This window comes from Cibotium barometz, chromosome 45, assembly GCF_041138505.1.
Source record: "Cibotium barometz isolate CiBa-2024 chromosome 45, ASM4113850v1, whole genome shotgun sequence".
In the NCBI taxonomy this organism is placed as follows: domain Eukaryota; kingdom Viridiplantae; phylum Streptophyta; class Polypodiopsida; order Cyatheales; family Cibotiaceae; genus Cibotium; species Cibotium barometz.
In genome coordinates, this window is record NC_141090.1 from 778,539 (window position 1) to 908,901 (window position 130,363).

The 130,363-nt window shown below is 43.2% G+C and overlaps 1 protein-coding gene across 1 annotated transcript; it reads right to left on the bottom strand.

The window, feature by feature from the left end:
• Positions 1-67,298: 67,298 nt before the first annotated feature.
• LOC147612300 (uncharacterized) lies at positions 67,299-121,564 on the bottom strand. Its single transcript, XM_086782908.1, has 21 exons — positions 121,366-121,564; positions 120,909-121,276; positions 103,570-103,626; positions 85,612-85,639; positions 85,385-85,507; positions 85,187-85,298; positions 84,834-84,871; positions 84,670-84,723; positions 79,986-80,054; positions 79,712-79,828; positions 79,425-79,493; positions 70,201-70,280; positions 69,934-70,020; positions 69,545-69,836; positions 69,344-69,439; positions 69,076-69,246; positions 68,834-68,946; positions 68,569-68,713; positions 68,183-68,316; positions 67,903-68,088; positions 67,299-67,817 (listed from the first exon to the last, which is right to left on the bottom strand). The coding sequence occupies exons 2-21, from the start codon at positions 121,028-121,030 to the stop codon at positions 67,772-67,774; spliced, it is 2,139 nt and encodes a 712-aa protein (XP_086639034.1). The 5' UTR covers positions 121,031-121,276; positions 121,366-121,564; the 3' UTR covers positions 67,299-67,771.
• Positions 121,565-130,363: the final 8,799 nt, after the last annotated feature.

The following is a 130,363-nucleotide window of genomic DNA, read 5'->3' on the forward strand; positions in this document are numbered from 1 at the left end:
TGCTCCATGAACTAGAGGATCAATCTTCTTTAGTTATTGAGGTCGCCAAGTAGGTAGGTAGGTGCAGTTCAAAATTTTGTAGGTAGGTAGACAGCTAACTTGCAGGCTATATATATCATTCTAGATATCTGATCTAGAAGATCCCAACGGTGAGGTTGTTGTCCATAAAGAGAGGAATAATTCATCTCTTAAATTCTCCAAAAGTTAACGGGTGGATTAAGAGATATTAATACTTTAAGCCTGTATATAGCAAAGTTAGCATCCAGAATTTTTCTCCTTGATTGAAGGAGTCTCTTTCACCAACCATGCACACGTGATGTGTGCTATCAAAGGTACATCCAAAGTCAATTCTATGACCTTAGGCATGTACATTATAGCATATCACCATCAAGGTATCAACCTTGACTTTGCTCAATCAACCTTTGTGAGAAGAGATTGTATTGAGCTTGCATACTTTAACAAATAGTGAGGGAATACGCACACCTAGGAGTGGTATTCTTAAGTCTCAATCTATAATTGTTTTTTGGCCTATATTTCTCATCTAGAAGAGTCTTGCTAAGGGATCCATAGAAGAATATTAGTTTGTTTCTATCATTAATGTATCCTTCTTTATTTACTCCTTCCAATGTCTTAATTCTTATTATTCCTTTGGTTCTTACCATTAATGTATCCTTCCGTGTTTACTCCATCAAAGTTCTTAATTCTTATTATTCCTTGGGTTGTTATTTCAATGACTTTAAAGGGACCAAGGGCTCTATACATTAGTTTAAAATTTCCATTATTCACACTATACATGAAAACCTTGTCTTTGTTATGCAAATACTTGTCCCCTTGATTTCATTATCAAACCATTGCTTACACCATAAATATTCAATCAATTTTTAGACTGCTCTATTCTCTTCAAGTCTTTCTAGTTTTAAGAGTCATCTTGTCAAGGGATTTATTATAAGGATATCTCTAGCTACAACCTATAGGCTTGACACTAGAAACTTCATTGCCATTATAACCTCAAGTTCAAAGACAAGATTAAAAGGTGTGCTATTTGTAGCACACCTTGTAAGTAATGTAGTAAGTTGATAGTGACTTTTTCTCTTCTACTAGTCATTTATTGGCTTCTGCTATCTTGGAGAGAATCACACATAAGATCTTGTTTATATGACTGCCTTGGCCATTGGCTTGTGGGTAGTGATGTATAGATATCATATGGGGAATATTCTCATTGATCACAATTTTGAGTGAACATCATGTTGATAAATGTGGTGCCAAAGAGCACAAGGAATAGATAGGGAGTGAGTTGAATAAGCCAAGAAAGTGTAAAGCCTAGCATGATGCCATATGAGCAAAGGGATTGATCCCACACATTGATATCCTTAGTCTAAGTTTCAGCCCTTTTCATCAACCAGTTGTGGCATGAGGAGATAAAAACCAATCACTGCAAATCTGTGTAGATCCACCGTTTTTAATAAGCTAGTTTGGGTACTCAAATCCTCCATCCTCATCAAGGGGAACGATCTTGGTTAAAACCCCCTTCAATGTTTGCTTCCTTAAGATCAATTGAAGCCCCCAATAATTACCTATGTTAATTATTATGATTAAGCATTAATCTATTATGTTTAATTATAGTGATTAAGTATTAATCACTATCATTAGAAAAAATTAGACCAAATTAATGTTAAAGTTAGATAATTGGAGTGTCAATATACTGTGGGAAGTATTAATCACTATCATTAGAAAAAATTAGACCAAATTAATGTTAAAGTTAGATAATTGGAGTGTCAATATACTGTGGGAAGTTCTCTCTACATCAAAACTCATTGCGCCCATTTGCATTGCTCAATTTGAGTACTTTTTACCCCATTTAGTGCATTTCTAGCATATATAGTTTGCATTTTGGTAATCTTGAAATCATCATCATTACAAGAAAAGCCATAGCACATTGCCAACTGTGTACGAGATTAAGAATTGACAACAATGAAGCAAAACACATGCTCTTTGGTAAGACCTTCTCAAATGGCAAGAATTTTGCACTTTAAAGCATCATTTGGGGAAGGGTAAATCTTTGGAAAAATACATGTGCATAAGCATCAAAAGCAAAGGAAAGGTGCATTAAACACTATCATGAGCATGCTCAAAGCACAAGTGCATGAAATGACCATAGCACACAACATGGAATCCACACTAAAAGTATCAAAGAACCAAGCATTAAATTGGCAACAAGAAGAACAACGTCCACACTAAATAGGCTATCAAAGAGCCAAGAGTCAAGCCAAAGAGAAAAGATCAAGAGCTAGGAAGCACTCAACAAAGTGAAGAAGGAAACCTCATCGACAAGAAGAAAAAGATGTGGAGTCAAGGTCATAGCACCTAAGAAGCTACCACCACTATCCTAGCCATCTGTTGTAAAAGAGGGGTCACCATATGAGTAGACACCCATCTTATCATTTCATCTTGTTTGTTATGTATATCTATGTGTCACCTGAGAGTAGCCAATTGAGCACCCAAGGGAGATAATGATTGTTATAACCCTAGTCCTTAGAAGAGACCTCTAGACCTCTAGACCTCTAGACCTCAAAGATATATCAAGTCTCTATCAAGGGGGGACCTCACTCTTAGATAATGATTGTTGTAACCCTAGTCCTTAGAAGAGACCTCTAGACCTCTAGACCTCAAAGATATATCAAGTCTCTATCAAGGGGGGACCTCACTCTTAGAGATGACCTCTAGGCCTCAAAGATAGGTCAAGTCACTCTTAGAGATGACCTCTAGGTCTCAAAGATAGGTCACCATCAAGTGGGGGTGAAAATATGTTGTAAAACCTCGCACATCCGACCACCTTGAGTAGCCCAAAGATTTGGCACCAAGGGGGGGTGTTGAGAAATGTGGTGCCAAAGAGCACAACGAAGAGATAGGAAGTGAGTTGGGTAAGCCAAGAAAGTGCAAAGCCTAGCATGAAGCCACATGAGCAAAGGGATTGATCCCACATTGATGTACAAGCCCAAGGGTGCACCTCCTCATATAAAAGGGGGCCATTCCAAGCAACGAATCATATCACTTGCACACATCTCAAGCCTCTTCATGAGTATAAGTCTTAATTCTGTAACCTAATTGTGGTTGAATCTATAGCACATACTCATCATCATGAGTAAACTTAGATTACACCCACCTTAGATTAATTCACTCTAATCACATTAGATTAGTGTAAGATTAACACTAATCACCTTGCACATATCATCATGAGTAAACTTAGATTACACCCACCTTAGATTAATTCACTCTGATTGCATTCGATTAGTGTAAGATTAACACTAATCATCTTGCACATGATCATGATATCCATGAGTTTTAACACATCCAAATCTGATGCACACATTTTCATACAACAAATTGATAATTAACTAGGCATCCACTTCATGGCTTTTTTTAAAGTCCATTTTGTGTAATAATTTGAGCAAAGCGGCTATGGTGTAGCACACTTGAATTTCCTTAGCTCTTAAACTAATTGGACTAATAGATTATTTGCCTCTTTTTTCAAATGGTTGTTGTTGGGGATAAGGGGATTTTGCTACTAATCTTTATAAAGGAATCCCACCAATACAGTGATCGGGTGGTTGGCTAACCCATGGGCCGGATGGCTGGATCGAAGGATTCTTGTGAAACAACTGAATACGATTAGTTACGTTAATTAAATTAAATCCTGAGAAGACCTTGTTCTGTAGAAGGGGATCATCGCTTGTGCCTCATAAATGAGGAAAAAAGCGGTGATTCCATGGACCAAGTTCAAGTCTCTTCTTGATCTGACCATGTCACTTCAGGTTTGGTCAGATTAGTTTAACTAGTTAAGACTTTAACTTGTTAGAGTAATTCCCCCCTTAGAAGATTTTCCCTAGAAAGACTTAACATCCATGTATATTTTGCATACAAAGGAAAGCCAAAAATAAGTACAATCAGTAAGAGATCAAAAGAAGTGGGCCATATATATTGTGATGGCAGAGCTATCATCATTGAAAAACATAGAAGCAACAAATAAAGCATGATGACGAATAGGGGTATAGTATATTGAAATGGTAGAGTTATCATTGTTGATGAAAAAGAGAGAAGCAACAAATAAAGCATGAAAAGCAGGGGTGTAGTACCTAAGATCAAAAGCATCATATCCATGTCTATATGGATATGTAATGGCAATACTTTGAAGGATTTACTTTAACACATAGACTTATCAAATCCCATAAGGAGATTTACTTCATGGTCATGCAACGGGGTGGTGCCTATGTAAGAAAGCAAAAGAGTTCAATGAGGAGTTCTTGATTTTCACAAAAATCCTTACAAAGACCATGTTCCGGGGAGGGGATGGGCACTTAAAATTATGTAAAAAGCAAAATAGTTCAACGAGATGAGTTTTTGGTTTTCACAAAAAAAACTTGCAAATAATATACATAGAAAGAGGCTTTTCAATTCAAAAATGAGAGAAAGCTCATTCAAAATATGCTTGAAGGTTGCCTTTGAATTGGTGGAAATCAAGTTGTTCTATTCTCGCTTTGTAGCACTATTTTGTTCTGCTTTGGTAAGCCCCCTTCGAGAACAGACATTGGTAAATGGTTACAGGAAGAGATTTTTCATGACAAAGTAGTTTCGCAGGTCTTTTATTTAGGGAAAGGCTTTTATAATGTTCTATTTATCAAAGGCCAAGTAGCTTTTGAGCTGTTTTCCAAAGCTCCCTTATTTATGAACTAGAAATTAGTACATGCAATGCCTATTAACCCCTTTTTGATGTAAATAGGAGCTCCTACTCTATTTGGGTAGAGACTATGGGATTACCGCCTTGGCTAAGGCTTGCGCTAACGGAAATAGCTATAGCTATTGGTCCGGTGCTTTATGTATATAATGATGATTTGTCAGGTTGACAAGCTAATAGTGTATGCATATCTTGGAATACGTTAGATGAAATACCTAAAATTGTAGAAGTTGATTTGGGTGAGATGGTAAACTGGAACTTCCCCTTAAATTTGGCCCCTTTCCAGGAGCCTATTTTAAATGTGGAGGGTTTGGTCACATTGCTAGGAATTGTGTAGGAGGGGGTTAAATTATACCTCTTTATAAAGGGAAAGGCAAGGAAAGCATGCCTAGAGAGGAGGTGGATAAGGGGGTTAATGAGGGGAACAAAGGAAAAGGGGTCTTGATAAATAATGATGAATAGTTGGGCGAAGCAGGGTGGAAAAAATTTAAAGGCAGATCTAGCGTGAGTCAAGCTAAGAAAGAGGCAAGAAAAGGTAATATCAATGAGGTTGTTACGGGGATAATTCAGGTAGTAAGCCATCTAGGAGCGTGAGCCCTATTTTATACTCTCATCCGTATAGCCCATTGGGAGAGGAGGGAAGTGAAACATCCTCAGCAGACTGAGGAAGCATGGAATTTAAAGAGAGGAACCCAATGGGGGGGAGGGGGAAGTAGATATGGTCTGTGAAATTGCTTTGACTTGAATAACTATTTGGGAATGTCAGGGTGTACTTGGAATGTTAAGGGTATTAAAGATAAAAATAAGAATTTGGCTTTTTGGGATCTAGTCAAGGAGTGGGGTGTATTAGTTCTTGCTATACAAGAACATAACCTTTTTGGGTCTAAGCTGATAAGGAAGGATAAGTTTAAGGATTGGATTGTAGTATATGGGGGGGTGAATGGAGGATATAGTGGGGTTATGTTCATTATTAGAAGCATTCTAAAGCCTATTATAGTAGCTAATCATCCTAATGGAAGATTTTGGTTGTAGAAATTTTGATTGAGGAGAAAAGGATTTGGCTAATTAATCTGTATGGGGCCCATAATCATAAAATTAGAAGTGAAATATGGGACTAGATTAATTACTTGAATATTCAGAGATAGTGTACCATTATGGGGGATATGAACATGGTTGAGAAACATAGGGACAAATGTGGGGGGACCTTTGTGTTGATAGGTCAGGAGAAGAGATGGGGGGAAGACTTGAGAGGGAGGATGGGATTGAGGGATGCATGGGGAATGGGAGGGATGCGTGGGGAATGGGAGACTGGGGACTTGATCCAAGACATACATACTTTAGTCTTCAGTACTTTGGATCATCTTCTAGATTAGACAGAGTGTTTTTTAATCAGCAAGCTGCTTGGGTCCCTCGTACCATTAAGTTCTAAATTGATTCTAGCACCGTTCTATCTGACCATATGCCTCGTAGATGGAGTTGGAATGTCATAGGATGGGGTGAGGAAGAGCTGAACAGATTCCCAACCAAGAAGCTAAGAGTTAATAACTTGCTTCTTAAGGATGAGCTATTTAGGTCACAAACTAAAGAAGCCATAGAAAGGCTGTAGAGAAGAGCTCCACAAGGGTCTTGGAGACTTTTTGCTAATGAGATGAAAGGGATAATTAGGGGATTGGGTAAACTGAGGGTCTTTAAAAAAAAAAAGACCGACGGGGAAGTTGTCTGAGGAAGAGGTTATATGGTATTTCAAATGTCAAGAAGGCTTGAGAAGTGAAGATGAGAATTGTTCTAGGAGAGCTGAGAGTAGATGTAAAAGAAAAATATTTAATAGCAAAAAGAAGCCTAATAAATGTTTGTTTAAGCTAAGTGAGGTTAAAAGGTTGCAAAGAGGTGATAGGGAAGGTATTGGATGAGAATGGACATGAGGTTGAGGGTATTAGATTGATTGCTAAGAAGTGGGTGAAATTCATGGGATCTACTCTTAGCTTAGGAGAGGACTGGTCAGCCAAAAGGTATCAAGCTGAAAACAAACTGCTTGAACTAGTCAACACCAAAATAGATCCTGACAAAGCTACATGGTTGTATTGAAGTGGATGAATGTTGGGATACTCTACATAAACTGGGAAAGGAAAAATCACCTAGGTGCGATGGATTGTCTGTAGAATTCTTTATAGCCTTTTGGCCATCTTTGAAGGATTTAGTTGTTTGGGAGAATCTGTAGAGAGGCCTTCATGAGACAAGTAACTTGGACAAGGACTTAAAGGATGGGCTAATCAAGTTCCCAAGCAGTTTGCTTTATGAAAGGTTCAATCATTGGAGGCCCATCACTTTGATGATTGTTATCTACAAAGTCCTGGGTAAAGTCATTGCCATTAGGATAACTCCTGTTCTTCAGGATGTTGTTTCTAAGAGACAATATGGCTTCATCACGGGAGGTCTACATATGATAATATTTATGTTGCAATGTTGGGCAGAGACTTAGCTCTCTGAGGACAAGAGAGAAATGCATTATGCTACAACTGGATTTAGAGAAAGCTTATGATAGAATACATTAGTCTTTTGTAGCAAGGGTAATGGGAGAAACTGGGGTTTGGTATGAGTATAGCTACTTGTATATATACCCTTACCTTTGGAGGACACTCCAAGTTGTTACTGAATGGCAGGGTTGTTGGAGGGTTTGATGTGAACAGGTTTGTGAGATAGGAATGCCCTCTTGCTCCTTTATTGTTTACTAGTGCCTCCCATCCTTTAATTGTTGTGTTTTGAAATGTTCTTCCATGGAAGGGAGGGTAATTGGATTGAAGTTGAACAATGGGGAACAGTTGATAATACAATGTTTTGCTAATGACTCTCATCTCTTCTTGGAAGTAGACAATGAAAATTTAAGGAGAGCCCTGGGTATCATCTATGATTTTGTTGATGCCTCAGGATCTAAATGCAATATACATAAGTCTAAAATTATAAGTCTCTCTGAGGATAATGATTTTGATCTAGAGAGATGGGGCTGTGAGGTCATCAAAAGAGGGAAGATAGTCAGACACTTAGGGGCACCCTTTGGGGTGGATGTGACTAATAAACAACTCATTGACTGGGCCCTAGAAAGTTTTCAACTGAAGCTAAAAAAGTGATCCTTTGTAAATGATGCATGTTGCATTTTACAAGAATACAACCCTCATATACATGTCTAACAGGGGTCTCAAGAATGGGCAACTCAGACACCATATCATTCCTTTGAAGGTGTAACAAACTACCATAATTTAGATGGCCAAACCATGCGTGCTGTAATTTTGCATCATTCATAGCATGTGTCATAGAGACTGAGCAAGCATCATGTTGCAACTTCTCGAAGACATCCATCTTGTATAGGCCATGAAACAAGGTACCTATGGCAATGATAGAGTAACCATCATTTCTGTCCTAAACTATATATCTATCATCCACAAAATTCACTATCAAGCCTAACAAGCCTTAGGCAAAAAATTCACTATCAAGCCTAACAAGCCTTAGGCAAAAAATGACAGCAAGTTGTTCTGAATGCTTGGAACATAAAAAATTGTAGAAAGAGTGAATGTGCCACCATTTGCAGCAGTGATCATAACTCTACCAAATCCTTTAACATGATATGAGAAACCGTTTGCACATGTAACAGTGCTTGCATTTGGGATAGATTTCAAAGATAAGAACAGATTTCTTTATGAAGTAATGTGCTTACTAGCACCACTATCAAAGTACCAAGCATTCGATTTTGACACTCACATGCATACATCATGAACAAAAGGGTCATAATTGTAATGTACACTCCATGCCCAATCATCTTGAGAAAAACTTGTAGATTCATTCTTTCCTGCACTTGGTGCACATGTATCAGTCACATTGATTCATTCTTTCCTGTATGTGCACTTGGTGCACATGTATCAGTCACATTCATGCATTAGCCGCAACTATGCATGATTCTTTCTTTTTCTTCTTCTCCAACCTTTTCTTTATGTTGTGCACTGGTTTATGTTGTGCACTGGTTTCTTACAATAGTGACACTTTCCCTTCTTTTTAGGATTTTCACGTTCTTTCTCTAAATCTTGAGGAATTTGATTTTTTGATTAGAGCCACCATGAGAAGAAGATTTACCTTTGCCTTTTTAACTGGCAACAAAAGTTTGACTACCAACTCGCATAACAAACCTATTTTTCCTAGACTACTCTTCTTGCAAGAGTACTGAAACTAGCTCATCAAATGTAAAGGCATTTAGATTTCCTTTATCGTGAGTCAAAGTGTAGAGGTAAAACTCTAAGAAGAGTCTTGCAATGAATTGAGAACTGTGGGCACCAATGAACTATCATGATATATCTCATCCACATTGTTGAGATATTGAGCTCAACTAGTGTAGCGATGGACATTGATGACCCGCCTGGGGAATAGGCCCCGTACTTACACCACTAGTATGGCTGGTAAAATTATGGGTGGTATGCAACCAATGGGATGAAAAGCTATTTGACAGCCATTTTTGGATTACTAGAGACTGTCATAGTTATAGCACCATATCATTTAGTCAAGTTCACATTATGGACCGACCTTTGTAAATAGTAGTAGTTCAGTACTGACCCATATAGTATGTACTCTTATCTTTTATGTTATGTTGGTTGAGTAGAGAAGAAGAAGATAAAGGAAAATTCAGCCATCCATCTCTCTCACTTGTGCTTGTCTACTCTCTTGTGTGTGTGTGAAGTAGTTGCTTGTCTACTCTCTTGTGTGTGTGTGAAGTAGTTGTTTGTAAGGAGCTCAAGCTCACTCTCTCCCCTGCATTCTTTGCATGGTATCAGAGCTTGGTTTGCGGTGAAAATCTCAAGAGGCAATCAAGAGGAAAGAAATACAAGCAAAGAAGTAGTACATGGGTAAAGGTAATCCCATCTCTTTCCCTTTCATTTCGAAGCAGGTCTCCATAGGTAGCTATTGCTAGGAGGCAGTGGTAGATAGATGCGCTTGGGTTGACCTCCTAGGGAGAGGAAGTATACCCTATTACTATGTAATTGTGATTTTGCAGCTAGACTCGTGTTTTGGGCATGTTTTATGGCCCGTTTTTTCTCTATAAGTTTTCGCATACACTATGCTAAGAGTGTTGGTTTTGCACTATATTGAGTTCTAAACCTTGTTATTTGCATTTTAGAAGTTCAAAAGTGGTGGACAAGAATAACTTCCAAGCATGGAAGCTTAGAATGTTAAATTTTATCTAGGGAAAAGGCTATCGTGATCTCATTTCTAGTGTCGAGAAGAAACCAGAGCTTTCGAAGGAGGATCCCATTCCACAGCAAGTTCAGGCCTTCAAGACATGGCATGAGCGAGCTAGCAAGGTGATGTATTGGCTCTCAGTGAGTGTGTTAGATGCCATGATTCTTCACATACAAGATACAACCACACCTAAGGATGTGTGGGACACCTTGGTAAAGTTGTACAATACCAACACCAAAGCAAGGAATATGCAGCTAAAGTAAGACCTGCATACAATTCATAGAAATAATATGTGTATTAGTGATTATTCTCTAAAAGTGAAGGGGCTTGTAGATTCCCTTGAATCTATTGGAGCACTAGTCGATGATGATGACTTGGTGTTTGTGATCTAGTTTCATACATCTATCCAGACTCAAGAAAATTGGCCTAATTTCCAAGATTTGATAGCATTATTGATCACATAGGAGATGAATATAGGAGTTAAGACATCTAGCATTAATACATAAGAGCAAGCCTTCTACATAGATTCAAGTAGAGGAAAAGGAAAGTCATTGTCTAGAGGATGAGGTGGAGGTTGGTTTGGAAACCAAAACCAACAACAACAACCAGACTCTAAACAACAACACTCAGGTGGAAGAGGCCACTCTAGAGGCAAGGGAAGCCAGAGAGGCCATAGTGGATAGCAAATAAATCAGCAAATAGGAAATAGGATGGAGTGCTATTATTGTGGCAAACCAGGGCATGTGCAGGAAGATTTCCATAAGAAGAAAAATGACATAAGGAGTGGAAAGTTACAGCAAGGTAACTATGCATCATCAAATAAATATAATGATGATAGAAGTGAACAATTGTTTATGATGTAGCACATACTTATTAATATGACAAGAGATGTATCAAATGCAGATGATGTTTGGTATGTTGATTTGAGCCTCTAACCACATGACTACTCATGGTGGTAGGTATACTCCACAACAAAATGGTGTTGCGAAGAGGAAAAACATTCATATTGCAAAAGTTGCTCATGCATTGATGAGTAAGAAGGAGATGCCTCATTACTTTTGGATTGAATCAGTACTATTGTGTACATTATGAATAGAATTCCCACTATAGAAACTCATGGCATGTTGTCTGAACAAAAGTTTACTAGAGCTGAAAACTGGATTTGGAACACTTAAAAGTGTTTGGGTGCATTACATATGTGCACGATGTGCCATATGAAGTAAGGATAAAGTTGGACCTGAAAGGAGAGAAGTGTATTGTCATTAGGTATTCTCTTGAGCAGAAAGGGTATAGATGCTATAACCCTACTACACATGAGATGAGGGTAAGCAGAGATGTTTTATTTGATGAAATGAGCAATTGGTATGCACTTGTAAAACATGTTTCTACAGATGATGTAAGAGACATAGTGGCTACCCATAATGGAGAGCAGTAATCACATGTTCTTAGTGGATCAGGAGAGTCCTCCAGTGGTGGGTCTAGTGCTAAACCATGTTCAAGCATGTTTAGGTAAAATGTAAGAAATTTTGACATATTATTTGTTGGCACTACAAGTGTCAAAAATTCACATGTATCAAACAAAGGAAAAGAGAAGGTGGATCAGTAGTTTGTTATGCCTGACTTATCTATAGGTCATTCTTATGTTGATGTAGATAGTGGCTCCAAACATAGCCTTGATGAGGAGTTTGGGATACAAATAGATATAACACCAGGTTATGAGGATCATGCACACCGCGATTTAGTTTGCATGTTATGCAACGCCTTATATGGCTTGAAATAGGCACCTAGAGCATGGACAAATAAGATAGGAAATTATCATATCACTATTGGATTTCACATATCAAATGCAAAATTTTCACTTTATGTGAAAAATATAGACAAGGGGATTGTGCTTATTAATCATCTATGCATATGATTTGATTGTCCACAGGGGACAGTAATGTGGATACCTGTGATGTGAAGATGCTTTTGAAGAAAAAGTTTGAGATGAAGGATTTAGGTGAGTTGTGGTATTTCTTGGGCACTGAGGTGGTGATATAACCTCATGGCATTCTCTTGTGGCACAATATGCTTTGGACATGCTATCAAATTATGGTATGATAGGTTATAAGCCTTTTGTAGTGCCTTTGGAGCAGAACAGCAAGATTTTAGAGGAACCTACTATGTACAGGTGCATAGTAGGTAGTTTAATCTACATGACCTTCACGAGGATAGACTTGAGTTATGCTGTTGGTTTGGTGAGTTAGTTTATGTAGGCCCCTAGGAATCAACACTTGGATGTGGCTAGACAAAACTTGAGGTACATAATGTCCATTGTTGGTTATGGACTTTTCTATGAAGCTGGAGTGTAGATATAATTACATGGTTATACAAATGATGATTGGGCTGGTAGTATATCAGACAAGAGATCTACCAATGGCTTCATGTTTTCTTTTAGGAGTCTGTGACTTGGAGTAGCGAGATTCGAGTAGTACAAAGGCAAAGTATACGGATGTTACATCTATTGTGACAACATGAGTAGTATATAGCGAGTTAGTAACCCGATTTATCATGCTAGGATGACATAGCACATTGAGGTGCATTATAACTTTGTGAGGGAGAAGGTTCTAGCAGGTCATGTGTTGATTTGGTGTATGTCACCACATGAAGGATCAGATAGCTGACATTTTCATGAAGGCACTTGGTACGGAGAAGCTCCATAGGTTTAGGAGCTTACTTAGAGTACATGATGTGGAATTGAGCTCAAGGGGAAGTGTTGAGATATCGAGCTCAACTAGTGTAATGGTGGACATTGATGTGCTTCACCTGGGGGATAGGTATGCCACTAGCATGGTTTGTGAGATTATGGGTGATATGTGGCCCAGTGGGATGACATGATATGCGATGACCATCTTTGGATTAATAGAGACTGGCATAGTTATAGCGCCAGTACATTTAATCGGGTTCACATTATGGACCGAGCATTATATGTAGTAGTAGTTGAGTACTAACCCATATAGTATGTACTCTTATCTTTTATGTTATGTTGGTTGATTAGAGAAGAAGAAGATAGAAGAAAATTCAACCATCCATCTCTCTCACTTGTGCTTGTCTACTCTCTTGTGTGTGTGTGTGTGTGTGTGTGTGTGTGTGTGTGAAGTAGTTTCATGTAAGGAGCTCAAGCTCACCCTCTCCCCCCACATTCTTTACACACACTAGTAAGTTGCTCCTTCAAATCTTTGATCTTGGTCAAGAAACTCTCCATTGAGCCTCCATCATTCATGTGCTCATACTCTAATTATTTGCACATATTTGCAAGCACACTTGGTATAATGCAACAAGTGTTTCCATGCCTATTTTGAAGTCTTACATGACCAAATATGAGGAATAATGCTCCTCTTTATAGAAGAGCAAGCAATACATGTGCATGTGCATATCTTCCATCCTATCTCATTTGAGTAGCAGTAGGAGGTACTAGTGGTGTATGTGGTGGGCCATATTTGTACTAGAGTCTGCTTTAGATGTACCTACACCTGGTTGCTTTAGTAGTTATGAAACAAGACATGTTTCACTACCACTGACCATATTCCAAAGACCTTTAGTGACCAATACATGCCATGATCATATAGGGCCATAATGGATAGTTAGTCCGGTCAAGTTTTTTCACAGAAAACAACATGTTGAATATATCACTACTACCAGCCATGACTATCTAAAAGATGCAAAATCTTTCAACACACTACAAGTTCTCAATGTTCACCAAATACAACCCAGGTGCCTCCCAACTAACCACTAATGATTGAATCACCAACAAAGTGTATGAAAAGTAACACATAATAGAGTAAAAAGAGTGTTACTGGGGCAAGAGTATGATGGTCGATGTTGTTGAAGACACTATAGATGCTAGCGCACACCAAATTCTTCTTGCTACACATACCAAACACACAAAAATCGAGCAAAATCGATCCAAAATGACGCCTCTCCAAAATGTTTACGAAAACCTTCCGATGCCCAAAATCAACTTGAATCACACCACAGACTCTAAAATTCATGTATATGTAGTATACCTGTATATGTAGTATACAACACATTATAGTGTATGACTTCTTATCCTAAGAGGGTATCTCAATCACAGTTAGAAGAATAGAGTCCTAAGGAGGAAGGCAAACTACTAGGTCAAGTGTCTACTCTGATACCAATTGTTGGAATTAGGATTAGGATTGAAATAGTCCACATACACACACATGATAGAGAAGCTTGAGAGCACACAAACTCCCTAGATTAGAATGAACAAATGTGTGCCAAATACAAAAGATAAGTACACATCCCAAAATAAGTAGATAGGAGGGTGTACATACACACAAGGAAAAAATCTCCTAGTCGTAAGTGTGTTCACACACATCACTACCATATATAATGCTACAATTATGGAGCACACATTAGGGGAAGGTTAAGATGTTCTAGGGGCTCTTTAAAGGGATTCATTAGTAATTTTAATCTTTTTGTTTAAGCGGACAAAGCTTCTTTGACTTGTCATTCTCAATAGTTTTTTAATCATATCTACTAGGCTTGGACAATGACTTAAAAGATGCACACATCATTGAAGCATACACTTTTTCAAGAACCTATCATCACTTTTTGCATGCGCTTAAATTCAAATTATTTTTCCCTCCTCTTTTCTCTCCTCCTCCCTCAACCCTTCTCCCCTCTTGCCTCCTCCCTACAGCCCCTAACTACATTGTGTTTATCCCTCCTATTGTCCATGTGCTTTCCTTCTCCCCAGCCCATGCCCCTATCTGCATCTTCTGCATCCCTCCTAATGTTCATGTGCCCTTCTTCTCCCTAGCCCATGCCCCTCATCTTCTCCATCCCTCTTGCTTTCCATGTGCCCTCCTTCTCCCCATTCCATGCCTCCCATCCCCCAATCTACGTCTTCTTCTCCCTTGCTCTCAACCCCATGCCCCCCACTCCTGTATTGCCAAACCTTCTCCGTCCCTCCGTCCCTCCATTTCTCTCATCCTAGGATGTTTCCTCCTTGTTGTCTCTTAGCCCTTGCCCCCCACTCCATCTCCTCATCAATTGCCACACCTTCTCTGTCACTCCCTCTCTCCTTTTCTCTCAACCTAGGTTGTGTCCTCCTTGTTGTCTCTCATCCCTTGCCCCGCCCCCACACCCTTTCCTCATCTACTGCCACACCCTCTTTGTCCCTCCCTCCCTCCTTTTCTCTCGGTCCAGATTGTGTTCTCATTGTCTCCTCTCAACCCCTATCACCCACTCCCCATTTCCTCATCTCTATCACCACAACTTCTCTATCCCTCCCTCCCTAATAATAATACATAATTCCTCTCCAAGATGTAACTAACAAGCCTCCCAAATTTATATTGCATATAGATCTTGACCATGAGTATGCAAGCATGCGGATTATTAGAGGAGGTTAGAATATTACATATGCAAAAATTGAGAGCTTGCGTTCTATAAATTGGAAGAGCATTAATCTATGGATAGATGGTAGGATCTTTACAATAGATCCTCTCTTCGGTACACCACCTTCATTTCAAAATATAACTATGTTCATTCAATTTCTAGGTGATGGACACACAAAGGTCTTTTTGGATATTACAAATAGACTACATTCCCTAGCGCTTGTTGAGACTCAAAGAAGATTGTAAGCAGAAAATTTCATTCAGCTAAGTCAGCAAAGTATTGCAGAGATGTAGCGGAAACATGGTGAAGAATTAGGGGGTAGAGAGAACATGTGGATGAACTCAGAGCCAAGGTCAAATCATTAGAAGAGGAAAATATTACAATGGAGAAGAAGGTTACTAAACCATAAGATAAGAACACTCAATTGTGTAATACATCTTCTGATGCTAAGAAGTCTACTTAGAACCTTCAAAATCTCCTCAATCTCAAAAACATTTGTTACCAACACCCTACAATGTTACCCTCACGTATGGATTCTAGTGTCCAAGCCATGTTAGGCGATTACCGTTGTATCCAATATTCTATGTCTGTAGTATCAAAAGTGAGTTATTTTCAATACAATGAATTGAATAACCTGTACTTAGATGTTGCAATTTAGTAGGCAATGATTAAATACTATGGACTAACATGGGAAGAGTGTAATGGATTGGTTGTATTTGCACTAAAGTTGGATGGATGTCAAATTATGAAAGGTCACAAGCTAGAGAGAGTTAGCTTGATGCTAATGAGCAGAGAACTACGAGGTAAAGAGACATTTGTGGAGCAACAAGATGAAGCTACATTGGAGCTAGAGCAAAGGGAGTCAATGCAAAAGATGGCAAGGGAAGATGCAACATTACATACTAATGTATCACAGAGGGGAAAAACAGAAGAAAAAGAATATTTTGGTGTACAATCTACGAAGAATATATGGTTATTGGCTACGTTTAAATTCCACAAGAATCACATGAGACACTAAAATGGTATTTTAAAAGGACTTCAATCCCAAAAGCGATCAAACAACAATCTACTAGGATGAGTTTTGGAGGTGGATGGTGTGGGAACATTTAATGTCAAGTGGCACTTGGTAGGTGACTTGAAGACATTGAAGTGCATGTATGGATGATGCAAACATGGACCAAACTCAAAATTCACATGTCTCTATGGTTGTCATACTGAAATTGATGTGTAAGAGAAGGGAAAGAAACAATTGGATGTAATAAATAAGAGAAAGGAGGATGCAGGAAAAAAGGGGAAAGGCAAAAAAGGACAAATGCAATTAAGAGTTGCAACTAGAGTGTGTCTCCTAATCACCATGAAAGTGATGTGAATTGAAACCCACTTCTCCACATTCCACTTCGGCATGTCGATATATGTACCCTACACACAAGGCTCAAAATACTAGACAAGCTTCTTAAGTTACATGTAAATTATTCTAAGAACATGTAGCCAGAAGAGATACGTAAAGACTGTATTGCCAAATTGGAAGAGGTTTTATCATAGGTAGAGGCTTGCATGGAGGGTCTGTGAAGCTCTCAAAAGATGCCAAAATTTCTAGGCCAACCCAGTCTAGCAAAATATGCATGGGTGTGGTGTCCAAGGCAAGGCATCTTCTATCCAATCACACAAATGCTAAAATCCACACTGAGTTTGAAGTGTCAAAAAAACTTTACGATTTCACAATGCATAGAGGAAATGAGGCAAAGATGGGATTAAAGTATGCAAAAGTATGGGCTTCCCTTGACTCTCTTGTTTCTGTGGATGATAGTCTTTGGTGATTTAAAATATGTGATAATTTCTAGCATAGTCCATGGAAAAAACCAAATCCCCCTTACCTAAATTATTTTGTGTGTGAGAGAAATGGTTTTATATATTAATAGATAGACTGGAGGTCTTCCATCATCTTAAGGTTTCGGGGTGTGAACACAACTGGGGTGGGTGACCTCCCTGGACTTGGCTCCCCACCCAATTTTGAATAGGTTGTATGATTACAAGAGAAGAGGGAGAACCTTGAAATTGCCTCACATCAAAAAATATTATTTAGTAGTCATTTTAAAAGGAACCTATTCCTTAGATCGAATTGCACTCTCAATGTGCGTGATCGAGGATGTAAGTCTCGTACTTAGTTCACTGAAGCCGATGCCTTTTTTCCTTTCTTTACGAGGCAAGGCGGCCTGCTAGCTCAATCCCTTAAAATGAAACGTTTTCGGGGCCCTACTTTTATTGTGCATTGTAATAAATAAATCTATTGGAAATTTACCTGACTCATTGGGTCCACGTATCCATAGGATTACATTGTAATGACATTTATCCACCCACTCTCACTTAATTCATTTTTGTTATCTAATTAGGTTCTACCACACTATGAAACACATAAAATAGGTTTCCTAATTCATTTTTGTTATCTAATTAGGTCCTACCACACTATGAAACATGTAATAATAGATTCCTTAATTAAAGAAGTTTCATAATATTTCTTAAAATAGCCTTTAGTGCACAAAATTTAAAGCAATAATATTTACATTAAAACAATACTTACAACAAAATATTTACAAAAGAGACCCTGAAACTGGGTCAATAGCCAGATTGAGGCTTCCATATCCATGTTCATAGAATATCCAAACCAAAACCAAACCGCCGATGATCTAGAATTTGATATTCCACCCTTAACCAGCTAGATTGAGGCTTCCATATCCATGTTCATAGACATATCCAAACCGCCGATGATCTAGAATTTGATATTCCACCCTTAATCAGCTAGGCATGCCCCATAGACCATACTCCCTCATAATCAACGAGTCGACGAGGGCCAAGCCACCTTGTTGCCCCCTTAGGTAGGCACTGTCGCTTGTACTACTACCAAACCTTACCACTCCTCAAAGGGGATGTCTACTCATGAGGTGGCCTAATTTATCGCACTAGCCTAGGCCCATAGAACTAGCTAGCATTCATAATCACGTGTATACCCTCATCGGCGGGGTGGAAATCCAATTCCCACCAGTGGCATGGAGGGATTACCCTCGGCCAACTCCTCTGGCCTTGCTACTGCCTCCGCCTGGCTAAACAAGGAAGCGTGGAGTTAGCTAAGATGGAGAGAAGATGTATTTGCATACTAGCAACAAAACCAACAAAAATATCCATTGAAATGAGGAAAACATTTTGTTCTAAATATTCTTTTTCAACAATTCATTGAGTGATAATATAGAAAGCAACATCAAACAACAATGATCTTAGCTAACAACCCTATATGAAAAGAGAACCACAAAGAATTCTAGGAGAAAGATTAATCCCTAAAAATTTCACTTACTAGCCTTGCTCCAGGACACTTAAGGGCATTTATGAGGCGAAAAGTAGTAATCTTAATCTTTTAGACTACTTAACTTAAAAGTGAGATTCAATCATTCAACAATGCTAGTTGTAATTGTTGTATTTCTATCCAAAAAGAAAGGAATCTTTCTAAGCCTAATTAGATGCTAACAATCTTAACTTTATGATCGTTCACAAAGAGCAAAATTTCTTATTTAAAGGAATTAAAAATATGGCCAACATGGTTGTCATTACATATAATGGCGATTCGCTTTGGAAGGAGTGAAGTTGGCTGCATGGACATGTGCCTCCTCATTTCCACCTTGGATGTCACTTGGTTATTCATTTCGATGGTGTTTCGACACCATAGTAGTACCTTTATTTACGGTGAATAGAAAGAGAGTTAGGTGGGTGTGAAATGCTCGGAATTACTAGGGAAGAGAACGGACTCTAGTGGATCAAATGGATTTGGAAATGAAGTTTATTTGGGCCATTAAAAGCTTGGTCAAAATCTTAAATGTTCATTAGGGAGAATAAACCCTATGCCTTTAAGTCTCTTCATATGGGGAGACTTTGGCAGGGGTTGTGCATAGCCATAGCCAGAGGGATCTTGAGGTGAGGGGGGAGGGGAGGGAGGCCTTGGTATAGGTAGCCTTGGCTCGGGGAGGCTAAGAGGGTGGCTTAAAGTTTACTTGTATACGAGGGGAAGCAAATTTGTAGGACATGTCCTAGAGTCTAGCCTATGGTGGGCTTCTTCTTGAGGGTTACCTCCAAGAGGAGGGAGGGGGAGATAAAGAGAATGTGTGTATACGAGGGGAAGCAAATTTGTAGGACATGTCCTAGAGTCTAGCCTATGGTCGGCTTCTTCTTGAGGGTTATCTCCAAGAGGAGGGAGGGGGAGATAAAGAGAATGTGTGGAGAGGGAGAGCTTGAGTTCCTTGTAAAGCAAACACACACACACAAGAGAGAGAGACACGAGAGAGATGGATGGCTGAATTTTCTTCTATCTTCTTCTCTTCTCTACAACCATATAACTAAAAGATAAGAGTACATACATAAAGGAAAAGTACTCTCCTACAACAACATACAAAGGTCAATCTATAGTGTGAACCTGACTATATGTGCTGGCGATATAACTATGCCATAACTTTAGTACTCCCAAAGTGGCTGTCACACATAGGCTATCATCCACTGGCGGCATATCAACCATAATCTCACCAACTATGCAAGTGGCATAAGTGCGGAAGCTATCACCCAAGCCGATCATCAATGTCCACCATAACACTAGTTGAGCTCGAAATCGTAAAACTCCCCTCAAGCTCAACTCCACACACTGTACTCCAAGTAAGCTCCAACTTCTCTATGCCCAATGCCTTCCTGAAGATGTCAACCACCTGATTCTCTGTTCTAACATATACCATATCTACATCACATACTAGATCCTTGTCCCTCACAAAGTGCTAGTTCACCTCAACATGCTTTGTTCTAGCATGGTACATTGGGTTACTAGCCAACTATATGCTACTCATGTTATCATAACATATGACAACTATCCTAATCCTTGTCCCTCACAAAGTGCTAGTTCACCTCAACATGCTTTGTTCTAGCATGGTACATTGGGTTACTAGCCAACTGTATGCTACTCATGTTATCATAACATATGACAACTATCCTATCCACGTGCTCACCCATATCACCAAGTAGAAACCAAGGTATATCACAAGCTACCATAGCAGAACCCCTGTACTCTATCTCTATACTCTTCAAGGCAACTGTTGGCTACTTCTTACTGCTCCAACTCACAGTGGCACTCCCAAATGAGAACATAAAACCGTTGGTAGATCTCTTGTCTGCAGCAATGCCATCTCAATCAACATCTATGATCTGTGTATCCATGTAGCTATATCTATATACCAACTGTCAGGCTAAAATCTGAGAGGTATTTTGGGTCAGTGTACATATGGTGCATGTGGTGTGTGAATAAATTTTGCCCTGAATGCCCTGGCAAGTGTACAGGCTGGGTGGTTTTGTTGAAAGCTAGATTATGCACGTGTTACTTCCGGAGAAAATGCTGGTGATCTGGGAGTTTTATGGCAATAATGTAGTGTGCCGGTGGTTGCTAAATGCAGAGCATCGAGATTAGGAATTGATGGGCTTGATGATAATGATGCTGATGAAGACGGCGGATAGCTCTCGCTCTTGTTTTGGAAAATTATGGCCGCGGCGTGATGATCCGAAGTGCAAGGAAAAGGGGCTCTTGTAATAGTAGTGGGTGGCCATCATATGGCTATTTTGAGGTTTTAATTAAAAAATATAAATATATATCCATGTGGCCACTTTGTTTTTAACCACGTGGAGCTTGGGTTGGCGGCCAGCAAATCGTCGAGAAGGTGGTGAAGGACTGTGTGGAAAAATAGAAAAGGCGGTTGCCTAGAGGGAGCCCTGGTTCTGAAAGGAGGCGAAGCAGTACCGATATAAAAGGCGGCTGGTGTGTGAGACGCTGCAGAACAGAGGCGGAGGGGGCCCTTGCAAAAGAGCAGCAACTGCTGGAAAAGGAGACAGCCGGGTTGATGGTGTGGTGAAGAGCTACTGGGCGTTGGAGCAGCAGCTGCTGGTGTAAGCTGCTGGCAAGGAGTCCCACCGTGATCAATAGCTGCAGGTGGTGGCTGGCGAAGGTCTGGAGGGCGCTGAGGAGAGGAGAGCTGCTCGTCGCCTTCACTCAGGGCGTAGCTGCAGAGAGAGAGAGAGAGAGAGAGAGAGAGAGAGAGAGAGAGAGAGAGAGAGAGAGAGAGAGAGAGAGAGAGAGAGAGAGAGAGAGAGAGAGAGAGAGAGAGAGAGAGAGCCATGTGTTCTTTTGTGTGGTGCTGCAGCAGCTGCGTGAAGGCGAGGAAGTCTGGAGGGAGCGCAGCAAAGAAGTGAGGAGAGCCGGGGGGGCTCGTAGTATTGTATGTATAAGGTGGCTGGCGTGAAAGATGTGGAGAGTGGTGCTGCTGCAGAGAAGAGCAGAGGTCTGGGGCCTCGTGTGTCATGCTGTGGCTAGCTACAGGCCTTTTGGAGCGCAGAGGAGCACAGGTTCTTGGTGACGGCCTCTGTTGCAGGGACGTGTGGATACAGCTGGAAGCCGACGGGTGAGAGGCCCGTGTGGTTGATGTGTGGCGCTGCTGCAGAGAAAAGAAGCTTGGGAGCCATGAGGGCTACTGGGAACAGTGTACAGGGAAGTGGAGAGCTGCTGTGGCTCTGAAGTGGTGATTGGAGCAGCAGAGAGGGCTGCTGTGAGGAAGGGTACATGAGATGTGGCTTGGGCTAGATATCTGAGGATGCTGCGGTGAGCAGTGGTTTGTGGTGAAGAGGTTTTGCAAGGCTCTGGTGGTTGGTGAAGCTGCTGGTCACGACATACAGAGAGTGGGAGTTGCTGAGTGAAGGTTAGCTGGTGTGGGCGCCTTCTGGTGAGAGTAGCTGGTCTTGTGTGGGCGGTGATTGCAAGCAGTGCGTGGATGCTGACCAGAGAGGGAGCCTTGGGTTTTTGTGTGTGTTGGATGCAGAAGTGGTGCTGATGTGTGGGCTGGAGACAGTGGGGCTCGCCTACGACAATTGGCAGGTAGCAGCAGACAGAGAGTAGCCGGGCTACAGAGAAAGTGAAGAAGGGTTGCTGGTGTGGGCGCCCTCTGGAGATTACAGGGACCGGGAGACAGAGGCTTGGTCGTCAGACGCAAGGGTGTATTCCCTTGGCAGTAAATCCTGGCCGGAGTCCTGGTTTTTGGTGTATTTGTTGAGTTTGTACATGGTTGATGTTGTATATGTTTTTTGTTGAATGATCATCTGTCCTTCATGGTTCTGAGCTGTCTTATGGTGTGGGTGGGTGGCGAATGTTGAGAGAGTGTTCCAGCCGGTGGCTGGTGGTGCCCCGTTCGTGGTAGTTTTTCCAAGTTTGGGAGGTGGAAGAGCTATAGAGGCAGGTTCTTTCTTCTTTTTTTCACCTCACACCAACCTCATAGAAAAGTTCGTAATCAATAGTGGACTCTATGTACCTGAGATTTCGTTTAGCTGCATCCAAGTGTGGCTTCCTAGGGGCCTACATAAACTGACTCACAATTCCAATAGCATAGCTCAAGTTTGGCCTAAAAACGATTATGTAGATCAAGATACCCACTATGCGCCTATACGTAATGGGGTCTTCCAAAAGATTACCTGTATTTGTGGAAAGTTTTGTGTTTTGCTCCAATGGCACTGAAATAGGCTTACAGTCTATTATACCATACTTGGATAACATGTCTAAGCCATACTGTCTCTGCAATAACAAAATGCAATGAGGTGATCTCACCACCTCTATGCCCAAGAAATACCGCAGCTCACCCAAATCCTTCATCTCAAACTTCTACTTCTAAAGCTTCCTGACATCATGTATGTCATCATCACTATCACCAGTGATAATCAAGTCATCCACATAGATGACTAATAGCATGATCCCTCTATCTGTCTTTTTCACATAAAGTAAAAAATCTTCATTGGATATCTGAAATCCAATGGTAAGAAGATACTCCCCGATCTTATTTACCATACTCTAGGTGCCTGCTTCAAGCCATACAAGGCTTTGTGTAACTTGCACACAAAATCTAGGTGTGCATCACTCTCATAATTGGGTGGCTGCATCACGTATACTTCTTCTTAAAAATACCATCCAAGAAGGCATAGCAATGACATCTGTCACGGTTGCCATTCTTGCAACCGAACTGAATGTCTCCTCAGATAGTCAATGCCATAAGTCTGCATATAGCCCTTGGCAACCAATCTTGCCTTATACCTACTCACTGAACCATCAGCGTTATGCTTGACTTTATTACTCACATCCCAATTCACATGTTATCACATCTCATCCATTCACTCATATCGACGTCACATCATTTCACATACACATTCGCATTCATTATTCCACATCCACATCCACATCCATACATCCACTTCCACATCCGCATTCATACATACATGTCCACATCCATACATCCACATCCACATTCATACATCCACATCCACATCCACATCCACATCCATATATCCACTCCATACATCCATTTTCACATCCACATTCATACATGTATATCCACATCCACATCCCCATTCACATTCATACATCCACACATCCATTTTCACATCCACATTCATTCATCCACATCCACATCATCCATTCATCCATCTACATCAACCCACATCATTCACACATCAAACCACATCATCCATACATCAATCTACATTAATCTACATCATTCACACATCAAACCACATCATCCATTCACATCCGATTCACATGCCGTCATTCATTCACATCCCTTATCATTCATTCATATCATGATTCACATGCCATCACATTCCTTCACATCCTAATTCATAGGACATCACATCCATTCATCCATTTTCATTTATCTGATTCATATCACTTCCATCCATCCATTTACATCTATCTGATTCCTATCACATTTCATCACATCTATTTATAGAATGTAAGAGCATTCTAATTTTTTGATAGAAAGATTCTTTACGCATCTAATTAGGCATAAAGACAACTTTAGTAGGAATAACACTTTTTTAAAAATCCTTTTTTTGTATTTATTTAGGCATAAATTTAATTTTAAGGAAAATAACATTTTCGAATTAAAAATAAAACTTTTACGCATTTTACTATGCATAAATTTCATTTTTATGAGAATAACACTTTCAAAATAAAAATAATTCTTTTATGCATCTATCTATGCATAAATTCAATTTCACTGAAAATAATACTTTCAAAATAAAAATAAATCTTTTATGCATCTTTCTATGCATAAAATCAAACTTGATGAAAATAAGTCTTTCGAATTAAAAATAAAATTCTTTATGCATCTATTTATGCATAAAATCAAAATTAATGAAAATAACTCTTTTGAATTAAAAATAAAATTCTTTATGCATCTATTTATGCATAAAATCAAAATTGATGAAAATAACTCTTTTGAAATAAAAATAGATTTCTTTATGCATCTTTCTATGCATAAAATCAAAATTGATGAAAATAACTCTTTTGAAATAAAAATAGATTTCTTTATACATCGTTCTATACATAAAATCAAAATTGATGAAAATAACTCTTTTGAATTAAAAATAAAATTCTTTATGCATCTATTTATGCATAAAATCAAAATTGATGAGAATAACACTTTTGGATTAAAATAAATTCTTTATGTATCTTTCCATGCATAAATCCAATTTAGTAGGAATTACACTTTTAGAATAAAAGAATATCTCTTATGCATCTTCCCATGCATAAAAACTAAATCCAATGAAAAATAACACTTTTAAAATAAAAATTTTCTTTTATGCATCTATTTATGCATAAATTCAATTCTGATGAAAGTCATGCTTTTATAATAAAACAATTTTTTTTATACATCTATTTTATGCATAAAAATCATTTATGATGAAAATCACACTTTTAATATAAAAAAAAACTTTTATGCATATGTTTATGCATACAAATCATTTATGATGAAAATCACTCTTTTAATATAAAAGAATTTCTTTTATGCATCCATTTATGCATAAAAATCATTTATGATAAAAATCACACTTTTAATATAAAAAAATCTTTTATGCATATGTTTATGCATACAAATCATTCATGATGAAAATCACTCTTTTAATATAAAAGAATTTCTTTTATGCATCCATTTATGCATAAAAATCATTTATGATGAAAATAACACTTTTAATATTAAAAAAATCTTTTATGCATATGTTTATGTATACAAATCATTTATGATGAAAATCACTCTTTTAATATAAAAGAATTTCTTTTATGCATCCATTTATGCATAAAAATTATTTTATAATCAAAATAACAATTTCAATATGCTTCCTTCTATGCATAGAATTTAATTCTAAAGAAAGTAACACTTTTTTAATAAAATATGCTTCCTTCTATACATAGAATTTAATTCTAAAGAAAGTAACACTTTTTCAATAAAATATTTTTAGTACGTATTTTTCTATACTTAGGATGAAAAATAACACTTTAAGAATACATATACGATGGGAATTACTCTTTTTGAATAAAAAAAAGTAAAACTTATTTTACACAATTTTAGAAAATTTTGCCATAACCTCCTTTGTATGACTGACCATTTTTCAATTTTTAACTCTCTAAAATTAATTAGAATTTCACCAAGAGTATTTAAATCATTCTAATGTAAACATTTTCTACTTATTTAAGAGAAACATTATGAAAAACTTGATTTTATCCATTAATCATTCATCTAGGATAAAGAATGGTTGGATTTACTAAAGAAGAGAGGGGAATGCCTTTTTTCAATGAGGCATAACATCATATTCATTTTAGAGAAGACAAAAAATCATAAAAACCATAAAATGAAATAGAAAAGAGAAGAATCTCCAACTTATAAAGGAATTTGAGAGCTTTCCTTTGGATTAATGGTTTGAGGGATCTACTCTTGTTTGAAACAAGAGTGGCCACCAATCTTTAGAAGAGGGAAGGTCAAAAACTAATGAATTATGAGTAAATTCACAGTTTTTGGCTCTTGGGAGAAGCAGGGTAACAGTGCAAAAATACTATTAAGCTTCAACAAAGGGGGAGGCTTCTATTTATAGGTAAAAGTGAGCCTCTAACCAAGCAAACTGATTCTAGAATTTTCTAGATCAGTTTGGTCAATTTTTGACCATTTTTAGGTCAGTTTAGCTCACTTTTTGGATCTAGTTGAAACAAGAGAGAGGAGAGATAAAAATATCTCATTAATTGGGAGTTTAAACTCTCCCACACATGTGATACTGAGGTGTCAAAAATGCATCATTTCTTCTAAATATCTCTCTTTTTTAACTATTAACCTTGTCGTTAGTCAACTCTTCATCTTATGTGAGTATTTACTCATTTTTGGGAGGATTTTCTTTATTTCTTTCATTTATCTCCTCCACACATTTGGATTAATCTGATTGGCCCCTCAAAACCTTAATTTAATTTTTTTTAAAAATCTGGACCCCCAGGATAAGGCCTTTTAAACAGATTATAATTTATTTCGAATGTACCTTTTGAAAATCTTTTTGAACTTTTGTTTTGGGAAAACTTATTTAAATATGAAGGGATATTTTTCCATCCAAAAATATCCAAAATCTGAATAACCTCTCTCTAGAATATTTACTCTCTCTAGGCCAAAACAGGTAGAAACAAGATCTTTTATATTTGTGAAGAGGGATTTGACTACAGGGAAAGATATTGGCCATCCTGAGAGGCTGGGGAGGAATCTTATATTCTACCCCACTTAAAAAACGCGAGATGTCCTCATCTCGCAGGTGGAGTATGATCTCTTTCATCATCTTCTTCTTCTTTAATCACTTCCAACGTTACTGCCTTGGAAGTGGATGGCCGATTTGGGAACAACTCACTTTGACTTCCCCTATTCTGAGGTGGAGGTCTTGCATTACTTTGGATTGAAACTGCAGGTTGGATATAGGGTCTACCTCTGGGATTTCCCTGATTTTGGCGGATAGAACCCTAATTACTCTAGAAGGAAGGGGCTGGAGTCTGGAATCTTGATCCCTGATTTCCCTGCCCTGAAAACCTTGATCCAAAAGGAGTTGGGCAATCCATACTGCGATGTCCAAATCCTTGACACTTATAACATTTCATCTCTTGTTCTTCAAGGGTGGAACTTTTGAAGTTGAAATCCAGGGGATTGAGTTTCTGGAAAAGGACATTTCTTCCATTCTGGAACTTCCCATACCGTGGGTTTGACCCTGATGTCTCTTAGGCGGAGGAAGGTTGGAATCATCTTCTGGGAATAAAAACCTTTTGAAAGGTGATGGTGCTGGCTTTGGCGGGACTTTAACATCAAAGGCTTTGGCAAATCCTTCGCTATCCGAACTGCTTCGGCCATGGAAACTGGCTTGGCATTCTTCACCAAGATATTCAAAGGTTCGTTCAGTCCCCGAATGAACCTGGCCACCATCAGTTCTTCATCCAGCAGAGCTGAGTATCTGAGGAGGAGGGCAAATGCTTGGTGATATGCTTCAATAGTTCTACTCCCCTGGGTTAACTCTAAGAATTCGTTCATCTTTGTTTCTAAAAAGTTGGGAGGACAGAACCTCGTCCTTAGGTAAATTTTGAGATCAGTCCAGGTTTGGGTATTTTGGTCGAGACGGTTTGTCTCGCAGTGATTTCTCCACGCAACCCTGGCCGTTTCCACAATCTTTAACTTGGCGAGAGCCATCTTGCTTCTCTCATTGTAGCCAGTTACATCAAAGTATTCCTCCATGGCCTCAATCCACTTTTCTACAACTTCACCTAACTGTTCCCCTTCACCCTTGAAGGGACCAGGCTGCGAACTATGAAAAGTTTTACAAACATCCAGGTCAAGCTCTTCTTCATTGAGTTGGGGGTTAACATTTCTACCACGACGACCTCGATCCATGTTCCTATCAATACGAAAATTCTTGTTAAGTTTCTTTATTTATGATTCAATCCGATTTTTGATTCAACTGATTCTGGGGTTCTTTAAATAGGTCAGCTCCCCACATAATCATGGGGTGAAGATATATAGAACGCATTATCAAATAACAATTCATTCAGAATATCTCATTCATATCTTTAACACAATAATGGTCCATTAGATTGAATTTTTCCATCTGAACAGTCCTCCATGGGGATTTCAATTTTTTAGATTTTTAATTTATCAACCCTTAACTTGATCTACTAATCAAAAGTTAACAGTAGTAATCTGCAGCACCATCCACTAATCTCATAGTGATTTGCTGAAGTCATTAACGTCATTCCAATTATGAACATTATCACAGGGACTCGTCCCATTCATCCTCATTGTGGTTTTGCTTGGCTTATTACATTTCAACTAAATTTCAGGAATCTTCATTTTTCAATCAGAATCCAAATCAACTCATCACTTCACAACCAGAATTTAAAAATCATATCAACCACATTCGAATTCATCATCTGGATAGCATTAATGCTTATATTTTCAAGTCTTAGATTTACTCGTATATACTGCCAGTAAAGAACTTCAATTATACCCTCGATATATACGGGTAGTCACGGTCCTTGGAACTATAAGGTAAAGACCATCATGTCTAGGCCTCAAGCAAGTCAGGGATTCTATGCAATTGTGGTACTTCCATCTGAAGACCCAATTACTAATTTATGAATTTCAGTGCAAATAACAATTTGTATGAATTTCATCACACAATTCTGATCTTATACTGCTACTTCATAAATTTTTGACATTTCTGGCTTTTTGGTTGATCCTCATTAGTCAATTTGCTCTGATACCAACTGTAAGATCCCTGTCCCCACTGCGCAACAAATTCAGGGGTGCTAGCAGTAGAAGTAGCACTTCTTGCACAGGGCAAGGTCCCACACTCGGGGTCTCATCCATGGCGGATATCCGGACACGAGACTAATCCATCGGTTTTTCCAAAATCGAACCCAGAAAAAACTTCCTTTGCCCAGAAAGCACGGGCGATTCCACCAGGATAACTTTTCCCTAACCTAGTCAAAAGCCTTAACTAAGTGAGCTCATCTGATTGAACCCATAAGTCCCATAGTCAGATCAGGGAAAAAGACTGTACTTGGATCATAGAGACCAACGCTTTTTTCCTCATTGAGAGACACAGCCGTTGATTCTTTTCCATAGAATAATTTTTGTCCGGAATTTACTTCATCTATCGAACTAAATAGAAATTGAGTCTCGATTTATGGATCCATCAGTCCAGCCTAACCCCATCCAATCCCATGGGTTAGCCAACTACCCCAACCACTGTAATGATGGGATCCAATTAGGAATTTGGTTAGGTTTTGTCTCGGGTACCAGGGAAAAGAGTTCCCAGGCCCCCTAGCTGGATGTTTATGCAAACATAAAACTAGTCACACCACTTACACACCCAATATGAAATTGTCTTTTTTCTCAGCATCAGCTATCTTTAAAACAATCCTTTAATGAAACCATTGTGTCACTGATCACAATCTTCAAAATCTCTCATTGAATCCTTATTTCCAATCATTCCTTCATCGATGTACTTATGGCATCATTGGCAACTAGAACGCTCACCACTTGTTCACTGAGGGGCCTTTTCGATAGTTTCCTAGCTCATAGTAATCGAAAATATATTCACATAACAAAATGGAATCTCCATGGAAGATCAGCAAGATCAACAAATAGATCCATATAAAAGAGTCATGGACTCATTCGTTGAGGACCAGCAAGGTCAATTAACCAGATCCACACCCGAATTCAGAAAACAACTCTTACTCCTTGATCCAATATATTTCCCGACGCACGTGTGGGTATCTTCGACGACCCACGTGTGGGTATCTTCAATGACCCAGAGCCCGAGCACCGTATGGTCAGCACCCTCTAGGATCCTTCGCAGGTCACCTAGCGCTTCACTCATAGGCCGGTTCCTTGGTCCCTCATCCACCGTACCGGAAGCTCACCATTTAAATCGAACCGAGGCAGGTCAAGACCTTGGCCGAACATGCTACGCAAGACGTCCTCCGTTGACTCTCCGTCAGTTGTTGCAACTTTATCAGTTAGGTCTCCACGACCTTAATCACAAGACGGTCAAGATGCTTCCCCCAACATTCTTGACATAAAACAATCATTTACAAATAGGTCACAAATACAGTTTCTATAATGAACTCTCGTCTTTCCACATTATCCCTCATCAGTCCACATTACTTATTTCCAAATAGATCACAAATACAGTTTCTATAATGAACTCTCGTCTTTCCACATTATCCCTCATCAGTCCACATTACTTATTCCACATTCCATTCATATGTGTACTCATTCTCATCCAATCACATCATTTTCCATCTCATCACATCAGATTCATTCACATCACATATCATTTATTCACATGTCATCACATCTCATCCATTCACTCATATCGACATCACATCATTTCACATACACATTCACATTCATTATTCCATATACACATCCACATTCGTACATCCACTTCCACATCCGCATTCATACATACATGTCCATATCCACATCCATACATCCATATCCACATTCATACATCCACATCCACATCCACATCCACATCCATACATCCATTTCCACATCCACATCCTAGGATAAAGAATGGTTGGATTTACTAAAGAAGAGAGGAAAATGCCTTTTTTCAATGAGGCATAACATCATATTCATTTTAGAGAAGACAAAAAATCATAAAAACTATAAAATGAAATAGAAAAGAGAAGAATCTCCAACTTACAAAGGAATTTGAGAGCTTTCCTTTGGCTTGATGGTTTGAGGGATCTACTCTTGTTTGAAACAAGAGTGGCCACCAATCTTTAGAAGAGGGAGGGTCAAAAACTAATGAATTATGAGTAAATTCACAGTTTTTGGCTCTTGGGAGAAGCAGGGTAACAGTGCAAAAACACTATTAAGCTTCAAAAAAGGAGGAGGCTTCTATTTATAGGAAAAATGAGCCTCTAACCAAGCAAACTGATTCTAGAATTTTCTAGATCAGTTTGGTCAATTTTTGACCATTTTTAGGTCAGTTTAGCTCACTTTTTGGATCTAGTTGAAACAAGAGAGAGGAGAGATAAAAATATCTCATTAATTGGGAGTTTAAAACTCTCCCACACATGTGAAATAGGCGCCTCGTTCATGAGGGAAATTTCCCCATATTGAGGTGTCAAAAATACATCATTTCTTCTAAATATCTCTTTTTTAACTATTAACTTTGTTCTTAGTCAACTCTTTATCTTATGTGAGGATTTACTCATTTTTGGGGGGATTTTCTTTATTTCTTCCATTTATCTCCTCCACACATTTGGATGAATCTGATTGGCCCCTCAAAACCTTAATTTAAAATTTTCAGAAAATCTGGACCCCCAGGATAAGGCCTTTTGAACAGATTATAATTTATTTCGAATGCACCTTTTGAAAATCTTTTTGAACTTCTGTTTTTCAGGAAAACTTATTTAAATATAAAGTGACATTTTTCCATCCAAAAATATCCAAATCTGAATAATCTCTCTCTAGAATATTTTCTCTCTCTAGGCCAAAACAGGTAGAAACAAGATCTTTTATATTTTTGAAGAGGGATTTGACTACAGGGGCAGATACTGGACATCTTGAGAGGTTGGGGAGGAATCTTACAATTTTGAATTCAATTTTCTCATTTCCTAAGTAAAAGGTGCTCAATTTACAATTGCCTCAACATCCCAGAAATAAAATAACAACTAAATACAACCATAAAGAATTGCCTAAACTATATTTGCAATGGATATTTCATAATGTACTTAATGTGCTATATTTATAATGGGTATGTTATAATGTGCTATATTTACAATGGGTATGCTACATCCTTCCCTTCTTTAAAAAATCAAAATGTCCTCACCTTGACATAAACTCTAGGTAATCTTTTAAGAGGGTAGATTCATCTTCCCAAGTTGCATCCTCTTTGGGGTAATCTTTCCATTACCAAGTGTTCTCTGAAGATTTTATTTTGAAGGGTTCTTTCCTTGGTGTCTAAGATCCTATCTGGTTCCAATAACTCAAAGACTCCTTGAGTTGGCATTACAACTTGTTCATCACATCAAGAGTGTGATCAGGACTGGGCACATAGGGTTTCAATAGGCTTACATGAAATACATCATGGACCTTCAAAGATGATTTGGAAGTCGAAGTTTGTGAGTATGCTTAACTAGATACTTAATGATTTTGTAAGGTCCACAATATCTAGGGATGATATTGTTGGAATTAGGGTTGCAGGAAAGCACACAAAGCTTGGAGAAGAAGAAGAAGCAAGAATGCACACAACACACAACACACAATGTATTAGATTGTGTCAATGTACAAAAGATAAGTTAGCCCTAGAAGGATGGGCGTATATGAAAAGATGCAGGGGGGAAGAGAGGTTGAGCTCTTGCAAGCACACACACACACTCACAAAACCCTAATAGAGAACACACAAGGTGAGAGGCTGAAAATCTTATTTTTCTCTACTCAACACTCAACACACCATATACAAGAATAAGAGTACACACAATATGAAAGGTACTCAACCAAATACATACACGGGTTCTCTATAGTGTGAACCCGACTAAATGAGCTGGCGCTATAACTATGCCAGTCTCTAGAGTGGCTGTCACACAGCCTGTCATCCCACTGGCCGCATATCACCCAAGATCTCACCAACCATGCCAGTGGTGTAAGTGCGGGGCCTATCCCCCAGCAGGTGGGTCATCAGTGTCCACCGCCTCACTAGAGCTCGATATCTCAACACTCCCCCTCGAGCTCAACTCCATCTCATGTACACCAAGTGAAGCCCTGAATCTGCGGAGCTTCTCTGTGCCCAATGCTTTGGTGAAGATGTCAGCTACCTGATCCTCTGTGCTGACATAAACAAGGTCAAGGTCTCCTGCCAAGACCTTCTCTCTGACGAAGTGGTAGTGGACCTCTATGTGCTTCGTACGAGCATGAAAGACTGGGTTCCTGGCCAACTGTATACTACTAATGTTGTCACAGAAAATGACAACTTGTCTATCCACTGATAGACCCAAATCTGCAAGTAGCTTTCTCAACCAAGCTACCTCACATGCTGCCATAGTAGCTCCTCTGTACTCGGCCTCTGTACTCGATAAAGCAACCGTAGGCTGCTTCTTGCTGCTCCAAGTCACAGCAGCACTCCCCAAAGAAAACATGAATCCACTGGTAGATCTTCTATCTGAGATACTACCAGCCCAATCAGCATCTGTGTACCCATGTACACATATCTCTGTCCCAGTCTCATAGAATAGTCCACAATGCAAAGTAGACCTCACATACCTCAGTATGCGTCTCACTGCATCCAAATGCGGTTTCCGTGGAACCTGCATAAACTGACTCACCAACCCAACAGCATAGCTCAAATCTGGTCTGGTGATCGTCATGTAGATCAAACTTCCTACTATGCTCCTGTACATAGTAGGATCCTCCAAGATCTCTCCTGAATCTGCACTCAACTTGCCATTCTGATCCAATGGCACAGAAATAGGCTTACAGCCTGTCATACCATACTTGGACAACATGTCCAAGCCATACTGTCTCTGCAGTAATCCAATACCATGTGGTGACTTAATCACCTCAATGCCCAAGAAATATCTGAGCTCCCCCAGATCCTTCATCTCAAACTTCTGTCTTAGCAGAATCTTTACATCAAAGATCTCTGCATCATGGTCCCCCGTAATGATTAAGTCATCTACATAGATGACAACAAGCACAACTCCTCTATCACCATGTCTCACGTACAATGAGAAATCTGCATTGGCTACATGAAAGCCAATAGTGACAAGATATTCAGAAATCTTGTCAGACCATGCTCTTGGTGCTTGCTTTAAGCCATACAAGGCTTTCTTCAACCTGCAAACATGCTCGGGGTGACCCACATCCTCATAACCAGGTGGCTGCAACATATACACCTCTTCTTGCAAATCCCCATGCAAGAATGCATTCTTTACATCCATCTGATGTAAAGACCATTTCTTTGACGCAGCCACTGCTATCACAACTCTCACCGTTGCCATCTTGGCAACTGGGCTGAAAGTTTCCTCATAATCAATCCCATATGTCTGCGCATATCCTTTGGCTACCAATCTAGCCTTGTACCTGTTTATGCTTCCATCACTGTTATGTTTGACTTTGTACACCCACTTGCATCCAATGGCTTTCTTGCCTTCAGGCAATTGCACTAAATCCCAAGTTTCATTTCCATATAGTGCATCCATCTCCTCATCCATAGCTTTCTCCCAATGCACATTTCCAATAGCCTCATCAATGCATGTGGGCTCAACAACCTGCACAACCTTTGCCATATATGCATAGTGATGTGCCACATAACCATCATATGTAAATCTCTGCACAGGGTTCTTCACTCTCCCTGATCTTCGCAGCTTTTCATTCATGGCTTCCATAGCCTTCTTTACACCAGGTGTTCTCATAGCTGGGATCCCAAGCTCCTCATCAAGGCTCATATCTGAGCCACTGGACTCTCCATCAACATGAGAATGCCCTGCAGAAATGTCAGGCATACCAAGGGGCTCAACCACTTTCTCTTTTCCTTTACGTGATGTAGTAATCACATTTGCAGGGCTGGTATTATGACGCAGCCTGCCACTCCATGGTCTATCAACAGACACACTAGATGAGGACTCTCCTGGTCCACTCAAAGACTGTGATTGCTGACCTGCATTCTGTGCAACCACACTTCCACTCACATCAGCCCCAACAGCTTCTTTTTCAGCAGCATACCAACTGCTCATCTCATCAAAGACAACATCCCTGCTTACCCTCAACTCACGTGTAGCAGGGTTATAACACCTGTATCCCTTTTGCTCCAGGGAATATCCAATAAACACACATTTTTTAGCTTTCGGATCCAGCTTAGTTCTCAGCTCATCTGGCACATGCACATATGCAATGCATCCAAAGACTTTCAGATGAGACAAATCTGGTTTTCTGCCAGTAAACTTCTCCTCTGGAGTTACATCATGTATGGCTGCAGTTGGAGTCCTGTTCATGATGTATACTGCTGTAGAAACAGCCTCAGCCCAATAGCAATGCGGCATATTTTTCTCTTCCATCAATGCCCGCGCAATCTCTGCAATGTGCCTATTTTTCCGCTCAGCAACTCCATTTTGCTGCGGAGTGTATCTGCATGTATACTGTCTCCGAATTCCATTCTTCTTCAGAAATTCAGAGAACTCATTGGAGAAGTATTCTCCCCCTCCATCTGACCTTAGGCACTTGACATATTTTCCTGTTTGCTTTTCAACCAAAACTCTGAAATTCTGAAAGTGAGTGAAAACCTCACTCTTCTCCTTCATGAAATATACCCACACTTTCCTTGTGTGGTCATCAATGAAAGTGACATAGTACCTGCAGCCTCCCATAGACACGGTCTTCGTAGGACCCCATACATCTGAATGCACAACATCTAGTGCATTTCTGCTCACATATCTGTTACGTGGAAACACATGCTTTGTTTGCTTCCCAAATTGGCATGCTTCACATATTTTCTGCATACCTTCCACTTTAAATTTTGGCAGCCCTGTCACAATTCCTTTTGTCTGCATAGACTTCAATCTCTGCACATTTACATGTCCAATTCTTTTATGCCATATGTCTGTGTCTGCAACAACTCCTGAACCATTTGCAAACATCGCAGCACTCATTTCAGGCATGTCTACATCCAACGTAAACATTCTGCCCACTCTGTTGCCTTTTGCAACCAACCTGCACTTGTCTTTGAAATCTTCAACATAACACCCATCAGGGTTAAACCGAACCTGCAACCCCTGCTCAATCATCTGGCCAACTGAAACCAGATTCTTTGTTATGTTCGGTACATGAAGTACATCTGCAAGGTACTTCACTTTGCCATCCTGCATAGATAATGGCACATCTCCAACGTGGGCAATTGGATGAGCAGTGTCATCCCCTGTTTCCACAAAACCTGGTCTTTCCGGGTTCTTTATCTCCTTGAACCACTCCCCATGACTCGTCATGTGGTTCGAAGCGCCTGAATCCACATACCATACATTATCCTTTTGTGCTGCATCAACATTTTCAGACATGGCATTCACGACATGTTGCATGACAAACAACCTTTCATTATCCTCATTATTTCTGCTTGAGGATGCATAGTTGTTTTGCTGCACTTTCCCATTTTGCATGTCAGCCTGCTTCTTATAACATTCAGACTGCACATGTCCAGGCTTACCACAATAGTAGCATTCACGTGCATCATTATATTGCCTTTGCCAATTTCCACGGCCTCTTTGGCTCCCCCTGCCTCTGAATTTGCCTCTTCCACCTGCGTGTTGTTGTTGTTGATTTTGGGACTGTTGTTGCTGCTGCTGCTGCTGCTGACCATAATTCTGATTACTTGTTCGGCCACCTCCTTGACCGCGTCCACGGCCTCCTCTACCTCGTCCTCTTCCTGAACTCGTGTAGAAGGCCTGTTGCTCTGAACTGTTTTTGCTTTGTGAAGACTGTTGGTCTTCACCCAAGCTCTTCTCTTCGATAATCAGCATAGACACCAAATCTGTAAAGTTGGGAATGTTTTCCCGAGTCTGGATAGACGTCTTGAACGCCTTGTATTGTGGCCCGAGACCACGTAGACAGACTTCCACCTTGTCATCATCATCTACTGACACACCAATAGATGCAAGGGATTCCACAATGCCCTTTATCTTCAACGCATAGTCATTCACAGACATGCTCTTTTTCTCCACAGTATGAAGTTCATTCTTCAACTGTATCTTTCGCGCCTTGGTATTTGTTTCATACAGCTTTACCAAGGTGTCCCACGCCTCCTTGGGAGACTTGGCATCCTGAATATGCCCAATCATGGTGTCCTGTATACTAATGGATAGCCAATACATTACTTTCCTGGCTCCTTGGTTCCAGTCTTTGAACTCTTTCACATCTGCAGCAGTCGGATTTATATCCGGTATCTCCGGTGCCTCTTCATGCTCACCTTCTATGTAGTCCCAATAGCCTTTTCCCATCAGGAAATTCGTTAACCTGAACCTCCAAGCATGGAAGTTATTCTTATCCAGCTTCTCAGCCACAATCTGTGTTATGCCATCATTAGACATCTTGCCAAACACACAATTTCACCAGAAACTGCACTCTGGTTTTTCTGCACAACCTGCAGTATTTTCTGCACAGCGGTACTGGAGTACTCAAATGTCACAATCAGTGACTTCAATGTGCATACATACACCCAATGGCAACTGTAGACCTCTTTGCAGCACCCACAGTGTCTGCACAGTCAATCTGTCTTCCTGCAGTTCGTAAAACAGAGTTCTGCAGAGAATCGATGACTTACCCGCAGTGCTCGAAATCGCCTGCTTTCTGAAAAACGGAGGTCCAGACGCGCACGAAACGCGTTTTCGGCCCGGAAATTTCAGTCCGTAGGACTCAGTCCGTAGGACTGTATAGTTGCCCTGTAGCTTCACTCCCGCGAAGAAAGCTCCTCAATCGGAGATCGTTTGCCGGTGCCTCCCGTAGAGCTCCCGACAAGGGTGTAGTCACCAACACAATAGGGAAGAGTAGTTGTAGCTCTTACCCTCGTACCGCTTCCTGTGGTTCTCTTGCTTGCAGCTCAGCCCTTAGCACGAACCAGGCTCTGATACCATGAAAAGATGCAGGGGGGAAGAGAGGTTGAGCTCTTGCAAGCACACACACACACTCACAAAACCCTAATAGAGAACACACAAGGTGAGAGGCTGAAAATCTTATTTTTCTCTACTCAACACTCAACACACCATATACAAGAATAAGAGTACACACAATATGAAAGGTACTCAACCAAATACATACACGGGTTCTCTATAGTGTGAACCCGACTAAATGAGCTGGCGCTATAACTATGCCAGTCTCTAGAGTGGCTGTCACACAGCCTGTCATCCCACTGGCCGCATATCACCCAAGATCTCACCAACCATGCCAGTGGTGTAAGTGCGGGGCCTATCCCCCAGGTGGGTCATCAGTGTCCACCGCCTCACTAGAGCTCGATATCTCAACAGTATATACAAGCCAGGGGAAAAAACCTCCTAAAGAGGGAAAAAGTGCCCTGACGGTCCTAAGTGTGTTCACACACATCACGGCCTATGTATATGGCAACAAATCCCCCCTGGGAGAGATGGTGTGAACGAGAGCTGGCACTCATGTATAGGGGAGTGCCATGCCCGAAGTAGATCAATCCACAAAGGGGAGCAAGCCCAAAGCTTTGCGGAAAGCTTTGAACTTCTCACGAGGAAGCGCCTTTGTGAAAAGATCGGCGAGGTTGTCCTGTGTTGGCACATAGGCCAAGCTGATCTCTCCTGCTGAGAGTCTCTCCCTGACATAGTGATAATGCACCTCAATGTGCTTTGTGCGAGCATGAAAAACTGGGTTTCTCGCAACTGCCAATGCGCTCTGACTGTTAGTGTAAATAGAGGTGGCAGACTCCTGTCCAACACCCAAATCAGCCATAAGCCGTCTGAGCCACACACACTCAACCGTAGCTGTGAAAGCTGCCCTGTACTTAGCTTCACAACTAGAAGTGGCCACAGTAGGTTGCTTCTTGCTCAACCAAGATATGCACGAGCTATCAAGCATGAAACAAAAACCACTTGTGGACACTCTTGTGTCATAGTAACCAGCCCAATCTGAGTCCGAAAAAGCATGTAAATCTGGCGGGCAACGATCCCCCCTTGGGATAAAATAACCCAAGATGTATGGTGCCACTTAAGTAGCGAAAGATGCGTTTAACTGCCTTCCAATGCTGAGACCCTGGGCTATGCATAAACCTGCTCACCTGTGAGACTGCAAACTGAATGTCCGGCCTCGTAATGCATACATAAATGAGGCAACCAATAGCTGTCTGATAGAGTGTGACATCAAAGTGATCTCCAGCATCATGAAGACTCAACTTCAAACCTGTCTCCATTGGAGTAGCAATAGGCTTATAGTCTTCAAGGCCAAATCTTCGTAACAATGTCTCAATATACTTTGTCTGACACAAAGCAATACCTCCATCACACTGCTTAAATTGTATCCCCAAATAATGATGCAAATGCCCCAAATCTGACATCTCAAAAGAAGCATTCAAATCAGCCTTAAAATCAGCAATATGACTCTCATTTGGTCCTGTGAGCAGCATGTCATCGACATAGAGAGCAATGATTAGATGTACATCATCCACACGTTTAACATACAAAGTGCTTTCTGTTGGACTATTCTGAAAACCATGTGCAGTCAAATATGCATGTATCTTTTCATACCAAGCTCATGGAGCTTGCTTTAAACCATATAAAGCCTTTTTCAACCTGCACACTTTGTTTTCCTGCCCTCTTTGAACAAAACCACGAGGCTGCGATACATACACCTCCTCATGCAAATCTCCATTCAAGAACGCAATCTTTATGTCCAACTGATGTACATTCCAACCATTATGAGCTGCCAATGCACAAATGCTACGAATAGTAGTCATACGACAAGTGGGAGCAAAGGTCTCATCAAAATCAATGCCCTTTTCTTGAGCATAACCCTTTGCAACAAGCCTAGCCTTATAGCGATCAACACTGCCATCTGGCTTTCGTTTCAACTTAAAAACCCACTTACATCCAATGGCCTTTTTACCAATAGGCAAATCACACAAAGACCATGTACCATTCTTCATTATAGCATCATATTCACTTTGCATTGCAACCAACCAATTTTTTGAATTTTGTGCCTCATCAAATGAAAGAGGTTCTTTCTCTTCACACATACTAGACACAGCCAAAGCATAACAATCTGATGCATAAGAGGCATGCTGAAAACCTGAACGAGTACGACTAGATATAGGTGCATCAATTTTACTATCACGCAAGGTTTGCACCAGCCATTTAGGCATACCTCTAGCCTGCTCATTTTTAGCCCTATCCTCATGAATTATATCCTGTAAATCTGCATCAGAAATAGGCTGATCTATGATGTCATTTGAAATCTACATAGGTTGAATATTTGCATCATTAGGACTTACATTTGAATTCCCACCTGTAAATAGAGGCAACAGTGTATCAAATACATCCCGTGAGCTCACACCTGTCTCTTTGGTACATGATAACAAAGGCTGCACAGCATCTTCCACAAAAACAACATCTCGACTAATCAAGATACGCTTTGATTGTGGATGATAACCCTTGCTCTCAGCACTGTAGCCAACAAAAATGCATTTGATAGCCTTATCATCCAATTTTTTGCATTGTTGCACAGACACTAAAGCATAGGCCAAGCAACCAAAGACACGCAAGTGACCAATAGAAGGCTTCCTGCCATGCCAAGCTTCGTATGGAGTAATAGACTGCAAGGCCTTAGTGGGACACCTGTTGAGTACATATGCAGCACACATGACAGCCTCAAGCCAAAACGCATGTGGCAAAGCTTGGCTCTTGACCATACATCGTGCCATCTCCATAAGTGACCTGTTTTTCCTCTCAGCAACACCATTTTGCTGAGGGGTATACGGCACTGTACATTGGTGTTTTATCCCACGACTAGCCAGAAATGCATCAAACTCTTTAGACATGTACTTCCCCCCCTCGATCAGAAACGGAGGGTGCCCACATTACAATTGGATACATTTTCAACCATAAGCAAAAATTGTTTGAAGCACAAAAACACTTCAGACTTTGCCTTTAGTGGATATGCCCATGCATGCCTTGAGTAATCATCAATGAAAGTCATGAAGTACAAGTGTTTACCAAATGACGGAGTTTGCATAGGCCCACATACATCACTATGTACAAGTTACAATTTGCGAGTGGCCCGCACAGAACATCCTTTGGAAACATAGAACGCTGCATTTTGCCCAAAATACAGCCTTCACAAACATGTTTTAATGGTGCCTCAAGAGGGGGCAATGAAGCAACCATATCAAATTTCTGCAAACGCAGCAAACTAGCAAAGTTCAGATGACCAAAACGAGCATGCCATAGTTTTGCATCTGAAACTGCCTTTTCATCAGAAACTACATTTGCTGAATCTTCCACACACTTGTCATAAGAATTGAGCCTATACAGCCCACGAAACAAGGTGCCAGATGCAATAATCGTATCACCAGAAGTCAAATCATGAACAGTACATCTGTCATCCACAAATTTGACTACAAATTCAAGTCTAGCAAGTGCAGAGACAGACAATAGATTCTTCTTTATCCCTGGCACATACAAAGCATCTGAAAGTGTGAAAGCACTGCCATTTGCAGTAGTAATAAGCATAATTTTACCAACGCCCTTCACTGGGTAAGAAGCATTATTGGCACATGTGACAGTATTCCCATTAGAGACAGCCTCAAGACAAGTAAACATATCACGATGCGAGGTAATGTGCTTTGTAGCACCACTGTCAAAATACCATACATTAGAGTCAACAGAAACTGCCAAACATGCATCATGTACAGATGGGTCATATTGGCAATACACGCTAAACGCCCATTCTGTATCCTACACAACATTTGCAGAATCTGCATTTGTAGAAGCATCCGCTATTGTGGCTGCATTTGACTCTTTCTTCTTTGCCTCTTTAGCCTTTAGCTTAGGGCAATTCTTAATGACATGATCATTTGCCTTACAATAGTTGCACCTGGTCTTTTTCTTGCCTTTATCAAGAGCCTTCTCAGACTTATTGTTGCTACCTATGGAAGGAGAAGAAGTTGCAGACCTACTAATAGGAGAAGAAACAGTGGAAGGGGCTGCTTTACCACTTCTTCTCTGCTGTTGGGTGGCAATAAATGCTTGATCAACTGCACGCTGCCTGGCCCTGTTTTGCCTAGACTGCGCTTCTTGCAAGAGCTTGTTGACTAAAGTATCATACTTGACAGCATCAGTAAGAAGTCTCCACGTGGAAGCAAAAGTCTGATATGTCTCAGGTAAAGCATCAAGAACAGTCTGCACAAGAGAATGATCAGGAATAATCTCACCTGCAGAAATCAACTGTTCTTTCAGTTCTTTAATCTCAGCAAGAAAAACATTCATGTCATCATCTTCCTGCATAATCTTCAATTCTAGCTCTTTACGCAGGTAAGCGATTTTTGCCTCGTTACGACCTCAGATGCGATTTTTGAGAACGCTAGCCCTATGGGCCTATTTGCAGAGTATAGGGACCTGTAAGTGCTCGTGAAAGCTCACCTCAATCGGAGAACGTGAGTCGGAGGGTACTGGCGGCGTAGCCCTGGGAGCCGATGCCTGCTCTGATACCAATTGTTGGAATTAGGGTTGCAGGAAAGCACACAAAGCTTGGAGAAGAAGAAGCAAGAATGCACACAACACACAACACACAATGTATTAGATTGTGTCAATGTAGTACAAAAGATAAGTTAGCCCTAGAAGGATGGGCGTATATACAAGCCAGGGGAAAAAACCTCCTAAAGAGGAAAAAAGTTCCCCAATGGTCCTAAGTGTGTTCACACACATCACTGCCTATGTATATGGCAACAGAGCTTTTTATACTTCTCAAATGATTTCATAAGATATCTAGGGATAAGCTTTTTATACTTCTCAAATGATTTTATAAGATATCTAGGGCTGGGATTTTATACTTCCCAAGGGACAGAGAACTTCGCTTAGCTCACACCTTGTCTCCTTCTCTAAAAGGCCTTTTCCAATCCTAAGAATCCTTAATGTCCTTACAAATAGCTGTGGTTTGCTCTTCTATTTCCTCAGCCATCTTCCTAGAAGCCTCAACCTTTAAGGTGGCATTAGAGAAATTTAAGAGAGACAAATATTCCTTAACGATAAAGGGCTTTGAATGGTGACATACTTATGCTCTAGGGATAAGATATAGTATTAGAAAATTCCACCAAAGGCATTCAGGAATCAAGCGTAGCTAGAAGAAGGGGGCATAAGGCAGGTCATCATCAACACCCACTAGTGGCTCACCCCATTAGGGATGCACGACATATGGTCTCAGCCAAGACATGTTGTGAGCCTTTTTTTACCATGATAATAAAGTGAAATTCTAGTAGAATTAGAAGCCATCTAGTGATTTTGCCAATGGTACAGGGTTTATTTATTACGAGGTGAAGAAGAGCTTAATGGTCCACAAAGAAAATTAACTTGGTTGCCACCAAAATTAACTTGGTACAGGGTTTCTTTATGAGGTGAAGAAGAGCTTAATGGTCCAAAAAGAAAATTAACTTGGTTGCCACCAAAAGATAATGGCAAAACTTTTTAACTCTGTAGACAATGGCTAACCCTTCTCTTTCCATGGTGGTATAGTTTCGTTCTACCTCAAGCTAATAGGGAAATCCATATTGTGTTTGTTAGGTTGAGCTAGTACGCAACCAATTGCAAAGGTAGAGGCATCTAAGTGGACATGAAATATAATTTCTCAATCTGGGAATCTCAAGATGGGGGCATTGCCAAAGATTTCTTCAGGGTATCATATGCATATGTTGGCACTCCTCTATCCATTCGAAGATTAATCCTCTGTGAAAGGTCGACCACTCGTAGAATGGTTAACCTTTAGTGTTTGATCTTTCTTTTGGATGTAGATATGATTCGTGTCCCAGTCACATGGAGCATTTTGGTTTCCCAATCATGGAGCATTTTGGTTTCCCTCATGAAAAGACGTCCTAGGATGCAATCGTAAGAAACAAGCTACTGGCCAAAGTCCATCACCACGAAGGTGTGTCAGAAGTTGGTTCCGATAATCTTTACCTTCAAATCCCGTAAAGTAGAAGACCTATGGGCCTTGCAGTGGCTCCGTTTCAGCAAGTTTTGTTGAGATTCAAGCTCGATGTCAACTTGTGCGAGCTGTGCTATGTGTGAGACATAAATGACCGTGTCCAGCTGGTCATAATGTGTGGACATTAGCTAGGGTTAGCTGTGTGTGGACACAACACATAGTGTGTGTTGTGTATTATGGATTATGGCTTTATGCATTGTGAGAGAAGGGAGATGGCTTCCCTCTGTGGTTAGGGTTTGCAATATACATTAGGGTTTGCTCTTGTGTGTGTGTCTGCTCTCCCTCTACCTATTTTTCAACATGGTATCCGAGCCTGGTGCTCTCTATTAGGGTTTATGAGTGAGTGAGAGAAGAGGGAGAAGAAGCTGTGAAGCTTGCCATTGATGCTGTGAAGCTTGGAGCACACCGTCGATTTCCATCACATATCTGAGAGCTTGAACTATACCAGGGTAAGGACTACTAAACACCCTTAAGCGGATTGCAGGTGATTCAAGCACAAACAAGGCAAATTAGGGTTGCCCAAAGCAAAAGAAAATTTTGGTTTTTTGCAAGCTTTCCACTGGAGCTTGGAAGCGGTGATGTATTGTGAAAATAGATGCAATATGGAAAATAAACATGTATGTGACAAAGATTAATGTATTGGCAACTCATGTGCAAGCCCTACATAGAATTTGGAGCCAAGTTGATGCATTTATGTTAGAGAAAAATCACTAGTTTGAAGCCTTCACAAAAACAGAGAAGTGATGCTCATTGTGGATGAAATTAACACCATTTTTTTGAAAAAATCAGTCAATTGATGGATTGTGCACATGCCTTGGAGTGTTAGGCAACTATATATGCTCTCAATAGACACTATAATCATCCCAAATCACCTCAGGAGCAGGTGACGCAACCTATAGGGAGGAAATAGAGCAGATTTCACATATTTTTGATACGAGGAGGCCAAATACTACTTGTGTGATTGATTAAACCCAAAACTTGCTTAGCAATTGTGTAATACATATACTAGAGGAGGTTGCTATATGATTGGTTGAAGCAATTATGCATTATGGAGCTAGAAATGAGCTGATTAAACAGGCTATCTATTGTGATTAGTGAAACAGAGGGTGATTAATTGGCTAATTACTCTCTCATCTTAAACAATTGGTCTAATTCCTTTTACATGGAGTTAGTAGACATCAATGCTAAGCTAATTAATGCCTGGTCTCTCAATTTGGACAAGAATCAAAGGAATTAGAGCACTTTTACTACTGGTCTTTTTTGGTTTTACTGGTTTTTCTCAAAACAGAGAAGGGGATTTGACAAATTTGGTATGTACGCACCTTGGTTGGTGTTGATATGCAACATTGATCTTGTTTAAGTGTCAAGCAAGTTATCCACACTTGATTGAACCACTACATTGCAATTTGAAGCCTTGGAAAGTGCGCCAAAACAGGGTACCTTGGACTGCGTATGCCAGTTCATTTTTGGATGCAATCAGTTTGATTTTCTACATCAAAAGTGAAGTTTGTTGAGTACTTTGGAGTATCTGGAACACTTATTAGAGTGTGGTTGAGCTAAGGAAGACTCATTTACAGATTTGGACGTGTGCGAAAGGTGCATTTGCATTGAGCAAATATGTCAGACAACCCAGTACAAATTGTGGGTGAAAAATTGGATAGGAAGAACTTCCAGGCATGGAAGTACAGGATTAAAAGCTTTCTGAAGGGAAAAGGTTTTTGGAACCTTACAGGTGTAGAGCCAGAGCCGGAACTACCCCGACAACCTACACAGCAACAGGTTGTAGCTCATAAGCAATGGTCAGAAAGAGCATACAAAGTTTTGCATTACCTGTCTATATGTATCTCGGATGCTATACTCATACATATACATGATGCTGAGAATCACAAGGATGCATGGGATACATTGGTAAAGCTATTTGATACAGACACTAGTGCTCGCAAGTCTCAGTTGAGACAACAAATTCATAATGTGAAACGGAAAGGAAGGAGCATCCATGATTATGTACAAGAGATAAAGAAGTATGCAGATGCATTGGCAACAATCAATGCCCCCATGCCTGATGATGATTTGGTAGACTTTACCTTGCGTGGTCTTGGCAAGGAGTATAAGTCTTTTGATACATCCATCTCGGTTCGGAGTACAGGCTTACCAGATTTTGATGAGTTGGTTTCACTCTTGCTTGTTGAGGAAATCAAACTCAGTGACTCTTTTCATGATGCATCTACTAGCCATGATGATAATGGCAGAAACCAGGCTTTCTATTCACACAAAGGGGATTTAGAGGGCAGGGGAGATTTGCATCATGTGGCTGTGGTAATGGTCATGAATGGTAGGATAGGTCACCACAACAGAATTTTCAGCCTACATATGGTGCAAGAGGTGGTCGTGGATATACACCTCAGAGAGGCAGAGGTAATCCTCGTGGTAGAGGACGTTGGCAAGGCCAACAAACATCTATGCAAAATGTGGAATGCCATTACTGTGGGAAATTTGGTCATATGGCACGTGATTGTTTTCGCAAACAAAATGATTTGAGAGGGGGTAGAGCACAACATGGTGGACATTATGCACAACATGGTGGAAATTATGCAAGTGGTGGAAATTATGCATCACAAGCAGTAATGATGGCAGTGCAAATCACTTGTTTGCCATGAAACATGTTGTGGGATCTATGATGACGAATGGTGAAAGTGATGACACTTGGTATATGGACTCTGAAGCATCAAACCATATAACTTGTCATGGCGAATGGTTTGAGCATATGAAGATGTGAAAGGCTATGTGGAGACAGGAGATGATACCCAACATGCCATTAGCAAATTCTTCACTCTATGTGAAGAAAACAGATCATGGGATTGTCTTACTTGTCATCTATGTGGATGACTTGATTGTCATAGGAGATCATGCTATAGATGTTATGCATGTCAAGAAGGCATTGAGTGGGCAGTTTGACATGAAAGACTTGGGTGAATTGAGATATTTTCTTGGGATTGAAGTGATCAAAGATCATGCAGGTACATGGATAGTGCAACGCCAATATGCATTGGATATGTTGGCAAAATATGGGATGACAAGGTGTAAGCCAATGAGTACACCTTTGGAGCAGAATGTAAAGCTACGGGCTGATTTTGGTGAAGAGTTGGATGATCCATCTATGTATAGAAAGATGGTTGGTAGTCTTATTTACATGACTATCACATGCCCGGATCTTAGTTATGCTATGGGACTAGAAAGCCAATTTATGCAGAGCCCCAGAAAACCTCATTTGGATGCAGTGAGATGCATTATGCGATATGTAAAAACCACTGCACATTATGGTCTTCTTTATGAGCATGGTAAAGGCTTGGATATACATGGCTACACACATGCAGATTGGGTAGGTAGCTCGTATGACAGGAGGTCTACTAGTGGTTATGCCTTTACATTTGGAAGTGCAGTGGGGTGAGTTGGAGTAGCAAAAAGCAACCTACTGTTGCTTTATCTAGTATAGAGGCTGAATACAGGGGTGCAGCCATTGCTACATGTGAAGGAGTATGGTTAAAGAGTCTCTTGGTTGATTTGGGTGAGCCTATTGATGGCAAGGTTGTCATTCATTGTGAGAACATGAGCAGCATACAGTTGGCCAAGAATCCAGTTTTTCATGCGCAGACCAAACACATAGAGGTCCACTATCATTTTGTCAGAGAGAAAGTGCTGGATGGTACAGTGGATTTGCAGTATGTGAAGACTGAAGAGTAGGTGGCCGACATCTTATAAAGCCACTTAGCAGGGAGAAGTTTGAGTACTTCCGTACTATTTTGGGAGTACGTGGGATGAGCTTCAGGGGGAGTGTTGAGAGAGCTTTGATAGCCCAAGCTCATCTACATCTTCATCTATGGCAGTACATCATGAGCTTGAGAGGGGCTGTTGATTCAAGCTCGATGTCAGCTTGTGCATGCCAGCTGTGCTATGTGCTGGCATGTTAGGTAGGAACATGTGTGAGACATAAATGACCGCATCCAGTTGGTCATAGTGTGGACATTAGCTATGGTTAGCTGTGTGTGGACACAACACATAGTGTGTGTTGTGTATTATAGATTATGGCTTTATGCATTGTGAGAGAAGGGAGATGGCTTCCCTCTATGGTTAGGGTCTGCAATATACATTAGGGTTTGCTCCTATGTGTGTGTCTCCTCTCCCTCTACCTATTTTTCAACAAGTTTCATGAGTAAGACCATGACATCCATGGTAGATTCTCCCCATTTCTCCGAGCATTGTTTGGTAATAACAATGCTCACTCCTACTCCTCCATCTAGGATGATGGCGGTGGCTTGAAGGCCATTGAAAGTTAGGGGGACAGTGCTGCATTAAGTTCATCTCCTTCAAAGTATTGCCCTAATTTGTTCACTCAAGCTATGGGGATGCCGGTGATTCCATGTGGTTCTACTAATCCATCCTCATCAATCTCATTAGAACTTCCTAATTTTGTGGGCTCTTCCATTCGAAAGGAAGGAGGAAAGACCTGCAATGTCTCTTGGAATAGATACAGTTCCCTGAGCTAGATCACCCTTGTTTGTAATTAGGCTTTTCCGAGTGTAAGCTATCGGAACATCGACTTTTATGTCCGTTCTTCTTAGGTGATTATCTCTTACATTCTTGAGATACTCTGCAACAACAGGAGCTTCCTAGTGCGAGGTTGCCATGGCTATTGGTTCTATTTTTTGAGGACTTCTCATCATAGGGAGTGCTCGATCACCAAGACCCCTGTTACACTCTTGGGTTTCCTCAGTTGGTCGTATGTATGGCATAGGGGGACATTCCACAAGGTGTGCTACTTGAGGTTCCTCCTCTACGTGAGCTTGACAATCCTTGACCAATTCCTAAGCAGCCTTTCCTTCTCTTCGATGGGGTTTGGATATTCAGCTAACTTTTGGGGTAGCTGATTGGGATCTATTTGTCCTCTTGCTTGAGGGACTCAGGGTAACATCTTCTCCTCATCAATAGATGAAGAAGATGACACAATGGTGGTTATCCCATCATCGGACCCACTCTTTACGACCACACTGCTATCCCCTTTGCCTATCTTTGTGGCCTTTTTCTTTTGAGAGCGCCTTGTTGCACATCCTTGTTCAGGGACTTCCTTAAGGGATAGAATCCTTGCATGTCTTGGGTGTCCTTGATTTTGCGAGGTGGATGCCTCAGTGGGGGTGGCATTGTAAGTTGCAGCTCTCCTTCTACTTTGCATTCTAGTGAGTGCATTCAAAGGCACTGTGTGGATGAAGCCGTCTCGTACACTCAACAAGTTAATGCTAGTGCTAGGTTTAGCCTCATGTGCCTTCCCCATTGTGCTCATTCTCAACGGACAATCCCTATAAATGTGGTCTATTCCACACCCTATGCATAAAGGAGTTAAGGTGCAAGTACTCACGAGTACTAGCCATCCAGACTGAACACTCAGCTACTCAGGAGGTTATGCACAATGATAGCATTATATAGGTGGTTGTTTAGCCATGTTATTCAAGTTTCATCCCTGCCCGCAGGGTTGGGGTTTCTAGGTATATCAGGTACATGTGTTCTCTCTCCATTACATAATGACTAGGGATCTGAGAGGGTGGACTACTTGACTCAATGGGCTCAAAGTTGGTATTGTTAGTGGACTCTCCCTCCTCACCTTCTTTGAATATCTCTATCATGGGGACGAGAGATCCCATACCCCATCTGGAAATGTTCAACTAGATTTGTGAGGCATTCGGCCATGTAGACAATCAAGTTAAGGTGAGTGCCTTTGGCCTCACCCTAGATGGAAAAGTAGGAGAATGGTTTTGATCACTGAAGAAGACAAGGCTACCTTTGACGCCTTGAAAGAGGCTTTCAAAGTGGGATATTCACGACAAGGAACTCAATGGAACCCAATCAAGTAGTTGCATAAAGTAAGATAGAAGGACGAAGAGTCCATCCGGGATTATATTAACCGGGTGTGATATCTCCATTCTCGCTATATAATGATAGAGACAAGTTCTCATGAAAGGCTGATTGTTGGGAGGTTCATAGAGGGCCTTGAAGATGTACCCTTGCATAACTCCATGTATGCCCTAGCCCACACTTCCTTTGAGTAATGCTACAGGAGTGCCATGAATTTTGAGGACAATTTCAAGGGAGCTCGATCCCGAGAATTGCATGAGGGCACGTCTGAGAGGCATTCTTCAAAACTATGAGCACGAATTTTGAAGGGAAAGGAAGAGAGTCCTCTTCAGGACCACAAGTGGAGTAGGTGGCAGCTGCCTTAATGCAACAAATGACCCAGCACTAGAGAACAGGCTAAGGCCATGATCAAGTTGGGCAATCCCATCTTTACCCAAAGAGAGAATGAGTATGGTGCCCGATTTATTGAGACAACCATACTAGTACGAAGTGTCCACACTTGAGACCTCGACCAACTCTCTATTGTGCTTACTGTCAAAGGTGGGATATTCATGAAACCACCAATTGTTACCACCAAAGAGTCAACCAAACATAAGATCTACCCCAATCCTTGCCTCCAAACCCTAGATAGTTGGCCCTGCCAGTGTGCCACCAACACTACACAATGCACCTCAACCAGGCTATGAAGTGGCTCCAAGGGGAATTCTTTGAGTACTCGAAGTGCCCTGATCAATTTAGAAATATGGGCAAGTTTATTTATCTCTTGTTTGCACTAGCTAAACTGGTGCCGATGGTGTCATTCCTATAGCTACCCCCCCAATTTCCATGTCTATCCTCAACATTTCTAGAGTCAATCCTACCATGGCTAGGGTTGGTGCAGGTTGTGGCATGATAGGTGGGGGAGTTGGACCCGGTGGATAGTATCCCATATATGTGGTCCTTGCCTTAGCAGTGGACCAGATTATGCTTTCTAAGGACCCATATAGTATTCGGGATACATTTTGGGAGACAGGTATTGTGGGTACCTAGGTTTTGTGTGTTGGTAGAATTGTTCTGAGTGGGCTCTTGACCTAGGTTTGGTGTGGGCCTATGGTCTTGGTATGAGTCACCATCCCAGTAGTTGGCATGGCTCCCCAAACTGCTGGATTAGTCTGGATCGGGTTACTCTCGCTCTATTCTATCTCTAGTTTAGGGTCTAGCGGTGGTGTGGCCACTCTCTGTGGTTGGCGTTCCATGCCTCTATCCCTAGGATGAGGATCGTTTGATTGCACGTTTCCTAGGATAAAGTTCCTAAGTCTCACGGAATTCTTTGCAAATGTGTAGGGGATTCAGGGTCTTTCTCAAGGATCGGTGGTCTATCCCTGTAGTATTGGGCAGCCAACTCCTGCCTCTAGGTTAGGAATAGTGCATCCTATGCTAGGATGTTCTTTGCTTTCACTGATGCTATCAAGGACTAACACTAATTGACTCGATGTGGTGTTTATCTCGAGGGTTTGATCTCATTAGCTTGCGTGTAGGAAGGTTTAGCATCGTTAAATAGAGGGTTGTTTTGCACCAATTTCTCTCAACGTAGGTGCATGAATGTGGCGAATGATAGTGCCGGCTCACCCTCTAAACAAGGAACCCTCCTGTTATTGATGTGTTTTTAAAGGTACGAATGTATGTATACGAAGGTACGGGCGTGGCTTAGTGAAAGGTACATGCATATGCTAGAGTTGGTACATGCGTGGATTTATCAAGGAGCAGGTGTATGCTAGCAAAGGTATGGCCGTTCACTTATGGGAGGAACGGACGTACACTTGAGTTGGTGTAGATGTGGCTTAGCAAAGGAATGGACATAGTCTTGTAAGGGAACGGACGCTCAATTTCTCATGTATGGCCGTACATCTATATAAAGGTACGAGCATATGCTTTCAAGGACTTGCAAGTCTCCTGAATGCATCGAAATGACGTGTCTCATGACAACTACCCCTTTGATATTCCCATGACAGTACAGTTGTACCCTCTTTATACCCTTTAATGCACCTTATTCCTTTTTAATGCTCACTGCTCTCATTGATGAGGCATATTTGGGAGGATAGCCAAGAGAAGTGAACGGCCATACGCCTGAGAAGTGAATGACCACCGTTCACTTCTCACACAGAGAGACTGCTGGTTGAAACTAGATGCGCCCAATTCTGTGATTTTTGCCCTCTTCATTTTTTTAACGGTTTTCTTTTTGTGGATTGCTTAGGCTAACCCCAAGCTATCAAATTATTCCTAGAATGCTTAATTAAACCTAAAATCCTAAGATTAATTATAAGATTAAGCTACTTATGTAGTTTTTAGCTAATTTTGAAGGGAACAAGAAATTAATGGACTCAAGAGTAAGACTAGGGCACTTACTTGTAGCTCCCGCTTTTGATGTAGATTCCCAAGCTCCTCATCCTCCATTGAACTCCATTAGTAGAAGGAAAACAAGATCAAATCAAACAAACATGCATATCAAAACATACTCCTACTGGTGGATTTGCATTCCAACTAGGCAAATCAAGGCTCTAGCAAGTGATAGGATGTAGAGGACCCTAAGCTAAATGCATTCCCCGACAGCGGTGCCAAAGATGTTCACCAAATTGAACATGCTTCCTTGCACAAAAGAGAGGGGGAGGAGAAGAAAAATAAGACTATGCAAGGGTTGGTTTGGGAACTAGCAATTAGCCAACCCTAATGAGGGTTAACTCCCCTATGTGGGGCTGCTATGGGATCACTCCACCACCACTTGTGTCACTCAAGTGAAGCTTCCACAAGCTAGGTAATGATCAAGGAGAGAGGGAGCTATGGAGAGCTCAACTCCTACTCCATGCCTTCATGTGTACAAGAGTGAAGATGAGGGAGAAGACAAAAAGAGGGAGAAGAAGAAGCAAGCCAAGAAACCATCATCTATATATGCACACACCAACAATCAAGCAAGCAAGCATACACAAGCCCTACTGGGAAGAGAGATAGCAGAGGGCATAGCACCTGTTGTGAGAGATGGTGGTCAACGTAGCCATGGAAAATCTACCCAGATAGCCAATCTAACTCATAAATTCATTGGAGATGGTGATCCTAGGAGACATTTACCAAACGTAATCCCACAAGTGAGAGTGGAGGAGTCTTTGATGGGCCTATAGAGGTCAAGGAAATAGACTTGGCTAAACTAGGAGAAGATCATAAGCATGTCTACATAGCCAAGGACCTAAATAAGGCCGAGGAGGCCGAACTTATAGCTCTCCTCAAGGAGTATAGGGATAGATTTGCATGGACTTATCATGATATGAAGAGAGTGATTGCTAGTGTTGTAGAGCACACAATCCCAATGGTACTAAATGTGAGACCAATCTAGCCAAATGACCCTATTTGATGATTCCTAAATATGCCAAAATTGTGAAGGAAGAAACTGACAAGCTTATTGAATGTGGATGCATTTATGAGATCAAACACTCAGAGTGGGTTTCACCTATTGTGATTATGCCTAAGAAAAATGAAAAACTTAGAGTGTGTGTGGATCTCAAGAAGATGAATGCTGCCGCCCCCGCATGGATCACTACCCCTTGCCTTATTATTCTGAACATGTGCTAGAGCGAGTTGCAGACATAAAGAAGCTTATAGCCTTTTAGATGAATACTCAAGCTATAATCAAATTTCCATTGCACCTAAGGACCAAGCTAAAACAATATTTATTACAAAATGTAGAGTGTACACTTATCGGGTTATGCCATTTGGCCTAACCAATGCACCAATCACATTTCAAAGGCTAATTAAACAAGTGATCTTGGAACATAAAGTGTCCAAAAATGGTATTTCTACATATGGGGGCAAAATAAGTCATTTTGGACTTACTGCCACCCACACAAACTACAAGGGGGTTCAAAGATTTATGGGTCACGTTAGCTACTATCCACAATTCATATTATTCTATGTTGAGATAGCTAGACCTTTATACAAGCTTCTCATTATACTAGAGTGGACAGAAGAATGCCAACAAGCCTATGACACATTAAAGCAAGCTTTGGCTACTAGCGCTCCCATACTACAAGTGCCAAATTGGGATGTTATCTTCCATGTGCATATTGATGCTTCTAACTTTGTGATTGGATGCGTCCTAGCCCCAACCAGGTGATTATAAATTGGACTACCCTATTAGTTTCGCAAGCCATCAATTGAATGTGGCTGAAACTAATTATACTGCCATAGAACATGAGGGTTTAGGAATGGTATACACTGTTTAGAAATTCAAGCATTACCTTCTTGCTAATAAATTTATTTTTTATGTTGATCATGAAGCCCTCTTGTACCTTATTAACAAACCATGCTCCACAGGGAGAATCACAAGGTGATTATTGATTCTTCTTAAAATCGATTTCATTATAGTTGTGAGGCTTGGCAAAAAACATGTCATGGCGGATCATCTATCATGCGTACCTAATGGTAAAGCACCAATCGGAGTTGATGATGAGTTATTGGATGCTATACTATTCAAGGTTGAGGCTATTCCAAGGTGGAGTGAGAAAATCATTAACTTTTTAGCTAATGGTTTGCCAGAAGGAAAGAAACCGAGGAAAGATTTAGCAAGAAAGTTGCTAAAAGAGACTGCACCTTACCAACTTATTGCCCCGGAAAGAAAACGAGGAAAGATTTAGCAAGAAAGTTGCTAAAAGAGACTGCACCTTACCAACTTACTGCCCCGGAACTCTTTATAGAAGAGGTAAGGATGATATTCTTAGATGCTACCCATGAGAGGATGAATATCTCATGATCATGAAACAAGCACACCGGGGGGTAGCAGGTGGACATTTTGCAACAGAAATCATAGCTAGAAAAATACTCCACTTAAGGTACTGGTGGCCAATGCTATTTAAGGATTATGCATTATTTGTAAAGGGTTGTGATGAGTGCCAACATTGTGCTAAGCCACATAATGATGCCATTGCATCCTGTAAGTGTCGACCAGTCTTTTGAAAATGGGGCTTAGATTTCATTGGCCCTATTAGTCTTATTGCATGTGGCGCACAAGTACGCTTCATCATTGTTGCCATAGATTATGTAACCAAATGGGTTGAAGCAAGAGCTTCACAAAATGTGGAGCTTCACAAAATGCGGATGCCATGCCATGTGGCACACAAGTATGCTTCATCATTGTTGCCATAGATTATGTAACTAAATGGGTTGAAGCAAGAGCTTTACAAAATGCGGATGCCATGGCAACTGCTAAGTTTCTCTACGAGAACATCATTACCCACTTTGGATGTCCGTTTAAGCTAGTGATGAGTGATCAAGGTAAGCATTTCATCAACAATGTTATTAAAAATCTCACTAACACATTCATGACCGCACACTATAAGTCAATGCCAATTACCCACAGGCAAATGGACAATGTGAGAGCACCAACAAGGTTATTATTTTGATATTGACAAAGACTATTAAGGCTCAATGCACTAGTTGGGAGTCTAAACTCGTATAGCAGCATTATGGGCCTATCGCATATTATACAAAGTTGCAATTAGCTGCACGCCATTTAATATGGTGTGCAATTAGTTGCACGCCATTTAAGATGGTGCATGGAATTGAGGTACTAATGCCTTGGGAGTTCATGATTCCTAGCTTAAGGGTAGCTCTATAAATGAAAAGCGTGATGGTAATGAATTGTCCGAGTGTTTGTTTAAGAACGAATTACAAAGGAAAGACAAATTGCAGTGTAAAACATGCTGTCAGAAAAGGACTGAAGAAAGAAGTGTTTTGACCAAAATCTCATGGATAAGGAGATTGAGGTAGGAGATCTTGTACTTATGTATGGGGTTTATAGTGAAAAGAAAAAGCTCAAATATACTAGAAAGGGGCTGTTTAGGGTTTGTGAAAGTTACTCCACAAGGTACTATATGTGTTGAGACTCTTAATAGACTTGAAACTATCAGTTTCCTTAATGGTAGTAAGTTTAAAAAATACTATGGAACTCTCACTGAATAATCCTTACATGCTTCTCATGAAAAACAAACCGCCTAGGAAAGGGCTGCTCAAAAGAAGACCCAAGTCTAAGAGGAGGCAAGGGAAAGACGAGCAAAACTTCAACAACGTCAAGAAGTGAAGTAATCCTTGGACCTACTACACAAGCTTATGTTGGAGAGATAATCGACAACATGGAGGATCACATTCCAACTCTCAGAACACCTATTGAATTGCCTAACCCCTATGGAAAAGTGTTCTATAATGCTATGCTTTACACGAGTGCTAGTCACAATCTACTCTCCTTTGCTACATGGAATGAGTTGGGTAAACCTCAACTTGAAACTTCAAACATGAGAATAGAGGGTATAAGTGCTAAAAATACCAAAATACTTGGTTTGCTTTGAACTATCATCTATGGTGACATCCAGAACTTGGTTGGTAGCATTTTTTTCATGCCCGTAGGAAATTTAAAAGAAGATGTCGTTCTTGGATGAACCTAGATGATAGCGGCTTAATGAAAAATCAATTGGGCCACAAGGAGTGTCTCAATGCCAAAAAATTATAACCCTATACTTTTACACTCCACGAACATTACCTCCACATCAAATATGTTGGCCCAGCAACAAGCATTTGAATGCCACAATAACAAAGCCTCAACATCAACACAATCCAATGTCGTTTCTTCCCCATCGACGTCCACTTCACCACCATAAGGTCTTCAAGCTCCACATCTACATCTATCTCCATATCAAACCGACTACCAGTAAAGAATCAACAAAGAAAGCCATAGCAGTGGGTCCCTAAAGCCTCTCCACTAGTTTTCAATTACCAACCCACTATTAGAAAACCCAAAAGAACCTATCACAACAAAAATCAACCAAACCACAGGTTGCCTCTCGACGGATTCCAACTCGTCTTCTTGAAGCTCAAGGCTACTATACGAGGGTAACACATGTATTTGGGTGCCGAAGAGGATGCAGTTATCTATAGCCTTATCATTCACAAAAGCACATACGTCAACCAATCAACAATCTCTGCCAACCCTAATGCTAGAGAAGAAGGAAAAACAAATTGATATACCTTCATTGCCAACATCCCACAAGATTTGGATTCCAAAAGATATTCAAAATATGGCTTGCCCCTTAAGAAAATAAGATCTGACAAAGCCTCCAGTTCCCATGGGGCCTCTACAACTTCTTCAATGCCTACTCAGCCTCCAATTTTAAAAGTACTTCAAGAGAGCACAGTACTTGAGGAAAGGCCTGCTACCCAAAAAGTTATCACATCAATGTCAAAACCTCTCCAAGAACCTGTAAGTCTTATCCATGCTTATGAAAGCATATTAACAACTTTAATCCTCAATTACTCAACAACATCAACAATGAAGTGCACCCCAAGCAAGAGTCCCAAGTGAATAAAAGCTGGAGAGAATGGCTACAAAAAGCTTACATAAGCATCCATGAAGTCTAGGGATGAACTGCAGTAGGAAGGGAGGCGTTTCCATAAAGCCTAAATCTTTACCCCCCCAGGTATCGCTCCCCAATAAATTTATGTGCGAGGGAGCCTATCAAAAGCTAACCCATGACAATATAGCTTACAACATGTATAGCACCATGTATAGCAATATAGCACCTATACATATACTAAAAATCTGACTAACCATAAAAAATAAAAAAAGATGATGAGAAAGAGAACATGTTAAAATAAGAGAATGAAGTACGACTCTGATGTTACTACAAGCTGTGAGTATGGACTTTTCGTGGATTGATACAGGTGACCCTATCCTTGACCCGAATTTCTTGGATTGGTACTATCAAGGGTAGCTAAGTATTACTCCTTTCCAAACCCACTCATGCTATTTTTATGCACCACTAGGGGAGCGATGTTGTGGAGCCACCATTGTCGACCTATTCTACTTACAGTTTCATCCCCTTGCACCATGTCCTAGCTGTGAATGTCACATGTTGTACACAATGCCCTACTTATGCTGGCACTATAGAACTTATTTTAGGAACTATGGGATAGGACTCTTACAACCCATGGTAGGAGAGACACCACAATGACACGATGATGTGATTATACTTTACCCAATGGGAGGATCCTATCAATTAGGAAATACACAGGAAGAGCTTGTAGAGCAGGGGAGGAGAGCCATAGCTTATGCACTTACACTGTTATTCTATGAAATAATGTTATGGAATCCTTGTCCCTTCTAAAGCATGGTGCATCATTTCCTAGATAGCTTAGCTAGCAATAGCTACTTAGCTCACTTACCTATAGTATGCATGCCATATCACAGTGAGCATGCACTCAAACCGTTGCCTCATATACTAGAGGAGACATATATATTACAAGTAAACTGTGAGCATAATAAGCTTAGTGACACTGACTCTGACCCAGCGTATGAGTTATAGCCATATGATGACGATCTGTTGTGCTAATTTTTGAAGAATTTTTAAGGTTCACATGAAGCACAAGGAAAGTTCTCAACATTACAAGTACAATTCGCAAGACCGACTTTCCAACCATACAACTAACCAAGTGTATTCTAAACCCATCCTCAATTAATGCTACTATTTTGAATTTCAATCTTTTTCATAATTCTCAATTTAATGTTTGTTTGAGCGCTTGCTTGCATTGTTCTATGATTAGTCTATCACTTTTCTAGTTATTGCTTGGATAACCATTCAGGATTAGTCTCACTTTTCTAGTTATCACTTGGATAACCATTCAGGATTTGGTTCTAGATCAACCCTTTTTGAGATCAATTTTAAATTATTCCAAAGGAGTATGCTAAGTACTCCACTTTCCTTAGTGTGCCCTCTTTAGTTAGAATAGAGACTTCTAGGTGAATTGTAAAAGTGAAACTAGTTAAACAAAAAAATAAGAAATAAACCAAAAATATATATTTTTTAAACCCAAGAAGATAATCATCACTATGTGCAATCTAGGTTAGACTTTTGGCTCTTAGTGATGGAGCCTTGGGATCGTAACCCTCATCTTCATGGGATGGGACCTTGGGGCTTAAAACCTACCAAAAACCCATCACTATATAGAGGTTCTTAGTAGTTCTTAGATATTCTTGTATGACGTCTCTGGGACCATTGCTTGGGTCTCTGCTGGGTGGTGTCTTACTTTTACATTTTTATCTTAATATTAAATTTAAAAAATAAAAAAATCAAGGCAAAAGCGTGTAATAATCACTTAGCAGTTTCATTTTATGAGGCTAGATAATAGCTAGAGATGGTCTAACCAAAGTGATAAGTGTGTAGAGACTAGGGTCATAACCCGCGAGGCATGCTCTTTGCTCCATCTTAGTATAGATCAAATTTGGACTAACCTTGATATTACCCTTGTCTTAACTAGAAAGATCTGACCGACTTAACAATATTTCCTCATTGCTTGAGTAGGTGTTTGCATTGGGCTTCAATTTTAATTATTTTCCACAAGAACACCTTACTGGTACCATGTTTCCTTGCAAACCTTACATAACCTTTGACATTTCTAATGCCACCATGCATCCATCATATGGCCTTGATGCATCTTCATTGACATATTTTGAGGAAGAAATCTACATTAGGAAGGGGGGCATGTTAACCCTCATTGGACACCTCTCTAGTGTCGATGCCATCCATTGGCAAGGTCACTTCATTGGGCCATTGAGAGGTCACTCCTACCATACATCTATTCAAACTATCACCATATTAGCATGTAACATTCTCCTCTCACATAACTCGCACAGTCTAATAGGATGAAATTGCAAAAACAACTCAAGACAGCAACACTCACCCTTAAATGCATTAAATGGGTCTAAAATGGAGTAATCTAGAAAAGTCCCTAATGGCTCCTTCAAACTGTTCCCATCCAACAATGGTGCACTCATATCACTCTTGTAAAGTCCATCGAAAATATCCGATCTCACAATGTTGCAACCTTCATTTCATTACACTTGCATTTTTTGTCTTCATAAGTATCTTCTTCTCCTATCTTCAACACAATCTTATAAACAACTTTGACCCACTTATTCTGAACACTAATAAGGTGAAACATTAAAAATATCTAAGTGCTTAATGTACCCTATAGTAACCAACTAACCTGACCGTTTCTAATTTTATGCTACATAACGTTTCTCTTAAGCCATTAACTTGAAATGATTCACTTCTCCTTTGCAAATCTTTTATACCAAAAACTTCCAAAACCTTAAAAGTTCCCAACCATCTAATCTATAACTTATCCAAAAATTTATAATACTGATAATCATAAACTAGAACTAAATCTCCCTCCTTAAACCTATGAGTCTTAATATTACGAGCTTGCCAAGCTTTCTTACATTTCTGCATAGCCTCTAAACTTTGAAGAGCTAACAATCTTTCCTCATCAAGCCTCACTGACATCAACAAACGATGGGCATTCAACGATGGGCATTCAATGATGCATGGCCACCTAATCGCATTGCTAAAGCTACCTTTAATGTGGGAATTTCATGTGTAATAGGGAATACTGCATTTGTTTCATACACTAAATTACATGGAGTATTTAATGTAGTAACTTTATAAGCGTACAATAAGCCCATACTGCTTCATATAATCGCTCATCCCAATCTACCGTTTTAGCTACAATCCCACATAAGATTCTATTAGTAACTTTCACTTGACCATTTGCTCTAGGATATTATGATGTAGATTTCCTATGTTTAATCTTATAAATCTCCATCAATTCATTGCTCTAGGATATTATGATGTAGATTTCCTATGTTTAATCTTATAAATCTCCATCAATTCATTGATCGCCTCATTTAAAAAATGAGAACCTCGGTCACTTACTAACTCTAATGGACATCCAAAATGTGTAATTATGTTCTCATAGAGAAATATAGCCACATCTATTACTCAATTTATCTTTAGAGGTTTTGCCTCTACCCATTTGGTCACATACTCCGTACATACCAAAATATATCGATTGGATCGATATCACGAGACGGAGGATCTATTGGTCCTACAAAATCAATCCCCCACTTTTTAAAAGGCTTTAATGCTAATATTGGTGTCAAAGGTGTAGTAAATTGCTTCATTAGTTGGCCAACTCGCTAACATTTATCACATTTTTACCAATAATGATGACTATCCTTATATAAGGTCGGCCACCAATATCTTGCAAGGAGGACCTTCCGTGTTGTTGTCTCACTTGAAGATGTCCCCCACATGGTTCTTCATGCAAAGCTTTTAGTATAATAGAAACCTCGTCTTATCTTACACAATGATGGATAAATTCCTTCACAAGGAAAATATTTGTCCAACAAACTATAAGACCTTGATTAAAACAAAATCTTTTTCTTTTCCCTTCTATCTACTACCATATGCGGGTAGTATTGAGCTATGGTCAAGAAATTATCAATGTTCGTATACCACAAAACTTGTGTTTCTTAACAGAAATAACTGAGCATCAAGAAGACCATCCTCTATCCTAACCTCTTGATCATCTATCAATAATCTAGATAAATGATCTGCCAAGACGTGATTTTTTTGGTTTAGTCACACCACTTGAAAATCAAACTCTTGAAGCTAGAGTATCCATCTGATAACTCATCCAACCAACTCTAGCTTATTCAAGAGATACTTTAGAGCCTCATGATCTATCTAAAATATGAATTTGTTCCGCAAAAGATAATGATAGAACTTTTCAACTAAGAATACCATTGAGACACATTACTTTTCCATTGTTGTGCAGTTACGTTCTATATCACTTAGATTTCTACTCACATAATATACAAGGTAGTCCACATTATTATCATCGGATTGGCATAGAACAACACCTATGGCTGTCATGGAAGCATCTACATGGATATGAAATTCTTTAATCTAATCTGGAGCTACCAAGATTGGAGCTTCTACTAGCTTTTGCTTAAGATTCTCAAAAGCCTCTTGACACGCACTTGAGAACATAAATTCATTATCCTTCCATAGCAATGTAGTCAAAGGCAAAGCAATTACTATGAAGTTTGTAATAAAACGCTGATAATAGTTCACATGGCCTAAAAATCTATGTAATTGCTTAAGATTATGTGGATTTGATAACTCACTAATTTTTTGTATTTTACTATTATCCATAGCAATTCCATCTTTAGATACCACATGGCCTAAGAGAGTACCCTTACTCACTCCAAAAACACACTTCTCTGGGTTTAGGGATATACTTATCAAACACACTTCTATGGATTTAGGGATATACTTACCCTAAGAGAGTACCCTTACTCCAAAAACACCTACTTTTGTATTTTTATCAAACACACTTCTCTAGGTTTAGGTATATATCTACTTTTTTACTTCTGTCAAACACTTGATTCAACTTTTTCGGCATATCCTCAACAGTACCATAAATATAAAAACCATCTAAAAAGACCTCCATCCATTTCCTTTAAAACTCCTAATAAGCTCTTATCATTATCCATTGGAATGTAACAGGTGCATTACACAACCCAAAAAGGCTCACCCACCCTGGGCCCATATGTGGCAGTTTCCACTCTCAACTGGTGGGACAAGGTGCAGATCTGGCCGATCGCACATCTCACCCCAAAAGATAGGTGTGTGTCCATGTAGCATGGGCAAATGATGCAACCATCCCCTCTATCAGGTATAGGAGGTGATCTCTATAGAAGGCCATCTTCGTCCCTAGTGGACAACTAGGTGTGTGAGTATCCAATCTGACAATGTTCTTCCTGATAACCATGTTCCTCTCTATGCGGTTGAGAGAAAATGACGGGGCCTCTATGTTATACTTGAACGGGGGGGGAGTGCCTCCATTTGCATGCCGTTCATGCCAAACCAAGTCCTACCTGTGCATACTAGCACAAGTCAAGGCCCCGTCATTTGCTCTCAGCCGCATGCCTCTGCATACAATAGGATTAGTATCAAGACTCCTGCTAAATGTGCTCCTGATCCTCCCTGTCTGTCTATGTAATCCAAGACTCAAAGCGATGTGCCCAATGACGATGCAAGACCTATGAGACCAAGCTAGAGATTACGGTATGGAAGTGTAATGGCGCCTTGAGGACAGATGCAGGTCTATTCAAGGAGACATTTAGAGGGAGAGACTTGGTTTTATACAAAGAGACACATCAGTGCTAGGGGAGAGACTTGGTTTTATACAATGAGACACATCAGTGCTAGAGATTACGGTTTGGAAGTGTAATGGCGCCTTGAGAACAGATGTAGGTCTGTGTTCGAGGAGACATTTAGAGGGAGAGACTTGGTTTTATACAAAGAGACACATCAGTGCTAGGGGAGTCGGCTTCCAAAGGTGAGAGGATATAGATGGGAGTCTATTCACCAGTAGGGGGTACTCGAGGGGCTTTACTATACAAGGAGGAGCTTCAGCATGTGATACAGGTGGTCAGGCAGGATGAGACTGCACGGTTTTTGTGGGTGAGGATCCAAACAAAGAGGGCCTAGGACATCTACCTTGCAGTGTGCTACTTTCCACCCTCCACTTCTAAATATGCCACCCATGGAGAGTCCCCGTACCTACCCCTTTACGATGACATTATGAAGTTTTCTAGTCTAGGGGACATCCTCTTGGCTGGAGACTTCAATGCTTGCACCGCATGTGCACAGGTGCCCTTCTTTGAGACAGATGATCCCATGTACCAGGAAATTGACACGACGGTTATGGATCTGGAGCGGACATCACAGGATACAACAGCAACCTGGACAGACTATGGAGAGTATCTCTTAGCCCTCGGCGGGGCTCATAGGCTAGCCATTTATAATGGCCTAGCTAGATGGCATGGATCTAACTCCTTCACCTCCTACCCCTTCAGACATGGAGCCAGTATAGTAGACTATCTAATGGGATCCCACTCATTCCGGAGTTTACCATCTCGCCTTGCCCCATCGGTATTGCAGTCGACCATGCATACCTGGCCTTCTCCCTCACATGCCGATACACTACCCAACCACCTGCTTTGTCCCATCACCGACCGAGATACCACTTCACCAGAGAGACCTCTTCCATCTATTCTGAACACGTCTACCGCATCCTCTCCGACCTCGGCCCCCACATCTCACTTGATGAGCTTACCACACAACTTGCAACCACCCTCCATATGTCCGCTTGCAGCTGCCTTCCCGCACTCGAGAGCCACCCCTACATCACTAGGAGGGACTGTCCCACAGAATAGCTAATACAATGATGAATGTCGTGATACCCAAGCCCGTCTACATTTGGAGGTGGTGCTAGGTCCACCACTCACCAGCAGGCGCAAGTGATCTTTCGATGTCTCACACGGAGGAAGAAGAGAGCGTACCTAGCCATGCTTGAGCAGGAGCTATACCAACTATTTCTTGGGAGGGATTGTAAGGAGGCCTGGAGGATCTTTCAGGATCTGCTGCTGAGTATGATTACTTCACCCGGCACGTGGCACACCTATGCCACCTCTCTCTACCATGCCCCCAAGCAGCCACCTCTCCCCCATCCGCTTGAACCTCATCCCCCACACTCTTCCTTCTTTCACACCTGAGCATGGTGAGAGATGCTATTGACAAGATGCAAACTAGGAGAGCATAGGATCATGATGGACTCCTCACCCAGCATTTCTCTCATGCTAGAGACACGCTAGCCCCTTTACTGGATCACATGTTTAACAAGGCTCTATGTGAAGGCTTCCTTGCTAGCTGGTCATCGAATACTATTGTACCTATCTTGAAAGCAGGTGACCCCATGGACCCCAACAACTAAAGGACTATCATGATTGGTCACACCTTGGCCAAGATTTATGGTTCAATTTTAGAGCTAGCTTAGTAGATGGTCCAAGGAGCAGAGACTCAGAGCACCGGAGCAAGCACGCTTCAGGAGAGGGCACTGTGACACTAGATCATATCTTTACACTACGGGGGACATTGAGGAGGGGAGAGCTCATAAGCATCGGATATACAGTTGCTTTGTGGATTTTCGCAAAGCTTTTGATACCGTCCCACGGGCCAGAGTGATGAGGAGACTGCAGGATACGGGAGTGCCAGCAGAGATGCTTTGGGGGATCATTACACCCTATGAGTCAGTCATCATATGCAAAGTACAGGTTTAGTGCTATGGCGCCCTCTTGGCGAGATTCCTTCCTTCCATCCCACCACTCACATTCAATGCCCTAATCTTCCTTCTTTTCTCCTCTTTGTGTCATTGATGATATTTGGTGATGATGGTGGGTTCCGTTGCTTCTTGGCAACCTCAATCCAACTGCCCGCTTCTTCCACTTTTTTGTGTGTCTTCTTAATCATCTCATCCCATGTGGTTGCCTCGATTACCTTCTTCTCCTCTTGTTCCTGGAGGGTCTTCATTTGCCCTCCAAGTGTATACAACTCATCATTGAGGGATGGCAGAATTCCTCCTTTGATTTAAGTGAGTGCTTTCAAGGTCTCGTTTTCCACTTTTTAAGGGTGGCGACTTGGGCCTCCAGCTCCATGATTAGTGAGGCATGGTGGCAAGTTTTTGCGTCCAACATTTGGACCATTTCCTCCTGCATCTTGCTGAGCTGAGTTGCCATGTGTACCTTGCATGTCTACCTTCCAACCATCCATCTCCTCTTGCATGGAGGCACGCAACCCACACATAGGGTCATCACTATCCTTGTTCTCCCTGAGCTTCTTTTGTAGTTGCTCAATGTCCGTATCCTGCATTTTGCATACTTCTCTCATGGTAGTCAGGCATGTTTTGATATGTCGCTGATCTTCGGTGTGCTCACCCAAATCGAGAGCTGTATTTTCTCTCCAACCTTAGTCCTTGTTTCCGGCGAGCTGTCCAAGAGAGAAAGAGGCGAAGGTGGGGCAGCGAAGAGAGAGAGGCTACAACCAGCAGAGCACAGCACAGCACAGGTGATCAATGGGCGTCATCACATCAACGCCACAAGGAGGTGGTGGTGGTGGTGGTGGTGGTGGCGGTGGCGGCGGCGGCGGCGTTGGGCTGGGCTGCGCCCAAACCAGATGGTGGCCAGGGTCCTTTCGCACACGAGTCAAAGCCGCACTTCTGGTACGAGAAATCGATGCACAGACACGTTGGTCATGTCACCTAGTCGTGCGCCAGTTACCTGGCCGACGTAGGCAGGAGCATGTATTTTTTCTATGGTGCTTGGCTTGTGATCCAAGCAAAATCAGCCTCGAAACACTAATCTAATCAATATTGATTTCCTTACTGTCGTTTCATAAAGCTATCTATTTTTTCATAGTAATACTACGAATGAATCCTCGTCCTATTTATGCCCTCGTCATAGATTGATTGACAAAAAACTTGCATCGCTCCTTAACATTTTACCAGTGATTTAGTTGTCTAGGCTAACAAGGTCAGGTATATAGATTCAATTTGGCTGTCAAAAATGTACTCCACTTCAATATCTATTAACTTTGAATTCAAAAGTGTTTGGCGTTGACAACTGGCTTCGATCAACCACTTGCAACAAGACCATGCACACTACTTTCAGTCAATCAACAAAGGCTACTTATTTTCCTCGACTACTCAAGGGAATGGAAGAACATGATGACATCACATGGGCTCTCCTTACACATTATATTACCATTGTACACAACAATTGAAGCACCTACTTTCACCAAGGGAGAGCAAAAACTATCGATCACACATGGCATTAACCAGCTTCACATTCAATCTAACCAACCACTTTTTGGAAATGGAGCAATGTCCAGATACTCTTTGCTTACATATTTGGTGCAGCTACAACTCATCCACTCGTTGATAACACACACAGAGACAAGGGACGCTCCAGACTTAATCTTTTCAAGAGTGTTCACGACCAGCCTAGATAAGCCTAAAGTCTTGATACAGCAAGCAGCAATTTGAGCCTCACCTGCTCCATGGAAATTCGTTCTTGGCTCCATTTTCTTTGACCTTTTCTCTTTGGTTGGAAGTGGAGAAGACATAGCGGTATAGGCATTACAAAGCTATTACCAACCTTGAAATCAAATGGCAACACCATAAAGATTTAGTGTAAGTAATATGAAAGCAAACTTTGAAGCATAGAAAGCCGGGCTGGACGTGTGCCAAGAAAGGTGTGAAGGCACATTAGGCTCACGCATGCAGCATGTTAATGCTATGAATAACATTACTTATGCTTTTGTATCACATTTGAATTTTCTTACATTGTTTCATGACGTGGTACAACCTCGATTTTTGTATATAGATTAACCTAGGATTAATCTGGAGAGACAGGCTCCTAGATTCCAACAAATGATATAAAAGTACTACGATTTTATTTTCCTTCTTTTCATGTTAACTATCTTCTTATTTAGTGTCTACTCTGGAGTAGAATATTAGCCGCACTCTTTAGGATTTCAAGCCCATGTGTTCAGCCCCTTCAATTTGAGTAATAAGTCCTGCCTCCCAAGTGGGAGAAAAGTCCTTGACCTATGCCAGACAAAAGATTCAAAAATGTCGACAAAAAAAAGGTGCATACACGGAAAAATGCTTGCACACGCACATTTATTGGCATTAAAAGGCCAAGTAGCTATCATTAAGAGCCTTTACACATACAAATTTCAACAGATGTTGAGCTGAAGTTTTAACACAGCTCTTGGGAGTACAAGAATAGCTGTACAGGTGCACAAGCACATTTAAACGTGAGATATTTGGGAAGCCTTAGCCTGCTACAAAGACTTTGCCAGGTCCTCGATGGTTATTGAACCACCTTTCTTGAAAATCCCTTATAAATACTAAGACTACACTTCACAACCTCTAGCTCGCCATTTTGATGGCAAACGCCTTAATAATATAATCAGCAACTACCTGTAACAATTCTGCACACATGAAAAAACCTGCAAGAATGTAGGCCTGAACACACTAATTTAATAAATTTACAACACAAATGGTGTTTTTTTGTATTGGCCTTATTTTTTAGAAGCTCTGGAACTTCTTCCTCCGAAGCAAACAAAGAGTCCCCCTATGATTGATGAGTGCTCATGACTCGAGTCGCCTGTGTCTGCCACCTACAAGTATAAAAGACCAATAACTTGGACATGGGTCACCAGGAGTCGTCCATTTAGAGTTTATTTCAAGAAACCAAATGCTTACCGTGAAAGCAGAAAACCAGCAAGAGGACTGAGACCTGACTTCTCCACTGGATCATTCCTGGGATGCCCTTTTCCTTGCCCACTTATCTTTAATGGATGACTACCGGAAGCATCATGAGACGTGGGTTTTGGAGAGAGTACCCTTCCAGCTACAGCTTGAAGTGCCTTAACAGCGGGCTCTTTGGAGCTGAAGAGAATGATGAACAACTATCAATACAAAAAATTGCCTTGAGAAGATCAATACACGGAATTTTTCTAGCACCAACACCAAGTACATGTACCTGCCTAGACGTTGGAGCAATTTGCTAACAAGAACTTCACATGCACCGGGCGCTAGTCGCTCCAAGTCCATCAATGAGTCTGCTGCATCTGCAGCTGCTCGAAGTGCAGGGCCTTCAGACTGCTCTGCTGCTGTCTGCAGAATTACCACCTCTTAGATGGCAGAAAGCTACTGGCAAGGAATATCTGGTTACATGTGACCACATGTGGGATTTTTGGGTGGGATGGCCAATCGCATCTAAAAGCTTCTACACAGTCCACCTTCCTAAAGCATTTAGTTCCAATATAATAGCATGCAAAGAAGCTTAGTCATGCTTTTCTCAAGCAGCATGCTTATACCATGCTTGTTATAATAAAAACAGCAGCAGATAAACATTCCACTAGATACCTCTTTTAATGCAGGTATCAACAGCAAAGTAAGAGCAGGAGATGATCCTGCTGCAGCTGCTCGAGCTGCGTCTTCATCCTCACTCCCACGCCGACCAGCTGATCTAGATGATGATTTCGGAGGTCCCCGTGCATCTTGCACATCTCTGCATGCATCAGACAAACTAAATCTTTCATATTGACCACTTCAAAGTACCAAATCAAAAGTCTTAGATCAAGAGATGAACCAACTTGGAGAAAGTCTTTCATGCAAACAATCAGTGTACCTCAAAGACTCAGGGCTACTTGTTGCTTCCACTGCCCTTCCATGTCCTTCAACACGAAGTTTGGAGGGAGGATGCCGACTCTTCCTTGATCCAGCCTCTAGAGCAGCTTTTGCCTGGCCATGCACAGTAGCAAACTGCTTGTAAGCTTTGACACAAAGCCACGTCCAATTCTAAGTGAACTTAACACGTTCAAAACAGCCAGAACTAGAACTGTGAGGAAAATATGATGCAAAACCTTTTACCTCTGCAAGATTAGTTGCACTGTCCTCTCTAAACATGGACTGTGCTGGTCTGTCTTGTGACATTTGATGAGATCGTGGTGTTCCTGATGCTGAGGATGTTCCATCATGCACATGCCGAACAATAGTTCCGAAGGTTTCTTCAGTAGAGACTGTTAGCCCCATTTCTTGTCCCTTTCAGAGCATGCAGAAGATCAGGTCAGCTGATTGTGCTTATATAATGTCCGTGCCTTCATACACTGAACAGAAAACCCTCAATCCATAACCTTACAGGAGGGGTTTTAAGATCAACTGAAGCTGTAGGAGATTGGTGATCCCTAGATGAGTGCAAATTCGAAGTGATGACATTGACATTGGATTGCAAAACCTGCATGTACATCAGAAGAAAGCAACCACATCTCCCCTCGCATTTAGTTCTCGGTCGTAAAAGATTCAAAAACTGAAACCTAGTGAAAGCTAGAAGCTAACCCACATCTTTAACTGATGCCAGGTCTTCCACCACCCCTTGTTCTTGTGCCCCCGTAGCATCTTCATTTGGGTCTCCATTTGCACTAGGAATCCTCAATGGACTCAGAGAGCTGGAGACAAGTTTCCATTCTCGTTCTCCATGAGGTGATATTCTTGGCATCTGGCTAGAAGCAGCTTCCGAGATCGTTTCCCTCAAAACAGAAACAATGGCAGGTTTCACACTATGTACAGTTCCTGTGCTCTGAATGGTTCCGGTTCCAAAATCCCATGTTGAGTTGCTCAGGGATTGCCTACGACTGCCAGAGAATGTCAAACAACAAGAAAAGTGAGTACAACACTCAAATCTTATAGAGGAAAGGAAAAAAAAAATGTCAGAGATTTCTGGAGTCCTACATCACTTTCACAGTCGCCTCTTCAAATGGCACCTGTTCCATAGTCGAGAACTCCTCACTTCCCTTGAATTGCCTTTTTGGACACTCCCTGCAAGCAGCATGAAAAGGGCATCAACTATAACAGGTTTGGATAGGTTAATGTGCTTACTTGAACCTCAACTCGTTTATAGCTACATTGGAGAGGCAAGCTTTATGATGAACAACTGGACACCAAAACTGGCTCTAGTTTCTGAAGCAAAGAAGCTGTGAGTTTTCACCATGAGAATACCTGATCCTCTCGAGCAGCCTCGAGCTCTTTCGCGCGTTCTTTACAAAACGGTGCTTTAGTAACTCTTTTGCACTCGGCCTCTGCTAGAGATAAGGAAGAGTTAAGCAGTATCGGACAATTAATGCACGCAAAAAAATGATAAATATATAGCAGAGAATAATTTCCAGCTCTGCATACATTTCCAGACAGTTATTATTTCAAGTAAGATGACATTGTTATAAGCTGTGTTTAATGGGAGAACATGTGCCAGGCAGAGGCAGCTGAAGTATGGGTTGGCCACAGGCAGTAAAGGCCCCTGTAAGTGCTGAGGTCCAGGAACCTTCATCCATGATCAGGCAGGGTTCAGGAGGAACTACTTGACACTGGACCATATCTTCACCCTCAGAGCTATCATTGAAAAGGCTAGGACACATAGACAGCAGGTTTATTGTTGCTTTGTGCACTTCAAGAAGGCTTTTGATTCAGTCCTAAGATTACGGCTCTTGGGCCTCCATTTCACATCAGAGATGAGTCCAGACAGTGCTTCGTGTATAGTAGTGATGCAGTTTTGTATACCTCGGATCTACTTTCACTGGCCCGATTTCCGCCATGCAGCTGGCTGCCCAGGCCAGCCTGCCAAGAGATTCCGCTGCCCTGACCCATTAGAGAGAGAGTGCTTCTAGGCACACTTTCAAAAACCGTGCACTAAGAGCTGGTTGTTTGACACATTGGTGAGACCTGCTGTGATATATGGTGCTTCGTTTTGGGGACCAGATGTTCTCCCGCATGATCAGAAGTAAGTCATCAGTGCCACATGAGATTGTACTTGCTGAATTTGGGGCAGGCCTATTGGTCCTTGATGCTCTTTTCCACACCATCAGTTACTTCTGCCATGTTTACACACCAGAGAGACCGTCTCCCACAGTTGGTACTTGAATCTTCTAGGCAGCTTGCACATGAGGAACGTGGCACATATTGGCATTCTCGCATCACAAGTTGGTTTGATTCACGTGGTTCCCACATGGATCACCTACCCCGTTGGAGTATAGACTAGATGCACCTTTCTTGGTCAGAGTAGGAGATCAACCACATCATCCACATCTACACCTAGCTCCTCTTCACACGGGCCCCACATGGCTGTCTCCACCAGAGCTTCCCACAAAGCTTCAGTTTTACAAAGCACTTCTTGAGAGTCATGCAGGATGGTTTCATGTAGAACCTCCCCATCTATCCATACCATGAGGATTTCGTCAGCTGAGGGTGTCCTCTCACCATCTTCAGATAGAGACTGGGAGAGTATAGGGCAAGGGACAGGAGGTGCTGCTATGCTGACTATGCATGACCACGAAAGTAGAGACTGAGGAGCACTATTTGTTCAAATGCCCGGTGTACTATGAGATACTGGGGAGAGATCACTGTCTTCAGTACTTAGCCCTATATGAAGGGATTCCTCTTGGGAGACTAAAGCATTCTTCCCCAGCAGTCTAGGGTTATGATAACCCAGGGTTCAGGGCGTGGACTAAAACGTGTTAGGGTTGGGGCTTAGCCGGCCTGTTGGTCATGTCCACTCCCGGCTTAGTTCAAGTGTGAACCCAGCTTACTCACGGGCACTTTTTACATTCTTGACATAGAGGAACTTGATGATAGCTCTCGCATTAGCTTTTTACACTACTTTAGCCTCAGTACATTTTGTGAAATAATCTATGGTGATGATGATAAAACATGCTTGGGTTCCCTTAGCAGTTGGGCTAATGGGACCCAAAAAATCTAAAGTCTAATTTTCAAAGGGTTGTTCTAAATCTATTAGGGTCAGGGGCATCCATTCCTTCTCAAACTATGGAAAACCTTTGGCATTTGTCATAGTGTTTAACAAACTAAACTGCGTTTCCAAAGAGTATAAGCCACCAAAGTCTAGCCTAGAGAACCTTATGGGAAGTTGTATCCTTGGAAAAGTGTGTGACTGGACACAGGTTTTTTCCCCGTGTGAACACACTTATGTGTGTTGGGCACTTTGCCCTAGGCCTTTTAGTACTCACTTGTACTTTCATTTCATATCATTATTGAGTACATCTTTTCCAGCACTCACGTTTCTCTATGCTTGAGGTTGTGCGTGCGTGTGTGTGTGTGTGTGTGTGTGTGTGTGTGTGTGTGTGTGCAGGCTAGCTTCCCTCCTATCCAACATTGGTATCAAAGCTTGGCTAGGGTTAGCATTAGGGTTTGCCCCCTGCTGCCCGTCAGAGCTTGAGCCTATTGCACACATCTGGGAATTAGGGTTTTGCTGCATTAGGGTTAGAGTTAGGGTTTTGCCTTCAGCCACCCTTCCGTTGCCCTCAACCGCCTCTGCACGCTGCCGCTACTCTGTCCGTACGCCGTACTGTACGGCCCTTCCGCCGCCCTCAGCTGCACCACGCCGCCGCCGCCGCCCTTGTGCGCTAACGCCGCCGCCTACAGTACCTGCTCTGTCGCCGCCCTTAGCTGCACCACGTTGCCGCCGCCGCCGACTGTACCGCCGTCGCCGACTGTAGCTGCGTCGCCGCTGCCGCAGCCCCTGTACGCCCTAGATCTACTTCGCGCCGCCTGCGCCGCTCCAGATCTGGTGCTACCTGTCCTCTGCGCCTCAGATCTGGGCACCCTACACCAGCTGCAACAGTAGCCGTCTGCACCCATACCTGCCTCGACGCCATCGCCGCCCTCAACTGCACCACGCCGCCGCTTGTGCGCCGTCGCCCACCGCCATACGACCGTACTGTGCCGCCGTACGACCGTACCTGCACCTGTACCGTACGACTGTACTTGCAACTGTGCTTGCTCTACACTGCCCAAAGCAACTTCAAATTCCAGATCTGCAAGGTTTGACCTGAAATTGCACACATTGCCTGTTCAAATTTGGACTTTTTACAATTGAGCCTACAAATGCAACATTGGCACACATCGGCATTGATTTCAACAGATTTGGTGCATAATTGCACTAGAAATTTGGAAAATTTTACAGAAATTGACTCAATTTTGCAAAAATTGACTCGATTTTGCAAAAATTGGCATTATTTTGCAGAAATTGGCACTATTTGCAGGCAATTTTGGATATTGCAGGCACATTTGGTTGGCATTGGAGCATTTTCCCCAAATGTTTGGGTATTCCAGGCACATTTGGTTGACATTGGGGCATTTCCCCCAATTTTTGGGCATTGCAGCACTTGGTCCAGGTGACAATCGCATTAGCAGATTTACAGGTGCAGATCCGGTTCAGATGTGGTCTAATTGGTTGCCTAAAAATTAGGGCTTTTCTACATTGAGCCCATTTTTGGAGCATTCGACCAATTTACATTTTATCTGCCAGGATTTGAGCACTTGCAGCTCTTACAGGTGTCAGCTGATTGTGTTTTTCACAGCACATGTATACATTTGTGGCTTGCTGAAGTATATGTATGCCATTGTGGACACTTTGACAGATTTGCATCATCGTGCAGTACACTTACAGATTTGGGACATGCATATGTATTTCTCATGGTGAAGGAATTCCCTTTCAATCCATTGGTTATCCTGCTATTTATCTCCCGCATTCTTACGGTTTTGCTGGACATTGCATACTCGTGGTGACTTGTGACAGATTTGATGTCCTATCATGGCCAACAGTAATAACGACCTCTTTGGAATGCTATCTCAAGAGGACAAGCTCAATGGGGATAACTACCCTATGTGGACTTATATGATGCGTCATGTTTTGGTTGCCAAAAATGTATGGTTGTATGTGGATGGCACTGAGGAGCATCCTCTTGCACCTGCTCCAGCGGAAGGTGAAGTGATTCCCGCTCATCCTCCTACAGGTCCACCTCCTCGTCTTCCTCCTACTCAGTAGCAACGTACTTGGGATGCTAGGGATGCTTAGGCCCATGCATTGATTGATCTCTCGTGCCGTAGGCATATCATTCCGCACATTCGTTCTTGCACCACTGCAAAGGGTACTTGGGATACCTTGGCGGCATTGTATTCAGGTTGCAATGAGGCTCGTGTAGCTTACCTTCAGGGCAAGCTTGGGACTGACCGCATGCTTGAAGGTGACTCTATTGATCAGTACCTTACGCATGTGAAGGACCTACGAGAGCAGCTCATTAACATTGATGAGGTTTTGCCAGATAGCTATCTTGTTCAGACAGTTTTGCGCAACTTGCCTGACTCTTATCAGACATTTGGCACCACTTTGCAGTTGTTGGCTGGCAATGCACCTAATGCAGTCACTTTTGACAACCTTGTGACTCTCTTGCTTAGTGAAGAGCAATCTCGTTCGAACAGGAACAACATGATGTCTGTTGAGTCAACAATGGCTCCTCCTTTTCGTGGGAATAGATCTGGGCCTAAACCTAGCCCATCGAATCCTCCCAAGACATAGAAAGCCTGAAAAGAAAAAGCGCTGTAACTATTGCAAGAAAATAGGGCACGCCATAGAAGAATGCAGGAAGCGTATTGAGAGTGAAAAAAAGAAGCAGCTGGCATCTTCTTGCACAGGTGTAGATTAGGCCAATTTGGCTACACGTGTCAGCCTTGACACTTACATCTTCATTGCCTGCAGAGATGTCTTCTGATGCCATTGCTTTTGATGACTATGCTTTATAGTCTGTACTCCATGCATGGTATGCATTGTCTGGCAGATGCATTTCAGGGGGGGATTCTACTTGCCCACATGCAGTTGGTGATGCCTCATGGTCACTTATGCTTGTTGACCCTTATGCTGGTCTATGCTAGACGTTTTATCTCATGTGATGTCTACTGGAGATGCCTTTTATGCTGTTTTCCATTGCAGCGGGATTGTTTCTACAGTGTTGACATTGTCACTTTCTCACATGTGATGTTTACTGGGAGTGCCTTTTACACACTTGGCCAGTGTTGGCTTACTCTCATGGTTTTGACATGTCACATGTATATTATTCATTGTGGGATTATGCATCTTTACATTTGACTTTTTCTCCCCATTTTCAGCTCTTCCCATTGCTGAATTTTTTCTTTTATCAGCCCTATCATTGCTAATTTTTTCCTCATCGGATCCTCTATTGATGAGTTTCACTTTTGCAGCTTACATTGCATGTCTCACAGGCATGACTTCTGGATCCTGTTGCCTTCACACATGCGTATATCTGCTACCTCTTCTTATGCTTATCACTGGTGCAGTTACAGAGCATTGATGTGGATTACATGCAGTTCAGCTTGGCATTTGGTGCTTGCCTTCAGGGGGATATTATGCAGTTGATGTCCACATGATCTTTGCCATGCATTTCTGGTGATGCATTTATGTACTACTGTGCTCTAGCATTAGCACTATGACATTAGGGATTCTCCTTTTCCCCGTCATATAGTGCTTGCTTTTTCCATTGGCACTGCAGTTCACTCTTACTGTGGAGCATAATGCAGGGCAGCATTCACAGCTTTATCACCCTGCTGCTACCCGTTCACACCATTCACTAGAGGGGGGTTTGTTGGTCATGTCCACTCCCGGCTAGTTCAGGTGTGAACCCAGCTTACTCACGGGCACTTTTTCCCTGTGACTAGACACAGGTTTTTTCCCCGTGTGAACACACTTATGTGCGTTGGGCACTTTGCCTTAGGCCTTTTAGTACTCACTTGTACTTTCATTTCATATCATTATTGAGTACATCTTTTCCAGCACTCTCACGTTTCTCTGTGCTTGAGGTTGTGTGTGTGTGTGCACGCTAGCTTCCCTCCTACCCAACACGGCCCCAACACGGCCGCTAAAGGCGCTAGCAGGATGAGGTTTGGATTGACTATGGGCTAATAAATAATAGCCGGGGGCTAATTATGGCCAAAAAGCTTATAAATAAAGCAAGGCCAATTATAGTAAGGTTATTACTATGTAAGGGACCCTGGGGGTCACTTATTAGACATTAGGAGGTATCCACACAGTAGCAGAGGGCTACCAGGGCATGCAGACCTCAAGGCCAGAGTAGCTGTGCATGAAGATGTTCGGCTTGGTGGTGTGGGACAACACCAAGCCCCAATAGTCCCAATCTGGTGTGAGACACCACATTGGGGCTATCGGGGCTTGGCTAGCTTGCAGCAATTAGACCTCAGGCTCGCGGGTAGCCTGGGTGGCAAGTCGCTAGCCACATTTTATCACGGTCACGAGATGTCTAAACCCTAGTTAGGGTTTCTCAAGTATGTGGATCTTAAGCCTTGTTCCTCAGTGGGTAGTCTCAGCAGATCCTAGGGCTTGGGTCTTTGAGACTTAATAATGGTATCATGGGTATCAGAGCAGATCTGACAGAAAGTCACAAACCCAAGGCACAGAGGCAGTACCCTCATGTGGGCTGTTTTGGCAAGAAAGCCATGGTTTCTCCGCATGGATATGCAAGGAAGCAAGGAAAAGAGAGGTTCCTCGTGTGGATGAGCAAGGAACAGAGGGAAGGTGAAAAAGCACTCCTTGGGAGGGAGGCCACCACGACAGCGAGGATGTCCAAGGTCTTCGCCTCTCCATTCGCACTCTCGAGGAGCTCCTTGATTCTGGTTCACCAAAAACACTATTGCATAACTTGAGGGTTCGGATGGTAACCTGGTCGGTTAGCAGCAACGTTCGAGGATTTCTGCCTCAACTCGGGAGCTAGGATCATCTGGCACATGTCATGTTGTTTTTGGGTCAACAGGGCACCCATCCCGGCTTGGAGACCACTAACAGTTTTCAGTGGATCCCTTTGGGTACCTCACTACGCTACCTTGGCTTTCAGGTGGGGCTTGACATCACGGCGGCGAAATAGATTGGCCCCCATCCTCCTGAGCATTCAGAGGAAACTTCTCTATCGGAGCATGGCCCGCCTCTCCCTTGCCACTCGTGCCAAAGTGGCCGACCAAGCCCACGTCGCCATAATGTGGTAGAAGGAGATGCAAGCCCGCAAGGGCCAAGGTGGCCTAGCGTGTACTTGTTCAACCATGGCCTTGACTTCATGGACCCCGCAGTACAAAGCAGAGTAACTCTAGGCAAGTTGCTAGTTCACGGTCTCCAGCCCGGGGCAGAGCCATGGAAGGATTTTCCCTTGAGCCACATTTCATCTTGGTTCCCATCCCAGGGTGGCCCCTAGACTCCAGATGAGCGATGGTTCTTCTCCACGGCTCCCTTCCTTCGCTGACACATTTACCTCTTTTGCACTTGGCATGCCCTCTGCCCAGCACTGATCCAAGCTCCCCTACCACCGAGGAAGACTGTGAGCACAACCCATTGCCTAGAACCCTCTCCTCCACCTTCCATACAGCCATTTGATTGGCGCCTTGATCTCATTACTCTTGGGGTAAACTCTGCTCTGTCCCCACCCAGATTCTAGGGACTTGGAGGCGCTTCCGTCGTCTTCCAGTAGTAGTGCCGCCTGGGTCTGCACCGCACCTCCACCATGTGCCTCAGCATCAACTCTAAACCCCACGCCCCACCCCCACCCCCCCTCCCCCCCCTCCGGAGAGTCGGCACACAATGCCAACAAGGGCAGAAGTTGGCTTATGGCTTTGGGAGAACAGACCCTTGGTACATGTTCAATGGAACCCACTGAGTGGAGGTGGCAGGACCCCATGGCCTCTCCCAAGGACCCCCAATTACCTTCTTCAAGTAGTCCGCGGCGCAGATCCTTATCCAACAGATCGACAACACACTAGCAGGCTCAAGGGATCCGGACCACCTTCCTCCAGGATTTCTGACAGCGCCTCCCCGCAAGGTTTCATACTTCTTGTGATTGTTGGCTCACCGGAGCCTTGTGGTGGGCACATGGCTCATGAACTCAGGATGGCCAGCAACTTGTTGCAGATGCCATGGCCCTGATGAGTTCCAACAACATTGCCTTAGGGATTGCTGAAGGCCCAGTGAGTCTGGTGACGCATTCTTCACCTCTTTACCTCTGCTGACCCCACCACTGCCCACAGCATTACGTTGGGGCAGTTGCCTCGTAGGCAGAGGCCGGCCCCTCATTATTCTATGAGGACGGCGGAGGAGGCTTAGCCCTCCTGCTCATGCACCGTTGCATTTCAATGGCATCAGTTTGGGGGAGATTCTAGGCAAATATTTCCTGTTATTATGAAGGGCAAGAGGGAAGACATTGTGGTTGCAATGTGTCGTTCCTTCTTATGGAATTATGTAAAAGTCTTGAAGCTGACTAAAAACATGCAGATACACAATGATGAAAGCAATGAGTTTAAGTAATGGATCATGAATATCAGTAATGGTACAAATTGTAACAATGATAATAACATTGTAGAACTACCAAGAGATATGGTTTTGCAAAATTCATCAGTGAAAGACTTGCTTAAATTGCTATATTCATACTTGCATATCACAACAAATTATGCTATGTACTTCAGTGAGCATGCTATCTGAGCTCCCAAAAATAATGTGGTTAATACTATGAATAAGACTGCATTGGATGCTATACGTGGTCAAGCTACAAAATATTTTAGTGCTAGATAGTGAAGAGAACTCTTTTTTTGTACTCTATTGAGTTCTTTACACCTAGAGTGCATGACAGAGGACTCAAAGCACATGCAAAGAGATGGTGGGCTGCTTTCTTCTGCACCTGGAGCACCGGACCCTTCTTCTCCACAGAGGAGGGCACGGTCACATGGCATTTCAGGCCACCAGTTTCCTTTTTCCTCCCCCCACCCCCATGATATGGCCTCCCTCCAAGAGCCAGCAGCCATGGAGGGAGCCTGGCCACTCTCGGACGGAGGCTACATCATGGAGGGATGGGGCGGGGGGGGCGGGGGGGGGGGAGCCAAACTGGTGGCCCGTAATACCATGTGACCTTTCCCTCCTCTATGGAGAAGAAGGGTCCCCTAGAGTGCCTGACAAGGGACTCAGAGCGCATGCAAAGAGACGGCGGGCTGCTTTCTTCTGCACCTGGAGCACTGGACCCTTCTTCTCCACAGAGGAGAGCATGGTCACATGGCATCACAGGGCACTGGTTTGCCCCCCCACCCCCCCCCCCCCCAAAAAAAAAAAAAGAAGAAGAAGAAGAAGAAGAAGAAGAAGAAGAAGATGTAGCTTCCCTCCGAGAGCAGCCAGCCATGGAGGGAGTCCCCCCTTCATTTTTTTCTATTTTGTTATTGTCCTGGAGACAGTTGTATGACACCTTCTGGCGGAACTTAACATTAATGGAAGGATCTATTTTTGAAAGAAAACAAAAACTTCTAAATTTAAGCATTTTGGTGGTGGCATCTATGCAAACTGAAAAAAGGAAAAAAGATGAGCAGTGGGAAAAAAGCACCTCTGCAGGGTTCTTCTTCAAACACAATGAAACAAACTCTTTCATTGGTCTAGAAAAGTGATCATCAAGCTGCATCATTAAAGTGTAACTTTCAGTCCTTGGTTGCTAAGTGATACAAAGCAAAACTCTATGCTTATCTACTGACCAGCCTTTGGGATATCAGGTGAAGACCTACAGTATTGTATCTGAACTCCACTACATGAATCAAAATAGAGATATATAATATAGAGTAGAATTATATAAAAAACTCTTCATAAAGTCTATTGTAGCAGGAACCAAGAAACAACCTGTGGAGGGTTGTTTTTTGGGATGAGGAACAAGACCCTCATAGGATAAAGATCCGCATATGGTGGTTCACCCTTTGCCATTTCTATGGTAGTGATACCTAATGACCAGATATCTGCCTGCAAAGTTGAAAAACTGTCATTACAACTCATCAAATAAACAAAAAGCATCGTTCCCATAAATGTTGGCAATCATTACTATCTGCTCAACCACAATATCCTGAGGCAAGCACAAAATATCCTTTCATTGTAACAAAAAATTGGCAACTTAGAATACCTTTTCATTATAACCATCTGAACTCTGGATCACCTCGGGCGCCATCCAAAATGGAGTGCCAACAAATGTCTGCATGCAGGAAAAATGGATCAAAAACAAGAAAATGTGGTAGTGTCCTACCACTCTTTCCCTCGTTAAATTGAATGATAGTCTCCCATTAATATCAGAAAGCTAACAGAACGGCCATTGGCAAACATCGTCACAAACATGGATAAGGATGGCCTACATAGCTAGAAGTTCAACCCAGATGTACTTTGCTGAATGGGTTTTTCTATTTAGTATAAGGAATAGTACTTGAACTAGGGTTAAGCTCATAATCTTTTAAAAATGAAGATTATGAGGATTGCAGCCTCCTAAAAGATAAGAGAAAAAACATCTGTAAACCAATCACCTGCAACCCAATCCAGACACTAGTAGTGCAAATGGAGCATAGTTGTCAAAACAGGTTTTTGGGGTCCCAACACCGTTCTCATGCATGCCAAGATTGACAATGGCATTCCCACGTTCGCATCCCAACTTGCCAGCCAATGGACTCCAACAGCATTCCCAACAGATCCCAACAGCGTCGACATACAAGTTGGAATCGTTTCTCCTCAAATCCAAAGAAATATTTTTAAAAATTGAAGCTCTTCTCAATCCTCAGAATACATTTGACACTATTTTTAGAACTCACCCTTCACATATTTTTATATCTGATGCAGTTCTTTCAAGTTTTATACTAAAAACTGCATCACATGTCCTTACAAAGAAAGATGAAACGTATCCTATTACATGATGATATAGCATTGGATCCATTTGCATTTTCACTTTTTGCAGTTTTAAAACATTTGAAGAGTTTCCATTTTCATTACATTGGGACGTTCTTACGACTATGAAATGGAGGCCAATAAAGACAAAGATAGAGTTGGCAAGTATTCAATAAGCACTAGCTTTCACTCAGGTATACTAGATCTTTTAAGTATTATTGCCTTGATCGTTACCAAGAGATTAAGAAGCAGCACACTGCACATGCATGTGTATGTGTGTGAGAAAGAAAGAGAGAAATAGGCCCCTTCCTTTGAGGGTTTGGTGAACCATGCGGAACATAGCCTTTCAACCCTCCCACACTCTTTGGGATTTCCTCTAGGTAGTGGATGTGGTTCCTTGAAATCCTCAGTCTATGGGACATTGTGGGTTTTAAAGATGTCCATAATCAATCAGGACTCCCTTAGCTCGAAGCATGATCTTCCGTCTCCTCATCATTTGGCTCTCTCAGTGCGGGACCTAAGGTTGGACACCAAGCATTTTCATTGCGAGCCCTCTTCCAAGGATGAGTCACCTGGTGTACCGCCAAGGTTGGTCAGTCAATCATATACATACCTAGATGAATCCAGGAACATGCCCAAATTCACCTTTTAGGAACGTGCATGTTATATACTCATGGTAGTCAACCCACAAGACTATATAACTATCAACTCCATTACGTATAGTATGGACTAGATACTACGACATCCCCACTAACGTCATCGGTGCCCGATAATGGATGTGGAACTTTGTATGAAGATACGCTCTCACACACGCACTCCACACACACACACATAAGAGCATATATTCACACAAAGCCCTTCATACTAAGTTTCTGTCAAACCTCCGGAGATGCAGGGCAGACTCAGCCATAATGAAGCCTAGCACTAAGGGAAGTAGCAAATAGAAAGAATTAGTACATCAAATAAGTAGTTGATAGGGCAAATGCACCGCTAAAGATAGAAAGAATCATACACATTCCGCACAAGTCTTCTCGTGCCCATCCACACATGTCTATGCTGGATTGACCTATGCGAGACATTATGGGATGAGTCTATCTCAGCTGCTTCCCATAGCCTACCATTTTTCCAGTTCCACACTTTTATCAGATATGCCTTTTTTTGGCAGTTGTATCAGGCCACTAGTTCCTCTTTGGCCACATGTTATAGCTGGTTATTTTTCAATTTATGCTTTCATTTTCTACTCGGGACATTTAGTTTCCTTGAGTTTTGGATGTATTGGAACTTTTGTCTCATAGGCCACTTTGGCCTCTTGTAGACATTAATATATGTTTCTTTCTTTCTCTGTGTCTCTCATATCCATGTCTATGCTTCCACATACCATGGCTTGATCTCTCCACCTCTCCTTCCACTCTCACTCACTTCCTCCTGGACTTGGCCATGTTTCCAACATGGTATCAGAGCTAGGGTTTCCCACCCATCCTGGTCCACAACAACATCACTACAATCCTCAATGCCAAGGTCCCATCAGATCCTAGCAACTATAGGACTATCATGATTGGTCATACATCGGCCAACCTTTATAGATAGGTGCACATAGTCGGAGCTTAGTTCCATGGAAGAGATGCATGGATAGAGGGCCACAGAACACATCGGCTTTCGGAGGACATACTCCACACTGTATCACATTTTTACACCGAGAGCTATTATTGAGGAGACCAAATCGCTGAGATGCTATGTTTATTGTTGCTTTATGGATTTTCACGTAGCTTTTAACATTGCCCCCAAGCACGCCTTCTTAGGCATGTGCAAGATCTTGGTATACCATGAGAAAGGATATAGGGCATCACAACACTTTATGAGTCACTTACTGCTAGCGTCAACGCTCCAGGAGGTATGTCACTGAAGATCTTTCGCACGATTGGCCAGCTATGCATATCGCAATTGGCTAGCTCAAGGTAATCCATTATGTACCTAGCACTAACCCTAGAGGTTAGGGACTAATCCAGCAAGGTTAGGGGAGCCCTGGGATTAGGGAAAGCAGGCTTGGATGGGAGGCTAAGGTTCAGTATTAATAAATCCAAGGTTATTGGCTATTTATGAGTTGACTATTATTTATAGCAACGATAAGAACTATACAAGTGAGTCTCGGGTTATTATTAATTCATTGTGGTCTGGACCCGGACCAAGAGGCTTGCCATAATATTACCGGCTTTCCATGTAACATAGGTTCATGGGTTACTTATGGTGCATAAAGGACCAATCCCTCTCTAACAGACAACCTCCAAATTCCAATATCATAGTATGCTTAATAATGAAGTACAGCATGTTCCTCGTAACCTCATCCCCTTAGCCAACAATGATAGCAGCTGCGAATTCAAAACAGCAAAGCCTATGTGTAAGCCTTATCCATGGTCGGTAATCAAAAGTAGCTTTGCCAAAACCCAATGAAGCAAAGGTTGACTGGGATTGTTTCCTTGAATCTCTCTTGAGGAAGAAAAAACACAATGCATCGGTAAAGAAGACCTCCTTGATCCCCATTGGCATAGGGCAGCATGCAAGAGCATGAATGTCAAGTAGTGACGAAGTCAAAGCCGAACCAAAAAGCAGATTGAACATCAAAACCTTTTTATTTTTTTGCAAAAGTTATGACTCGACCTCCATTTTTTAAAGCCATAAATTCTACCAATGAAATCGTCGAGCCAAAGCTCCTTCTGGGTCAGCATATGCAAGGAGGTGTTTAGATGTAAAAGCTTATGAGCCGACCTCTAATCTTTTTGCAAAATCTTATGAGCCATAAATTCTGCCAATGGAAGCATAAGCCAAAGCTCCATCTGAGTCAGCATATGCAAGGAGGTGTGTGAGCTCTTCAAAAATGGTTCTCATGACTAGTGAAAATTAGCTAAGGCTTAATGAACACCTTGAGAGAATCATCATTAAAGAGAGCACCCAGAATTTACACATACATGGAGACCTTTTAAACCACAGGAAAAAATAAGCACACAAGATTTTTAAAAATGAGGCATGCCCAATGGTAACAAGATTCAAATTTTCTATCATAGGCCACAATAGATTGTTAAGTTGCTTGAAGCAGCTGACGGAGATTTTTTTAAAAATCATCAAGCAAATGAGAAACCTCTTATTTAAGCCATAGCAAGGAGGTGAACTATAAAGACAAAAAAAGCATACAAAACCTAGAACTCCCACCTCTCTTTTTTCTAGCTATTAGCTAGAAAGTATCATTATCTAACATATGCAATCAATACCAATTGGTCAATGGTAACAACATACCGACCTGTACGTTAAGGGCATATAGACTCTGAGACTTACCATTTCAATCAAAGGATGTGGCAGATCAAGCTTGAATGTGTATGCATATTGATCTGAATGCATATGCGTATCGACTGGGTGAATGCATGCGTCTGACCAACCTAAGATGGCCAAGGCATACCGATTGGGGCACATACCAATCGACAATGGCGTACCGTTCCGGGGACATTCTGACCTTGGAATGTCCCAAACTTTCATTCTTACCATTCATTGGATATGTATGGCGTTCCAATCTTGAAAAAGCATATGGACGTACCGATCAAATGGTACGTCTGAACTGCTTCAAGATGTGTGCGTTCATTCCTATGGAATGTGCACATCTTTTCTATGGCATTTAAATGGTGGTGCTTCAATGATATCTGCGTACATACATTCCGATGGAATGCATACGTGTGTTCCAAAGGTGCATACATCTTTTCTCTGGTGTTTAGCTGATATGTGTGGTCAGTAAGACTTGTAATTTCAACTCTTATGTTATTATTTCAGGATGATGTAAAGATGGCAAGGTGCATTGTTTTGATCTACATAGTAATTTATAACAGTTCTGAATCATTATCATGCAGAGACAGTCCATGAAAAACGTGTGTGATGTTATCCAAAAAGCTAATCACCTTGCGCTTTGACATTGTCCTTGTCAGCTGGGCGGATACACCAAAATCTGCAACCTATACAAATTGTCCACTCATCATGTCAAAATACCTAGAATTCTGATAATGATTTTTTTTAAACGTGATCTAGCAAACGAATGAATCATCGTGGGTCATATTCCTCCTACCTTCACGTCTCCATTTGATGTGAGGAGAATATTGGCAGCTGTAAAAAAACCCCCAAAAAAAAATCGAGAACTTCTTTGAGGAATGATAGCTTCCTTCTAATCCTTATAGTTTCGAATTAGAAGCATGTGCAGGTTGCCTTACACAACCTCAGGGTATTTGACTGGTTACAATCTTAGTTGGGTCAGAAAGAGGGGGGGGGGGGGGGGGGGGGGGGTGTGGGTGGGTTGTTGTTGTTCTGTGTGTGTGGATGGAGGGGGGGGAGGGGGCAGAGAGGGGGGGTTGTTTAAACTCTTTATTGCCAAGCATAACCCAACTAAGCTTTCCAGAAATGCTGTGTTTTAGCAATATTCACCTTTTATATCTCGATGAATCTTCCCTTCATTATGCAAGTAGTCCAAAGCATGCAAAAGGTCTCTTAGAATACATGCTATCGAAGCTTCATCCAGAGGTTGCCCTGTGTGCAACTGTCAACAGAGTATAGTGTCATCTCTGCATAAAGACAATAATAATAATAGAATACACCAAAGCTTGAAATGAGAAAGCATTTTACCAAATCAGAAACGGAGCCTCCAGCCATGTATTCCATGATAATCCACAGCTTCGTTTGATGTAGATAAGATCCATAGTATTCAGTGATATATGGTGAGCGACACTGTGAAAGAACTGATATTTCCTGCAAAAGGAAACTACATAAAGTTTTGATGGTTGTCTTTTCTACAACAAAAGCAAGCCAATACCTTTAGATTCAAATTTACAGGAGAAACAATGCATTCTTACCATCTGGATATCTTCAACCTCATCCTCCCTGCCAACAATCATACAAAATGCAGTCCCCATGTCAATGGTTTAAGCATAATTTTCTGCCTAGCAGAAGCGATCAGCAGTATGAAAAGACATCTTCAAATATTATCACAAAAAAAAGGTGCGATGCACTTGCAGAAGTCGTCTCCTTTCTTGACTTCACAAAAATATCATATACAAGAAAGCACAATAGCTTTTGCTGGCACAAAATAGCCAATACTTAGTTGTGTCAAAGACCCTACTCGTGCAATTTTCTGTTCAAATTTTTACATGTTATTTTTTAGACCTAAGCAAAATTCAAGATTTCATTGTTGGATTTTGAGAGAGAGAGAAATGAAATGAAATGAAATGAAATGTTATATTAACGTCTTCAAAAGGCCATAATGACCTATGAGACCAAAAAGTTACATCATGGTAGATCTGATACAATGTCTCGATAAAAAACCAGAAAATGAAAAATAAAGATGATACTACTGGCACCTGGAAAATGAAACTGGAACTGGAAGGTAAACAGAAACCCTTATAGGGTGTGAATATAGTGGAGGGGGGGGGGGGGGGGGGGGGGGTGTGTTTTACGCTATGGAGGTGAGTGGAGTACAATGAGGGGATACAATATCATGTGAGACGGGGGGGGGTACACTATGGAGGTGCCTCCATCTCATAATATGTGCCGCATCGGACGCTGGCGGATCTCCTCAATATTCTCTGTGGCCAGCACCCTGACTGGGTGTCCCGCATGTCTCGCAAGAATAATCCAAATCCGCCGCTGCAACCTCCGTCTATGCTGGGATGCCCTCCTCCGTAGTCGTGGGCGTCTGGACCACCCAAGCTCAATCGCACGATCAATCAGTGTACCGCTGGTGTGGGCGGTATCCATGTCCTGCTGCTGCTGTGGTCCATCTTGCGCAATGATGGCTGGACTAAAGAAGTCTATAATGTGCCTCTGAGTCTGGCTCTCTGTGCGCCTAAGCAGGCTATCTCTATATCTCCGCAGCTCAAGCAAGAACAATCCCAAACACCTCTAGTCCTAGTACCCCATGACTCTGGAAAGTGGTCCAAAACCCTCTCTGAATAAACAGTGGAAACGACCACGTATCTCATAGTATGCAGTACAATGGCATATATAATGCAGCTCTGTCTCTGGCTCCCCATGGCATACTCGACATATCCTGGCCTCAACTGGTATACCTCTATATCGGCCAATCTCAATCTCAAGCTGGTGTGAGGATGTGCGAATCTGACCAATAGCACATCGTACTGCATGAGACAAGTGTACATCCATGTAACTGGGTCTGATCACAAAACCATCTGCTGTGAGCTGAAGAAAATGCTCTCTGTAGAAAGCCATCTTCGTGCCCAGCTTCTCAGTCGGCTGTATCCATGTCCTCCTAATGTCCAGCTGAACTAAATCCTGACGGATGAGTCTGGTAATCTCTGTCCGTGTGAGAGTGAGAGAGGGTGCCTCCAGAGAATACTGGAAGGGAGGCAATCTGTCCATGCTAAAACCATGTGCCTAGAACCAAGATGTCATCTATCCATGTCCAGCTGAACTAAATCCTGACGGATGAGTCTGGTAATCTTTGTCCGTGTGAGAGTGAGAGAGGGTGCCTCCAGAGAATACTGGAAGGGAGGCAATCTGTCCATGCTAAAACCATGTGCCTGGAACCAAGATGTCATCTGTCCATACCAACAAGCCGTGTCTCCCTGTAAAGCTAACTGTCGGGAGGACTCAAGGGCGAGGTGTGCATATCTGTCTCGGGGGAGATCCCACAAGCCATGTATGCAGGAGACTGATCTCGTAAGAGCCTCAATCACCAGAGGGGCAGCCACCAGCTCTGCTCGAATAATCTCATGAGGTACCAAGGCCTTGGCTCTAATAATCCTAGCAATCATAGATACCAAAGGCCCCTCCATACCTCTCCACCCGCCTGCGCTGTGATGGCCCACTGAAGGTCCCCATATCTGCACTCCATAAAGCATAGCTGATGTCACTAGAGTGTCAAAAAGCCAAAGTTTCGTTCGAGGTTCCTGAAACTGAACCTGCGAACACATCCTCTCCAAACCACCCAGGGCTGCATGTGCTCTAGTCAATCTAGTCTCTGCTGCTCTCCTCATCGAAAACACTGGCCCACTGAATACTACCCCAAGATATGTATATGCATCTGTATACTCCACAATCTCCTGCCCATATGTCAATGTGGGAGCTGATCGCCTAACCCACTGTGGCGTGGTGTTAAACACCACAACCTTGGTTTTGCCAAGGTTGACAGACAATCCACTATCATGTGCAAACTCATGTAAAGCATCCAGATGACGCTGCATACCCTCAGGGGAGTCAGAGATCAACAGAATATCATCAGCATATAACAATAGTGGGATCCATGTACCTGCTAGCATAGTTGTCACGGTACGAAAATACGATACGGTACGGTACGATACCGTACGGGAATATTCGGTACGATATGAAATTTTGGGATACGGTACGATAAAATACGGTTTTTATTTTTTACACTTACAAGCTATGGAGCTTCAAGCTTGAATGTGAGGGAAGGTTGGGAGGGCAGGAGTCTACAGTGCTTGAGAAACCAGTACATGGATATGTGTCTCTCTCGGTTGGATCTCCCGATTGTCTCCAAAAAAGAACCTGGATGGGTAATGCAATACCAAAGGTCTCCCAGTGTAGCGTTTATGACTAAGGGACCGTCCTTGCACAAATACGAGGAGTGCATCTAGGGTGATAAGTTTAGGGACTCCTCTCTAGATCAAAATGGCCATGTCCAAATGTTCTCCCTTGTGCATAACTTGAGAATCTAATTGTCTAGCCTACCTATACCAGGGATCCCCAAGTGATGTAGCAAGATTCTCTCATCCTACCAATCAAGTGTACACTACCAGTCTACCTCGCCAGATTTTTTAGGTCTCTCCACAACCCCATATGGAATACTGAGTGGACACGAAAGTTGCGAAGTATTGCGAGCATTTGGGATCTTCGTAAAGCAAGGTTTCTATTTTTTTTAAGCATTTGGAAAAAAATTTTCAAGGAAAAAAAATTTTTGGGGTTTTAAAAAAAAAAAAAAAAAAAACTAACTCGTACCGTACGATATCGTACGAATTCGTACGGTATCGTACCGTACGACTCGTACGTACGAATAGGTTCGTACGCGTACGAGAAACAACTATGCCTGCTAGCTGGGCTCCTCTGTCCCCCAATCTCTCAATGTAGTCAGAAGCCTCATCCACATACATACCAAACAATGAAGGAGATAACGGGCAACCTTGCTTCACTCCTATAGTGGAGTGAACCAAAGTAGAGACCCCCTCTGGAATGCGTACTTGTCCTGCAACTGATCTATATAAAGCCATAATTCCCCATATGAGCTCTGTGGGTACCCCAATCTCTTGTAATCGCCTCATCAATCTGGCTCTGGGTGTAACTTGGTTGAACACAATGCTAATCAATTCACTTAAATACACTAAGATTTGAAGGACACTTGCTCAAATACAAGAAGTAAATTGCTGAATTGACAAGAGGCACACAATGAGCTGGAACGGCCGACCCCTCCCTTGAGTAAATTGTATTACTATTGGAGAAATTCAATACATAGCTTCACGGGCATCCATTGCCAAATCCTCCATGCCAATGCATATGAATTCAGCATTTAGAAAACAATGGTATGTCGATGTAGATCACCAAGGAGCTGCCTTGATGCCCGGCCCGACTTCAGTGCCCATATTCTCTACCATTGGCTCTATGTTCTACCAAGCAAGGTAGCAACATCTTCAAGAGCACATAGGACAAGAGAAATACTACACAGGGCGGCTAAACAAGGAGTCCTACCCTTCTACTGAGTAAGTAATGACAACACATTGTCCAATTAGCTTACCAGTCTTCATAGAAGTTGTTGCAAGCGGAAGCCTTCGCGTTGGAAGTTTTAGAAGTGTTGATATCTTCGATTTGCCGCAATCCTTTGCGACAAAAGTCTTCAAGAGGATGAAGGGAACCTTGGGAAAGCTTCCCCTATGGTTCAACTTGAGAAAGGAAGGCTGAAATTAGGGTTTTCAGCAAAAAGATCAGAAATTACAGCAAAAATGAGAGCTGTTTTGCTGAATTTCAGTCATTGGGAGTGAGTAGGAGAGTGATTAGCACTTGGAAACACTCTTGGAAGCTTGGAAAACACCCTAGCAAGTTGGGTATGGCTATGGAGAGCTTGGAAATGGAGAGAAATGGTGGAAAAACAGAGTTTTCAGCCTCCAAAAATCCTCATGACGAGAAAACACGAATTTCTCTTAATAAGTAAGTGAATTGGGGTCCAATCAAGTGAAGGGACATGGGGAGATGCCCATTTATGAGTAAAAAGGGAGGATCAAGTCCTGGACATTGAGTCTTGTCCGCCTCGGGACTTCAGTGAGTGTGAACTTGGAAGCGGTCATAATTTATAAGTGACTTTTGGGCGCCCAAACTTTAATGAAGTGGGAACGCACTCACTTATAAATATTGGCTAAGTCCTAAGGGCTATTTGAGCCTAGATTGGGTAATACTTACCACCTGTTCACATGCCACACAACCATGTCAGCAGACAGTTTCACACGCACGGTTCACGGGCGGGCGTCCCCTAGCCCGGAACTACACATAGGTCATGCAGGCATGAAAACAGTATGCAATTTCATTTGCAGGCAAGCACATAAAGATGCTATGCAATGCAGCATTGGCATGAGCAATTTCCGTTCATGAAACCATATAAGACCAGGCGTTTCCAGGCAAGTATACGTAATACCAGACCCAGTGGAAAGCCAATCCTCCAGGCGTTTCCGGGCATGTACACAAAGGCACAAGTCCCAGCGGAAAGCCAAGTCCTCCAGGCGTTTCCGGACATGTACACAAAGGCACAAGTCCCAGCGGAAAGCCAAGTCCTCCAGATATTCCGGGCATGATAACATCAAGTCCCAGCAGAATATCATATCCAACTATACAGCATGACACGTGTCAATCACTTGCATAGGCATATTCCATAAGCCATGGACACCAATCCAATATGTACATAGTGTGAAAGCAAGAGTGAACCATTTGGGTGGCCAAATGGTGACATTCCCCCCCGCTTCTAAACAGTTGTCCGCAACTGAAATGCATCCAAATATGTCTGAAGCACATGCGGGCAATCTTTGAAGAACTCTTCATCTACCCATTTAGCATCAATGGGAAGATAGTTCTTAAACTTCACAAGGTAACGCCTCATAACTTTGCCTGTAGCAAGCTTGCGTTCCTTGTGATACACAATCTGCTCTGGCTGCAAGATCTCCTCAAGTTCATCCACTTCTGGTGGATCCTCAATGACCATTTCACTGGGCTCCGGCCCTACATACTTACGAAGGAAACTCACATGAAAAGCATTGTGTATGTGCCAATGACTAGGTAATGCCAATCTGAAAGCCACTTCATTGATCTTCTCGATCACTTGAAAAGGTCCATAGTACCTAGTTGCAAGCTTAGGATATGCACCCTCTTTGCCAGGCCTCTTTGCAAGTCTTGCTTTCTCAAATTTCAGCAATACCCAATCATTCTCTTTAACATCCAATTGCCTTCTATGCTTGTCGGCAGCCTTTTTATGCTTGTCTTGTGACCTTGCAATGGCTGTCCGCACCTGAGCAAAAGCAATATCCAAGTCTCTTACATACTCATCAGCTGCAAATATCTCATCCTTTGTGCGAAGGATGGGTGGCAAAACCACCTTACCATAAACAATCTCAAACGGGGCCTTTCCCGTAGATGCATGCACCGTGTTGTTGTATGCAAATTCCACAAGCGGTAAGTACTTCTCCCAAGAAGACTTCTGATCCGCCACATAACATTTCAAGAGATCCAACACGGCTGAATTTGCAGCCTCACTTTGCCCATCCGTTTGAGGGTGATAAGCTGATGAGAAGTCCAATTTGGTGCCCATATTATCAAATAAGGCCCGCCAAAAGAGACTTGTAGTCCTGGGATCTCTATCCCCCACAATGGACTTCGGCATTCCATGATGTTTGAACACTTGTGCAAGATATATTTTAACCATATGCTCAGCTTTGATGGTCTTTTTGACCGGCAAGAAATGAGCTTGCTTGCTAAACCTGTCCACAATTGTCCAAATTGCATCATTACCCTGTTAGGTACGTGGCAAGTCCATAATGAAATCCATTGTAATACTTTCCCATGGCTGCGTGGGAATAGGCAATGGCTGAAGCAAACCTGGTGCCTTTTGCCTATCAAATTTGACCTTTTGACAGGTGATACATGCACGTACATGTGCCTCTATGTCCTTCCGCATACCTGGCCAAAAGAAATACCGCTCAATCATGTGCGTAGTAGGCATTATGCCTCTATGACCAGCATATGGAGGAGCATGGCACTCATCCAAAACCTTTTGCCTCATGTCAGACACCACACATAAGCAATTATCTTTCATGAGATAACCCTCTTTGATCACATATGAGGCATGTGCATGACCAGCCATCAAATCAGCCCAAATAGTGGCAAAATCAGCATCCGTATGATACGAATCACGCATGGTAGACAAGTCCCCATGAGAGGCAACCGAGATAGCTGCTACATACGGCTTTCGTGACAATGCATCAGCCACTACATTCTTCTTTCCCGGGGTGTGCAAGATCTGAAAATGAAACATAGAGAGGAAATTGGCCATCCTCATATGCTTCTCTGACAACTTAGTTTGAGTAAGAAAATACCTCAAACTCTGGTGATCTGTCTTCACAGTGAAATCAGCCCCAAGAAGGTAATGTTTCCATATAGTAAGTGCATGAATTACAGCCAAGAGCTCTTTCTCATAAATGCCAAGAGATAGCTGTGCATCATGCAATCTACGACTCTCATAAGCCACGGCATGTCCCTCTTGATTAAGGACAGCCCCTATGCAATTTCCAGATGCATCACATTCCACACAAAAAGGCTTTTGCAAATCCGGAACGATCAACACTGGACCATGAGTAGTTGCATCTTTCAATTTGAGGAATGCATCTCTCTCTACATTAGTCCATTTGAACACGGCCTTCTTCTTTGTCAAATCATGCAAAGGAGAAGCAATCCATGCAAAGTGCCGAATGAACCTGCGGTAGTAAGAGCATAATCCAAGAAAACTGCGGATCTCATGCACCGAACTCAATTCGGGCCAATTCCGAATTGCATCAATCTTTGCAGGATCCATCCGCACTCCATCTTTGGACACAATATGCCCAAGATAATGTATCTCTGACAAGAAGAACTCACTCTTCTTTGCATTTATGAAGAGTTTATGCTTATGGAGCTCTTCAAAAACAATAGCCAAATGAGCTTTATGCTCTTCTTCGGTCTTCGAGAAGACTAGGATGTCATCAAAGAAGAGACCTGTAAATTTCCTGAACCCACGGAATATGCGATTCATCATTCTATTGAATGTAGCCGAGGCATTTGTAAGACCAAAAGGCATAACAAGATACTCATAAAGCCCAAATGCTGTCCTGAAAGCAGTTTTGTGTACATCCTCAGGCACCACACGCACTTGATGATATCCACTCTTGAGATCAATTCGGCTAAAGCATGCCGATCCATCCAACTTGTCAAGGATGTCGTCTATGCGTGGAATCGGAAACCTATTCTTGATGGTAAACTTATTCAAAGCTCTATAATCCACACACATACGAAAGGATCCATCCTTCTTTTGAACCAAGAGGACGGGTGAACAATATGGGGAAGAGCTTGGCTGAACCAAACCCTTCTCAAGAAGCTCATTCACTTGCTTCATGATCTCCTCTTTTTGGGATACACTTACACGATAGGCTGGCCTATTAGGTGGTGAGCTACCCGGCACAAGATCAATGCGATGATCTTCCGGTCGTACAGGTGGTAACTCATTTGGTAACTCATCAGCAAAACAATCATTGTGCTCTTGCAAAAATTTCAGCCTATCATTACTAAGAGTGTTTACATGTACATTATTTTTCTCAACATGATCTCGTACAAAAATCAAGTACGCAAAAACACTCTTTTTCATTACTTTCTTAATTTGTACATGAGATACAAGGGGAATGGTATCACCCTCTTCACCAGCATCAATTACATGTTCTCGGCCTTTATGCATAAAGGTGATCCTGTTAGTCTTGTAAGCCTTGCACGGATCAATACGTGTATGCCAAGGCTTTCCAAGCAATACATCACAGCCATTCAAAGGCGCCATAAGAAAATCCTCATGATCCACATAGCCTTGAATGTGTATGCGCAACTTGCCAAAAATAGGCATGACCTGCACTTCTCTACCAACAAAGGCAGCCCCTGCTTCAATTTGAGGACCCATGTCCTCCACTTCAATACCCAAAGTAGCTGCCATCTGAGTGGATATGAAATTTTCAGATGCACAATCATCAAACATAAACAAAGCGGGTTGATCTTTGAGCTGTCCCCAAGCTTTACATACAACCCTATCTTTGCTATCATGTGAAGTGTTGCCCTACACATCCGGAACCATATGCACATTAGGCTTCGGTACATTAGCATTTTCAGCTTTGTTCTTCTTATTTGGGCATGCTCTTGCCATGTGCTCAGTGCTGCCACAAGTAAAGCATTTGCCTTCACGCATATATTGCTCCTTCTTCTCAGCACTAAGACCAAAGTTTGCCGGCTTATAAGGGCGCTTGTTAGCAAACTTATTTTCAGCTTTTGGACCTGATTTGGCTTGGTTTTGGTCCCTTTTAGGTGGCTGTCCATCATTTTGCAGGTTTTGGTCCCTTTTAGGTGGCTGTCCATCATTTTGCAGGTTTTGGACAGCCCTCTCTTTGCCTTGAATTGAGGGTTTAGCCTTATTGGATCGACTCAATTTGAGTTCCAATTGCTCGGTGGCGGTGGCGGCTGCGATTAATTGGTGTAAGGTATGACCAGGATACATTTGTAATCCCGCTTTGTACACGGGTTGCAATCCCGATTGAAACCTTCTCTTCCTTTCCGCCTCGGTAACATGCATAAATGGAGACACCTCCAAGAGTACTTTCCAAAACTTTTGTACATATGCATTTACCGATTCCCCCTCATTTTGCTTTACCCAATCCCACTTCATTGTTATCTCATTCAATGCATTGGGAGGCAAGAATTGAGCATAAAACCTCTCCTTGAACTCTTCCCATGATCTAACGGGATTCGGTGAGAGCTTCTCCGTGAGCCACCAATGGGCAGCAGTGCCTTTCATGAACATGCTTACATGCCGAATCATGGATTTCTGAGTGAAATCCTCATCACTGAAAGCAATATCAAACTGGGCAATAAAAGCAAGTACCTTTGATGCATCATATTCCCCATGATATGTGTCAAACTTCACAGATTTGTCTCCGGCTTTGAAGTCACGAGACTTTGATGCATGTGTGTGCATCTCAACATGTTTTCACCCATGTTTGTCCATTGGGACAGCCCCTGTAAACTGGCATCATTTTTGGACCAAAAGGTGATGCATAAGGCATAGATACATGTGCCCTGTAAGCATGAGACATGGCTGGCCTCTCAACATGCATTGATACATTTTCAGCCATAACTTCTCCCTCACGAGCACACTCGAAGGCATGAGTGGCATGAGAGATACGCGGAATACCTGCACCAACAGAAAATTGCAGCCCATGTTGCATGTGTTGTGCATGTACATTTTCAGCCGGCAATGGCATTTGACATACATTTTGACCACTGCCATAAACATTGTATCCTTCACGGGCTACATGAGATATTCCTGCATGGCGTGAAGTCACTGATTGTTCCTCTCCCATAGCATGGAGATTCATCCTCTTAGACATAACTTCTTGTTCGGGCACTTGTGGGGATTCCAAGACATGTGGGATGGTTGCCTTTTCTGCATAGGCATCCTCGGTACGAGCCAAGTATGCACGTGCTGCATCCCTTGGTTGCATGTGCAACTCTTGAAGGCACAAGTCCCAACGGAAAGCCAAGTCCTCCAGATATTCCGGGCATGATAACATCAAGTCCCAGCGGAATATCATATCCAACTATACAGCATGACACGTTTCAATCACCTGCATAGGCATATTCCATAAGCCATGGACACCAATCCAATATGTACATAGTGTGAAAGCAAGAGTGAACCATTTGGGTGGCCAAATGGTGACACTGGGCACTGTTTCAAATGCTTTGTGGAAGTCCACAAAGCTACAATAAATCCGTCGCCCATGCGACCTGCCCTCCTCAATAATGGCCCGCAAAGTCAAGATGTGGTCAAGAGTAGAGAAACCTCTCTTGAACCCTACCTGTCCCTCTGCTCGAATGCCCTCTCTCTCTGCCCATCTACTCAACTGCTGCTCAAGAATGGATGCATACAATCGTGCTAGTGTGTGACCAATCATAATAGTGCGATAATTCCCTGGCTCCATAGGGTCCCCTGACTTGAAGATAGGCACGATGGTGGACATACTCCAAGTCTCGGGTAAGCCTTCACACATAGCACAATTGAACATCACTGCTAGAAGCTCTGCCAGCATGTCTCTCGCATGAATAAAGTGCTCAGCAACCAATCCATCATGATCATATGCTCTCCCAATCTTCATCCTATCAATGGCCTTCCTTACCATCTCTGTGGTAAAGAAAGTACATGTCTGTGGGCATGGTGCTGGCGGGTCAGAAAAAGGTGTCTGTCCAGGAACTGTATATAGAGATGCTGCATAACTACCCCAGACCTCTGTAGAAGTGATGGCCAAAGCAGGGGAGAACTCATGAAACAAACGCCAAGCCTCCCTCGAATCCTGGCTCAAGAACAGCTGGTATAATTCCTGCTCTAGCTGAGCAAGGAAGGCCTGCTTCTTCCTTCGCACAAGGCGCCGGAAGGCAATACGTGACTGTCGGTGAGTAGTGACTCCCAAAGCAACCTCCTACTGCAGTCGGGCTCTTGTCTCTCTGCACTCCTCATCATACCAGCTGTTCTGGGGCATACACCCAGAACGTTGTCTCCGTCCAGGCTGAGTATGTGGATATGCCTCTCTCGCTGCATCCTGTAAAGTCTCTGTCAGTATATGGGTCAACTCCTCCAAAGGTCTCCCTGGCTCCTCTGTGTACAAACGTCTATAAATCCCATCTCTGTAGACAGCATCAGTCTCTGAAGTAAAAGTATATCGAGTGTGATCTGCCCCTCGTGTCCTCTGAGCTGTGGTAAAGTGAAAAGAGATGGTCAATGTCAACAAAGCGTGATCCACTACTACCCCAATGGGCCAAGATCCAACTGTGAAGTCCTCAATGCATGAAACAAAGCTCGGCATAGCCATAACATAATCCACTGTGCTAGCACCATGTCTATGTGGAAAGCAAGTAAATCCAACTGCTGACGGAAACCTCTCCAAGCCATTAAGTATGGCCAACCCATGTGCAGTCCCCATATCTACCAAATATCTCCCATACTTTGTGCACTCCACATCCTGTGAGCGTCTGTCTAATCCCATATCCAGAGTGTCCAGCTCTCTCAGCATCTCCTCTGAGGTATCATAAAAGGCTGTCTGGCGGTTGCCCGTCCGGGCATTAAAGTCCCCTAACAGGATGATGTCTCCATCCCTAGAGAACTCCCATATGTCATCATCTAGCACAGAGAAAGGAGACTGCCCTCTAGGTGCTGCATATGTCGATGTACTAGGAGCAAAATAGCATATGGCAATATACAGGAATCTGCCTGTGTCGGCCCTCAGTCTCACCCACATATATCTGGCCTGATCATCTCTCCGAACGATGTGTAGAAGCGGTTGTGACTCCTCCCTGAAAAGAACTGCCACCCCCCCGATCCTCTACTACTGTGTACCGATCTCGTCCCTACTCTGCAAGCCGTCTCCCATCTGTATCCTGTCACCTGTGGCATCATCTGACCAGGGGCCTAGTGAGTCTCTGAGTAGAAGACTATATCTCTATCTCTAAAGCTGTCCTCAAAGGCACCTACATCAAGTCTAAGGGATCCATTGCAGTTCCAGGCTGCCAGCTTTAATTTGGTCCCATAGGTCTCGCACCGTCATGTAGAGCGTCACTCCACGATGACCACCCTCCCTTCTCTATAAAATGCTATCTTTCTCTTTTCTCTTGCCGCCCTAATCTCTGGCATAACTTCCTTCATATGTGCAAGCTGTGAAAGAGTAAGATCGTCACCAAGAAAAATGCTTGTATTCTTTAAAGTGGGTCGCCTCTTCAAGAACTCCTTCTTCGCCTCAATAGAGGGGAAGCGAAGTATGAGAGCTCTTTCCTTTGATGTTTCCCTGTTGCCTCCGCTTTTTTTGCCCACTCTCCAGGCTTTTGCGTGTGCCGGACTATCAATCCCCATCAACACCATAAGCTCTTTCACCTCCTCTTCAATTTATCCCCGTCTTTAAGGCCGGTAATCCTCACATGCAAAGCACGTGTATGTCTTCGTTGTTCCTCTTCCAAAGTCATGTTAATGATTGCAGGTGTAGGGGTTGTTATCTCCTTACCTTTACCCTTCTTAGCGACCTCTATCCACTTCTCCGCTTCATCCATCTTCCTTTGAGTCTTGGTGATGACTTCCACCCATGAGGAAGTCTTTGCTTCGTGTTGCTTCTCTTCTTCCTTAATTGCCCGTACTTGTTCCTTGATAACCTTGAGCTCTTCTATCATAGATGGCTGAATTTCACCTTCTTCAAGTCCACCATTTGCCTTAGCCTCTGCAAGCTCCCTCTGAAGAGCTGAAATTACGCCTTTGAGCGTGTTGACTTCCCCATGAAGATCTTTGACTTCTGCTATGAGGTCCTCCTTCTCCTCTTTCCACCGCTTACCCTCATTGAATACCATTTGGAGAAAGTTGGCTTTCTCCTTCCACCATCCCTCCATCTCCGCCTTCCATTCCTTCATCTCCTTTTCCACATTTGTTATCCTCTTGTTTGTGACCATAAAGGTCGCCTTCGTCGGGTTGCACAAGGGGGAAGCCATGGAAGAAGCGAGAGAGAGAGAGAGAGAAAGAAAGAAAGAAAGAAAGATTTTATTAACGTCTTCCAAAAGACCGAACTCGGCCTATGAGACAAATCGGAGTACCTGTATGGGGTATCCTCTGTCATCCCAACAAAATGAAAAAGTACTGAACAAAAAAAAAGCTAAATCTGGGTGTGCAGGGGATAGAGCTCTACTACTAGGAGAATGCAAAGCTATATGCATGGAGTATACAATCATGATATGCAACCTAGCTAGCTCCATCCTGTACCATACTGGGGGTATAAAATGGTATACATCAGTGAAGGGGGTGTCCACAGCTCCCTGAAGAGCATGCCTGGGTGTGCTCTGAAGCGAGCCAGTCGCTCCGCACCCTCTCTGTGAAACTGAGCTCTGATCTCTGTCATCTCTCTCTGGTATAGGCGTGGTGTCCGAAAGCCAGGTGTCCTCTGTCTCCTGCGGGCTCTAAGTGTCTCTGCTCTCTGGAGAGTAATTCCCTGCCGTGTAGGGGCTGGGAGGGGGATGGATCTCTGAAAAAATGTAGTAATCTGTGTCTGTCGCCCCCCCTCTGGAGCTGTCTGAGCCTGTAATAATGTCTCTCTGTGGCGCTGTATGTCTAGAATGTATCTCCCCAGTATGCGCTGGTCTGCTGCCTCAAAGATCTGGCGTAGGGAATGTGGCTCTCTGAATAAAATGGGATATCTCTCTCTGATGGCTGTATATGCTCTGCATCTGCATACATAATGCTCCTCACTCTCCACCTCCTCTCTGCACAATCTGCATACCCTCTCCTCTCGGGGGATCCGTGCTGCTCTGCCAGTCTCAATCTCCAATCGGTGTGATGAAACTCTGAGCTGACCAATAGCCACTCGGGAGCCGTGTGGTAAAAAACCCTCCATGTATCTAGGCCTCTCTATAAATCCATCATCAGTGATACTCATGAAGTGATCTCTGTAGTATAGCATCTTCGGTGGAAGAGGCTATGTAGGCGATATCCATGTCTCTCGTGTATAGAGCTGCCATAGATCCTGTCTCAATACTCTGTTCCTCTCACTATGAGAGAGACGGATATGTGGTGCATCCCTGTCATACTGGAATGGTGGTAGATGATCCATGTCTAGGCCATGCTGTGAGAACCAATGTGTGACCTGTGCATACCATGATCCTCTGTCTCCTGCCTCAGCCAGCTGTCTAGATGCCTCAAAAGCTCTGTATGACAATCTGTCCTGTGGCATCTCTCTGAATCTGTCTAGCAGGCATATAGTCTGAAATATGGCCTCTACCATCATAGGAGGCGCAGCAAACTCTGCTCGGATAATGTCATGAGGCACTGATGGTTTGCTGCGTATCATGCGTGCCATCATGAGGGCCTGTGGTCTCTCTATCTGTGTCCACCAATGGGTAGCAAGGCCTGGCGCCCATACCGCTGCTCCATACATCAATGCCGGTGTGACTAATGTGTCAAATAGCCACCCCTTCGTCCTGGGCTCCTGAAAATGCGCCTGGTGGCACTGTCTCTCTAGCATAGCCAATGCTGCATATCCCCGTGTCAATCTAGCTCTGGCTGCTGAACCCATGGTGAAGCGTGTGGCTGCTGCAGAGAAGGTAACCCCTACGTACACGTATGATGTCACCACCTCCACCTGGCATCCTGTGAGAGTGAATGTCAGCTGACTCCTGCCCTGTCTCGATGTATGAAAGACCATAACCTTGGTTTTCCCAAGGTTCACAGTAAGACCCCTCTGTGTGCAGAAATCATGGAGTGCATGTAGATGCTGCTGTAGACCACCTGGAGACTCAGACACTAATACAATATCATCAGCATAGAGCATAATATGTACTGAGGTACCTGCTAAATCAACTCCATCTCCGCCTCCCCGTGTAATGAAGTCAGCCACCTCATCAATGTATAACCCAAATAGCGTGGGGGAAAGTGGGCATCCTTGCTTCACACCAATGGTGCTAGCAATAATCTCGGACATACCTCCTGGACATCTGACTCGCCCAAAAACCTGCTCATATAATGCATAGATGCCCCATGTCATATCTGCTGGTATACCAAGAGACTGCAAGCGCTGAAAGAGCCTCTCTCGTGGTACTGTGTCAAATGCCTTGCGGAAATCCACAAAGCAGCAATAGAGCTTTCTCTTCCTCACTCTGGCCTGATCAATCATACATCTCAAAGTGAATACATGGTCAGTGGTAGAGAAAGCTCTCCTGAAGCCTGCCTGCCCTGATGAGCGTAGACCTGCTCGCTCAGCATATAAGTTAAGCTCTTGCTCCAGCACTGCACCATAGAGTTTGGCCAGCACGTGGCCAACCATAACCGTCCTGTAGTTGCTCGGATCGAGCATATCCCCTGTTTTGTGAATCGGCACAATGGTGTGCATCGTCCACTCCGCAGGCAAACCCTCTGCTAGTGCCCTGTTAAACAGGTGTGCAAGAAAAGGAGCTAAAGAATCTACTGCATATATGAGATGCTCACCCTGCAGGCCCATATGGTCGGCGGCCCATCCATGCTGTAGGCGGCGGATAGCTTCCTGTACCATCGAGTGGGTAAAGAAGCTAGCTGTGGTAGGTCGAGGCTCCTGTGGCTGAGGTATAGGTGGCTGCTGTGGGGCATGGTATAGGCCCTCTGCATGTGTGTGCCATGTCTGTGGGTCTGCAATAGGTGTCGGGATCCGGGGCTCTCTGAAGTGCCGCCATGAGACAGGGCTATCTCTACTCATAAAGAAATGAAAGATCTCTAGCTCCTGTATCTCTGCGAAGGCCCGCCTTTTGCGGCGAGTAAGTCTCCTCATCTCTCTCCTCGACTCCTGCTCTGTGATGGCTCCCAAGGCTCTCTGTATGCGGAGCCGTGAGTATAGGGCTCTGCACTCGTCATCATACCATCTGTTCTGGGGCATAGTCCCAGGTCTCGTAGGCTCTCCTGAGTGTACACGATGTGGGAAGCTCTGTAATGCAGCCGTGTGTAGGAGTGATGCCAGCTGGGCTGTAATGTTATCCATAGGTGCCAAGGGATCCATGAGTAGGAGCCCATCCTCTACTCTACCAGTGTATATGTCTGCCATGTCATGTGTGAAGTAGATGGTAGTGTGTGGCGTCGGTATGTGGGGGGCTGGTGATACTGGTGATCCGGCTAGTGAAAATGCCAAGTATGTATGATCTGCCCCAATAGGACGAGGTGGAATGGAGAATGAGGTGACAAGCTGTGATGCCTCCAAAGACCCCATAATGTAGTCTACCACTGTACCTCCGGTCCGTGTATGACTCCCATGTGGGAAGCATGTCAGCCCTCCTGATCCCGGCCACTGTAGCATCCCGTTATAAATAACGAGACGATGCCTGGCTCCCAACTCTAGTAAGTGGTCCCCATAATGTCCTCTGTCTGGTCCAGTATCCTCTGATGCCCGACTAGCCCCTATCTCCTCTGGATCCACAGGGTGGAGGATCTCCGTGTCATCATAGTCATACACCTCACACTGTCTGCTCTGTGTGTGGGCATTGAAGTCGCCCGTTAGAAATACTTCCCCTAGTGTAGAATAATGCATAATCTCCTCTGATAGACAAGTGTATGGCGAGGCTCCTGTCTCCTCCTCCTGTGGCATGTCCTCTGTAATGACATAGGAGGATCCTGATGGAGAAAAGTAACATAAAGCTATGTATATAACCCTGTCCTGTGAGAGCTGTAAGCTGATCCACATGTATCTGAAATTCAGAAAGTGCAGCCAAACCCTAAAACGCAGATTTGCGGCAGTGTAAATAAAATTTTTTTTAAAAAGTGACGCGAACCCTAAAACGCAGCTAGAAACCTAAATGGCAGCATGGGCACGCTTGTGGGCAGCAGTCCTAACGCACACACACATCTCCATGAGAGAGAGAGAGAGAGAGAGAGAGTGTGTGTGTGCGCGCGCATGTACGTGCATGCGTGAGTGCGTGCATTCGTGGGTGGGTGGGTGCATCAGTGGGTGTGTGCGTGAGTGGGAGAGAGCGTGTGTGTGCGCATGCGTGAGTGCGTGGGTGCGTCGGTGGGTGGGTGCGTCGGTGGGTGTGTGTGCGTGGGTGTGTATGCATTCGAAAGAGAGAGAGCACAAGCTTTGAAATGTTTTAAATAAAAAGTAAGCTACCAGATATTTTGTTCTCCAGAGGGCACACTGAGCCACCAAAAAAACGCTAACAATGGTAGGTCTTCTGACAGAGGAGCTTTACATTATTTTGACCAGAAGGTCTGTAGCACATCAGCAATATAAAAATGAAAATATCTCTCAAGACTAGACATGTTAAATGCACTGCGGCAGAACTGCTGATTAAGGAGAGATTAAGGTTGCAACAGAGCATAATCAGACTGCTCTCTGGATGATTGGTGACCTCCCTTGCTTGTGCATTAGAAAGTTGGGTCTTCAACTGAGAGAGTCTTGAGAACATGCACGCACTCTTTATATAAGAGGTGCCAGCCCCCCTTGATCCGGTCGGCCAGCCGTACTTCCCCCAACTTGTAAAAATGAGCTGCAATTTAGCTGATCAATCCCAATACGTGGGCTTTGAATCAGTATGTTCTAACCTTAGTAAAAAGGTTGGCATTCAGACCTGGGCAATTAGAAATGGGCTGCCCAGGCCCAAAATAAGTCACCTTTCACCTGTAATTTGCCTGACGCATGAGAGTGGGATGGAGGTGTCAGTTCTGGATTCAGGTTTTTTATTTTTCTCTCTTTCGAACCAGTTCCACCACAAAGTTGGTGTCTCATGTGCTCTTATAGTCTTGCACATAATTTTGGGTTAAACGTTTGAAGATTGTGAGTTCAAACTTCCTATGTGATGGAAAAATGAAAGTTGCTGATGTTGGCAAATAACTTTGCTCTCAGAAAAGACAATGAATTTATGAAGCCCAAAGGAAAATGATTACCATGTTTTTTAGGTCATGGCAGATGCTATCATTTCAAACTGTGACTTTACTTTATATCAAGATTTTAGAAAAGTATTTCTAAATAAATCAGATCACTCACGCTTCTTCAAGGTCAATAACTTTAACGGCTACCTCCTTGTTCAGTTCCTTATCAAACCTGCAGAAAAGAAACGAAGGTCATTCAGAAAAACCACATAATCTGAATTAAAACCCTAGTTTTGGCTATCAAAAAACCCATAAACAAAAGAAGCACTATGTGCTCACAGAAGCTAGAGCAGAAATAATGGTGTCTCAGAAAATGTACAAATGGTCTCTTCCTTTTACAGCTGTGAAGCAGGTTGGGTTCTATAATTGTGTAGAGTTTACCAATTTTACTTGCCGATGTCTAGTCAGCTTGAGTTGTCTCCAATGTCCATAACATCTCTCTAGGATACCTATAAGGCCCACGAGAAGCCACAGGTGCAGCTGCTTGACGTGTTGCTACCTCATTCAGTCCATAAAAAGAAATACAAAAAACGAGCTTCCAACAATTGTTGTCATGAGAAAAAAAAACATTTGTAAACATACCGATGAAAAGTTCAGGATAAAGGGTGCCCTGTGTTAGAATATTGTGCATCTCAGTTTGGGCTTTATCCATTTTTCTCTCCTTTTAGTGGGTCGTGGAGCAGTCGGCCAGCTTCTTACATCACTATAAAAGGGGCCTTCTCTAATCACTTTAATCATCCAATCCTAGCACAGTTGCAGCACTCTCTTGCTGGCTATTGCCATTGTAAAAGCTTCATCCTATAATAAAAGGTGATCTTTTCAACGAGTGCTCTCTCTCCTTTGCTCCCACTCTCTCCTTTGTTTTGCTTCCGCATTGGCGGTTCTGCCTACTTCGTGGGTGCTTTCCGGCAAGATTTGTGGGCTTCTTTGCTGCAGTCCAGTCCTACTCTACCTCAGTTCTCAGAGGGGGCTATTTGGTCCTTTCCTTCCATGGCGTTGGAGTTTGTTGGAGAAGTTTTGGAGATTGATAGTTTGCTTGCAAAGGTTTGCTATTGCTGTGGATATGGCTCCCCCCTATACGAACAAGGAGGACAAGTTGGCTGGAACCAACTATGCTCATTGGAAGCTAAATATGCGGATCTGGTTCATCCATAAGGGTTTGTGGGAGATTGTTCAAGGCAATGAGAAGAAGCCCGAGCGTCCTCAGAACTCGAGGCATTGGACCCAAGTTCAGGAGGATGAATTCCTTGCGGACTTACAAGACTGGGAGGATCGTGATTCGAGGACGCACTCTGTGCTTGTGCGGACCATTACGAAGGAGTATGATGTGGTTTCTCGGGCTTTGAGTTGCCATATCACAATCACTCAACTGGATTTTGATGACCTCATCTCCCTTCTCTTGGAAGAAGAGTGTGTCCTCGTTTCTCAGGGTAAGATCAAGGTGTCTCTTAACAGTTCTGATCAAGCACTTACTTCAGTACAGAAGAAAGATCGGAGTCATTGCTTATCATGTGGGAAGAGAGGACATCTGTCTCAGGATTGTTTCTCCAAGAAGAAGGACAAGACCAAGGGCAAATCTTCATCTCATAAGAAGGGCAAAGACACAACACAAGACAGTGATACAGATACTTCCAGTAACTCATCTAGGGCTCCCAGGGCGCTTCCGGCTCGCTAGGACCAAGCTGGTCTTCTTCTCTAGTATACATGAATGAAGTTTCCCCCATGTGCTTCCAGCTTGTTGTCAGGAGAGGAGACTGTCACCATTTGGCCACCCAATTCGTCCACCCGTGCTTTCTCGTCATGTATGTACATTGGACTGGTGTCCATGGCAATTGTATATGCCGAGGAATGATGCCACTCATGTGATACTGTGGACTTGGCTTTCCGTTGGGACTTGTGTCTCTGTGTACATGCCCGGAAATGCCTCGTGGATTGGTGTTCCATTGGATCTGGTACCTCGTGTACTTGCTTGGAGTACATCTATTTTGGTATAGTTTCATGAACAAGGATTGTCCATATCCATGCTACATTACATAGCATCTTTATGTGCTTGCTTGCAATTGAAATTGCATGTTGTTTTCATGCTTGCTTGACCAATGTGCAGTTCCGGGTAAGGGGACACCTGCCCGTTAACCGTGCGTGTGAAATTGTTTGCTGACATGGTTATGTGGCATGTGACAGGTGGCAAGTATTGGTCATAAACCTAGCCTTAGAAGTTAACACTAATTTATAAGTGAGTGTGTACACACTTCATTAAGTTTTGGGTGACCGAAACTCACTTATAAATTATAACCCGCCCGGTGTTCACACACACTGATGTCCCGAGGTGGACAAAACCCAATGTCCACCTTATCCCCTTTAAACAAAGGACATAACCAACCTTGTGTCCTTTCTAGCTTGCTCCAGCCTTCCACCTAGAGTGGACAACTCACCACCTCACTCTTCCCTCTCTCTCTAGAAGAAGGTGCGTCCTTCATGAGGACTTTTGGGCTATATTTTCTGCACTTTCTCCTTCCCAACTCCATATCCAAGCTTGCTAAGGTGTTTCCCAAGCTTCCAAGAGTGTTTCCGGGTGCTAATCACTCTCCTACATACTCCCAATGACTGAAATTCAGCAATACAGCTCTCTTTCTTGCTATAATTTATGGTCTTTTTGCTAAAACCCTAATTTCAGCCCTCCTTTCTCAAGTTGAACCATAGGGGAAGCTTTTCCAGGTTCCCTTCATCCTCTTGGAGACTTTTGTCATGAAGAATTGTGACAAATCGAAGATTTCATCACTCCACGCACTTCCATCGCAAAGATGACCGTTTGAAAGCCAAGAAAGCTAAATCTTATATGGATCATGCAATGGCAATGATTGCTCAAGAGTTGCACATGCAACCGAGGGATGCAGCACGTGCTCATACCGAGGATACCTCTGCAGACAAGACAACTATCCCACATGTCTTGGAATCCCCACAAGTGCCCGAACAAGAACTTGTCTAAGAGGATGAATCTCCATGCTATGGGAGAGGAACCATCAGCGACTTCACGCCATGCAAGAGTACCTTATGTAGCCCGTGAAGGATACCATGTTTATGGCAGTGGTCAAAATGTATGTCAAATGCCATTGCCAGTTGAAAATGTGCATGCACAGCACATGCAACATGGGTTACAATTTTCTATTGGTGCACGTATTCTGCATCTCTCTCATGCCACTCATGCCTTCGAGTGTACTCGTGAGGGAGATGGCTGAAAATGCACCAATGCATGTTGAGGGGCCAGCCATGCCTCATGCTTACAGGGCACATGTATCTATGCCTTATGCACCACCTTTTGCTCCTAAAAAAATGATGCCAGTCACAGGGGCTGTCCCAATGGACAAACATGGGGGAAAACATGTTGAGATGTAGGCACATGCATCAAAGTCTCGTGACTTCAAAGCCGGAGACAAATCTGTGAAGTATGACACATATCATGGGGAATATGATGCATCAAACGCACTTGCTTTTATTGCCTAGTTTGACATTGCTTTCAGTGATGAGGATTTCACTCAGAAATCCATGATCCGGCATGTAAGCATATTCATGAAAGGCATTACTGGTGGCTCACAGAGAAGCTCTCACCGAATCCTGTTAGATCATGGGAAGAGTTCAAGGAGAGATTCTATGCTCAATTTTTGCCTCCCAATGCATTGAATGAGATAACAATGAAGTGGGATTGGGTGAAGCAAAATGAGAGGGAAACAGTGAATGCATATGTACAAGAGTTTTGGAAAGTGCTTTTGGAGGTGTCTCCATTTATGCATGTCACCAAGGTGAAAAGGAAGAGAAGGTTTCAATCGGGATCACAATCCATGTACAAAGCGGGACTACAAATGTATCCTGGTCACACCTTACACCAACTAATCGCAGCCGCCACTGCCACCAAACAATTGGAACTCAAATTGAGTCAATCCAACAAGACTAAAGCCTCATTTCAAAGCAAAGAGAGGGCTGTCCAAAACCTGCAAAATAATGGACAACTACCTAAAAAAGACCAAAATCAAGATAAAAATGGTCCAAAGGCTGAAAATAACACTACCAAGAAGCATCCCTTCAAAGTGAGAGACTATGGTCTCACTCCGGAGCAAAAAAAGCAATATATGAGCGAGGGGAAATGCTTTACTTGTGGTAGCACCGAGCATATTACAAATGCATGCCCAAACAAGAAGAAGTGTGATAATGCAAATGCATCAAAGCCCAACGTACATATGGTCCCAAATGTGCAGGGCAACACTTCACATGAAAGCAAAGATAGGGTTGTATGTAAAAGCTTGGGGACAGCCTAAGGATTAACCCTCACCTGTTCATGTTTGATAATTATGCAACTGAGAACTTCATATCTAAACACATGTCAACTGCTTTGGGTATTGAAGTGGAGGACATAGGTCCTCCAATTGAAGCAAGGGCTACCTTCGTTGGTAGAGAAGTACAGGTCATGCCTATTATTGGCATTGGGCAAGTTGCGCATACACATTCAAGGCTATGTGGATCATGAGGATTTCCTTGTGGCGCCTTTGAATGGCTGTGATGTATTGCTTGAAAAGCCTTGGCATATACATATTGATTCGTGCAAGGCTTACAAGACCAACAGGATCACCTTCATGCATAAAGGCCGAGAGCATGTAATTGATGCTGGTGAAGAGGGTGATACCATTCCCCTTGTATCTCATGTACAAATTAAGAAAGTAATGAAAAAGAGTGTTTTTGCGTACTTGATTTTCGTACGAGATCATGTTGAGAAAAATAATGCACATTTAAACACTTAGTAATGATAGGCTGAAATTCTTGCAATAGTACAACGATTGTTTTGTTGAAGAGTTACCAAATGAGTTGCCACCTGTACGACCAGAAGATCATCGCATTGATCTTGTGCCACGTAGCTCACCACCTAATAGACCAGCCTATCGTGTAAGTGCATCCCAAAAAGAGGAGATCATGAAGCAGATAAATGAGCTTCTTGAGAAGGGTTTGGTTCAGCCAAGCTCTTTCCCATAATGTTCACCTGTCCTCTTGGTTCAAAAGAAGAATGGATCATTTTGTATGTGTGTGGATTATAGAGCTTTGAATAAGCTTACCATCAAGAATCGGTTTCCGATTCCACGCATAGACAACATCCTTGACAAGTTGGATGGATTGGCATGCTTTAGCTGAATTGATCTCAAGAGTGGGTATCATCAAGTGCGTGTAGTGCCTAAGGATGTACATAAAACTGCTTTCAGGACAGCATTTGGGCTTTATGAGTATCTTGTTATGCCTTTTGGTCTTACGAATGCCCCGGCTACATTCAATAGAATGATGGATCGCATATTCCGTGGGTACAGGAAATTTATAGGTGTCTTCTTTGGTGACATCCTTTTCTTCTCGAAGACCAAAGAAGAGCATAGAGCTCATTTGACTATTGTTTTTGAAGAACTCCGTAAGTATAAACTCTTCATAAATGCAAAGAAGAGTGAGTTCTTCTTGTCAAAGATTTATTATCTTGGGCATATTGTGTCCAAAGATGGAGTGCGGATGAATCCTGTAAAGATTGATGCAATTCGGAATTAGCCCGAATTGAGTTCGGTGCATGAGATCCGTAGTTTTCTTGGATTATGCTCTTACTACCGCGAGTTCATTCGGCACTTTGCATGGATTGCTTCTCCTTTGCATGATTTGACAAAAAAGGCGACCACATTCAAATGGACTATTGTAGAGAGGGATGCATTCCTCAAATTGAAAGATGCAACTACTCATGGTCCAGTGTTGATCATTCCGGATTTGCAAAAGCCTTTTAGTGTGGAATGTGATGCATCTGGAAATTACATAGGAGCTATCCTAAATCAAGAGGGGCATGCATGATACAGAGCTATCTCTTGGCATTTATGAGAAAGAGCTCTTGGTTGTAATTCATGCACTTACTATATGGAAACATTACCTTCTTGGGACTAATTTCACTGTGAAACCAGATCACCAGAGTTTGAGGTATTTTCTTACCCAAACTAAATTGTTAGAGAAGCATATGAGGATGGCAAATTTCCTTCTCTGTTTCATTTTCAGATCTTGCACACCCCAGGAAAGAAGAATAGAGTGGCAGATGCATTGTCACGAAAGCCGTATGTAGCAACTATCTCGGTTGCCTCTCATGGGGACTTGTCTGCCATGCGTGATTTGTATCATACGAACGCTGATTTTGCCACTATTTGGGCTGATTTGATGGCTGGTCATGCACATGCCTCTTATGTGATCAAAGAGGGTTATCTCATGAAAGATAATTGCCTGTGTGTGTGGTGTTTGACATGAGGCAAAAGGTTTTGGATGAGTGCCATGCTCCTCCATATGTTGGTCATAGAGGCATAATGCCTACCATGCACGTCGCACATGATTGAGCGGTATTTCTTTTGGCCAAGTATGCGGAAGAACATAGACGCACATGTACGTGCATGTATCACCTGTCAAAAGGCGAAATTTGATAGGCAAAAAGCACTAGGTTTGCTTTAACCATTGCCTATTCCCACGCAACCATGGGAAAGTATTCCAATGGATTTCATTATGGACTTGCCACGGACCCAACAGGATAATGATACAATTTGGACAATTGTGGACAGGTTTAGCAAGCAAGCTCACTTTGTCGGGGGGATAGAGATCCTAGGACTACAAGTCTCTTTTGACGGGCCTTATTTGATAACATGGGCACCAAATTGGACTTCTCATCAGCTTATCACCCTCAAACGGATGGGCAAAGTGAGGCTACAAAGTCAGCCGTGTTGGATCTTTGGAAATGTTATGTGGCGGATCAGAAGTCTTCTTGGGAGAAGTATGTTAGAAGTCATCTCCTGTCTATTTTTATACACCAGGGCCTTTGTTGTGGGTGTGCCCGCCCTTATGAGGTGTTTTCTCATTTTTCCCCACTCTCCGTATTTTTCCCCTATTTTTTCCCATTTTTCTGTGGCTTGGGAGGCAGCCCTGAGATGGCAGGAGGACCCAGTAGTAGCTGGCCGACTGATGGTACTGGTCCACGACTCCATATATGTGATGGCCGACTGGCTATATTTGCTGGTCGTGGAGGTTTGCCTTTAGCACAGGCCGACTGGGTATTTGGGGCCATATAAAATGGCCCCATGGCCCCCACTCCATTTTGTAGTATTCTCGAGATCTTCTTGTGTATATAGAGCAGAGTTACACGCCTCTATCTCTCTCTCTCTCTTGTGCTGTGATTTTCTGCACTGCGTTTTGTTCTTGTGTTCCCAGATCTGGTCATCATCTCCGCTGCGTATTGTGACATGGTATCAGAGCCTAGGCTCTAGATAGTTTTTGGGATTTGTGTGAGCAAGAGGGGGACTGTTGTTTTGCTGATTGGTGGACTGTTTGGGACTGTTCGGGAAGAGGAGAAGCAAGAGGACGGCGGGCTGATTTGCTGGACAGCCACTTGCAAGTGTTAGTTCTTCTTTGTTCCCACTCACCCACCCTTTTCAGAGTACATCCCCGCAATGGCAGATCTGTTTGAGATGGCCGAGAGGCATGTGAAGATCCCGACACTCCCCACGTTCCCGGTGGACCGTCAGTTGGACGGGAACAACTACGGCATATGGAAGGTTATGATGGAATCTGTTCTGGAGTCTTACAACCTCGCTCATTTCGTCATTGTTGGGGTTCCACGGCCGGAAGTAGAGGAAGGGGAGTTACCGTCGATCCGAAAGGACCGGGAGGCTCAGACACAGATGTGGGATCGTGTCAACGCCAGGGTCCGTTCGTTTATCTTTCTCAACTGCACACTGCAGGTAATCAATCATGTAAAGCATATGACGTTGGCCAGAGGTATATGGCAGCATTTGGCCTCTCTTTACAACAAGGTATCGCCCATGAAGAGGATTTCCTTGGAAGTACAGATGCGGGTTATGAGCCCTGCAAAGTCGTTGACGATGTGGGAGCATATTAACAAGCTGAAGGCTCAGGAAGTTCTTCAGGCTGGGAAGGAGATATCGTCAGAGGACATGGCCATAACGTTGCTGTCGCACTTGCCCTCTCAGTACTCAGCATTTTACTCGTCTTTGATTACCAGTGTGGCAGGCTCAGCACCATCACGTTGGAGGAGCTTGTCCCCATGGTCCTGGACCAGGAGGAACGATTCACGAACCCTCCTCAAGGTGGAGGTTCGGAGGCCTTAACTGGCCAACGGTCGAAAGGCCATATCACGGGCAAAGGGAAGGCTTCGTCGAAGAAGTCTTCTGAGAAGAAGTCCGTTACTGACCGCCGCGAGAAACTAAAGGCAGAGAGGACCTGTAATGATTGTGGCGAGAAAGGCCACTATTGGAGGCAGTGTCCCAAGCGAAAGACCGAGAAGGGTGAAGATTCCTCAACAGCAATCATGAAGACTCCGGCTTTTGTGCACCTAGAGGTGGTGGACACCAATGTTTCATTTTCTTCAGGCAGGGAGGAGATTGGAGGACTCTCCGCAACGGATACTCGGGAGTGGATTCTAGATAGTGGTGCTTCCAGGCACACGACACCTTCCCGTTCCGGTTTACAGGATCTCTGCAGGCTTTCTGGTCACATTCTTACTGGTGATACATCCACTATCCCAGTTCACAGTGAGGGCAGGCTGGAGATAGTTCCCGATGGCAGAGGGGGGAAGCATTCCTCCCAGGTGTTGTATGTTCCGTCACTTGGTTTTCATCCGTTGTCAGTGCATCAGGTTTGCAAGACTGGCGTACGGGTGGAGTTTGATGAGCATTTTGTTGCTCTCCGGGACAAAGCAACAGGCCAAGTGGTTTGGGAAGGCGGAGTGGAGAATGGAGTTTACAAGCTTTCAGCACTCTCTCCCCCAGGTCCTCAGGTTTGTGATGAGTGGCAGTCTGGTAATGGCCACTTAAGTGTGGTACACTGCAGGTGCAAGCTTTTCGGGACCAGATGGTGGATAGCTTGCCAGTAGATGGCAGTAGTTGGCAGGAACTCTCCAGTACTGATGTTGGTAGTTCTTGTGTTCGTCGGTAACTTATGCTCTGATGTCTCGTAGTATAAAGAACCTCCTGTAGATGAGGATGTTCTTTCCACGGGGACCTTTCGGAAAGCCAGGCATGTGGCAGTTGATTACTTGCAGAAGGAGATGCATACTCCAGGCTTTGTGGTTCCGGATTCAGAGGGGGTGGTTGACAGGTTTCAGAAGGCCTTGCGTGGTCTTCATCAGGTCTCCAGGACTTGTTTTTGCACCGTAACAGGTGTTGATCCTTGTGAGCAGTGTGATGCCTTTTTGACTCAGAAGCAGAATGGTTCATTGATCTGGTTGATGGACACCAGATTGGACGGGAGCTTCTTGATGAGGCAGTTGAGCTCATGGTTGCAGATGACTCTTTGGGAGGCAGGATTGTGTTTCCTGTGGTTTCTGCGGCATGCGAAGGATCATGTACTCTTTTACACAGGAGGGGGATTGATTGATGGAGTCCGACTCCACGGTTGGAGTGACTCAGTTTGGGGAGGAGATCTACTTTAGGCCCAAGAGCAATTATACGTAGCAATAAGAGGCAATCATCTTTTGCCTTGTCAATGACAGAGGCAGAGTACCGGACTGTTTGTGATGCTGTTTATGAGGTGGTGAGGATGCAGAGGTTGCATTGCAAGTTTGGGCTTCCACCGGAGGAACCCATGGTCATCCAGAGGCACTTTGTTCGTGAACAGATCGTTGCTGATGACATCTTGCTAGAGTTCTGTTCGACGGAGGACAGTACGGTGGACCTCTTCATGAAGTCGCTATCTCAGGATTTGCTCACGCGGCACCCCAGCTCTGTGATTGGTTTCACAGCCAGGAGCTGAGAGGGGGTGTTAGAAGTCATCTCCTGTCTATTTTTATACACCAGGGCCTTTGTTGTGGGTGTGCCCGCCCTTATGAGGTGTTTTCTCATTTTTCCCCACTCTCCGTATTTTTCCCCTATTTTTTTTCATTTTTCTGTGGCTTGGGAGGCAGCCCTGAGATGGCAGGAGGACCCAGTAGCTCGCCGACTGATGGTAGTGGTCCACAACTCCATATATGTGCTGGCCGACCGGCTATATTTGCTGGTCGTGGAGGTTCAGGGCCAGTCGGCTGCCTTTAGCACAGGCCGACTCGGTACTTGGGGCCATATAAAATGGCCCCATGGCCCCAACTCCATTTTGTAGTATTCTCAGGATCTTCTTGTGTATACAGAGCAGAGTTACACGCCTCTATCTCTCTCTCTCTTGTGCTGTGATTTTCTGCACTGCGTTTTGCTCTTGTGTTCCCAGATCTGGTCATCATCTCCGCTGCGTATTCTGACAAAGTACTTACCGCTTGTGGAATTTGCATACAACAACATGGTGCATGCATCTACGGGAAAGGCCCCGTTTGAGATTGTTTATGGTAAGGTGGTTTTGCCACCCATCCTTCGCACAAAGGATGAGATATTTGCAGCTGATGTGTATGTAAGAGACTTGGATATTGCTTTTGCTCAGGTGCGGACAGTCATTTCAAGGTCACAAGACAAGCATAAAAGGGTTGCTGACAAGCATAGAAGACAATTGGATGTTAAAGATGGGAACCGTGAGTCAGAGTTCCAAGCATTAAAAATCCAGCAAGACAAGGTCAGCTTTGGTGTAGCAGACTTTGGTGTAGCAGAGACTATAGACACGATTTGTTCCGAGTTCATTGTTCGAGGTTTTGGGACATGATGTGTGTTGATGGTGGCAATTCTTGTAGCTACTCTCGAGTTGTCACATGACTGGAAGTGATGGATTATCTGATATGCAAGAGCATGGAAAGTCGAAGAGCCATATATAGGGTGTGGTGACACCTTGTCATAGATATCTCCTCCAACCAGGTTTTTGGAGGGAGCACCGGTTGGCAGATGGGAGCCCAGCCACCGACATTGCTCGTTGCCTTGGGTGGTGTGGGTGCTACTGCTACGTGACTTTGACATGGTATCAGAGCTCGGGCCTTTTGTGGTCCTAGGCCGCCCTAGCCTCTATTGTTCGAGGTGCTCGAATTGAGGGAGGGTGTTGGAGGTAGCAATTCTCGTAGCTACTCTCGGGTTGTCGCTTGACTGAAAATGGTGGATTATCCCATATGCAAGAGCATGGGAAGTCGAAGAGCCATATATAGGGTGTGGTGCTACCTTGTCATAGATATCTTCTCCGACCGAGTTTTCAAGGAGAGCAACGGTTGGGAGATGGGAGCCCAGCCACACCGAAGTTGCTCAGTGCCCTGGGGTGGTATGCATGTTGCTTCTGCGTGACTTTGACAATGCATTCACATTCCACTGTTGGGGGACAACAGCTCATCATTCCATTCTTGGAGTTCCTTGCACACTTGTGTCAGAATTTGGAGCCAAGAAAAGTTCTTTGCTAATCGTGTGGTGGCATTGTGTTTCGAGGAAACAGGTTGGTGGGTGCTTTCTCCGAGGTGATCCCGGTATCTGCAATACTGGAGAGTCCATGGTTGCATCTTCATCAAGTTATCTTCTTCGGACTCTTGCACACTATGAGCTGCAGAGGGGGTGCTAGAATATTGTGCATCTAAGTATATTGAGGTTGTACCTATTTATTGGGCTTTATCCATTTTTTCTCTCCTTTTAGTGGATCATGGAGTAGACGGCCAGCTCCTTGCATCATTATAAAAGGGACCTCCTCATAATCACTTTAATCATCCAATCCTAGCACAATTGCAACCCTCTCTTGCTTGCTATTGCCATTGTAAAAGCTTCATGCTATAATAAAAGGTGCTCTTGTCAACAAGTGCTATCTCTCCTTTGCTACCACTCTCTCCTTTGTTTTGCTTCCGCATTGTTGTTAACCACTCCGATTAACATTAACATTATTTTTCAAGCATGGCTACGCTTCTTGTAACATTCTTTTTGTAACCGAGCAAAGCGCTTAATGATAAAAGAGATATGGGATGACCGAGCTTACGGCTTGTGTAATGGCGGTCATAGGAAAGAGATGTACATAGAGCTAGGAAGCTAGTTTTGGGCCCCCAATTGTAAATGGGCAGCCGGCCATTGTAAAATGAGAGCTCTTGTATATAAGACATTTTATGAAATATAAAAAGCGACAATCTCATTAGTCTCATTTGAGTTTTGCCTCTCTCTCTCTCTCTCTCTCCCACTCTCTTGAGCTTGTGGATACATGCTTGTGTTGTTGACGCTTGCATGTTTGATTATGGTTGTGTATGCTTGTAGGGATGGTGATGATCTAGCTTTTCCTCTTCTCTCCCCTCTCTTGTCTCTCTACCAAGGTCCCTCTTGCATGCATGTGGCATGGAGTGATGGTTGAGCTTTCCATAGCTCCCTCCTTGCTCTCCACCTAGCTCTTGAATCTCCACTTGGGTGACACAAGTGGTGGTGGAGTGAGTCCCTAGCGACCTCACAAAGGAAAGTTAACCCTCACTAGGGTTGGCTAAGTGCACATCTTCGACTCGACCCTTGCATGTTTGTTTCTCTTCTTCTCTCCCTCTCTTGTGTGCAAGGTTGTATGTTAGGATTAACATCTTTGGCACCACTGTCGGGGATAGCACTTTGCTTAGGGTCCTCCACTTATTTAATTTGCTAGAGTCCTCATTTGGCTCGGTTGAGGTGTAAATCCACCAGTTGTTTGCTTGTGTTTGAGTTTGTTATTTGTTTGTTTGATGGTGTCCATGGAGCTATGGAGGTCAATCGGAGCATCGAAGCATTGAAGGGAGGACCATACATATTCCACCTGTCTGCGAGCTAAAGATACGAGTCGATAATTTCTAATCAGGCCTGTCAAATCAGATTTAATATTTTAATTTAATAAACCATGGTTAATCTCACCAAGAAAAGTGAACCGTTTGAAAGTGTTGCAGAAGACACAAGTAAGTGTTCAATCTTTATCCTTGACATTCATACAAATTTTGATTTTTTGTTCATCTTTCATTAAGTTTGCACCACAGCTTAATTATCAAATTAATCTCAATTTATTAGGTTTCTTTAAGCATTACAGACATCAATAGGTAGCTAGAGACTACCTCTAGCTCTGTCATGTGCATGATCAATGCCATGGACAATCCTCAAGTGCTGATCCAGAGGAGGCAGCCAGATAAAGAATATGAACCAGATAGGAGCACAAGAGGACAAAGGTGGATTCAAAGCAAGGCCTGGAGGGGCTTCTTGACCATGCGTTAGAAGCCAGGACAGGGGGGTCGGCTGAACCAGCACTGGTTGGCTGAACCAGAGGAAGGCAGGAGCCGGCGCATGATGAGCAAAGGTGATATATCAGGTCGGGCAGCGCTGAGGATAATTTAGGGAATGAGGACTGGCCGACCGGCAGTCGGCCAGTTGGCCAAGCATTAGAGAGGTCCTACAAAAGGGACCATGTGCTCATTATTAGAGGCATTCAATCCTCTAGGGATTGGGTCTTAGGGGTCCAAGTAGGGACCAGATCTAGGGTGTTTACCACCTTTTTATGAAGGCAGCCTAGGGCTGTAGCAAAGTACCCTTTTGTACTATATGAAATATACTGAATTTTCCAGCACATCTCTCTCTCTCTACTCTCTCTCTATATTTGCGTTTTGCATCAGATGGTTTTCAGGAGTGTTTAGGGCTAAAAGAAGACTCCAGAGCTTCCGCACGTTACATTGGTATCAAAGCATCATGCTCAGCAAAGCTAAACACTAATTCAGTCCCATATGATGGTGTACAGGTCCAAGGTACAGGAAAGTACACGGATGCGAAGCCCAAGGCAAGGAACACAGAATCGGTAAGAGCTCCCAGGAGGTTTGTTGGTGGCAGTCCTGTGAGGGTTCTCGGGCAACGGTCCCAAGGGAGGTTTATCCTCCAAGGGGTGATGTGAGATTGCCAGACTCATTTCTCAGGAATGAAGACCACGACAGTGTTCAGAGTCTGGGCACGAATGGATTGTGGACTAGATGGAAACAGATGCATAGAGCTTAGTCTGTGACAGAGTGGTTTGGAGAACAGGCCAGGCTTTCAAAGAAAAAGGGTTGCCAGGGATGGATGGATGACAGAGGGACTTCGGGAAAAGATTGGGATGATGACAGTCATCCAAGAACAGGTTGGAATCCCGTCATCAAATTTAGCAGAGGGAGATGCCATGTGCATGATCAATGCCATGGACAATCCTCAGGTGCTGATCCAGAGGAGGCAGCCAGATAAAGACTATGAACCAGATAGGAGCACAAGAGGACAAAGGTGGATTCAGAGCAAGGCCTGGAGGGACTTCTTGACCATGTTTATTACCACCTTTTTATGAAGGCAGCCTAGGGCTGTAGCAAAGTACCCTTTTTGTACTATATGAAATATACTGAATTTTCCAGCACATCTCTCTCTCTCTCTCTACTCTCTCTCTATATTTGCGTTTTGCATCAGATGGTTTTCAAGAGTGTTTAGGGCTGAAAGAAAGACTCCCAGAGCTTCCGCACGTTACAAGCTCCCTATCAAATCAAAAATCCAAAACTAAAATCAAAGGAGGAAACAAGGCAAAAATCCCATTTTGGATGCTCCTCTAAGAAGTGAACGGACATTCCGTTCATAGGACATGGCCGTGGCAAATGTGCCACGCCCGCACCATTCCTTTTGGGCAAATCTGAGGGAAGGCTTCATCGGAGAAGTCTTCTACGAAGAAGTCCGACGCTGACCCCGAGAAACTGAAGGCAGAGAAGACCTGTAATGATTGTGGCGAGAAAGGCCACTATTGGAGGCAGTGTCCCAAGCGGAAGACCGAGAAGGGTGAAGATTCATCAGCAGCAATCATGAAGACTCCGGCTTTTGTGCACCTGGAGGTGATGGACACCGATGTTTCATTTTCTTCAGGCAGGGAGGAGATTGGAGGACTCTCCGCAACGGATACTCGGGAGTGGATTCTCGATAGTGGTGCTTCCAGGCACATGACTCCTTCCCGTTCCGGTTTACAGGATCTCTGCAGGCTTTCTGGTCATATTCTTACTGGGGATACGTCCACTATCCCAGTTCAGAGTGAGGGCAAGATGGAGATAGTTCCCGATGGCAGAGCGGGGAAGCATTCCTCCCAGGTGTTGTATGTTCCGGCACTTGGTTTTCATCTGTTGTCAGTGCATCAGGTTTGCAAGGCTGGCATACGGGTGGAGTTTGATGAGCATTTTGTTGCTAACCGGGACAAAGCAACAGGCCAGGTCGTTTGGGAAGGTGGAGTGGAGAATGGAGTTCACAGGCTTTCAGCACTCTCTCTCCCAAGTCCTCAGGTTTGTGATGAGTGGCAGTCTGGTAATGGCCACTTGCGTGTGGATACGCTGCAGGTGCAGGCTTTCCGAGACCAGATAGTGGATAGCTTACCAGTAGATGGCAGCAGTTGGCAGGAACTTTCCAGTACTGATGTTGGTAGTTCTTGTGTTCGTGAGTCAGAGGAAGCTGAACAGGTCACTTATGCTCTGATGTCTCGTAGTATTCGGGACATAGAACTTCCAGTAGTTGAGGATGTTCTTTCCACGGGGACCTTTCGGAAAGCCAGGCAGGTGGCAGGTGATTACTTGCAGAAGGAGGTGGTTTCTCCAGGGGGGAGCCCCCATTGAAGGATAATCCTGCCACGGTCAGGACAGTGGCATCTCAAGAAGTTCACTGCTTAGGCACAGTCACCCTTTTGTTCCACATTGGAAATAATCCCTTGGAAGGGAATTTTTATGTGATGCCTGCAAGAACACTGCGTGAAGATCTTAGGGCCTCCATCTTGCAACAACAACACTTGCATCCTGGGGAGATACATTTGCAGGTTCTTGTGTTGACAAGATGCAGGCACAATGTAGGTTTGTCAGTTCTTTTCTGCAGTACTCATTTGGAAGCAGTATAGCCAAGAACAGCTACAATCTTAGTGGGGGAGAATCCGATGAACCTGCAGGTCAGTAGAGCCCCAGACCAGGAAATCCCCCATGAGGGAAGGCTTGCCCCAGGTGCTGGACAGATATGGACGGGCAGATGAACATTGAGCAGGCACTGTGGACCAGCCAGTGGGCAGAAGGCCAAATGTGAACATGGCAGTCTGGTCAGGCCGGTCGGGCAGAAGGCCAAAACAAGCCGACCTGCATAAACAAGGAATGAGGGAGCCTATAAATAGGCCCTCCCCTTCGCACTTCGATCATCAATCAATCTGCCTCCTCATTTCACCAACTTGGGTGTTTCTTTGCAATCGGCCGCCTTTTCTTAGGTCTACGGTTCTAGCAGTCAACAATCTTTTGAAAGTCCACACAGTGATGTAGAGATTTCGCTGTCATCTTCCCTCTGTTAAACACTCACAGCTAGCCAGAATCTCTACAAAAAGGGACTACGTACAGTATTCAACTCTGAAAAATGTTGTTCACCTCAAAATAAAGCCGACTTCCTTTGATAGATTCGTATTCAACCAAAAAATGTACCTCGATGGATGTGTAACATACAATCAGGTCTCCTTTGTTGTCCTTAATTGAGAAGGAAAATAGGCAGCACGAATGGGTGCCTCCCTCGTAGAAATCGAGACAATCTTGTCATCCCACTTATGGTGAATGGGAGGTGGAGTAAGACAACCCCCTCGTATCACACCACCACAAAACATTTACAGAAGCTGAGGGTACATTTTATCACCATAAAATATAGAAATCTCCCCTCTTCTAAATGCACCAAAAATGAGCAATCCATTTGTTGCAGACACTTGATGCTCAATCCAGCAATGTGGCATGTCAAGCTTACAAGCCTTGTCACCCAGCCCTTAGTATGCTCATGTTCCCTTCCAGATTGGCACAGTTTGCTGGCACTTTTACCTTTTTTCAAGATGAAAAACTAAGGACCAATATACGCATGCATGAACAGTCTACAAGTCAAGATACAGTTCTAGGATTTGACCACTCTACATCTGCTAGTTGCTAACACCCTAAGCCAGAACACAGTCACTTGACCCCATGCTGTGAAATGTCATAAGCCCGCCCATCCGTTGTGCTGGCAGGCAGTCTCAGTCAGTCCGAGTGCGACAACAGCAAATCTGTCCAAATATCCTGAGTGTTTCAAGCTGGCACCATTGCACTCAAATCAGTGTGACGGCATATCAATCCAACTGTATTCTCCCGTCTGTTTGCGGGACAACTTGATGAGGTTGATAAAAGAAAGATAATGCTCACTAACAAATAATCTCTGAAACCTTGCTTGCCAGCATTACAGGGCCAAAACATGATTGGCAATTTGGCCTCCGTTGGGATCAGTCAGGGTTTGGCTATTCCCTACTCCTTCCTGAAAGTTCTTCTTGAGAACTAAGTTGAAAATTCTAGAGTGTTCATAATTGATGACCGAAGCCGAAAAGATAAAGCATTTTAAAAATCACTGAGACAGTATATAGTATGAGTCCCTTCACTTCAAAAAAATAAAGGTGTTGTACACACACACATACAAAAACAACATTGAACAGTATGGATGTAGAGATTTGAGCAAAATGCCAAGATACATAAAAGTGGGAGCAGGATCAAGGTAGTCGTACCCTTTAAAAACGTCTCCAAAAGAGCCCTTGCCTATGATCTCCAGAGACCCAAACCGAGCTTCAACACTAGCCGAAGCAGCAGCCGCAGCCGCAGCCGCGGCATCAACGGCTCCACTGGACATTGTGCACGTCAAGACGTGGTGGGAAGAGTGGTCCCTAATAACTGAGATATGTAGCGATCGGCGCTGCCACAGCACCTGGAATTCATCTCTTTGCCCTTAGACAAAAACCCTACGGAGTAAACAGAGGGTAATCTGCGCAGAGAAGGGATGTGTTATGAATGATTCCGAATGAGATTGATCCGTGAGTGCGATGCGGTCTCGCCTGTGCTCTCGCCTCCGCCTTCCTCTGGTGTATGCATGTGATGCCTGATTCAGCAAAGTCTTCTTATGCGAGAGAGAAACCTGGGATCATGTGTGAGTGCGCCAGGTAGGTAAGAGTGAGAAATCCCACATACACGGAGACTTGAAGCAAGCTCGCTCGATCTCTTTAGGTAGCAGAGCAGCACAGCACAGCAGGGAATGCAAAACTTAACATCAACAGCTGCTGCAGACAACTTTTGCAGCGCGTACGAGTGTTTTTTAGATACTAGTATTACACCCGCGCGCCGACCAAGGTTCCACAAAATAACTATTCCCTCTCTACAACCCCCTCTCTCTCTCTCACACACATACACACACTCAAATGTTGAAACTCTCTCTCTCTCTCTCTCTCTCTCACACACACACACACACACACACACGTCACATGCACATGACCCTCTCCCTTGCATGTGACCCTCTCCCTCTCTCTCACGTACACACACTTTCAAATGTTGAAACTCTCTCTCTCTCTCTCTCTCTCTCTCTCTCTCACATGCACACACATATACACACCTGCTCTCTCTCTCTCTCTCTCTCACACACACACATGCACACACTCCCTCTCTCTTCTTACACTCTCCCACACATAGAAGCGCTCTCTCTCTCTCTCTCTCTCTGTCTCTCTCTCTCTCACACGCACACATACACATGTAAATATATAGTATATACAATATTATGTTTTAGATACATAAACCTATACATAGACACATATACTTATACATATATACATGTATTTAAAAATATAAATACAAACATCGACATAATTTAATTAATTTTGATTAAATTTTAATGTGCGAAGATGGGTGATAAGTTGTGGTCACTTTTAAATATATAGATAGATATATCATACACACATCTAAACACACACACACACACACATATATATATATACATATACATACATACATATGTATGTATGTATGTATATATAAATGTAAATAAAAAAACACAAACACACACACACACATGTATATACATATATACATATATATTTTCTATTTAATTTATATTTTTTTTAAAGCTACTTTTTATTCTCTCTCTCTCACTCTCTTTCTCTCTCTTTTCACCCTCCCTCATTACATCTCTCTCTCTCCCGCCTGCTGCCCTCTCTCCCGCCTCCTTCTCTCTCTCTTCGAACCTGTGTCGCCTCCTTCCCGCTTGCTGCCCCGCCTCTATCTCTCTTCGAACCTCTGTCGTGTTGAGATATCGAGCTCGTCTAGTGAGGCGGTGGCCACTGATGACCCGCCTGGGGGATAGGCCCCACACTTACACCACTGGCATGGTTGGTGAGGTCATGGGAGATATGCGGCCAGTGGGATGACAGGCTGTGTGACAGCCATTCTAGAGACTGACATAGTTATAGCGCCAGCTCATTTAGTCGGGTTCACACTATAGAGAACCCGTGTATGTATTGGTTGAGTACCTTTCATATTATGTGTACTCTTATCTTGTATATGGTGTTGAGTGTTGAGTAGAGAAGAAGAAGATTTTCAGCCTCTCACCTTGTGTGTTCTCTATTAGGGTTTTGTGAGTGTGTGTGTGTGCTTGCAAGAGCTCAAGCTCTCTTCCCCCCTACATCTTTTCATGGTATCAGAGCCTGGTTCGTGCTAAGGGCTGAGCTGTAAGCAAGAGAACCACAGGAAGCGGTACGAGGGTAAGAGCTTCAACTACTCTTCCCTATTTGTGTTGGTGACTACACCCTTGTCGGGAGCTCTACGGGAGGCACCGGCAAACGATCTCCGATTGAGGAGCTTTCTTCGCGGGAGTGAAGCTATAGGGCAACTATATAGTTCTACGGCCTACAATTTCCGGGCCGAAAACGCGTTTCGGGCGCGTCTGTACCTCCGTTTTTCAGAAAGCAGGCGATTTCGAGCAATGCGGGTAAGTCATCGATTCTCTGCAGTACTCTGTTTTAAGAACTGCAGGAAGACAGATTGACTGTGCAGACACTGTGGGTGCTGCAAAGAGGTTTACAGTTGCCATTGGGTGTATGTATGCACATTGAAGTCACTGGTTGTGACATTTGAGAGTACTACAGTACCGCTGTGCAAAAAAAACAGCATTTGTGCAGAAAAAACCAGAGTGCAGGTTCTGGTAAAATTGTGTGTTTGGCAAGATGTCTAATGATGGCATAACACAGATTGTGGCTGAGAAGCTTGACAAGAATAACTTCCATGCTTGGAGGTTCAGGTTGACGAATTTCCTGATGGGAAAAGGCTATTGGGACTACATAGAAGGTGAGCATGAAGAGGCACCGGAGATACCGGATATAAATCCAACTGCTGCAGATGTGAAAGAATTTAAAGACTGGAACCAAGAAGCCAGGAAGGTTATGTATTGGCTTTCCATTAGTATACAGGACACCATGATTGGGCACATTCAGGATGCCAAGTCCCCCAAGGAGGCGTGGGACACCTTGGTAAAGCTTTATGAAACAAATACCAAGGCACGTAAGATACAGTTGAAGAATGAACTTCATACTGTGGAGAAAAAGAGCATGTCTGTGAATGACTATGCGCTGAAGATAAAGGGCATTGTGGAATCCCTTGCATCTATTGGTGTGTCAGTAGACGATGATGACAAGGTGGAAGTCTGTTTACGTGGTCTCGGGCCACAATACAAGGCGTTCAAGACGTCCATTCAGACTCGGGAAAACATTCCCAACTTTACAGATTTGGTGTCTATGCTAATTATCGAAGAGAAGAGCTTGGGTGAAGACCAACAGTCTTCACAAAGTAAAAACAGTTCAGAGCAACAGGCCTTCTACACGAGTTCCGGAAGAGGACGAGGTAGAGGAGGCCGTGGACGCGGTCAAGGAGGTGGCCGAACAGGTAATCAGAATTATGGCCAGCAGCAGCAGCAACAACAACAGTCCCAGAATCAACAACAACAACAACACGCAGGTGGAAGAGGCAAATTCAGAGGCAGGGGGAGTCAAAGAGGCCGTGGAAATTGGCAAAGGCAATATAATGATGCACGTGAGTGCTATTACTGTGGTAAGCCTGGACATGTGCAGGCAGAATGTTATAAAAAGCAAGCTGACATGCAAAATGGAAAAGTGCAACAAAACAACTATGCATCCTCAAGCAGAAATAATGAGGATAATGAGAGGTTGTTTGTTATGCAGCATGTCGTGAATGCCATGTCTGAAAATGTTGATGCAGCACAAAAAGATAATGTATGGTATGTGGATTCAGGCGCTTCGAACCACATGACGAGTCATGGGGAGTGGTTCAAGGAGATGAAAAACCCGGAAAGACCAGGTTTTGTGGAAACAGGGGATGACACTGCTCATCCAATTGCCCACGTTGGAGATGTGCCATTGTCTATGCAGGATGGCAAAGTGAAGTACCTTGCAGATGTACTTCATGTACCGAACATAACAAAGAATCTGGTTTCAGTTGGCCAGATGATTGAGCAGGGTTTGCAGGTTCGGTTTAACCCTAATGGGTGTTATGTTGAAGATTTCAAAGACAAGTGCAGGTTGGTTGCAAAAGGCAACAGAGTGGGCAGAATGTTTACGTTGAATGTAGACATGCCTGAAATGAGTGCTGCGATGTTTGCAAATGGTTCAGGAATTGTTGCAGACACAGACATATGGCATAAAAGAATTGGACATGTGAATGTGCAGAGATTGAAGTCTATGCAGACAAAAGGAATTGTGACAGGGCTGCCAAAATTTAAAGTGGAAGGTATGCATAAAATCTGTGAAGCATGCCAATTTGGGAAGCAAACAAAGCATGTGTTTCCACGTAACAGATATGTGAGCAGAAATGCACTAGATGTTGTGCATTCAGATGTATGGGGTCCTACGAAGACCGTGTCTATGGGAGGCTGCAGGTACTATGTCACTTTCATTGATGACCACACAAGAAAAGTGTGGGTATATTTCATGAAGGAGAAGAGTGAGGTGTTCACTCACTTTTAGAATTTCAGAGTTTTGGTTGAAAAGCAAACAGGGAAATATGTAAAGTGCCTAAGGTCAGATGGAGGGGGAGAGTACTTCTCCAATGAGTTCTCTGAATTCTTGAAGAAAAATGGTATTCGGAGACAGTTCACATGCAGATATACTCCGCAGCAAAATGGAGTTGCTGAGCGGAAAAACAGGCACATTGCTGAGATTGCGCGAGCATTGATGGAAGAGAAGAATATGCCGCATTGCTATTGGGCTGAGGCTGTTTCTACAGCAGTATACATCATGAACAGGACTCCAACTGCAGCCATACATGATGTAACTCCAGAGGAGAGGTTTACTGGCAGAAAACCAGATTTATCTCATCTGAAAGTCTTTGGATGCATTGCATATGTGCATGTGCCAGATGAGCTGAGAACTAAGCTGGATCCGAAAGCTGAAAAATGTGTGTTTATTGGATATTCCCTTGAGCAAAAGGGATACAGGTGTTATAACCCTGCTACACGTGAGTTGAGGGTAAGCAGGGATGTTGTATTTGATGAGATGAGCAGCTGGTATGCTGCTGAAAAAGAAGCTGTTGGGGCTGATTTGAGTGGAAGTGTGGTTGCACAGAATGCAGGTCAGCAATCACAGTCTTTGAGTGGACCAGGAGAGTCCTCATCTAGTGGGTCTGTTGATAGACCATGGAGTGGCAGGCTGCGTCATAATACCAGCCCTGCAAATGTGATTACTACATCACGTAAAGGAAAAGAGAAAGTGGTTGAGCCCCTTGGTATGCCTGACATTTCTGCAGGGCATTCTCATGTTGATGGAGAGTCTAGTGGCTCAGATATGAGCCTTGATGAGGAGCTTGGGATCCCAGCTATGAGAACACCTGGTGTAAAGAAGGCTATGGAAGCCATGAATGAGAAGCTGCGAAGATCTGGGAGAGTGAGAAATCCTGTGCAGAGATTTACCTATGATGGTTATGTGGCACATCACTATGCATATATGGCAAAGGTTGTGCAGGTTGTTGAGCCCACATGCATTGATGAGGCTGTTGGAAATGTGTGTTGGGAGAAAGCTATGGATGAGGAGATGGATGCACTATATGGAAATGAAACTTGGGATTTAGTGCAATTGCCAGAAGGCAAGAAAGCCATTGGATGCAAGTGGGTGTACAAAGTTAAACATAACAGTGATGGAAGCATAAACAGGTACAAGGCTAGATTGGTAGCCAAAGGATATGCGCAGACATATGGGATTGATTATGAGGAAACTTTCAGCCCAGTTGCCAAGATGGCAACGGTGAGAGTTGTGATAGCAGTGGCTGCGTCAAAGCAATGGTCTTTACATCAGATGGATGTAAAGAATGCATTCTTGCATGGGGATTTGCAAGAAGAGGTGTATATGTTGCAGCCACTTGGTTATGAGGATGTGGGTCACCCCGAGCATGTTTGCAGGTTGAAGAAAGCCTTGTATGGCTTAAAGCAAGCACCAAGAGCATGGTCTGACAAGATTTCTGAATATCTTGTCACTATTGGCTTTCATGTAGCCAATGCAGATTTCTCGCTGTATGTGCGACATGGTGATAGAGGAATTGTGCTTGTTGTCATCTATGTAGATGACTTGATCATTACGGGGGACCATGATGCAGAGATCTTCGATGTAAAGATCTTGCTTAGACAGAAGTTCGAGATGAAGGATCTGGGGGAGCTCAGATATTTCTTGGGCATTGAGGTGATTAGGTCACCACATGGTATTGGATTACTGCAGAGACAGTATGGCTTGGACATGTTATCCAAGTATGGTATGACAGGCTGTAAGCCTATTTCTGTGCCATTGGATCAGAATGGCAAGTTGAGTGCAGATTCAGGAGAGATCTTGGAGGATCCTACTATGTACAGACGCATAGTAGGAAGTTTGATCTACATGACGATCACCAGACTAGATTTGAGTTATGCTGTTGGGTTGGTGAGTCAGTTTATGCAGGTTCCACGTAAACCGCATCTGGATGCAGTGAGACGCATACTGAGGTATGTGAAGTCTACTTTGCATTGTGGACTGTTCTATGAGACTGGGACAGAGATATGTCTACATGGGTACACAGATGCTGATTGGGCTGGTAGTATCTCAGATAGAAGATCTACCAGTGGATTCATGTTTTCTTTGGGGAGTGCTGCTGTGACTTGGAGCAGCAAGAAGCAGCCTACGGTTGCTCTATCGAGTACAGAGGCCGAGTACAGAGGAGCTGCTATGGCAGCATGTGAGGTAGCTTGGTTGAGGAAGCTACTTGCAGATTTGGGTCTATCAGTGGATAGACAGGTTGTCATTTTCTGTGACAACATTAGCAGTATACAGTTGGCCAGGAACCCAGTCTTTCATGCTCGTACGAAGCACATAGAGGTCCACTACCACTTCGTCAGAGAGAAGGTCTTGGCAGGAGACCTTGACCTTGTTTATGTCAGCACAGAGGATCAGGTAGCTGACATCTTCACCAAAGCATTGGGTACAGAGAAGCTCCGCAGATTCAGGGCTTCACTTGGTGTACATGAGATGGAGTTGAGCTCGAGGGGGAGTGTTGAGATATCGAGCTCGTCTAGTGAGGCGGTGGCCACTAATGACCCGCCTGGGGGATAGGCCCCACACTTACACCACTGGCATGGTTGGTGAGATCATGGGAGATATGCGGCCAGTGGGATGACAGGCTGTGTGACAGCCATTCTAGAGACTGGCATAGTTATAGCGCCAGCTCATTTAGTCGGGTTCACACTATAGAGAACCCGTGTATGTATTGGTTGAGTACCTTTCATATTATGTGTACTCTTATCTTGTATATGGTGTTGAGTGTTGAGTAGAGAAGAAGAAGATTTTCAGCCTCTCACCTTGTGTGTTCTCTATTAGGGTTTTGTGAGTGTGTGTGTGTGCTTGCAAGAGCTCAAGCTCTCTTCCCCCCTGCATCTTTTCATGTCGCCTCCCTCTCTCTCTTCGAACCTGGGTCGCCTCCCTCTCTCGCGTGTTGCCCCGCCTGCTGACTCTCTCACTCTCTCTCACTTCGCTTCCTTTGCCTCGCCTCCTTCACTCTCTCGTGTAGCCGCCTCTGGCCTCTCTCTCTCTCTCTCTGTGGGAAGCACTGCAGACACGCACAGAGCTCTTCCTATGGCCAAGGGTTAATTAATTTTTAACTCGAAACCAGCCTTTTTCAGCCCAAGACAAGATGGAGAGGATTGACATTGAAGACCTGATCAAGGAAGCCATCCAACAACACAAGAAAGAGACGAACAATGCAATTAATATGGTCAACCGGAGCCTTCTTGACAAAGTCAAGAAACTTGAAGCGCGGATAGCAGCCCAAGATGCAGAGATCACAAATCTCAAGATAGAGATAGAAGAAGCACGTGCTCAACATAAGCTCGAGGAAGGTGAAATTCAGCCCGTCATGATGGAGGAGCTGAACACCATCAAGGCCCAAGTGAGAACACTTCAAGTGGGGAAAGGAAAGAAGGCCCGGGAGACCTCCTCGTGGGTGGAGGTGCTCACGAAGACGCAAAAACAAGTAGATGGAACAGAGAAATGCATAGAAGTGGTCAAGAAAGGTAAGAACAAGGAGGCCGAAAGCACATCTACCTCGAAGATTATTAACCTAACCATTGAGGAGGAACAAAGAAGAAAGACAAGGGAACTTCATGTGCGGATCACGGGGCTTAAGGACGATGACAATGTAGAGAAGGAAGCCAAAGACTTATACACACGCATGGGCATTTCGAGTCCTACACACACGGGGGCTTGGAGAGTGGGCAAGAAAGACAAGAATGGAGGAGAGAGCTCAAAGGGGAGAGCTCTCATTTTACGCTTTCCCACCTTGGAGGCCAAGAAATCCTTCTCTCCTTTACGAGAGGATGTGCTCAGAGGTACAGTTTCAGGAGCCACGCACTAAGCTGTGGCTTTTTGACACGTTGGTCACATCGGCTATGCTATATGGAGTACAGATCTGGGGGCCTAGCCTAGATCGTCACAGTCGATCAGGACGCACATACGATGGATGGAGATCGATGGAGAGACCACTTGTGTCCATGATCTCCAGGATGATTCGGGCTAAGGCCTCGGTACCCCATGAGATTATTAGAGCCGAGATGGGAGCACCACCGATCATAGTCAAGGCTCTTGCCAGATCAGTGTCCTTCATTCATAGCACCTGGGAGCTTCCCTGACACCAGTATGCATGACTTGCTTTAGAGTCCTCTCATCAGCTAGCCATGGAGGGAGACACTTCATGTTGGTATGCGCAGATAGCATCTTGGTTTGAGCTCCACGAGTTCAGTTTAGACAGACTTCCACCCTTCCAATACTCTCTGGAGGCACCCTCTCTCACCTTGACACATTTTGAGATTAGTAGAGTCATCAGAAAGGACCTCATTCAATTGGACACTAGGAGGACATGGCTAGAGCCCTCACATGAGTTGGGGACGAAGATGGCTTTCTATAGAGACCATCTTCTCCGCACCACTGAGGATGGCTTTATACTTAGACCGAGCTACATGGATACCCATCTGTCTCATGGATTGAGGTACGCCATTGGGCAGATCCGCACCTCTTCACATCAGTTAGAGATAGAGACAGGCAAATTTAGAGGCATACCTCCAGGGGACAGGATTTGTCAGATTTGTTGGATAGAGCCAGAGACGGAGGAGCACTACATCTGTTCGCTGCTGCACAGCATATTATGAGATTCGAGGGCGCTACCATTGCCTTTTCAGAGAGGGATTTGGACCATTGGCTAGAGTCATGGACTATTGTGATCAGCGATGCTTGGGTTTTTATCTCCTGGAGATCCGCAGGCTTAGAGAGTCCATTATCAGGAGCAAACGCCCGAGTGGCAGGGAGTCCACACAGAGAGACAGATTACGAACTTCTTTAGAGGGACTACCCGGGAGGACACACAGCCGACAGCCCAACAGTGGGCACCCCGTGGGACTCTAGTTGAGAGAGCTATCCACCAGTTGGGCAGATCTAGACGCCCGAGGGTTCGCGGATCCTCACATCGGAGACGGTGCCTACACCGGAGGATTCAGAGCATCATTGCGAGGCATCAGGCTCGTCCGACCAGGCATCTCACTATGGCAGATATCCACGCCATCCGACAGAGACCCATGCTAGAGCTCCTAGGATGATTACGACTCCAGTCATATACTGTTGTACTC

Excerpts from the sequence above, each read along its gene's own strand:
- LOC147612300 (XM_086782908.1), bottom strand. The coding sequence starts at position 121,030 with ATGTCCAGTGGAGCCGTTGATGCCGCGGCTGCGGCTGCGGCTGCTGCT. Across the intron at positions 84,872-85,186 it reads GATTCATCGAGATATAAAAG|CTGCCAATATTCTCCTCACA; the intron begins GTGAATATTGCT and ends GTTTTTTTACAG. Across the intron at positions 84,724-84,833 it reads CATCAAATGGAGACGTGAAG|GTTGCAGATTTTGGTGTATC; the intron begins GTAGGAGGAATA and ends CAATTTGTATAG.